The 143,444-nt window shown below is 31.7% G+C and overlaps 12 protein-coding genes and 2 long non-coding RNA genes across 24 annotated transcripts; 9 read left to right on the top strand and 5 right to left on the bottom strand.

Moving 5' to 3' along the window:
- Window positions 1–15,111: 15,111 nt before the first annotated feature.
- Window positions 15,112–15,786, top strand: LOC145952846 (uncharacterized). Its single transcript, XR_014430336.1, has 2 exons — window positions 15,112–15,581; window positions 15,658–15,786. It is a non-coding gene; the product is annotated as an uncharacterized LOC145952846 (long non-coding RNA).
- An 8,784-nt stretch (window positions 15,787–24,570) lies between these two features.
- On the bottom strand, window positions 24,571–26,163 carry LOC145952536 (uncharacterized). The gene is made up of 3 exons (XM_083064919.1): window positions 25,915–26,163; window positions 25,498–25,840; window positions 24,571–25,421 (listed from the first exon to the last, which is right to left on the bottom strand). The coding sequence occupies exons 1-3, from the start codon at window positions 25,993–25,995 to the stop codon at window positions 24,571–24,573; spliced, it is 1,275 nt and encodes a 424-aa protein (XP_082921045.1). The 5' UTR covers window positions 25,996–26,163.
- An 8,654-nt stretch (window positions 26,164–34,817) lies between these two features.
- Window positions 34,818–50,115, top strand: LOC109805389 (putative leucine-rich repeat receptor-like protein kinase At2g19210). 3 transcript variants are annotated; one of them, XM_083065108.1, is made up of 14 exons: window positions 34,818–35,043; window positions 43,559–43,843; window positions 43,993–44,530; window positions 44,607–45,088; window positions 45,198–45,336; window positions 45,438–45,509; window positions 45,683–45,754; window positions 45,847–45,927; window positions 48,085–48,245; window positions 48,385–48,596; window positions 48,677–48,803; window positions 48,935–49,003; window positions 49,099–49,288; window positions 49,380–50,115. In XM_083065108.1, exons 2-14 carry the CDS (start codon window positions 43,747–43,749, stop codon window positions 49,792–49,794), a joined length of 2,655 nt encoding a protein of 884 aa, XP_082921234.1. In that variant the 5' UTR covers window positions 34,818–35,043; window positions 43,559–43,746; the 3' UTR covers window positions 49,795–50,115. The 3 variants fall into 3 exon arrangements, with proteins under 3 accessions (XP_082921234.1, XP_082921235.1, XP_082921233.1); XM_083065109.1 differs by having other exon boundaries at window positions 34,822–35,043; window positions 44,053–44,530; window positions 48,337–48,596; XM_083065107.1 differs by having other exon boundaries at window positions 34,822–35,043; window positions 48,337–48,596.
- Window positions 50,116–54,369: 4,254 nt separating this feature from the next.
- Window positions 54,370–59,098, top strand: LOC109805639 (LRR receptor-like serine/threonine-protein kinase IOS1). Of its 3 annotated transcripts, XM_083065777.1 has the most exons (12): window positions 54,370–54,897; window positions 55,132–55,613; window positions 55,744–55,882; window positions 55,961–56,032; window positions 56,213–56,284; window positions 56,377–56,457; window positions 57,068–57,225; window positions 57,331–57,578; window positions 57,664–57,790; window positions 57,984–58,052; window positions 58,137–58,326; window positions 58,457–59,098. In XM_083065777.1, the coding sequence occupies exons 1-12, from the start codon at window positions 54,377–54,379 to the stop codon at window positions 58,863–58,865; spliced, it is 2,568 nt and encodes an 855-aa protein (XP_082921903.1). In that variant the 5' UTR covers window positions 54,370–54,376; the 3' UTR covers window positions 58,866–59,098. The 3 variants fall into 3 exon arrangements, with proteins under 3 accessions (XP_082921903.1, XP_082921902.1, XP_082921901.1); XM_083065776.1 differs by lacking the exon at window positions 54,370–54,897 and having other exon boundaries at window positions 55,077–55,613; window positions 55,961–56,020; window positions 57,969–58,052; XM_083065775.1 differs by lacking the exon at window positions 54,370–54,897 and having other exon boundaries at window positions 55,077–55,613; window positions 57,969–58,052.
- Window positions 59,099–60,611: 1,513 nt separating this feature from the next.
- LOC145952535 (putative LRR receptor-like serine/threonine-protein kinase At1g51880) lies at window positions 60,612–61,590 on the top strand. The gene is made up of 4 exons (XM_083064918.1): window positions 60,612–60,693; window positions 60,747–60,892; window positions 61,005–61,072; window positions 61,200–61,590. The coding sequence occupies exons 1-4, from the start codon at window positions 60,612–60,614 to the stop codon at window positions 61,588–61,590; spliced, it is 687 nt and encodes a 228-aa protein (XP_082921044.1).
- Window positions 61,591–62,063: 473 nt separating this feature from the next.
- Window positions 62,064–63,122, top strand: LOC145952534 (uncharacterized). Its single transcript, XM_083064917.1, has one exon. The coding sequence runs from the start codon at window positions 62,064–62,066 to the stop codon at window positions 63,120–63,122; it is 1,059 nt and encodes a 352-aa protein (XP_082921043.1).
- Window positions 63,123–71,497: 8,375 nt separating this feature from the next.
- LOC109806395 (LRR receptor-like serine/threonine-protein kinase IOS1) lies at window positions 71,498–76,758 on the top strand. The gene is made up of 13 exons (XM_029272926.2): window positions 71,498–71,994; window positions 72,088–72,628; window positions 72,712–73,190; window positions 73,292–73,430; window positions 73,516–73,587; window positions 73,773–73,844; window positions 73,920–73,988; window positions 74,626–74,786; window positions 74,891–75,138; window positions 75,229–75,355; window positions 75,544–75,612; window positions 75,684–75,873; window positions 76,001–76,758. Exons 1-13 carry the CDS (start codon window positions 71,913–71,915, stop codon window positions 76,407–76,409), a joined length of 2,658 nt encoding a protein of 885 aa, XP_029128759.2. The 5' UTR covers window positions 71,498–71,912; the 3' UTR covers window positions 76,410–76,758.
- Window positions 76,759–86,380: 9,622 nt separating this feature from the next.
- Window positions 86,381–90,681, top strand: LOC109806442 (LRR receptor-like serine/threonine-protein kinase IOS1). Its single transcript, XM_029272981.2, has 13 exons — window positions 86,381–86,498; window positions 86,595–87,126; window positions 87,209–87,687; window positions 87,790–87,928; window positions 88,015–88,086; window positions 88,282–88,353; window positions 88,435–88,503; window positions 88,951–89,111; window positions 89,217–89,464; window positions 89,550–89,676; window positions 89,816–89,884; window positions 89,956–90,145; window positions 90,273–90,681. Exons 1-13 carry the CDS (start codon window positions 86,417–86,419, stop codon window positions 90,679–90,681), a joined length of 2,649 nt encoding a protein of 882 aa, XP_029128814.2. The 5' UTR covers window positions 86,381–86,416.
- Window positions 90,682–96,594: 5,913 nt separating this feature from the next.
- LOC109806406 (LRR receptor-like serine/threonine-protein kinase IOS1) lies at window positions 96,595–102,691 on the top strand. The gene is made up of 13 exons (XM_083065042.1): window positions 96,595–96,729; window positions 97,700–98,237; window positions 98,432–98,907; window positions 99,023–99,161; window positions 99,244–99,315; window positions 99,656–99,727; window positions 99,961–100,041; window positions 100,438–100,601; window positions 100,706–100,953; window positions 101,038–101,164; window positions 101,325–101,393; window positions 101,476–101,665; window positions 102,280–102,691. Exons 1-13 carry the CDS (start codon window positions 96,648–96,650, stop codon window positions 102,689–102,691), a joined length of 2,670 nt encoding a protein of 889 aa, XP_082921168.1. The 5' UTR covers window positions 96,595–96,647.
- On the bottom strand, window positions 100,352–105,974 carry LOC109806407 (uncharacterized). Of its 2 annotated transcripts, XR_002240380.3 has the most exons (3): window positions 105,705–105,974; window positions 100,669–100,770; window positions 100,352–100,579 (listed from the first exon to the last, which is right to left on the bottom strand). It is a non-coding gene; the product is annotated as an uncharacterized LOC109806407 (long non-coding RNA). The 2 variants fall into 2 exon arrangements; XR_014429992.1 differs by lacking the exon at window positions 105,705–105,974 and having other exon boundaries at window positions 100,669–100,806.
- Window positions 105,975–106,138: 164 nt separating this feature from the next.
- LOC109805642 (putative LRR receptor-like serine/threonine-protein kinase At1g05700) lies at window positions 106,139–111,354 on the top strand. The gene is made up of 13 exons (XM_029272830.2): window positions 106,139–106,645; window positions 106,729–107,266; window positions 107,369–107,853; window positions 107,974–108,112; window positions 108,222–108,293; window positions 108,395–108,466; window positions 108,726–108,806; window positions 108,908–109,059; window positions 109,514–109,746; window positions 109,848–109,974; window positions 110,335–110,397; window positions 110,482–110,671; window positions 110,771–111,354. The coding sequence occupies exons 1-13, from the start codon at window positions 106,567–106,569 to the stop codon at window positions 111,192–111,194; spliced, it is 2,655 nt and encodes an 884-aa protein (XP_029128663.1). The 5' UTR covers window positions 106,139–106,566; the 3' UTR covers window positions 111,195–111,354.
- A 5,135-nt stretch (window positions 111,355–116,489) lies between these two features.
- On the bottom strand, window positions 116,490–119,522 carry LOC109805643 (basic helix-loop-helix (bHLH) DNA-binding superfamily protein). Of its 2 annotated transcripts, XM_083065043.1 has the most exons (3): window positions 118,915–119,522; window positions 118,582–118,710; window positions 116,490–118,314 (listed from the first exon to the last, which is right to left on the bottom strand). In XM_083065043.1, exon 3 carries the CDS (start codon window positions 118,227–118,229, stop codon window positions 116,907–116,909), a length of 1,323 nt encoding a protein of 440 aa, XP_082921169.1. In that variant the 5' UTR covers window positions 118,230–118,314; window positions 118,582–118,710; window positions 118,915–119,522; the 3' UTR covers window positions 116,490–116,906. The 2 variants fall into 2 exon arrangements, with proteins under 2 accessions (XP_082921169.1, XP_082921170.1); XM_083065044.1 differs by lacking the exon at window positions 118,915–119,522 and having other exon boundaries at window positions 118,582–118,900.
- Window positions 119,523–132,833: 13,311 nt separating this feature from the next.
- Window positions 132,834–139,639, bottom strand: LOC109805474 (RNA methyltransferase family protein). Of its 5 annotated transcripts, none has more exons than XR_014430431.1 (11): window positions 138,553–139,639; window positions 138,222–138,464; window positions 137,975–138,142; window positions 137,281–137,390; window positions 135,892–136,000; window positions 135,543–135,698; window positions 135,314–135,429; window positions 135,060–135,226; window positions 134,434–134,564; window positions 134,237–134,372; window positions 132,834–133,622 (listed from the first exon to the last, which is right to left on the bottom strand). XR_014430431.1 is itself a non-coding variant. In XM_020367558.3 (11 exons), the coding sequence occupies exons 1-10, from the start codon at window positions 138,934–138,936 to the stop codon at window positions 134,254–134,256; spliced, it is 1,692 nt and encodes a 563-aa protein (XP_020223147.1). In that variant the 5' UTR covers window positions 138,937–139,639; the 3' UTR covers window positions 132,834–133,622; window positions 134,237–134,253. The 5 variants fall into 5 exon arrangements, 3 of the variants coding, with proteins under 3 accessions (XP_020223147.1, XP_082922195.1, XP_082922194.1); XR_002240294.3 differs by having other exon boundaries at window positions 134,193–134,361; XM_020367558.3 differs by having other exon boundaries at window positions 134,237–134,361.
- A 155-nt stretch (window positions 139,640–139,794) lies between these two features.
- Window positions 139,795–143,179, bottom strand: LOC109805475 (IAA-amino acid hydrolase ILR1-like 4). The gene is made up of 5 exons (XM_020367559.3): window positions 142,712–143,179; window positions 142,313–142,438; window positions 141,590–141,904; window positions 140,930–141,058; window positions 139,795–140,348 (listed from the first exon to the last, which is right to left on the bottom strand). The coding sequence occupies exons 1-5, from the start codon at window positions 143,174–143,176 to the stop codon at window positions 139,941–139,943; spliced, it is 1,443 nt and encodes a 480-aa protein (XP_020223148.3). The 5' UTR covers window positions 143,177–143,179; the 3' UTR covers window positions 139,795–139,940.
- Between the last annotated feature and the right edge of the window lie 265 nt (window positions 143,180–143,444).

Here is a 143,444-nt window from a genome sequence, read left to right as displayed (position 1 = left end):
AGTTTTCTACGTTCAATTTTCAATTATGCATGCCACTTGGTACTAGGGATGTCAACGGGGCGGGGCATGTACGAGTTTTATGATACCCGTTCCCGTCCCTGCGAGCCAAACTCATCCCCATCCCCGTACCCGTACTCGTTGGGTATGTGATTTTCATCCTCATTTCCGTCCCCGTCGGGTATCGGGTATATCCGTACCCGTCAAATTTTTTATTTTTTATTTTTTATAAAAAAATATAATATTTTTAAATTATTTTTTTTAATTATATTATAATTATAATTAAGTTATTTTTCTATCTCATATTATAATAAATAATCACACATAAAAAATATTAAAATTATTTAATATAATTAAATTAAAGTGGGTATTAAATTAAAAATGAGAACGGGGACGGGTACGGGGCGGGTAAGTACATACCCGTATCCGTACCCGTACCCGTACCCAATTTAATATATTGGGTTTTACCCGTACCCGGTCAAACCGAGTATTCCCCGTTAAAGTTGGGACGGGTTCGGGTATTACCCGCGGGTACGGGTATATTTGCCATCCCTACTTGGTACAATGAATTTTCGTGAAAGTAACTAGTAGAATCCATCTTGACATTTTATAAACTACAAGTAAAACAATAAATTATGGTCCTTTAAATATAAATATTAAAATATAAATATATTTTATAAAAAAATAAACATGTAATTTTATTAAAAAATTATATATCTTATTATATTAAATGCACAATATATTTTTAGAGGGGATTAATAATAGTATGTTAAAATACAAATATACAACCCTATTTTTTTTAAAAGTTAAAAAAAAATATAAAATGAATGTAAAATGTTAACATCATACAAAAATAAAATAGAAATTATTTTTTATTTTTTAAAATATGAGAGGTGTAATGTAGTTAGTAGACTGGAACGGGGAGTTCCCAGATTGGAACAGGTCATTCCAAACTACTAAAATAAGGGTGATTTAGTAGCCCAGAATGGGTCATTCCCAAATTGGAACGGACCGTTCCAAACTACTAAATAGGCCTATGAATCTTGGATTGGAACAAGACGTTCCAAAATGGTCATTGTGAGTTAAATTCAACTCCAGAACGAGCCGTTCTGGTTTGAGAATGGGCTATTCTAAACGTGCCAGAACGGGCCGTTCTGGTTTCAGACCGGGCCCTTCTGCATGTGAATTTTACACATGATGAAGGAGCCCAAAATGGCCCATTCCGAATTCGAAACGGGCCGTTCTGGCCGTTTCAGATTTCTATAAATAGGACTTGTGGGTAGTTGAGGAAAAATGAAGGTTTTAGAGAGAAGTTCTAGAGAGAAGGGCTTTGGACTAGAAAACTTACTTTTGAAGGATTGAAGTTCAAGAGTCAAGCTTTGGAGGATATTTCTTCTTCTTCTTCTTCTTCTCAGATTCTTGGCTTTTCGAGCCAATCTTCAGGTAAGGGAAGCTAGATTGTAGATTTTTTTGGTGATGCTTTTGTGATGAAGATGAGATATGTAAATGAGATGCATGTTATAATTAAGTTGTGAAGTTGTTTACATGTTGTTTATTGTTGAATTATTAATAAGTCGAGAGGTATAAGTTGAAGTAGTTTATAAGTTGTAAAGTTGTATTAGGATGTATGTGGAAAAGTTGCTATGTTGTTTAAAGTTGTTAAAGTTGAGATTGATGACTATAGTTGTTTATTGTTGTAAAGTTGTATAAGTTGCCTATTGTTGTAAAGTTGTTAAGATGCCTATTGCTGTAAAGTTAAGATGCTTATTGTTGTAAAGTTGTTAAGATGCTTATTGTTGTAAAGTTGTTAAGATTCCTATTACTGTAAAGTTGTTAAGATGCCTATTGCTGTGAAGTTGTTAAGATGCCTATTGCTGTAAAGTTGTTAAGATGCCTATTACTGTAAAGTTGTTAAGATGCTTATTGTTGTAAAGTTGTTAAGATGCCTATTGCTGTAAAGTTGTTAAGATCTGTAAAGTTGTTAAGATGCCTATTTCTGTAAAGTTGTTAAGATGCCTATTGCTGTAAAGTTGTTAAGATGCCTATTACTGTGAAGTTGTTAACACTAGTGGAAAAAATACTTTTAAAATCAGTCATTTTTTACTTTTAAAATCGGTTCTCCAACCGATTTTGAAAGAGCCGATTTTAAAAAGTGGGACTTTTAAAATCGGTCGCTGACCGATGTTAAAAGTCAGACTTTTAACATCCGGAACGGGCCGTTCCTAAACTAGAACAGCCTATTTCAGAATTCGAAAAATGCCTAAAACTTTAGTCTGGAACGGCCCCAGAACGGCTGGTACTGCAAGCAAAACGGTCGGTACTACAAGTAGAACAGCCCGTGCTGCTTTCAGTACGGCCCGTATTGCAAGCAGAATGACCCGTTCTGCTTTCAGTACGACCCGTTCTGCAAGCAGAATGACCTGTTCTACTTGTAGTACCAGCCATTCTAGGGACGTTCTGGGGCCGTTCCAGACTCAAAATTTGCCCAGTAATAACGAAATAAGAGACATGAGAAGATAATGTTACCTTGAAATTGTATTCTTCCGAGAAAATGAGAAGTTGCACACTTTAGATGAGAGCCCGAGAGAGTAAAGAGAGGAGAATATATGAACTATTGAAGCTAAAGAGTAGAGAATGGAGCTAGGGGGAGAATGGGAGCGGAGATAGAAGATTAAGTCTCTGATGCTACTTTTAAAATCAGTTGTTCAATAACCGATACTTTTAAAATCGGCTATTTGATAACCGATTTTAAAAGTAGCGTCAGAAACTTTTAAAATCGATCATAACGTAGCCGATTTTAAAAGTAATGTCATTATTTACAAAATTGTCACTGAGTCACTTTTAAAATTGGCTACCTTATGACCGATTTTAAAACCCCGATTTTAAAAGTCATTTTTGTACTAGTGTAAGATGCCTATTGCTGTAAAGTTGTTAAGATGCCTATTGCTGTAAAGTTGTGATGATGAGTTGTTGATCACTAGGACTAGGGGAGATGTCTTCGTAGTTGCTCATCCCATTGTGTGGATTGAGATAGTTGTGGTGCTCTAAGAGCCCAATTTGTTGAAAAACCCTCATTGGGAAGTTGTCCCTTGGAGTGGACGTTGTGTTGTTCTCTTCTAGGACTTAGTTGATCCCGTGTGTGGGCAAGGTCAAGGCACATGTGTACAAAGCGACCACGGTATAGGGGCCAGGCTGAGCTATATTGATTACAAGTGGCCAGATGTTTATTGTTGTAAAGTTGTTATGGTGTCTATTATTGTAAAGTTGAAAAGTTGGGGACATATGGTGAAGATATATGTCCTATGTTGAGATACATAGTACTAAGGAGATAAGTTGAAAGTTGTTTCAAAGTTGAATCCCTCAGTACTGTGTGGGCGACATGGAAGTAGTCGATCCATGTCATGGTTGAATGACCAATTTGAGTAAGGTATGTAGTTAGAGATGTAGTTTTTGACTAGGTACTGGAGGGTGCGTGGTACTTGGAGGACAGTGGGTGGGCTAACTCCATATGTGGATTGGTGATGCTAGCCAAGGTCGTGGTAGGCTCATACCCAAACCCTTCTGTCCTGACAGTAGTATTGGACCTTCGAGTCTAAGTGGCACACTTGAGCAATCGCCTATAATTATTTATACCTGGTTCTCTTCGGAGTTCCTAACACTGTTCTATACCTGACCTGGTTGAGATAGATCAAACGCTGGATTCGGTAGGATTTATTCCACCTAGACTGTTCAACCTCAGTTGTTGGAGATCTCCGAGAAGAAATGGGTGACGACGCATAAGTTGTTGATGAGTTGATTTGTTGTTAATAAAAGTTGTATCTATGTTGTTATGTTGCAAGTTGCTTAATTGTATACAAGTTGATGATGATGCTAGTGTCACTAAATTACCTATGTTGTAAGTTGTTTTAAACATGTGTTGTTGAGAGGTGTTGATACAGCGTTGATATGTGGAATTAAGTTGAAATGATGTTAAGATATATAATATATGTGTTGTTTATCTTTTGTGTGTTGAGATTTCCGTTGAAACTATTTTTGTTATCTTTGTAAATCATTTTAATTCTATCAACGTACTCAAACACGACAAGTATATCGGCCTTTCAAGTAGTAAATTATATCGTATTCACAGGGACTAGTAGGTAAAATAAGCATTTATTGACTATTCGTGATTAAAGAATGATTCCATTTTCATAGATTGTCATGCAATTCAAATAAAGGTTATGACCTATGGAATGTTAAAGCTATAAAATTAATTGTGTGTGTGTGGAAGGGATAGAAATAGTGTTGTGGCTTTGTAAGATTGTGAGGTTAGAAATCACCGAACGTCACACCAATGAATCTTTAATCTCTTGTTAAATTCATTGCCTAGTCAACCCATAAGTTTACTCAAACCTAATCCCTTAGAACAAGAGCCTAGGTGCAAGTAATGAATATCAATTCCTTGAGTATCCAATACCTACACCCGCATTATGGTTTAGGGTTTAAGACTACTAATGGGCTAAGCTCCATTCCTAGATACATTTCCCACTAGGCATTTGTTTCAGAGCTAGTTTTAATGGTTATTTTCCAATGCCCAATGGAACCTATATCAAGCAAAGGAGGATCAATCCAAAGCAAGCATTAAGAATAGAAACATAACACAACAATGAATGAAACAACATATATATATATATATATATATATATATATATCATAAAAAACGTAAAGATTACATAAGAGTTTTGTTGGTTACATCTAACCCCACAAAATAATGGGTAGAACTGCTCAAAATAATGAGGGTAAAGCAAAAATAGAGATGAAAGAGAGATGGAAGAACCGAAGGAAAGACCCACACATGAACGGTCCCAAGCACCGAGAATCCCTTCCTCAGCTCCTAGAATTCGCCCAATGTGTGAATGAGGGGAAAATCCTCGAAGACTTGCTCAAATACGAGCTGGGGGAGTCAGATTAGGGTTACCACGCCCGACACATTATGCTTTGTGCCCGGTGCAGGGCCTTCCAGAGAGTTTGATTACTCTCTGTCTCATGACATGCCTGGCGCAATTTCTTTTAAGTCGGGCGCGATGTCTTCTAGAGAGTTTGAGTTGCTCTCTGTCTCGATCACGCCTGGTGCGTCTTCTTGCGCCCAGCGCATTTCTGAATTATAGAGAGTGTGGCTCTCTGTTCTTCTCAAGCCCGGCGCAGGTAATATTGCGCCCGACATAGTTACTCTTCTCCTGCTCCTTAACTCCTTTAATTTTCAATCCAATGGCTCTTCAAATTCAACTATTCACTCAATACCTGCACAAAAAATGAGGTGTATCAAGGTATTGTTAGATGAAATTGGGTTAGCTATATCTTCACAAAAATTAAATCAAAAAGAGAACAATTATCTTGCAAGAGTGCATAGGATGAGTGGAATTGTTCAATAAGTCTTATCTAAAAGGAAGTATAATTGAGACTTAACATTGTGTCAGATGTGAAGATGATTATATAGTTGTGTTTCATATTTGATATTTATAAGTTGTTTATTGTCTCTATCTTACCCTTGCATGTTTTCATGTGGTTTGGATTGCGATGATCATACGTTGGTATGGGAGCAGGGCAGGGATAGGCTAGGAGATACCTACTAGAGGCTACAGGAGGTGCCTGGAGATGGATATTTTTTTGGTAGGCTACCTTATAGTAGCATACTTTGTTGTATATAACTGGTTATTGGATTAACAACTTGTGTTGTAAATATTTTAGTATATATATTTTAGTAGTGTGTAGTGTTGTTTCGTAGTGTGACAGCCATGGCGGGTCGTTACACTTTTATGGTACCAGAGCAGTTCGAGTCTAGTGGAAACTCTGTGGGAATGGTCCCTTTAGGCTTTTATTGTGTTAAACTCTGTGTTGTGTTGAATGTTGTGCTGATTTGTGTTGATAGTTGAGATGTATTGTGTTGAATGAGTTGTTCATTTTGTAGAAGATGTGATATGAACCCAGAGGGATGGATTCGTTTTACGGATCTATCTAGGTTGAAAAGCTCATAATTAAGAAATTAAAAGAAAAAAATATGGATTGAGGTAAGAAATGGAAGAATAACGCCACAATCCCTAAAGATTGATAAGTTGAGGAAGATTCGCCACTTTGAATTAGGAAATTCAAGGATAAAAATCAAAAGTAGTTCCTAAGAACCTAGAGAGAGAAAATCCTCTCAATTGGAAAAATATCCAAATTACGAATAATTCATTTTCTTCTTCCTTAAAATTTTACAAAAGGTTCCTATTTATAAGCTTAGATGGGCAACATGACATAAATTCCCACTAACACTTAATATTGACTCCTCACTAGCCCACTAACTAAGCAATAAATTCCCATTAATTCCCACTAGCATTTATTTCCCCTTAGGAACCTAAAAGGCAAGGAAACCGATCAGATTTATTTAATAAAATAAAATAAAATGAAAATTACATTAAAAAAATAAGATAATGGACTTATTTAATTATTCAGCCCCAAACTACTTAAATTCCAGCCCATTAATTCTTCTTCTTTATCATATGACTTTGGGCTTGTTAGTCTTCAATTTTACCATGTTAGATTCACATCATACCCTCCTTCTTTGAGAAGATTCGTCCCGAATCTTAAGACTTTATTTATTTCCTAATTTATATAATTCACTAACTACTACAGAAACGCAAATGCTTCCTCCTGGGGTTGAAGACATCTCGCTTGTATCCATCTTTAGCTTCACCTGTTGGTAAGTTATTAATCATCCACGAAACAAATAAAATCTCTTTGAACTCATAACCACAAACACACTCAATGAATAAGAATTGAATTCCGTTCAAGTAGTAACTTTGGAAAACAGTAACTTCAAACAACAAATCAACTCCAATTTCCAAGTGCAAGGTCTCTTGAATTTTATTCTGAAACATGGGCTGGATGTATAAAGGTGCATTAGGAATGGTGTTGACATGCTTCTTGAAACAAAAAAACTTGTCCTCCTGTTCCTGTAAACTTGACACATCAAAAGAAGAAAATGTAACGTTAGAGTTGTCATTTTCCTCTCTATGTTTCTCACCTTTTGCTCTCATCTTCTCTTCTCTTTCTTTTTGTATCTTTATTTTCAATTTCAGTTGATCCTCATGTACAACATCGGATGATAGACATATCAACTTAATCCTTTGTCCACCATGCACAAGAGAAATAGAAGGTCGTTCAGAATTTATAATTTTATTGTACAGCCATGACCTTCCTAATAACATATGGCATGTCTCCATGGGGGCAATATCACAAAGAACTTCATCTTCATATTTTCCAATAGAGAATTTAATCATTGCTTGTCCATTTGTAGTGGGTAGACATAATTTCTCAACCGCCCTGCTGCTCACAACATTTCTGAAATTGAATTCATCTACTGCGACCAAGAACAGAGAGTCGTCAACCAAACATCTTATATAGTAAATTTCCATTTTCATTCCAAACCCAAAGCCAAAGCTCTGATACCAAATAATATGAACCCAGAGGGATGGATTCGTTTTACGGATCTATCTAGGTTGGAAAGCTCATAATTAAGAAATTAAAAGAAAAAAATATGGATTGAGGTAAGAAATGGAAGAATAACGCCACAATCCCTAAAGATTGATAAGTTGAGGAAGATTCGCCACTTTGAATTAGGAAATTCAAGGATAAGAATCAAAAGTAGTTCTTAAGAACCTAGAGAGAGAAAATCCTCTCAATTGGAAAAATATCCAAATTATGAATAATTCATTTTCTTCCTCCTTAAAATTTTACAAAAGGTTCCTATTTATAAGCTTAGATGGGCAACATGACATAAATTCCCACTAACACTTAATATTGACTCCTCACTAGCCCACTAACTAAGCAATAAATTCCCATTAATTCTCACTAGCATTTATTTCCCCTTAGCAACTGTTGAGATTTCCGTTGAAGTACTTTTATTTATAATTATAGATTAGGTTACTTCCCTCAACGGACTCAAACACGGCAAGTGTACCGGCCGTACAAGTAGTAAAAATATCGTATCCACAGGGATTAGAAGGTAAACTAAGCATTCATTGGCTACTTGTGACTTGAGAACAATCCCAATAAATATGAATATGAATTTAAGAACAAAACTACTGGAATTGTTAAAACACAAATAAATGAATTAGAAATGAAATGGGGTGAGAAATGGTAAAATGGACACTTGAAGTTGTGGGGGTTTGATTTCACCAAAGAAACACTAGTGAATCCTATGTCTCTTGTTACATTCATTGTTCAGTCAACCATAAATTTACTCAGACCTAATTCCTTAGAGAAAAAGCCTAGGTGCAAAATATTGAATATCAATCCCTTGAGTACTCAATACCTCCACCCGCATTACCGGTTAGGGTTTTAAGACTACTAATGGGTCAAGCCCTATCCCTAGGTACAATTCCCACTAGGCATATGTTCAGAACTAGTTTCAAGGATATTTCCCAATACTCAATGAAACCTTAAATCATGCAAAGGGTGATCAAGCCAAAGCAAGCATTAAGCATAGAATCATACACAACAAGGAATGAAACAACACATATATAACATTAAACACAAAGGGATTACAATAGAGTTTGTTGGTTACATCAAAACCCCAATACAATGGATAGAACCTCTCAAAACAAAGAGGGGAAAACTAAAATAGAGATGGAAGAGGAAAGGAAGAACCGAAGGAATGATCCACCGTGGGAGGCTTCCGAAGCCTGAGAATCCCTCCTGCAGCGCTCCTGGAGGCGCCCCTGGGCGAATGGGGGAAAAGAACCCCGAAAATGGCTTTAAATACGAGCCTGGGAGATCAGATTAGGGTTCCGCGCCCGGCACACAATTCTTCGCGCCCGGCGCAAGTTCTTCCAGAGAAGTCAAGCACTCTCTGTCTCAACACAAGCCCGGCGCAATTCCTTTTGCGCCCGGCTTAATGCGCCCGGCTTAATTCCTTTTGCGCCCGGCTTAATTCCTGGCAGAGATGAAATACTCTGTTTTTGTCACGCCCAGCGCAGATTATATTGAGCCCGGCGCAGAGCCTCTTCTCTGCTCCTTAGCTTCTTAGGTTTTCCACTCCTTTAACCCTTTTTTTCCTCAATTCTCTACTTGAATACCTGCATATACAAAAGAAACCAAAATGAGAACAATTAAAATGCAATGATACAAAGAATGGAAGAATTTGATCATTAAATCTTGTATAAAAACAAGTATAATTTAGGCTCATCAGCAACCTAAAAGGCAAGGAAATCGATTAGATTTATTTAATAAAATAAAATAAAATGAAAATTACATTAAAAAAAATAAGATAATGGACTTATTTAATTATTCAGCCCCAAACTACTTAAATTCCAGCCCATTAATTCTTCTTCTTTATCATATGACTTTGGGCTTGTTAGTCTTCAATTTTAACATGTTGGATTCACATCAAGATGCTTAGAGCAAATGAGCAGAGAGCCCATGCCATGGAGATGATGGTTATGGCTATGCAACAGCAGAATGCCTACTTGGCTAGGATGGATGCTGAGAGAACTACAACTAGTGTAGCAAGACCAGTTGGGTCATAGGAGAGTTGAGATTTGGCTGAGTTCCATAAGTGCCATCCTCCATAATTTAAGGATGATGTAGACCCAGAGGTAGCTGACCACTAGATCTGTGAGATGGAGAAGATATTTACAGTGTTGGGATGTTCCCAGGAGAGAAAGTTGGCTTATGCCATCTATATGCTAGTTGGGGAAGTTGAGTAATGGTGGAGGGGCACTCATCATATGTTGGTAGCTAGAGAAGTGGTTGTGGATTGGGAATGCTTCAAGAGGGTGTTTCTCGAGAAGTACTTTCCGGAGAGTGTAAGGCATGCCAAAGAGGCGGAGTTCATGAGATTGTCAGGGGAGCTTGCTAGTCTCAGAATTATGCGATGAGGTTCGAGCATTTGACTCATTTTTATTCATATGCTATCTTTGAAGCCTAGAAGTGCAGAAAGTTTGCTGAAGGTTTGAAGCATGTTTTATAAGAATGAAGTATCAAATCATCTTGGATTAATATAAAATTTTGTATATATGATCTAAAAGTAAAGAGCTTTCAATCTAACGATTGGATTTACAAAATTCACATTTAATTTAAAGTTATTAAGCGGTGTAACACTTAGTAAAAGTTATACCGGTGTTGTTTGAACCCTCCTCATATATATATATATATATATATATATATATATATATATATATATACACGGAGAATGCTAATATACTCCCACCTATTTTTTAGTAGGAGTATGTTAGCAACCTACACCAAAATTTTAGGATAAAAAAACCACTCATTTCTTTTGATTTGGTTAATTTGTATAAAGGATATTATAGTAATTTAATTTAATTTTAAATGAAAATTGTGAGACCCCTTTTTAATCCCTTTTCTTTCTTCCCCGGACACTTTCTCCTTTTCTTCTCACTCACCTTGCTGACTCCTTTTTCTTATTCACCATCACTTTCTTGCTTTGGACTCAAATTCTCTAAACTCTCTAGGTGGGTAGGTGTTGATCCAATTGAGGGGAACTAGCTGAACCGTGTGGGACTCTCCTATTCTCAAGCTTTCTTTTCTCCACTTCTCCTTCATTGTCGTCTTCCTTCCCGAAGCTCGGAGCCGTTAAACCGAGGTAAAGGAAGCTAGTATTTTTTTCTTTCTTTTCTTTGTTCTTTTTGGTTGTGGATGAGTTCTAGAAACTCATTAGATGCTTATTGATGACTGATTAGTAGCTGTGTTGAAAGAGAACTTGTTTTTGGAGTTTCGGGGTTTTTGAGAAAATTTGGGGAAATCCTTGATTTTTTGTTGCATGTTGAAAAAGGTAGCATTTTTGGACTCTTGAATGAAAATGTAGTAATTTGAATCGATTGCATGTGGAGTTTTCTGATTATTTTGCAGATTTTTGAAGAGTTTTCGAAAATATGAGATTTACTACTGAACTCGCGCTGGGCGCAGTTCTTCGCGCTGGGCGCAGTTCTTCGCGCCAGGCGCGTGGCCATCTGAGGGCAACATTTAGGCAAGCCGCCGGGCGCAAAGATGTGTGCGCCGGGCGTGCTTGGAGATGTTAGCCTCTGGATGGCCCACGCCGGGCGAGGGTTGAACCGCATTGGGCGCGATGTCGGTTGTGACTTGTTTTTGGACTTCTAGCATGGCGCTGAGCGCGATCTTGGTCGCGCTGGGCGAGGGGACTCCTTGGGAGTCTCTGCCATGGGGGCGCTGGGCGCAATTTAAATTGCGCTGGGCATGAGACCTTGGTAGGTCTTTGTCTCCCCGCGCTGGGCGCGGGTTTGGGCACGCCGGGCGCGTGAGACTCCTTGGAGTCTCTGCCTGGCATGCGCTGAGCGCAATTCGGTATTGCGCCAGACGCGTGTGAGCCTTGGGCTCTCTGGATAAGTCCTGCCGGGCGCGGGCATGTTTGCGCTGGGCGCGCTATCCCTGGTGTTCTCTAGTTGCACTGCGCTGGGCACAACCACGAGTGTGCCAGGCGCGGAGATGTGATTTTACTAATGGATGTTAGAGGTTGTTTATGCTGAGTTTAAGTAGAAGTTGTTGATTATAATGTGATGACTTGTGGTTAACGCTGCTTGTTGATGTTGAGTTGTACCAGTTGTATATTGTTGTAAGTTGATATGTTGAGTTGTTCCAGTTGTATATTATTGTAAGTTGATATGTTGAGTTGTATCAGTTGTATATTGTTGTAAGTTGATATGTTGAGCTGTAAGTTGAGTTGTGCTATATGTAGATATTTGATGTTGTAGGCCGCAAGGCTGAGTTGTTGTAGGCCTCAAGGCTGAGTTGTTGTAGGCTGCAAGGCTGAGTTGTTGTAGGCCGCAAGACTGAGTTGTTGTAGGCCGCAAGGCTGAGTTGTTGTAGGAGATCTCCGAGTTGATATGTGTGACGACGCATTGTATGCTTATTGGTGATTATGTTGTAAAACCGACGGGATGTATGTTGAAGAAGTGTTGATAGTTGTAATTGTTCTTATTACTTAAAATTTTCCTATATGTTGTTCTTTTTATGCTAACTTACCCTTTTGTTGTTTTCATGTGGTTGGACTGCGATGATCATACTATGTATGAGAGCAGAGTAGGGATAGGTGGTGGCTAGTGGTGAGTCTGCAGCTGGCAGGCGGAGTTGACTTTTGCTGATGTTTTGTTTGTTTTGGCTACTTGGCATAGTGGCTATGGATGTATTTTTGTATTGTACACCCTAACTCTAGTCGGATTGGGACATTTTTATATATTTATATTCTAGATCCTATATTTATATACTCGTTCTATTCTGTCTAGTGTTTCCGGTGTGCTGAGGTTGTGAGTGTAGTGGTCAGCCGGGTCGTTACAAAAATAAAATATTTTCTCTCTCTCTCTCTTATTAATTTCATTCTCTAAGTCATTTCTCTCTCCTATTAAATTCTTTCCCCAACTCATTTCTTTTCTATTAAATTCTTTCTCTAACTTATTTATCTCTCTCTTATTAAATTCATTGTTTAACTCATTTCTCTCTCATCTCTCATGATGTCTCCCCCCTCTCTCTCTGAATAAATAAAAATTAATTAATAGAAAAAATAAATGAATTGGAGAATGAAATTAATAAGAGAGATAAAATAATTTTTTTATTTAAAATTAAATCAAATTACTATAATATCCTTTGTACGAATTAACTAAATCAAAAGAAATGAGTGATTTTTTTGTCCTAAAATTTTGGTGTAGGTTGTTAACATACTCCCACTAAAATTTTGGGAGTATATTAGCATTCCCATATATATATATATATATATATATATATAAAATGATATCGTGGTAATTTTATATACATATATAAAACTTTCTCTCTAACCCATAAATGTTGGATTCTCAACCCCATGAAAATGTTTTTGTGGAAAAGTGGGTAAAAATAGTATCCAGAAAACTATATTCCTATAATATATTAATTTTAAAAAGATCACTTATCATTTATACACGCACTAAGTTCAATAATATTAAATGTGTAAGAGCGTATTAGAAAAAACTTACATGTTTATCTTATATCATCAAAATGTGTCCCCTACCATTTATTGATATATCAAGTCAAATAGTGCTAGATGTGAGGTGTGAGTTGTGAAAAACTCAAATATCACATTGACTACAAAGTTAATAAATAAATTTATAAGTGGAGGACAATTCTCATCTTACAAGTTAGATTTTTAAAGTTGAGTTAGGTCAAAACTCATTTTCTAAAATGATATCAAAGTTATTCTAGATCTACTTTAAAAGAGAGTCACCCACCATTTATCTGTGTATTGTCTAATATTGTTTGAAGGTGAGAAAATGTATTGAGAAAACACCAATTCATGCATCAACAAGAAATAAGGCAAATCAAAAGTATATAAGTGAAGAACAACCTTTATCCTCATCCTAATTTTGTGGATTAACATTAGTAAATTATTAAGAAATATTCTTTAATTATTAATATTAATATATTAATAATTAATAATATTCAATTAATAGATATATATATATATATATATATATATATATATATATATATATATAGTTATAATACCTAATTATTTTATGAATGTTGTATTGAGATTTTGTTTTGAATATATAACTTGTGAAGGGTTGAGCTATTCAATTGATGTCCAATGAAAGTTCTCTACTCTCATACAATAGGTTACTTAATCTTTGCACCATTGGACGAATGATTAATATGAACTGATGGACTAATGATGGACTAATCGTGATTGAGTGAGTCATTTCTCATTTTAGTTCTTTTTGTATTTCATGAAACACTTATATCAGTGTACAAATCCTTATTTTCTCCTCTTATACTCATTCACAATATGTTGATTTGTAACTACTTGATTTTAGGGTTAATAAATTTTATCAATCGGTATTAGAGCCAACATGTTACAATTGTTGTTGTTGTTGTTTTTTTTTTTTCAATAATTGATTTAAGGAATTGTAATTTTTTGAAACAGTATATTCGTCCTGTTGTATTTTTTTCACTAATCATGAAAATTGTTTGACCGTTTTTCAAAAATGACGTAGGGGTTTTGTTCTTTCATGGATTTTAACCAACATTTTTTTAATAATATTTCTTTAATCATGCATTGTGTAATTGAAGTTTTCTTCTATGTGGTGATGAACTCTTACTCTCCCAAATTTGTTAAAAAAAATTAGCATGGTTGAACGATTTACAAAATTGCTCGAGGGTTTCTTCTAGTCAGGGACGAATCTATGTTCTAAACAGTGGGGGCACTTGCCCCACTACTATTTAACATATACATAATTTTTTATCTAAAAATAATAATATATTTTAAAAAATAAAAATTATATTATAATAAAAAATATATATATTTAAATTATCAAATGTATAAAATATAGATTTGGAGAAGATGTTTATTTATTTGATGTTTGTGAAACTTTTGAAGAAGATCAATTCTCTTATGTAATAAAGAATACTCCTTAATAACAAATCAATTTTTAAAAAAGTTGAATTATTATATATATATATATATATATATATATATATTAATACTCACATATATAATATAATCTATTAAAAAATTTAATTTTTGATAAAATAAAATTTACAATATACATGTTTATCTTTTGTGTTTTCTATTTATTATATACGTTGATTAAAAAAATTAAAATAGTAAAATTATATACGTTGATTAGAAAAAATCAAAATAGAAAATCAAAAGAACGCGGTAACGGTGGCGGAAAATATTGGCGGTACCAGCGACGGCAGCAGTAACCACAACGAACGCGGTAACGGTGGCGGTGGAGGCACCGGCGTGAGAACGGTGTCCCCGACGACTAGGCATGGCAACGGGGCGAGGCGGGGGCGGGTTTTACGTTCCCCGCTCCTGCCCCCCTCAAATTTAAACCGCCCCTGCACCCGCCCCCGATACCCGCCGGGGGTAAAATCTAGGTCCCCATCCCCGCCCCCAGCGGGGTTCGGGTTTCCCCGCCCCGTCCCCGCCCCCGTTCCTATTTTTTTTTCTTTTAAATAAATATGAATAATTTTAAAAAATTAAAAGAAAAGAAAAATAATATAAATTTTTACATATAAATATTTTTAATTTTGGTTTATATATATATAAATAATTTTTTAATTATATTATTAAGCGGGGCAGGGGCAGGGGCGGGGGCGGGGTGGGTATTAACATCCCCGTCCCCACCCCCGCCCCCGATTTTATCAATCGGGGAAAACCCGAACCCGAACCCGAACCCGATAAACACGGGTTTTCCCCGTCCAAATCGGGGCGGGTTCAGGCAGGTACCCACGGAGACGGGTTAGATTGCCATGCCTACCGACGACTTCCAGCGACGAACAGGTACTGTCGTCGAACTCATCTCCGATTGGTGGGAGTGGGAATAATAATAATACAGTGCACGCACCACGAGTTGCACCACTGCGGCCGAGCTGTTAGAAGAGAATGAAAGGCTTAGGAAGAAGCGCGGCGGCGAGCAGATGAAGCCGAACGACTGTATCGACAGAATCACGCGGATATGTATGATCGAGGTCAACCAAAAGGCGTCAAGGAAATGCCATGAGGATAGCATGAGTAAAAAGAAAACATTGTCACCAAACCTCCATACCAGGTATAATTTCTAAACCTTGATCTGATAGAGGATACCCACAACAAAATTCTTAAATTATCCACACTGAATATCACAGAGTGGTTCAGAAATATACCAGCAGCAGCTAAGTGCTTTCACAGGGGCAGGAAAATTAAAAGCTAAAGAAAAAATCAAAATTGTAATTTCGAATTCTGGATGCAATTATTATCTTATCTTTCATGACCAACTTCTTGGGCCCTATTAACAATCGCCAAATTAAAGTTGCTTCCAATGTTCTGCTTCCTTTTTTGAGTTATGTTCTTGTCATTGATGTGGTTCTCATCGACTTTCGCTTAACATCATAGTGGTTCATTATTTCTGCTAAAATAACGTAACCCATATCTAGTGGTATTCTTTAAGCAAACTCGAGCAAAATGATGCCACCAAGTGCCTCGTGTTTCCTGAGCCACACGTTTGAGGAGAAAAATGCCAAAGTACTGGATCTCAAATCCAAAACAATTGGTTACGGGGAATATGAACATTTATTTTGCAACACGTGACCGCTGATCCGATTGGTTATATGCTTCAATTGTCGTAGGTTGCTTCCTAGTGGCAACTATTTTATGAAAACTTTTCATTCATGGCATTATACTTTATTCTTATTTTTAATTTAATATAATATAAATACTATGCTTGAATAATCATGTCAATTATAAAAATAAATAATTCAACTACTGAATAACTGAGGGTGTGAAACGATAACGATGATAATCGGGAATACAAGGTTCAATTGAGGCGTGAAGGTTCAATTAAGGTCGGAAATTAGACGATCAAAACCTTGGTGTGAAGAGCACTTTAAGGTCGGAATTTTTACGATCTATACCTTAGCGTGAAAAACGTTTTAAGGTCGGAATTTTCACGATCTATACCTTGGCGTGAAAATCGTTTTAAGATCGGAATTCTTTACAATCTATACCTTAGCGTGAAAAACGTTTTAAGGTCGGAATTTTCACGATCTATACCTTGGCGTGAAAATCGTTTTAAGATCGGAATTCTTTACAATCTATACCTTGGCGTGAAGAGCGCTTTAAGCTCGGAATTTTGAGGATCAAAACCTTGGCGTGAAAAGCTGTTAGGCATACTCGAAAATCATGTGACTCGAAAAGATTGATAGCGCTGCCTGAGAAGTAAAATCAACACATGATGAAATTATGGGACTCGAAAAAAACAAGTGTTGCTCGAAAATAGTTGAAAAGTTGAGACCGTCAGAACATGGAGGTTAAGCCAAAACGGTTACTAAAAAACCAATCGAGAAAACAAGGAACGTGGGAAGAGCGGTTAAAGGAAGTTGAGTCAAGACCACGTAGCAAAGATAGTGGATAGCGGTTGAGTCAAAAGCGTACATGTACAGAATCAACCGCCTTTAATTGCTCTATAAATACAAGGAGTACGGACCTTTACTGGGGTCGAAAAACTCATACTAGAATTGGACTCTGAAGCACTCTCTGCCTACACACACACATGGCTTTCGTGCACAAGATCGTTTTTGGGTATGACTGACTCTCGGCCACTTTTTTCTTTCTTTTTAGGAGTAGAAGTAGAATAGTCTTCTTGTTCTTTGTTTAATTACGTAGTGTATTCATGTACTGGAATCAATATGTTCGCATGTGTAACGTAATTTGATCATTGTACGAAATGAACTATGATTTGCATTGCTAACATATATATTGTTCACTCTGTTCATATTATTATTTGCTTACATGAGCATCGCTTGTTAGTAGTAATAGAAGAATATTTCGAAACAAGTAGTTGCTAAGACTTTTTCATCCTACTCTCCATTCTCGGTAACACGATAACGCGCAGTGAGACACCTAAATTGAAATACGTTCGTATGCTAGTCTAAATAAAAAGAACCCAGGATTTGATGGTTAATTCCACCGTAAACAAATTGGCACGCCCGGTGGGACCCGTTTAATTTAGAACATAATTGGACTAGTTTTAGGTGTGTGAATTGCATGAGATTAAGGAGTGGAAGAACTATGTCTACGTCTGATAACATGAACGTAAACCATAATAATGTAGATGTAGAACAGCCTAACTCCAATCCTGATAATGCTACCAATGTGACCAGGGGGCAAGATCTCCTCCTGTGTTGCTTGAAAACCATGCTAGGCATAATAATATCACTCAAGAGTTGGTAAATGATACTAGAGAGTATCCCTGGGGTATGCCATAGAATTGGCGAAATACCCAACCTGTGCATGTCGAAATGCCAATACCGCTAATAGGACCCAATTCACAAATGCATGTATCCCCACAGGGTTATAATCCTGGGCCGAATGGCATGGGTTTTGTTATGCAAGACCCGTATCAGCATGTAGGAACAAGTCAGGAGGGTTCATTAATTCGACAAGGTAGTTACATGCCCACGGGTATTAGTAATCAAGCAATGATGGCCCTTCGACAACAAATGGACCATAGTAATCATGACATGGTCAATTTGTTGTCTACTCAGATGCACAACATCATGACACCCCTTTACGAGCTAATAAACAAAATAGGAGATAAGTTGGGTAATGGGACTCCTTCGAGAGCAATGAGTGTGAATCTGAATGATACAGAAAACCCTGGGGGGCATGGAAATTTGCAAAACATAGTTCGACCTAACAGGAACCCTAATGATAATTTAGATCAAATGGTAGAAAGGATATTGAATAGACATGGATTTGATGTAGGTCGGAATGAACGCCCATACTTTGTGTCAGCCTTTCCAGATTATATTACACAAGTAGAATTACCCCGTGGAATGAAAGTCCCAAAATTCTCGAAATTTGCAGGAGATATAACTGAGTCAACAGTTGAACACATAGCTAGGTATGGGGTCGAATGTGGGGATTTGGCTAATAATGAATACTTGAAAATGAAATATTTCCCAAGTTCGTTGACTAAACATGCTTTTACCTGGTTTACCACCCTGCCTCCTAATTCGATACATACTTGGGTACAGCTAGAAGGTAGCTTTCATGAGCATTTCTTTCGAGAGGAAACCAAGGTTAGTATAGTCGATCTAATGAATATCAAAAGGCAAAGTAATGAAACATTAGATGACTATTTAAATAGGTTTAGGCAATTAAAATCTCGATGCTATACTAATATTCCAGAACATGAATTGGTTAGAATCGCCGCCACAGGTTTAGAGTTCTCAATACGCAAAAAATTAGTAAATGAACAATTGAGGGACATGGCTCAACTTGCTGAGAAAGTGAGGAGGATTGAACAAATTAAATTAGAAAAGGAAAAGTTGATGAAATTCGACAAGTTCGTTCGAAAAGAAAAGATAGCGTATTTAGAAAGTTCTGAGTTAAATGAGGATTCTAATTATGAAGTTGTAAGTGAAGATTTCGAGATTAATTTGGCAGAATTGCGCCCTGGACCTACGTACCAATGTCAAATGCTAAAACCAGGAGGTAATATAGAAGGGAATTCGACTAAAAAATATAGTTTTGACGTTAGTAAGGCAGAAAAGATATTCGATACTTTGTTAAAAGATAAACAGATTATACTCCCAGAGAATCATAAAATTCCACCTTTCGAGCAAAGAAAAGGAAAGAAATTCTGCAAATATCATAATATGTATGGACATTGGACTAACAGTTGTGTGCGTTTCAGGGATTTCATCGAGAAGGCGATTACTGATGGTCGCCTGGCTTTTGAAGAGAAGGAAATGAAAGTGGATGTTGACCCATTTGCTGCCCATACTGGCTATGTTGAACCAGTTTCGATGTCCATCAACATGGTGGAAGTCGCTGCTGAGGACGATGATAGCATTGAGCCCATTTCTGATGAGAAGCTCGAAGAGTTAATGGAGGATTTTGCTAAAGAGCAAGAACCCATATACCCAAAGGAAGGAGATAGTCTGGTGGAATTTTTATCGAAGAAAAAAGAAGCTGATAAAGAGGTCATGTTGTGTCCTCGATGCAGTGCTGTCTTCGACAGAGCAGCGGCTAAGGCTTTCGAGGAGTCTGAAATAATGAAGAATTACAAAGTTGAGAAGCTGCGTGAAAAAATGAAGCCCAATGCTAGGTTGAATGCTGGTCTGACTATGAGGCAAGTTCATATGCCTCAATATAATGCCCCGGTTGGGAAGATGGAGATGTATAACTCGTCTAGGTTCGGCAATACTTTTGTGCCGAACGCGAATGTGCCTGTCGGGACATGGAACGCACCACCTAGGTCTATGATGGGTCGAGGTAAACAAGTAATGACTAGCATGGGAAACCCGGAACAAAGAAATGCAGGAAAATTTTCGAACTTGACTACAGGGAATGTTGGAATTCCAGCTGGGGGATATGGACGTGGATTTCGACAGCCATTGAACAACTTAACCAAAACTCAATGGAGGAGGCAGCAAAGGATGCGTAAAGCAACCTTTGAAGGTAGGGGAGGAAATCGTTTTTCGATCCCAGTTCCTCAGAAAGGGGAATCTTCTGGCAAGTTCATCGAAGACGATGAAGACATGATAACAAACTGCTTCGAGAGCGGTTTCGAGGATTCTTTGGAAGATATTTGCGGGGTAGTTTCCATTTTACCTTCGGAGTATGCTGGTGCTATGGAATCCGTGAATGAACAAGAGGATATCATCAGGGAAGACGTTTTCGAGGACCCCAATTATGAGTCCAAAATCATATGGGTCAATCAAATCTCGAGGGTTATCCCTAGGTTCAACTCTGCTGTTTTCGACTCTCCCACAGAGGAAATGAAAGGACATCTCAAACCCCTATTGTTAACACTGATGATCGAAGGGCAAGAGGTAAACAAGGTCTTGGTCGATGGAGGCGCAGCTGTGAATATTTTGCCTAAGACAATGCTGAAAAGGTTTGGGAAATCCTTGGATGATCTGAAACCCCATAACATCATGATCTCCGACTATGCAGGCAAGTCTTCACATCCTGAAGGTATGATTCTGCTCGATGTACAGATCGGAAGTGTGAAGAGGACTACCATGTTTATAGTAACACCTTCCAAAGCAAACTTCAACGTGTTGCTAGGTCGGGAGTGGATTCATGGGGTAGGTGCTGTTCCTTCGACCGTACACCAGAAGGTTTTCTTCTGGAACGATGATGAAGGTTTAGAGGTTCTCGAAGCTGATCAGAAGACTTATGAAGTTGGCATGTATTTTGCTGATCAACAACTGACAGTATTTGCCAAGACTAAACCTTTTGACGCTTACAACTCTGGGGTGATGGATGAAGAGAAAGGTGTCAAGAAAACCTTTTGTTGGGATGTAAAGAGAGGATTCGTTATTCGAGCCGAAAAGAATTCGGCTCCTTTGGATGCATGAAGGACGAAGATCCTTATTCGAGCTTTTTAGCTCGAATATCGGCTTACGTGGCCGATCAAACGGCCAATTTGGCCGATAAAGATCAATTTGACAATGAGGTTAGCACGGCTATGTTGGCTGAAGAAAAACAAAAAAAAAAGAAGAGATGGATTTCGAATCAATAAAGGAAAAAGAAAAACAACAAAAAGAAAAGGAGTTCGAAATCGGGAAAAAGAGGGAAGAAAAGCAAAAAACAGAAAATCAAAGGGACGAAGGAGTCTCAGATAAAAATGAAAAGCAAAAAGAAAAAGCAGAGCTAGAACTCAAACTGGATTGCATTTTTGATGATTCACCTTTGGGTTTCGAGAGTGCCGCTAATGGAGAGCATAAGTTAGAATCCCAAGATCCACTCGAAGAGGTTAATCTGGGAACTATCGAAAATAAGCGGATTACTTATATTAGCAAGTTCTTGCAAGGGGAGCTGAAAGGGGAGATAATTCAAGTCTTGCATGAATACAAAGATTGCTTCGCATGGGATTATGATGAAATGCCAGGTTTGGATCGAGAATTGGTAGAACATAGGCTACCAATGATCCTAGGAAGGAAGCCCGTGAAACAAAGTCCTCGAAGATTTGCTCCTGAAGTGATCGAGAAAATCAAAGGGGAAATTGAGAGATTGCTGAAAGCAAAGTTCATCAGAACTTCGAGATATCCTGACTGGATCTCGAATATAGTGCCAGTTATAAAGAAAAATGGAAAACTCAGAGTTTGCATTGACTTTCGAGATCTCAACATGGCAACTCCCAAGGATGAGTACCCTATGCCCATTGCTGAAAATATGATAGACGTCGCTGCAGGTAACGAGATTATGAGTTTGTTAGATGGTTATTCTGGATATAATCAAATTTATATTGCAGCGAATGACGTGTCAAAAACTGCCTTTCGATGCCCAGGTGCCTTAGGCGTCTACGAATGGGTGATGATGCCATTTGGTCTTAAAAACGCTGGTGCGACTTATCAAAGAGCGATGAATTTAATCTTTCATGATTTGATTGGTAAGTTTGTGCAAGTTTATATTGATGACATAATTGTTGGCTCAAAACAAAAGAAAGACCATTTATATCATTTGAAATTAGCCTTCGAGAGAATGAGGAAATATGGTTTGAAAATGAATCCATTGAAATGTGCTTTTGGTGTCATAGCAGGCGAATTTCTGGGATTTATTATACACCAGAGGGGGATCGAGGTAGACAAGAACAAAACCAAGGCTATCATGGAGACTAAGCCTCCATCGAACAAGAAAGAGCTTCAATCTCTCTTAGGTAAAGTAAATTTTTTGAGGAGATTTATTTCGAATTTGTCGGGTAAAACTAAAGTATTCTCTCCTTTGTTGCGTTTAAAAAAGGAGCAAGAATTTCGATGGGATGAAGAGCACCAGAGAGCATTCGAAGAAATTAAAGCTTACTCGGCTCATCCTCCAGTGCTTGCACCAATCTCTGAAGGGAAGCAACTGAAGTTGTACATTTCAGCTAATGATTCGACTATTGCGGGCATGCTGGCGCAAGATGATGAAAATGGCATCGAAAGAGTCATTTACTATTTAAGTCGAATGTTAGTAGGAGCAGAACTTAGATACACCCCTTTAGAGAAATTATGTTTAAGTCTTTATGTTGCGTGTACTAAGTTGAAGTACTATATTAGGACTCGTAATGTTGTAATACTTTGTCGAAGTAATGTGATAAAATATATGTTGTGTAAACCTGTGTTAAATTCTCGAGTCGGCAAATGGGCACTTGCCTTAACCGAATACTCATTAACTTTCGAGCCGCTAAAAGCAACTAAAGGACAAATAATTGCAGATTTTCTTGCAGAACATTCGAATGGAACTGAAGAAGTTAATTACATAACCACCAAGCCTTGGCAATTATATTTCGATGGCTCGAAACACGAGTTAGGCGCCGGAATAGGTCTTTTAATCATCTCTCCCAAAGGGGTCCCGACGAAGTTATCAGTCAAAACAAATACAGGATGCTCGAATAATGAAACTGAATACCAAGCATTGATTACTGGACTTGAGATTCTTGAAGAATTAGGCGCTAAAAATGTGGTAATTCGAGGAGATTCACAACTGGTCATCAAACAATTAACTCGAGAGTATAAGTGTTTAAATGAAAAATTAATTGAATTCAAAACTCGAGCTACACGATTACTTGACACGTTTGATGAAGTAGAGTTACAACACATTCCCCGGGACTCAAATCATATTGCAAATAAATTGGCCCAAATAGCCTCTGGATATAAAATCAGCAAAGAGTATCTTGAATATCTGATTCATACAGAGAGTGAAGTGTTAGACTATCGAGCAATTCTAAATATAAGTTCAGCAGGTCAACAAGATTGGAGGAGCGAATTGATCGAATACTTGCGAGATCCTAACATAAAGGTTGAAAGGAAGATTAAACTCCAAGCTCTCAATTATCTCTTACTAAATGATGAATTGTACAAAAGAGGTTTCGACGGAGTTTTGTTCAAATGTTTGGGAGACCATGAAGGTTATATAGCAATGGCAGAGATTCATGAAGGCATTTGTGGAGCACATCAAGCTGGAAAGAAGATGAAATGGGTTTTGTCAAGGAAAGGCTTATATTGGCCTACTATGATTAAAGATTGTATCGAATTCGCAAAAAGTTGTGTGGAGTGTCAAAAGCATGGACCAATACAAAAGGTACCGGCAAGTGAGTTGCATTCGATCATCAAACCTTGGCCATTTCGGGGTTGGGCAATGGATTTAATCGGACAAATACACCCACCTTCCTCGAAGAACCACAGGTATATACTAGTTGCCATAGACTATTTTACAAAATGGGTTGAAGCTATTCCTTTAAAAGAAGTCGAGCAAAAAAAAAATATAATTGATTTTATCGAAGATCATATTATTACAAGGTTTGGAATTCCTCAAACAATCACTACTGATCAGGGTACGGTTTTTACGGGTCGAAACATTGCTCGATATGCATAATCAAGAGGAATTAAGTTGGTAACTTCAACACCATATTACGCCCAAGCTAATGGTCAAGTTGAGGCTGCTAATAAAGTGGTAATTGGTTTAATCAAAAAACACATATCAAATAAACCTCGAAATTGGCATGAAACTCTCGTCCAAATACTATGGGCATATAGGAACTCACCTCGAGATGCCACGAAAACAACCCCATATAAATTAGTATATGGCCATGAGGCTATTCTTCCTATTGATATTAACTTACAATCAATTCATATACAAAAACAAAATGAATTACCCGTGGAGGATTATTGGAACTTGATGTATGATGAGTTGATCTCTTTAGAGGAAGAAAGATTAATTGCGTTACAGAATATTGTTCAACAGAAAGAAAGAGTCGAGAAAACTTATAATAAGAGAGTGAATATGCAACGTTTTTGAGTCGGAGAATTGGTATTAAAAGTTATACTTCCCATGGATCAAAAATCTCGATGTTTGGGGAAGTGGTCATATAATTGGGAAGGCCCATTTCTAGTCGAGCAAGTATATTCAAAGAACGCATATGTAATTAAGGAGATAAATAATTCAAGTGCAAGCAAAGTCATAAATGGGAAATATTTAAAACATTTCCATAAAAGAGCAGAAGAATAATTGTTCAATACAAGGCAAATATAAACTAAAAGGTTGGAAAAGTAGATAAGAAGAATGAATTATTGCAAAAATTGCTTCTTGAAATCCTCGAAAACTTTGTAAGCCTCGTCCAGATTCTTTTTGCGAGACGCACATTGAGCTTCTAAATGCCTCTTCTGCTCCAAAGTCTTTGCTAACCGAGAAGAAATGGCTTTGCCCTCTTCCTTAAGCCCTGTTTGATGTTGCTTGATCTCTTGACTCTTAATTTTCACTCCATCCTTCTTCGAGCGAGTTTTGTCAAGCTCGTGGTTTAAGGCTTCGATAGTACGTTCGATATCAGCCTCCTCCTTCTGCAATGCTTGTAAAGCAGAAATCATCTCTTCCGTTGATTTCTTGATAGAAACCAACTCGTCTCGGAGTTTCTCGAGCTTAGCACGGTCTCCTTCAGTTTCGACCTCAATTTGAGTCACTTCTTGATATGCAGTAGACCACTGAGTTCGAAGTTCCCAGGCGCGGCTAAAGGGCTTGATAAATGCTTGAAGCTCTAAAGAAATATCAGAAGGAAGGTCCGAATAACTGAGCAACTCATCAATCATTTGTTGCACTTCCGTTTTGAATTCAGGAATGAGGAAGGCTTGATCGAGATCTTTAACGTATGCCTTCGAGCGAAAAGAGTCGAGTAGGGGTTGGTAAGAAGGTGTGTCAGAAGCTGGCTCAACAACCTTCAATTTGTCTTTCTCTGACCCAGAGGGACCACTCGTCCAGTTGTCCAACACTTCGAAGATAGTATTGATATCTTCGTCCTCGTCATTAAAGAAACTCATCAAATCCAGATCTGGAGAGGGAATCAAGGAGAGACCTTGGACAGAAGAAGTAGCACCGCCCTGGGTCGAAGGAGAAGTAGTAAAAGGTCTAGGGGACTCAGTTGAACCTGCACAAAAGTAAATACATAAGAAACTTCCATTAACAAGGTATCATATCGAAGATTAAAGTCGAAAGAAATATACCCTGGTTCGGATCCAAGGGAGGTTGTAGTTCGAAAGAAGGTTCACCTTGAGCGGAGTCTTGCCGCGTCTCCATATTAGTCAAAGGTTCGGGTTGGGGAATCTTACCCTCTTCGACAGGAGGGGGAACTTCTATCGAAGCCATGGCAGAGGCAAGCGCCGCAACATCCACTTGAGGAGTAGACAACTGAGGAAATGAAGAAGTCAGGCTAAACATCAAGAGGAAATTTGAGTCACAAGGTATAACAAGATGAACATGTTGGGTTACCTCAGTGGCAAAGGGTACGCTTTTCTGCACCTCTTGAGACACCCCTTGAGAAGAATCCAGTGGGATAATCGCAATATCCTATTAATAGGATTTTAGAACGGTTAAAGGCATAAGAGAAATATAAAGGAGGAAAGACGTAGAAATTGAGATACCTTAGGAACGGACTTCATGGCGTCTTTAAGCAACTTCTCGCCAGAGGATTGTTGAGGTTTTTTGGGAAGAGGCAAGACCATCTTACCTTTCCCCTTGTCTTGTTTTTTTGTGGTCGAGACCTGAATTGGAAAATAATTGATTAGGTATGAAAAACGAGCAAGAAAATAATCTTAATATTTGAGGTAAGATACTTAACAGTTTTGGTACTGTCTGAACCTATTCTTTGTTTCTTCGAGTTTCCAATACTCTGTAGAGTAGAATTTCGAGAAGGTAAGATAAAATATTAGTCTCGAGAAAAACCGCAATCCAAACAGGTATACCTTAGAACGTAAAGAAACCTTGTCAGCAGCGGTCTTTCTCTTTCGACCCTTTTTCGATGTCTCCTTATCCTCGTCATCGTCACTCTCCCAATCAGGAGTTGGATCAACATGTCGAGGAACACGCTGAGGGATGGCAGCTACAAGTGTCGAGCAAAGAAGTGAGACAAGTTTAAGGTATACGCGAAGAAGAAGGAGGTGAAAAATATTTACCAGGAGGAGGGTTAATGTTATTGACCCAACATAATGGCCACCATTTGTTTCGAGGAAAATCGTACACGGAACATCTCGCGTAGGTAACTTTATTCTTTACAGGAACTTCTTTGCGCTCAAGGTAAAACGGGTCGAGTGTTTTCACCCAAGGAGGATGAGATACATGTTTAACTAGACCAAAAAGGGCATTTGGAAGAGGAGGTATATGCTTTGGACAAAATTTTTCGAAATCAGTTTTACCTTGAGGATTTATTACCTTTTTTGAGCGAATGTTCCGTTGTACCATTTTCGATAATGAGACAGAAGCGTCAAAAATGGTTCGGTGCGCATTGTCAGGTCGATAACAAACCTTAAAAAATTGTTCGAATTGATAAATGATAAGTTGATTCTTGAAAGTACCTGGTTGTTTAGGCCCCTGCGAACAAGAAAGAGGAGAACTAATCAGCTTTTTCAGAAAGCCATCAAAATCGATGAGTTTATCTACAATATAGTAACACCACCATCGAAGGTAGCATTTTGAGACTAAGAAGGAAGGAGAAAAGGTAGTCGGTGTAAGCCTAAGTTCTTTATCAGGGCGAAGGATGAAGTTGAGGACTTCTTCATAATTCCCTTTTTCGACACAAATATCCGCATCAATGCCCTCTTTACGTCGAAGGGGAAGAGGTTTCATTTGGCAAAGTCCAAACTGTCGAGCAAAAAGTTGGGGCTGATAAGGATAAAGTCTGACATCTTTTTGCCTCATACCCGACATGATCACATCCCAAGACAAGAATCCAAACCACAGGTCAGTTGAAGCTGGACTGATGCTACCAACTTGGTTATTTTGGCGCAACCATGTAGGACCTATCAAGTTCGGTCGAATGAAAGGGGCTAAATCTTCAGTGAAGTCAGTAAAGCTAAGGATGGCTCTAATATATTTCTCGAAATTGTCTACCAGACGCTTTCGAGGGGTAAGGGTTGTTAAACGAGCTCCTTCGAGTTCACATATGGGAATGGGTTTTGAGGGCAAATGAAGTTTCTTCTCCAATAGCGCGTTGAGCCAAAGTTGAAGTAGCCATAACGGGCCAGAGAGATTTCGAGGCCCAGATTCTCGAGCAAGACTTTCAGAAGCTTCATCAAGACAAGTATAAAGAGAGGCCAGAAGTAATTTGCTTAAGCAGATTTTCCTTTGCAAATGAAGGGCTTGAGCTAAATTGTAATAATATTTTGGGACTTGAAGCGAAGGGGTACAAAAGACACAGGCTGACAACCAGTACATAAGAAAGGCAATATGTTCTGAAGGTGAGACAGGCGTGTCAGGTTGTCCCATATGCGCGTTAATAAAGGCCAAATAGGTCTTCTTATCCCAAGAAATTGAAGTATCCTTGATCGAAATTTCCTCTTCAAAGGCGTCAGGATAAAACCTATCTCCAATAGGCTTTAACCCTGTTATAGCAGCAACATCAAGTAACGTCGGGCAAATGAAGCCACAAGGAAACTCGAAAGCCCGAGTCTCTCTATTCCAGAAGAAGATAGCAGAAAGGAGCATTTGAGGGTCGAAAAGGTGGAGGTCGAACTTAGCTAGTTGGATAAATTCAAAAATACCTGTTTCTTTCCATTCTGAGGACATAGAAGCCTCTACACGAGCTAACCAAGAAAGGTGCCTTTCTTTAACGGGGGGAAACGCTCTAAAAATTTTGGTAGTATCCCCAAAAAGGTTTAGGTCTATTTCTGGGGAATAAATGAAAGGTAGGGTGGTGGAGTCCTCAGGCAAAAGGGTATTACCATATCTCTTGGTATTTTGACCAGCAAAAGGACCAAGGAAAGCATGAACATAACCATCTGCTAGAGAAAAAGGAAGAAGTACCTGAGATTGGTATATTTTCAAACTAGCCTCCTCCATGCCTGGAATTGGAATGAAAGTGTCATCACCTTCTTTGACCTTTTGAACCTGAGCACCAGTCAGTAGCAGAGGAGTGTCCTGGATAGTAGTTGCGGTGGCCATAGTGGTTACCGGAGTGGTGGGCATAGCAGCAGAAGTAGTAGCAATCAAAATAGGGGAAGAAGTGGTGGCAGTAGGAGACATTGAAGAAGCTATGGCAGCAGAAGTGGACGCAGCAGAAGAAGCCATAACAAACAAAAGCAAGAACAGAGAGAACGGTCTGAGAAGAAGATCAAGAACCAGAGCAAAAAAGAAACAGTGAGCAAGAAAACTTGGGCACGAAGGAAGAGAATGGTGAAAACAATTTAACCCTAGGGTGAAAAAGGGGTTTTAAACGAGGTAAATGGGCCTAGGTTGAAACGGGTTAGGTTAGGCAAGATTATTTGAAATATTAAATTGAATTTCCAAAACAACCGCCAAAACGTTTCATATCAGAAGGCAAATTTATGGAAAAATAGAAGTACGCGCCGTCAGAGCTATCGATGTCACATCCAAATGGTCAGTACCTTACAAGAATAGGTTTTCATCGAAAGAAAGATTAAGTTAACGTCAAGAAAAGTGAACATCAAGAAACAAATCGAGGAAGTATCGAAGAACAACCTTGATAGGAATTTAGTTTTCTCCTAAGATGCTCATCGAAACCAAATTCCTAGGGGGGCATTTGTTAGGCATACTCGAAAATCATGTGACTCGAAAAGATTGATAGCGCTGCCTGAGAAGTAAAATCAACACATGATGAAATTATGGGACTCGAAAAAAACAAGTGTTGCTCGAAAATAGTTGAAAAGTTGAGACCGTCAGAACATGGAGGTTAAGCCAAAACGGTTACTAAAAAACCAATCGAGAAAACAAGGAACGTGGGAAGAGCGGTTAAAGGAAGTTGAGTCAAGACCACGTAGCAAAGATAGTGGATAGCGGTTGAGTCAAAAGCGTACATGTACAGAATCAACCGCCTTTAATTGCTCTATAAATACAAGGAGTACGGACCTTTACTGGGGTCGAAAAACTCATACTAGAATTGGACTCTGAAGCACTCTCTGCCTACACACACACATGGCTTTCGTGCACAAGATCGTTTTTGGGTATGACTGACTCTCGACCACTTTTTTCTTTCTTTTTAGGAGTAGAAGTAGAATAGTCTTCTTGTTCTTTGTTTAATTACGTAGTGTATTCATGTACTGGAATCAATATGTTCGCATGTGTAACGTAATTTGATCATTGTACGAAATGAACTATGATTTGCATTGCTAACATATATATTGTTCACTCTGTTCATATTATTATTTGCTTACATGAGCATCGCTTGTTAGTAGTAATAGAAGAATATTTCGAAACAAGTAGTTGCTAAGACTTTTTCATCCTGCTCTCCATTCTCGGTAACACGATAACGCGCAGTGAGACACCTAAATTGAAATACGTTCGTATGCTAGTCTAAATAAAAAGAACCCAGGATTTGATGGTTAATTCCACCGTAAACAAAAGCGTTTTAAGGTCGGAATTTTTACAATCTATACCTTGGCGTGAAGAGCGCTTTAAGGTCACAATTTTTATGATCTATACCTTGGCGTTCAAAGCGCTTTAAAGTCAGAGTTTTTACAATCTATACCTTGGCGAGAAAAGCGTTTTAAGCTCGAAATTCTTTACAATCTATACCTTGGCGTGAAAATCGTTTTAAGATCGGAATTCTTTACAATCTATACCTTAGCGTGAAAAACGTTTTAAGGTCGGAATTTTCACGATCTATACCTTGGCGTGAAAATCGTTTTAAGATCGGAATTCTTTACAATCTATACCTTGGCGTGAAGAGCGCTTTAAGCTCGGAATTTTGAGGATCAAAACCTTGGCGTGAAAAGCGTTTTAAGGTCGGAATTTTTACAATCTATACCTTGGCGTGAAGAGCACTTTAAGGTCACAATTTTTATGATCTATACCTTGGCGTCCAAAGCGCTTTAAGGTTGGAGTTTTTACAATCTATACCTTGGCGTGAAGAGCGCTTTAAGCTCAGAATTTTGACGATCAAAACCTTGGCGTGAAAAGCGTTTTAAGGTCGGAATTTTTACAATCTATACCTTGGCGTGAAGAGCGCTTTAAGGTCACAATTTTTATGATCTATACCTTGGCGTCCAAAGCGCTTTAAAGTCAGAGTTTTTACAATCTATACCTTGGCGAGAAAAGCGTTTTAAGCTCGAAATTTTTATGATCTCAACCTTGGTGCAAAGAGCGCCTTAAGGTTAGAATTTAGAAGACCCGAACCTTGGTGTGAAGAGCACTTTAAGGTTGAAATTTAGATGATCAAGACCTTGGTGCAAAGAGCACTTTAAGGTCAGAATTTTGACGATCAAAACCTTGGTGTGAAGAGCACCTTAAGGTTAGAATTTAGAAGACTCGAACCTCGGTGTGAAGAGCACTTTAAGGTCGGAATTTAGACGATCAAGACCTTGGTGTGAAGAGCGCCTTAAGGTTAGAATTTTGACGATCAAAACCTTGGTGTGAAGAGCGCCTTAAGGTTAGAATTTAGAAGACCCGAACCTTGGTGTGAAGAGCACTTTAAGGTTGAAATTTAGACGATCAAGACCTTGGTGCAAAGAGCACTTTAAGGTCGGAATTTTGACGATCAAAACCTTGGTGTGAAGAGCGCCTTAAGGTTAGAATTTTGATGATCAAAACCTTGGTGTGAAGAGCGCCTTAAGGTTAGAATTTAGAAGACCCGAACCTTGGTGTGAAGAGCGCCTTAAGGTTATAATTTAGAAGACCCGAACCTCGGTGTGAAGAGCACTTTAAGGTCAGAATTTAGACGATCAAGACCTTGGTGTGAAGAGCGCCTTAAGGTTAGAATTTAGAAGACCCGAACCTTGGTGTGAAGAGCACTTTAAGGTTGAAATTTGGACAATCAAGACCTTGGTGCAAAAAGCACTTTAAGGTTGGAATTTTGATGATCAAAACCTTGGTGTGAAGAGCGCCTTAAGGTTAGAATTTAGAAGACCCGAACCTTGGTGTGAAGAGCACTTTAAGGTTGAAATTTAGACGATCAAAACCTTGGTGTGAAGAGCGCCTTAAGGTTAGAATTTAGAAGACCCGAACCTTGGTGTGAAGAGCACTTTCAGGTTGAAATTTAGACGATCAACCTTGGTGCAAAGAGCACTTTAAGGTCGGAATTTTGACGATCAACACCTTGGTGCAAAGAACACTTTAAGGTCGGTGCAAAGAGCACTTTAAGGTCAGAATTTAAACGATCAACATAAATCAAGTCAAACGGTGCGCCCCAAGTTGCGACCCAAAGTAGGTCAACAAAATGCCTATCTGACATGCTCTTCACACCTTAGTGCTCGAGCATGGAGGGCTATGTACCATGAAGGTCTTCCACAGACCGACCAAAGCAGGTCGGCAAAATGTTGATCTAACATGCTCTTTTCACCTTAGTGCTCGAGCATGGAGGGCTATGTACCGTGATGGTCTCCCATGAGCCGACCCGAGGTAGGTTGACAAAATATTGATCCAACATACTCTTCGCACCTTAGTGCTCGAGCATGGAGGGCTATGTACTGTGGTGGTCTCCCATAGACCGACCAAAGCAAATCGGCAAAATGTTGATCCAACATGTTCTTCGCTCCTTAGTGCTCGAGCATGGAGGGCTATGTACCGTGGTGGTCTCCCATGAGCCGACCCGAGGTAGCTTGACAAAATATTGATCCAACATGCTCTTCGCACCTTAGTGCTCGAGCATGGAGGGCTATGTACCGTGGTGGTCTCCCATGAGCCGACCCGAGGTAGGTTGACAAAATATTGATCCAACATACTCTTCGCACCTTAGTGCTCGAGCATGGAGGGCTATGTACCGTGGTGGTCTCCCCTTGGCCGACCCGAGGCACATCGGCAAAATGACGAGCCCATAATAGGGACCCAAATATGGGAAGATTCACTTGCTCACTCAGACAATCAATAAGATCCCACAATCCGTGGGAACGGTAATAAATACCGGGAGTTACGAGTCCATAATGAGGCGTGATTTATGGGATCATAAAAAGGAGTGTGCGATTCATGTCTGTAACGCTACATCATTATATATAGCAATGATTAGGTCTAAGAAGGCAATTTTACTCTCATTGAATGTTCTAGGTTAAGACTGCTGTCAAGTTCTTTTAGCTCGGTATCGCTAAGGGTTCTTCGGCGACGGTCTCCAATACCGGAACATATATATATATATATATAAGCATGTACAATACAAATGTCAAATGTTTATTATATAACTAAAATTTAAAATAAGTTATGTATATAAATAAATACTATGTTTGAATATATAAATTATATTTTAAATTTATGATAAATAATTTATATTGTAGTACAATATTAATTTTATTTATTGATAGTTTATTTTAAAATATTAAAATTTAATTATAAATATTATGTTACATAAAAGTCAAATTAGATATAAACTTGAAAGAATTTGTATAAACTTTTTTATTGAAGAAAAATTCTTAAAAACACTATCGTGCAAATATTTGTTTGTGTTATATATATATATAATTAAAAACTATTTGATACTTTTTTTTCATTAATTCAAATGGAAAAAATATTTTATATATCAATTTAAATTAATGAAATAAAACATCATAATTTTAAATTTTTTTAAAAATTTGTATGTAAAATATGAATTATTAAATGAAATAACTCTACTAAAACATATTCTTGAAATAAGCATCTCTCCCCCCCCCCCCCCCCTCTCTCTCTATATATATATATATATATATATATATATATTATTTTTACTTAATTTCTTTGCAAATTGAATTGAATTGTCTGAAGGAAGTGATTGGTCAGAAACAGCCTCAAATTGTGGATATGTGTAAAGAGTAAGTTGGAACGATGGAGTTGTATTCGTTTGTTTTGCGCCCAATTTCCCAGTCATGCCATAATAGGCCGTCGAGTATTTTTGAGCCTTGAGTTTCGTTTTCAATCGAAACTGTTTTTTACTTTTATTACAGTCAAGAGTGGAGAGAAGGGACCGCAATTGCGAGGCATGCATATTCATTCCCAAGTAGGACGAATGACTCAGTCAAATTTGTGGCACCACAAAACGTGGACAACTATAAATGTCTCTTTTGAATAGTACGTCCCTTCTAACCTTGGCATATTGTAACATTCCAAAATAAGTGCTTTAATTAAATGATAAATAATAAATAATATTCTTCTTTTTTGTTAGTAAACAAAGTAAGTTCCAAAAAAAAATGCTAAACTTAGATTCTTTTGCTTTTATCCCAATCCCTCCCCTAACGATTAGGCTAATTTTAGTAATTATAAAGTAGTTATTGTATTATATTGCTTATGATAAAAAAAATTAATCATAATATTATTTTTATAAATCTTTAACATCTTTATTATTTTTTTAGCCTATTAAAATAACTTTAGAGAATATTTATTATAAGAGAGAGTATCATTTTTTTTAATCAATTAATAGTTGAGATGAGAAATGAACACAAATATTACACATAGTAATAACTATTAAATAATTATTTTTATGATGTTAAAATATTTTTTTTTATATTTTATTAATAACATTCCTTATCTTTTTTATTTTTTTTAATGACTTTTATATTTCTTTCAATTTCTGGATATGAAAAGTTAGAAACAATTTTTTTTAAAAAAAAAATTTACAAGACGCATTTTTTTTTGTATACAAAAACATAATCTGCGAGAATATATACAAAAAATTATTTAATAAATTTTAAAAAAATAACCAATATTTTGTCAAAATTATAGTAAAATTTGGAGAAGTTTTTCGAAAAAAAAAATTTGACAAAAAAATATGTATGAAAAACTTCACATGAAAAATCTGCATGCAAGAGAAATCCATAAATTCAAGGCATACTATATAAACTTATAATGAAATAGTTAATGTATAAAATTGTTATTAAATCAATTGCAATAGTTTGTGTCATTAAAATAAAAAACTTAAAAGTGCGTTATTGACAAAAAAGTTTCTATTAAAAAATTAATAATATAGAAAAAATGACTAAATATTATTTTTTAATATTCTTTAAATGATTAAATATTTTTTAATTAAAGCTCTTCATGCTCTAACTTAAAATTATTAATAATTAATAAATAAATAACTTTTTTTTTTATAATTTTTGTCATGACTTAATATTATTAATTGAAAATAAATAACTTTAAACTATATGAACATTTATGCTAATTTTTGTTAGTATATTAAATAAAAATAATTTTTGTAATTATATATATATATATAAAGTTCCTAAAAACTTTGGGGGAGGCATGGCCCCCTAATGAATACACTACGCCAAGTGTCATTTTACTAATTTAATACTAGGTTTTGTCCCGATTAAAAGCTTGTGGCTGAGGACGTTGGAAGCTAAGTCTTGGCAAAAAGACATTTATTTGGCCCAGGTTTATGGTCATCGTCTGTTTGCCAAAATCACAATCTCTCAGCCCAGCTAGTCAATAGTCGTTGTCTGTTTCTTGTATGGTAGGAATAGTCTACATACGACATTTTCCACATCACGGGAATTACCATGTTAAATTAATGCTTCTCGTGGCCATGGATGGAGTACCAAAACATAAGTTACACTCGAGCGAGCAGACGATCTGGAGATTCTGGACCTGGACCAACCTGGAAAATAGCCACAAACATCCCAGCTCGCATCCAACAACAAAACACGGTGGGTTACTTTTACTCTAAACACATACGTGCATGACTGCAAGATTATGTTATGGCCTTCATTTTAGTTCAGGACTTTAGATACCTCTGTTGTAGCCTGTAGGTAGCATAATATTATTGACTTTTTCTTCCATGCTCCAGGCATAGTATTCCTCACTTTAAAGGGGCGTTTACATCCTGACAATAAGATTTCCTAATACTGATGTGTGTGTCTATATATATATAAAGAGAGATCTTTTTACTCTAGGAGTAAGTTTAGGTAGATCTATTCTTGCAATAAAAAAATTCCTTCTCGTATATACACATACAAGAATATATTATATATATATATATTCAAAAATAATTTTTGATATCAATTGTTAGAAAAGTTAGCCTAACCAAGAAGAGGGATGATTTGGTTTATCAAAATTTCTTACTAGCTATCTTGATTTAATTTTTTTTTCTAAATATTTTCAAGGAAATGTGTTGATCTATAGTTTATATATAGGATAGTTTCAATGCAAGTCTAAATTCATTTAATTATTAATGCAATGTATATATCACAATACATAACAACTAGCATGAAAATAGAAATACAAGAATGCAAATTAAAGTATAGAGAAAGAAGAATGCACAACCAATTTATATTGGTTTAGTCACATTCACTTGTGACCTATGTCCAGTCCCCAATCAATCCGATTGAGATTTTTCACTAATCTTTAATATCATCAAAAGTTTGACAATCACAATATCACATGCAATACACTTATACACTACTTCCTCCGTTTTTTATTCATAGTCATTTTGTCAGAATTTGTCATTTTTTTTCATTGTCATTTTACTAAAATCAATGACTTATTAATTTTTTTGTCTCATTTTTACCCTTGATAATTAATGTATGTTTATTGAACAATCACTACTAGAAAAGTGTCATTTTCTTGCGAATTTTCCTGTAAAAAAATATTTGCAGAATTTTTTTTACGAATTTTCTTGCAAAAAAATATTCGCATAAATTTTTTGCGAATTTTCCTGCAAAAAAAATATTCGCATAAATTTTTTGCGAATTTATTTGTGGAAAATAATTTACAGATATTTCTTACAAATTTTGCTACAATTTTAATAATCATAGAAATTTTTTTTCATGGTAAAAGTTTACAGAAAATATTGTAAGAATTTTATTTTGTTTCTTACAAATTTTTTTGTAAAAAGAAATTCGCAAGTAATGTTTACTAAATGGTAGAAAAATTTTGTAGGTAACTTTTCCTGCGGATTTTCCTGCAAATTTTAATTCGAAGGAAAAATAAAAAAAGTTTAAATTTATAAGTTTAATATTTAAGAAAAACTTCAAGTCCCACATCTATTGAAAATAAAACAATTAAAGAGTATATAAGTTGGGGAAACACTTACCTTACAAGTTGATTTGTATGGTTGATTGTTAGACTTATAATCTACAATCTTAGAATTTAAAAGATTATGTATCACATGTTGGAGGCATGAAAACAAATGCTTCAGATAAATTCATTTTGAGCATTTCAAAGTTGAAAATTTATTGATAGAATTTATATTAATTTCTTTAATTTTTTTCTTAGAAAATATTCTTGCAAAATTTCTTGTGAAAAAATTCACAGGAAACTTTCCTGCGAAATTTTTTTTGCAGGAAACTTTCTTGCAATTTTTTTTTACAGGAAACTTTCTTGCGAATTTTTTTCGCAATAAATTTTGCAGAAAAATTTCCTGCGAATTTTAAAATTCATAAAAATATATTATCTATGAGGATATTACTTGTAGATAAAATTTTGCAGAAAAAAATTTGTAGGAACAACGTTTCCTGCGAATTTTTTTTTATGAAAAATTCGCAGGAAAAGTCGCATGCAATAAGAGAAATTATAATAGTGAATGGTTCTATTTATTTCTAATGTCTACCTATTTTTTCTCCAACCACCTATGTGAAGTTAATGTTGCATTTCAAAGGGCAATATGTTTCCAACGAAATACTATAAAAAAAATTAAGGGGTAGAATAGGAAAGTAAGTAATAAATATTTTTGAAAACTAAAATATCAATCATTTCCTTAAGTCCCATGCAAAATCTTAAACGACTATGAATAAAAAACGGAAGGAGTATTAAAGAAATCACCTTTTAAACCCCAAGAAGCACCTACTTGTAATACTCCACCACAAGATTCTCCATTCTTAAGAAACATACTTAAGAAAACAATTAATACATAGAATTAATAAACGAATTCACTTGATGTACATAACTAATCAGAATAAGTGAATCAACCATATAACTTAACCTTTCACTCCATGAAGATGATGATCAATTTAATTCTTGAAATCTTCATTGAGGTTACCACAAGGTCAAAGATCCTTTTCTTAAAAAGAGAAAATGTATTTTAGAGAGTGTTTTCGTAAAAGATATCACAAAGATATTCAAAAGTCTCTCTATTCTAAATATGAATATATATATATATATATATATATATATATATATATATATAAGCTTTCTGATAGAAATAATCAATTATTTTGTTCTTAGTAATTCTAGAAATCAACCAAGAATAATTTAATCAATTATATTGAGTGATAATCAATTATTCCATAAACTTGTTTATGAAATAATCGATTATTTTGCTGAATAATCAATTATTACAACAACAACAATAACTCTTCAGATTACTGAAAAATAGAGCAAATAATCGATTATTGCTTAAAATAATCGATTATTTTAAGTGAAAACTTAATATCTCAAATTTTCATATCATTTCTCTTTACAAAACAATTTTAAAACTTATCTTCTTTATCAATCATCATTTAGATAGAGATAAAAGATTAAATTATTTACCAAACACAAAACACACAAGCAACAAAACTTAAAACACATAAGACAAGATACAAGTTGCACGGTTATATATCAAGAGGCTCAGAACACAAAACAAACCACAAGTCGCACTTTCATCTTGAACTTGATCAACAAGAGTTACTTCACTCAATAATTAATAATTTACATCAAATTTCAATGATTTAACTATTAAATTAAAAGTTTTTAATGAAAAGATAAAGTCTGCAAAATTTTTACAAAATTTTAAAATTATCTAATACCTCTTTACGTCAATTCAAATTGAAAAATATTTATAAAAAAAAATTATACATTAATGTGAATCTATATAATGAAGTAACATATACTTTTCAAATTTTGCAAAAATTTGTAAGTTTGATTTACTCATTAAGAAATTTTAATTTAATATATATACAATTATATTACTCTTCTCTGAGAGATAAAAATATTACAATCTATCTCTTCATATTGTTAAAATATATAATTTAATTTAATTAACTTAACGCTGAAAATTACCTTTCACTCTCGAAAGATGCAAGTATCACACTTTCATTCGAATTTAAAATATAGAATAAGTTATATTTTATCTCTTAAAATTGTGAATATTATATTTTATCACCCTCTTATTATATTAAAATATATAATTTTGAGTATTTAATATGATTAAAGAATATTCATTATAAAATTTTAAAATATAATTTTTTATTAAAATATATGTTAAAATATTTTTAGTTGATTGTCCATAATTTACTTCATTAAAATTTTTAAAATATATAATTAAATTTAAATTAATTTATTAAAATCATAAATAAATTATATATGCATTATATATATATACACACACAAATTAACTCTCTCACACACGTATTAAATCATGTAATAATTATATTTTATTTAATAATAAATTTTTAATTTAAATATATTCGTTTAAAAATTATGTTTAATATATACATATTTTATTATTGTATTTATTAAATATGATAAGTAATATTTATCACAAAACACTAGTTTATTTTTTATATTTATAAATGCATTACACTATCTATATTAATTAAATATTATCTTAATATTTTTGTTTGATTTTATTATACCTGTATGCATATCATTTTTATTTTTGATAACATTAAAAATATTTTGTGAAAAATAATAATTAAAAATATTTCTCTTAATTATATAATTAAAATTTATAAATTTATAATAATTTTTAAAATTATAATTAAATATGTAAAACATGAAATAAATTGTTAAAGTATAACATATTTGTAAGCATATTTGTATTTATTAAGGGAATAAAGAACTTATTTTAACACAAGAAAAGAGAGTAATGTAATATTTATATTCATAAGGAGATGTTAGTATAAAGAACATTTTAGTAATAAATTTTTGTAACAAAACTTAAATAGCAAAAATAAAAAAATGAGTAAATATATTTTGGAATCTATCAGTAGAGGAGGTTATAATTTTCAACATAATAGGAAAAATAGAGTAATATTTGTATTTCTCTCGAAAGGAGAATGTAATTTACTCTATATGTTATTTATTTACTTTTAAAATTTTATTAACACAATATGTACGTGTGAAATTAAATGGTAACTTTTATTAACTATTATACTACTTAATAACTTTTAATTAAATGATTATTTTTCAAAACTTACTATCAGATTGAAAGTTATTTTCTCCTAGATCATATATATAAAATTTTATATTAATTCAAAATGATTTAATACCTCATTCATATAAATTAAAATTGATGTATTATAAACATTTCAAAATAAAAATATATATAAGCAATTTGATTACCTTTCAATTATTATTCAATTTTAATAAAAATTGTTATAAACATACAAGGTGGTATGAAGTTATAATTCAACAATTGGATTGAGAAAATTCATTTTTAATATATAGTTATTAAGTAGTATAATAGTTGGTAAAAGTTTTACCGATATCATTTAATTTTCCTCTCACTTTCAATTCATGTTCTAGATCAAATTTTAATGATCTAATCATTGAATTAAACCTTCCTCTCTCTCAATCTCTCTCTCTCTCTCTCTCTCTCTATATATATATATATATATTAATTTTTATACATCGTTATATGTGAACTAATTAAAAACCATTATATATATAACTTTTAATAAATAATAATTTTTGGTTAAATTATATTTTTAGTCCTCTATTTATTTTTAGGATTCAATTTGATTCTTTAATTTTTTTTAACAAAATGGTCAATGTTGTCCTTTCGTCCAAATTAATGAAATTAGATGAAAGAGTAACATTTATACACACACACAGACATACACACACACAGACATACACACACACAAACACACACACACACACACAAATATATATATATATATATATATATATATTAATTTTTATACATCATTATATGTGAATTAATTAAAAACCATTTTAGATATAACTTTTAATAAATAATAATTTTTTGGTTAAATTATACTTTTGGTCCCTTTATTTACTTTTAGGATTCAATTAGTCCTCTAATTATTTTAAAAATGATCAATGTTGTTCTTCTATCTAAATTGACATTAACGACATTCATGAAATTGGATGAAAGGGTAAAACTAAACATTTTTTTTAAATTAAAGGACCAAATTGAATCATTTAAAAATAGTAGAACCAAATTGATACTTCAAAAAATAGAGAGACCAAATGGAATAAAAATTTATCTAATATTCTAAACACTTATTTTAATATTTCACATAGGTATAAGTTATTTTGTTAATTATTGTTTAACTTGGTCTCACTTTTTTTAAAATGTTTAATTTGGTCCCACTATTTTTAAAATATTTAATTTAGTCCTCTAAATTGTAAAAAATGTTCAATGTTACTTTTTCACCCGATTTCACTAACATCGTTAATGTCATTTGGACGGAATGACAACATTAACTACCATTTTAAAAAAAATTATAGGACTAAATTGAATCCTAAAATTAAATAGAGAGACCAAAAGTATAATTTAACAAAAAAAAATATTATTTATTAAAAGTTATATCTTTATATGATGGTTTGTAATTAGTTTACATCAGAATGAGAAGATCCATATAAATTGTAGATGTGTGAGACCATGCAAATAATGATAATTTAAAGAAATTAATTTGTATTACCAATACCAACAAGATGCATCTGCTTTTCGGTAACTCATCACATAAGAGTTCCATAATTAAGCGTGCTTGACTTGGAGTAATTTAGGGATAAATGACCTTTTAGAAAGTTTTTTAGGAAGTGTGCGAGTGAGAACAAAACACATTAAATGGTCTTATGTTGGTTTGTCGGGTCAGTTGTCGATCAATCCTAAAATTGGATGGACATACAAAAAAGGGCTATCCACGGAGGGTTTTAACTAATGAAGAGTTGTGTGAAGTATCACATGTGAAGTGTCATGAAATGGAAGGGTAAAGGTCTTTGGTGTCCCCTCCAGTCGAGAACTAAGGACTCACAATACAATGAATAGCCAATATATGGAGTGGAGCCACTAAAACTTTAAATCTAAGGGGTGTTACAAAAAAAAAATACAAAAAATAACAACATAATAAACTAGGAATTCTATAATAAAAAAATAGGGACAAACATGTGCAAGAAAGAAGTATATCATAATGTGGAACTTTTCCTTTCAAATCTTTGTACTTGAATTTCCTTGAAATCAAATTGAAAGCCAACTTTAAATTACAGTTTATTTGTCTAGGAAATTTTAAATAATGGGTAGCCTCCCTCATGGTTTTAGAAATTAGATGGCTTAGATCACCAACTCTAATTAAATCACGAGGAGATAAATAAATAAAAAATAATTAAAGCATGTGAAAAATACTTAAAGAAACCTTACGAAGGTTATTGATTAATAAATACTTTTAAGAAAAAAAGAATGTTAATGAGAAAATATTAGTAATATTCTAAAGTACATTTATCATTGAACGTCACAATTTTCATGAAAATTGCTTATTTAGGACATGCAAAGATTATTGACATTTCTTCTATAATATAATGTATTTTAAAAATGTCTAATTTACATAATTTTATCGTGTTGTATTCCGTATTCCTTCTCCTCTCTCTTTAATTAACTGGTATCTCTTAATTACAATCACAAAATATTGTCAATTTGGGGGGAAGGCCAACAGTAGTGAACATTTTTTGAAAGTTTAAACATCAAATTGAACCGTTTAAAAATAATGAGACTAAATTAAATTTTAAAATTAAATAAAGAGACAAAAATATAATTTAACCTATTTTTTTTAGGTTAACAATTTTAACGTACTTGACAATATAAAAATTTATACTATCAGTGTATTTAAATTAAATTTATCTTTCTATATATTTATTTATTCATTGATCGAACAAATAATTTAATACATCAACTATAACAAACTAAGTTTAATAACACCGTATAAGATACTTAAAAAATGAAAAAAAAATTGTTGGTAAATTTTAAAGGGAGATAAATTTTGGTTGAATTTTTTTTAAAGTTCAAATTCCAGCTGAAATTTCAATAGATAAAGAAATAAAATAAAATTTTTATAAGGTTAAATTTAAATAAAAATATTTGAGTTGTTCAATTTATCTTATTAAAGGGTGTGAGAATGTCAATTTGATCAATACTTTATAACAATAAAACTAAAATAATGAAATTAAAATTATAAAAGATAATTAAATTAAGAGTTTAATAAAAAGCATGTATATATTATCAATTAATCAACAATTATTTTTAATATGAAATTTTAGTTACTGATTATAAAAGTCAGTAATATTAGTATATATGATACACTTCAAGAAATTCATTAGAGACCGAAAATACTTAGTCACTAGAGACCCATTTAGAGACTGCTTCGAAATGGACATAAAATATGAAATGTGACTAAAAATAAAATTTTCAGTCACTAATAGTCTTAAAATAATATTTTTACTTATTTAATCAGACAAATATTTCTGTTTTAATTAACTATATTAGAGACAGATTTCAATCACTGTTATCCAATTTTAGAGTTGGTCTCAGGTTGAGTTAAGATTAGAGACTAATTTTCTGGTTTCAACTTGAAATATAGTTAGAAACTGAATTTTCAGTCACTATTATCGCATTTTAGATACCAGTTTCTTAGTCTCTAATGGTAAGAGAAATAGAACCAATTTTGTAGTCTCTAATAGAAGAATATAACTAGATAGTTAGTTTTGTTCTCTATCAGTATAATTTAATGACTTAGTGTTTAATCAAAACAAGATTGCAAACTTATTTTTCAGTCTTTCATTGAAATATAACTTTAGTGACACTTTAATTCATTTTAGAGATTAAAAAAAATAACATTTTTTTATATGTTTATATAATGCTAATATCACAAGGTATTAATATAAATTTTAAAATATCAAAACTAATATTTGAATAAATATAAGATATCTATAATAATAATTTATACTAATAATAAAAGAGATTCCCTTATTGATCAGTATCCACTTTATCTTTTTTATTTTACTTTTAATAACTATATATAATTTCTAATAATTGTACAAACTATCAAAATATATTTGTTATTTTCTCTCAATTAACGGAAACATGTGGTGTCTTTTTTCCACTTGTATATATAATGACAATGGAGATTGATTTTGTTCCATTTTAAAAGTAGTCAGTATAGTGATTCTGTTCTATATAATAAATTTCTTGTAGTGCCCTTTAAGTTCAATTTACCTTGACAGGGATTTTTCTAAGCAAATGGATGCTCTGACAATGTTGCAAGGAAGAATGAATAAGCAAACTTAAATATGGAAAGTGAAGGGACCAACAATAATTAGAGCTAAAAAACGATTATAATCACCTCCATCACCATGTTGACACATTGATTACGCTGCCTAAGCACGATTCCCTTTCAAGTCAAAGTAACAACATGGCGCTCATATATCTGTCATCCTATAGAATGTCCATCACTTTCTTATTCGTTGCTTTTCTAGGTGCTCTACTTATTCAAGCTCAGGGTCAACCAGGTTTGAGGATAAACCAAAACTTCAACTTGTATCTTTCTTTCTTTCTTTTTTTTTTGGACTAAGAACTTCATTATATCATTAGTTAATAACACTTCAGCTGAAGCCATCGAGTCCCATGCATATATATGCATTTTCATTTAATGTTTTAGGATTCATCAGCATAGATTGCGGAGCTTCTACAGATGTGAACTATATTGAGCCCTTAACAGGCATAAATTATACTTCAGATGCAAATTTCACAAGTACTGGTGAAATTAAGTCAATAGGATCTGAACTCAAAAGTCACAGTTACAAACACCTGTGGAATGTGAGAAGCTTCCCGGAAGGAAAAAGGAACTGCTACAAAATAAACATTGCAAAAGGATCTAGATATCTGATTCGGGCCTGTTTCTTGTATGGAAATTATGATGGCCTGAATAGGTTACCTCAGTTTGATCTTCTTCTCGGGGCTAACTGGTGGGACACAATGATTATACGCAATGCATCCATTGAGGATGACAAGGAGATCATACATGTACCTCCTCTCGATTACATACAAATCTGTCTGGTTGACACGGGTACTGGGACACCATTTATATCAGCCATAGAACTGAGAACTTTGGACAGTCAAACTTACGTCACTGAATTTGGATCACTCGAAACTTTCCGTTACAGCCGATGCGATTTAGGTTCAAACACAGCCTACAGGTAAAGTTATAATTTTTGATTAAATCTTTCGCATTCAAAGAGTGATTAATTATATTGGACTTATTTCTTGTCACAGGTACAAGTACGATGTTTATGATCGTTTCTGGTATGCCTATGACTGTAACTCTGACCAAAATTGGACTCGACTAAGTGCTTCGATTCCTGATGATTCTTTACGCCAGAATAATTACCAGCCAGCAGCTATTGTCATGAGCACAGCAGTTACACCAGCAAATGTTAATGCTCCATTGGTGATAAGCTGGGAGCCAGATTCAACTGATCAATTCTATGTTTACTTGCACTTCACGGAGATTCAAGAATTGGCCACAAATCAGACAAGAGAATTCAACATCACCCTGAATGGAAAGCCGTGGTATCAAAATTTTTCTCCTCTGTACCTGGGTGTCAACACTATATTTACAACGTCAGCCATCAGCGGGGAAGAAATTAAATTTTCACTTGAGAAAACAAAAAATTCAACCCTGCCTCCCATCATCAGTGCCATTGAAATTTACAGACTATTAGACTTCAAGCAACCAGATACATTCCAAGGAGATGGTAAGCACCAAAATATGGTTTCTCAGTTTTAAATCCATTTCTTTGGTTTACACTATTATACACGATCTTAACTACCTTTAACCTTATTTTTTTACTTGGAAAAACAAAGTCCATGCGATTAGCACCATCATGTCAGTTTATGGGGTAGAAAAAGATTGGCAAGGTGATCCATGCCTCCCGGAAGACTTCTTGTGGGATGGTCTGAACTGTACCTATCGCGGAAATGAATCCCCAAGAATCACAACTTTGTAAGCCATGCTTCTCAAATTAATATTATAGCTTTATAAAACTGAATGATAACACACATATATATATATATATATATATAATCATTGGTTGTGCAAAACAGGAATTTATCTTCAAGTGGATTGTCAGGAAAGATAGACCCTTCAATTTCAAACCTCACCATGTTGGAGAAGTTGTGAGATTTTTTTTTTTTTATATATATTTTACCTGGTCCAATAAATGATGACACCAGAAAAAACATCTAAATGATTCTTTCTGCTATGTTCCATACTTATGTGTCAAGATGTGTTTTTGTATGCGTCTTAGATTTAAAAAATACTTAAAAGGGCCAAGTTATTTGTTTTCCAGGGATTTATCCAACAATAACTTAAACGAGGAAGTTCCTGATTTCCTGTCTCAATTACAACACTTGAAGATCTTGTAAGTTACTTCGTCAATTACTGGAACAACTATGTGATCCTCTGTATCAGAAAATAGAAAAGGATATATTATTAGTCTTCGTGTTGTGGCAGAAACTTGGAGAAGAATAACTTCTCTGGTTCAATTCCCTCTGCACTTGTTGAAAAATCTAAGGAAGGTTCCCTCATATTAAGGTACGAATCCAACTAAAAATTCTCAAATACAATATTATGGTTATTTACCGTGGTAGTTATTAATTAGTTATAGCAGCACAAATCTGGTGCATAAACTTTTTACATATATATATATATATATATATATATATATATATATATATATATATATATATATATATATATATATATATATATATATATATATATATACTTTTTACATACACACATATATGAGGAGCCACTTACTTAAAATAAGTATACGTAGACTTACTTCACTTAATAATTCATATTCTATATTAAATTTTAACGATTCTTAAAAATTCTTAATACATAAATTAAATTTATAAATTTTAAAAAAATTAAAAATTATTTGATATTTCATTTCATTATTTCAAATTAATTTATAAAATATTTTTATAATTATCTGACAATTTGAATTAATAAACGAAGTATCAATTTTTTTTAAAATTTTTTTTGTAGACTATCTGTGTATTAAATTTTTTTTTTTGTGTAGACTATCTGTGTATTAAATCATTGAAATTTAATGTATAACATAAGTTATTAAGTAGAGTAAATTCAGATAAACTTACGCATGAAGTGGATCCCTCCTCTCTCTCTATATATACTTGTATTTGTAAATATTTGTTACAATGTAAAATTTTAAATAAAAAATAAGAAATAAAATAAAACAAAAATAAATGATAATAAAAATATATTTATATTAAAAAATAATTTTGTAACATATTTTTATTAAAAATAAATAATTATAATATATAGGGGTTATAATTATACCGGTGTAACTTTTACTAAGTATTACACCGCTCAATAACTTTATATTAATTGTGAATTTTGTAAATCCAACCGTTAGATTGAAGTTCATATCTCTGAGATCATGTATATCAAAAATTTTTATTAAAATTGAACAACAACTTGAAAGTAATCAAAGTGTTCATATTTTAGTGTATTTTAAAATGAATATATTATGTAATTTTTTTTTATAAAAATGAAGTATCAAATCATCTTGGATTAATATAAAATTTTGTATATATGATCTCAGAGATATATATGAACTTTCAATTAACGGTTGGATTTACAAAATTCACATTTAATATAAAATTATTGAGCAGTATAATACATAGTAAAAGTTACACCAATATAATTATAACCCCATTATATATATATATATATATATATATATATATATATATATATATTTATAATACTCGTGCGAAATCTTCACTTCATTATTAAACGTATTCATTTAATTACTTATTTATAATTCATGACAGATTTATTCTTAGATATCTACATGATGGAATTCTTTTCCCATCCCTAATTTCACATCCTAGAAGTGAAATTACAATAAATTCGATTAATAGGATTGGGTCATGAAACCATGCATAGTAGCAGCAAGTATAACCACTAAGATTTGCTGAACATTTGTTATATAAGTTACAGATTATATTTTTTTTTTCTTCTGCTTAGTAACAAATTTAATATATACTATATACACAATTATTTATATTACAACAATATCCATTCATGTGGTTTAATTCATCCAATGACCCATTAATTTAATATCCTACCTCAATCAATCGCCGGTAAGAGTTTTAAAAAATGAATGTGAAATCAGTATCATTCAGTGATAACTTATGAAAATAACTCAATACCTATGTTAAAATAGTTGGTTCCCATTTTCTCACGAAGAAAACTTATATACATGATAAAACACTTATTTAAGAAACACTTAATTAAACTGTTGATTAATTTTTCTTATCTATGAAAATCGAATACAAATATTTGGGAAATTTATACACTCACACATAGCTAATTGAGTTAAATCCCTTCAACTAATTGAGTTAAATTCTTTATACCGTTGATTCAAATGTGACCTTGGTCCAACTTTTTCTAAGACGCTTTACCTTTAAAGGAAAAATTGAATCAAACTGAAAATCTTTTAAAAAAATAAGATTTTACAAAAGAAATGAAAAACAAAACACTTTTCATTAAAAACAACTGTGTGACCTATATGTTTTCCAATTGGCAAAATTTGAACCACCGAATATCTAGGGATTCTAGGCACAAACAAAATGAATTGAAGTATCTATTAAAATTATTGATGAAATGAAGGTTTACTTAAACTTAAACATATATCTTCTGTGATTTCCATGCTAGTGTGGACCAAAATCCATATCTATGTGAATCTGGTCAATGCAATGAGAAGAAAAAGAAGAACATCGTTACGCCCTTAGTAGCATCAATAACAGGGGTATTGATTCTTCTCGTGGCCGTGGCCGTGGCAATATTATGGACACTTAAAAGGAGAAAATCAAAAGGTAAAGCTGCAATCATAAAAGATTCGTAATTTTTATTGATGATTGTCAAAAATATTTATTCCTAACATGTTAATTTTCAAAACTATTGTAGAAAAATTAACATCTTTGATGGTAGAAAGGGATGAAAATGAAATTTCAGGACAATACACACAGCAAGATGGATCAATAGGAAAACCCAAAAAACAAATATATTCATACTCTGATGTCCGTAAAATCACCAACAATTTCAATACAACTGTTGGTAAAGGAGGATTTGGAACAGTTTATCTGGGCTATATCGATGACACTCCGGTAGCGGTGAAAATGCTTTCCCCTTCGTCTATTCGTGGTTATCAACAATTTCAATCAGAGGTAATTGTTTAATCACTTTACATTAGGTTTTTGAACTCACCCAAGAAGTATATTAATATGGTTGTGATTTTGATTTCAAGGTTAAAATTCTAATGAGAGTTCACCACAAAAATTTGACCTCCCTAGTTGGTTATTGTAATGAAGAAACCAATAAGGGTCTCATATATGAGTACATGGCTAACGGAAACTTACAAGAACATCTCTCTGGTTAGTTCCCAAATAAAATTAATTAATTTATTGTTAAAAATTTGCTAATCAATTTCCAAGTAGTTCGTATGAGTGACTTCTAGTCAACACAAACCAACACGTATAGAAAGTTAGAGAAGTTGTTCGTGCAGGTAAACACAGCAAATCAAAATTCTTGAGCTGGGAAGACAGACTTCGTATAGCTTTGGATGCAGCCTCAGGTTAGAGAGTAAACTTCAAATTATGTGTTTTGACACTTTTGTTAACTTCTCTTTCCCATTTTCAATGTTTTTGTTTGTCATAAATCTAATATCAGGATTGGAGTATCTGCAAAATGGTTGCAAGCCATCTATAATCCACAGAGACGTAAAATCTACAAACATATTGTTGAATGAAAACTTTCAAGCAAAATTATCTGATTTTGGTCTATCCAAAATTATCCCAAGGGATGGGGGATCTCATGTGTCAACTGTTGTTGCTGGTACTCTAGGTTACCTGGACCCTCAGTAAGTACTTCAATTATTGTCCTATCCATCATTTTCTGTCAAAATATATGACAGAAAATGGATTAAATTGGCTACATGATTTGTCTTGCAGCTACTCCATATCCAGTAGATTAACAGAGAAAAGTGATGTTTATAGCTTTGGAGTAGTTCTTTTGGAAATAATCACAAATCTACCAGTAATGGCAAGGAATCAAGAAAAGGGTCACATAAGTGAAAGGGTTAACTCTTGGATTGCGAAAGGGGATATCAAGGGCATTGTTGACTCAAGGTTAGGAGGAGATTTTGATATCAACTCAGCTTGGAAAGCAGTGGAAATAGCAATGGCTTGTGTATCTCTAAATCCCAACGAAAGGCCAATGACGAGTGTGATAGTGGTTGAACTAAAGGAGGCTTTAGCAACCGAATTATCTCGAACAAAAAATAAAAGTGGTGCTGATGCCAGGTATTCGGTTGAATCGGTCAGCGTGAATATTCTGGACACCGAATCCATGCCCCTAGCTAGGTAAATGGTTGCCCAAAATAAGAAGAATAAGTTAATGAAATCAAGGGGAAGTGATGTTGCACGCAGAAGAAGTTGGTAAGTGGGTGCTTTACTTAATTTGCTTGTTTTTTTTCCTATTGATGATACTTATTTCTATAAACGCTACACTTGTTGTCCTCCCTGTGAATGTGTTTGGGACTTGGGATTGGTAATCATAGTGTAGGGTGCAAATTTAAACACCTGGCTAGGTAAAAAGCTTACCCAAGTCCCAAGATTAGAAGAATAATACCTATAATTTTGTAATAAAAAGTAATTAAAGCAATGTTGCATAAGAAGTTGGACAGTAGGTGCTTTACTATGTTCTTTCTTTTTCTCGCCCATATTTGTTTCTATAAATGCTACGCTTGCTCAGTTGTCCTCCATGTGAATCTCAGTTTGGGGACAAATTTAATTGGTGGTTTTGTAACTCATGCTAAATAATTAATCAATACTGTCTCAGATTTTTATTATAAATAATATATATATATATATATATATATATATATTAAATATAAGTAAAATTCAACTACTTTTGTCTCATTAATTTAATAATATTTTTTATTTAATGTATAAATTTTCAATTCTACTATTTCTTTTAATATTTATAACAAAGAATGTAAGAATAATATTATAGGATTAATAAAATTTAACATAAATAACTAATTCTTTTAGTATAGGAAGTACATGACATGTAACTAAATATTATTAAAAAAAATTTGTAAATTGAAAATTTTAAATACATATTATATAATCAGGGATGAATCTCCATAATAGATAATGGGAGCATTTGTCCCTACTACTATTTTACATATACATAATTCTTTTTATATAAAAAATATATTTTAAAAATAAAAGTTATATTCTAATATAATAAATATATATGTTAAAATTATTGTATTTATAAAATTTAAGTTCAAAGGAAATGTCTATTTATTTAATGTTTGTTAAACTTTCAAAAAAAATTAGTTATCAAATGTGATGAAAAATACTCATTGATAACAAACTAATTTTTTTTAATGTGTAATTATAATATATATATATATATATATATATATATATATATATATATATATTAATGCTCACATACATAATATAATATATTAAAAAAATCAATTTTAGATAAAATAAAATTTGTAGCATAGATGTTTATCTTTTGTACTTTCTATTTATTGTATACATTGATTAAAAAAATAAAAATAGTAATTTTTTTAATATTTATGTTTTATTTAGAATTTTTATTATAAATGATGTTCTTAAATAAATTATTATCTAAAAGTTTATATTAGATATTAAAAACATGTTTATATCATAAATAAATTAAATTTGATTTTTATAAAATTTAACATATTTATTTTTATGTTTTTATTAGTTTTAAATTATTATAAAGTATGTCTCTAGGATTGTAGTTCTAACTAAATATTTAAAAAATGTCTATGATAGAAAAAAATTATATTTAGAACATGTATTTTAATAAAATTTAGTTTATTTCCACTCCTTGTTGTAATTGTAGATATTCAAGTTTGTAGAAAATGATTATAATATATATTTATACTTTTAAAAATTATATATATAATTTTTAATATTATAAATATATAAATAAATATTTTCTCTAATATCTAATAAATATATAAATAAATATTAGTTACAACTATAATAACTTGATAGTCTTAGATTATTTAATAATTTTTCTTGTTTGAGAGTGTTGATTTAATTGTCCTGTGCAAAATAGTATAAATATATAATATGGAATGAAAATCAGTGTTATTTATTTATCTTTATTAATTTAACTTTTATCTTGTCTATAAAATTTGTTTTAGTTATTTTTCTTTCCAAAGATTTATTTTAAAATTTGGATCTCAATTCAAACTTTTCAAAGTATTAATCATTTTTTATGTTGAAACATGATTTTAAATCCTTATATGATTGATATTTGATTCAATATATAAAATTTGTCTTATTAAATTTAATTAATTATTTACGTAAAATTATGAACCCAACTAATGTTGAACTAAAAAAAAATTATAAATATAACGAAAATTATATGAAAATATATCTAACGAGTAGTGAGTCTTACAACAGGTTTTGAGAGATTTTTTTTTCAGATGAGAGATGATATGAGATTTTTATTTGTTGCGAATAACTGTTGTTTTTTTATATTATTATTTTATAAAAAATTAACAACAAATAATTTTTTGTCGACAGACCTCTAAAGCTTAACCTTCTAGCAGTCTTACTCTTAGGCCGATCTACTAATAAACAACCAAAAACAAAAAATCAAATATATTAATATGATAGTAATAAATTAATAAATATATAAATATGTATACTAATTTATATTAAATTTTATAGTTAAAATTTTACTACATATTATATTTAATTAATATAAATTTTAATGTTTTTGGTAAGTAAATTTTACTTATATACTAATATTTTAATTATGATATTTTTTTTTGTCAGTATATACAAAATATTTATCACTTCTATCAATATTAATATTTGTCACAAATAATTGTGATAGGATATTAGGATGGACATAGGAAAGTCTAAAAGAAAGAAAATCAAATGACTTAAAGATTTTATAAGAGGAAGTTAAATATTTTATTTTATTTATCTTGAGATAATTAGATGTTGACACATGGTTAAATGTTTTCATAGATTGACATTTGCTAGGTTATATAAGTGTATCCTTTTTAATGGTTATTATCAATAAAAATATGAATGCTAGTTTTATCTTTTCCCAATTCTTTTATCTGTTCGTATCTCTTTTACATAATGTATTTGAAAATATAAAATTTCAAGTTGTTATTATAATATTAATAAGTTGATAAAAATATATAATAACTTATCTCTTTATTTATATACTTAATAATTGACCGGATGTTATATTAAACGTAATATTTAATCTCAATAGGTAGTCAAAAATTGAAAACTATATGAAGATAATTCTTAATTTCTTCATTAAAGGGTTATTAGATTTATTGTATAGAATGCAAAATATAGAAATTAATTACCTTAAAAATGTGTTCAATAATTAATAAAATGTTGAACAAATAACTTGAATTGACTATAGTATTTGATATATTTCTTTTTTAATCATAATTAAAAAAAATTGACAATTCATATTATTAATAAATATATAAAAAATAGTAATTGCAACTAATCATTTATAATAAAAAATAAATTAATAGAGTTTAATATTTTCACACATATTTTTTTACATACTTAAATCACAGTTTCATATTTAATTAAACCAGTGCAACATATATACTAGTATAACGTTTATTTATTTATTAAATATTTCCATTTTTAGTTAATTAAAGTTAACCAATTCGTGCTGTAAAAAAAAAGGATAACAAATTCATAATTATTTTTATAAAAGTAACATAAATTAAAGTTTTCATAATGATATGCATATATGTAAAATCGTGGGAACTATTCTGTTGGGATAAAATAAATATTTTAGTATTTTAAATTTACGGAATAAATTTGTGGAAGTTGTAATAGGATGAACATATGTAAGGCTGTTGTGAATTAGTTTTCAACTTATTTGTGCATAAATTGGTTTTTGAATATAACATGATTTTCTTAAATTATTACTTTTTAAAATACATTGTAAATCAAATAATGAATTTAATTATGATATATTATTCTTGTATTTATACTACCAACTAATTAGAAATTACACTTAAAACAATCATTGCAAAGTAAAAAAAAAAAGATAATTTTTAATTATGTAATAATATATGATTAAACATGGAATTAAATTCATCAAATAAGATTGACATGAATTTTTTTTTCCTTTTAATTATTTTTGTTGTTCCATCAACATCGTGGTGGATACATTCTTGGTATTTTTTTTTATTTAGGTTAAATATATTTTTATTTCTTACATGTCGATAATGTTCACATTTAGTCTATAAAGAAATGGTCTTTCGTTGATTCCTCATTTTTAAAAATATGTTAGGCATAAATATTTACCATAAATATATAAAAACACATTTAGTTCCTATGCCCTTTTACTTCAACTTTCGTTGATTGATCGTTGAATTTAGTATTATTTTAATGATGCAAATGCATGCATCAATTACAAATCATGAACGTGTTGACGGAATTTCAAAGTAAGCAAATCAGGTGTTCAGACAAAATTATGATGTGCGAGGAAGAATGAAAGAACAGACTCAAACATTGAAAAGGAAAAAAAAAAAAAAAAAAAATTAGGGTTAAAAAGTGCTTATAATACATACCTCCATCATGTACGTTCACAAATTGACTACGTCGCCTAAGCACGATTCCTTTTCAAGTCACAGTCACAATTCACAACATGAAGGTCGTATATCTGTCATCATACACAGTGTCCATCACTTTCTTCGTTTCATTTCTCAGTGCTCTACTTATTCAAGCTCAGGATCAATCAGGTTTCAAGATAAACCAAAACTTCATTATCATATTATTATATATCATTTTTGTTTTTGGTCTAAGAACTTCATTATATCATTATTTAGTTAAAGTTTATCGAAGCCTAAGTCTCATGCATATATATGCATTTTCATGTTTTAGGATTCATCAGCATGGATTGCGGAGCTCCTGCATATGTGAACTATACTGAGTCCAAGACAGGCATAAAATATATTTCAGATGCAAATTTCATAAATACTGGTGTGAGCGGGAATATATTATCTGAACTCAAAAGTAACTATCAACGACAGATGTGGACCGTGAGAAGCTTCCCGGAAGGAAAAAGGAACTGCTACAAAATAAATATCACAAGAGGCTCCAAGTATCTGATTAGGGCTAGTTTCTTGTACGGAAATTATGATGGCCTAAATATGTTACCACAGTTTGATCTTCTTCTTGGGCCTAACCTGTGGGATACAGTGACTATATATATTGCTTCAGAGGACCAAGCCAATGAGATCATATATGTTCCTTCACTGGATTATGTGCAAATCTGTCTGGTTGACACTGGCCATGGGACACCGTTCATATCAGCCATAGAATTCAGGACTTTGATTAATGATGTTTATGTCACTCAATTTGGATCATTGGAAGCTTACTACCGCTTGGATTTAGGTTCAAATAATAGCTACAGGTGAACCAACTCATACTTTTGTTTTGGATTAAATCTTTTACATTCTATTTGTTGAGATACAAACAAGTCCCACGTCGATAAAATAACTCAAAAAATAATATAACACAAAAATAATTCAATGATTGAGAAATATTTTGGGTGGTGACCAAAAGCAAAACTGAAACCGTGAGGGTTAAGGCTCAAATAAAATAACCCCAACACTATTTGACTTATTATGATTTTATTTTCTCACAGGTACAACTATGATGTTTATGATCGTTACTGGAGTACCTATAGTGACGATCATTGGACACCATTAAATGCTTCTATTCCTGTTGATTATTTAAACCAGAACCGGAGCAGTTACAAACTGCCAGCAATTGTCATGAGCACCGCAGTTACACCAGTAAATGCTAGTGATCCATTGGTAATAAGGTGGGAGCCAGATGATGAAACTGAGCAATTCTATGTTTACATGCACTTCACGGAGATTCAAGTGTTGGCAAAGAATGAGATAAGAGAATTCAACATCACTCAGAATGGTGACCCATGGTATCAAAAATTTTCTCCACGGTACAGGGGTGTCAACACTTTATGTAGCGTGTCAGCCATCAGTGGGAAAGAAATTGCATATTCACTTGAGAAGACCAAAAATTCAACCTTGCCTCCTATCATCAACGCTATTGAAATTTACAGAGTAATAGACTTCTCGCAATCAGATACTCACCAAGGAGATGGTATGCTGAGAAATAAAATAATTTATCATATCTTTAATCCGTTTCTCTAGTTTATACTGATATAACTTATAAGTGTTCTAAACCATTTTTCATTTTATTTTTTAATTTGCATTTCGAATAAAAACAAAAGTTGATGCAATTTCAACCATCAAGTCAGTTTATGGTGTGACAAGAGATTGGCAAGGTGATCCATGTGCCCCTGTAGCCTACTCGTGGCATGGTCTGAATTGTTCTTATCCCGGAAATGAGTCCTCAAGAATCACCACTTTGTAAGTCATGCTTCATGCTTCTCAAATTTATATATTTGGAATATGTTAATGTGTATAACTAAAAGTTGTGTAAAACAGGAATTTATCTTCAAGTGAATTGTCCGGAAAGATAGATCCTTCAATCTCGAAGCTCACCATGTTAGAGATTTTGTGAGCTTTTTATTTTTTTAATTTTTTGGTTCACCTGGATTTAATGATGAGACCAGAAAAAAACCACTTACTTTAAATCTTTTTATTTTTTCTGCTACGTACTTGTGTCAAGAATCAAGATGACTTTTGTACATGTGTCTAATATTTAGACATACTTAAAAGGGTGTTATTTGTTTTCAGGGATTTATCAAACAATAAATTAAACGATGAAGTTCCTGATTTTCTATCTCAACTACAACACTTGAAAATCTTGTAAGTTACTTTGTTAATTATTGGAACAACTCTGTGATCCTCTGTATCAGAAAATAGAAAATGATATATTTATATTTTCCGTGTTTTGGCAGAAACTTGGAGAACAATAACCTCTTCGGTTCAATTCCGTCAGCACTTGTTGAAAAATCTATGGAAGGTTCTCTCTCACTAAGGTATGAATCTTACTAACAATACTCAATTCATAATATGGTTATTTAAGGTGATGATGATTATTAATTGGTTATAGTTTAGACAGTATTTGGGATGTGTTTGAAAGAGATTATTTACAGTATTTGTTTAGGAGTTTGAGAGAATTTACGACAATAACTTTTGTCTATAATTAGTTGTTTTCAACTTATTTTTAGAAAGCTCGCAAGTCTCAATGATAACTTATAAATAACTCACTACTTGTATGCAAGTAGTTAACTCTATTTCTTCATTGATTATGGAAAAACTTATCTATAAATATTAAACTGTTGATCCAGACACATGATTGGTCTAGCGTTTATCTGAGTTTCTGTTCTCTTTAAAACGAGAAACTGGGTTAAACATATTTTCGGAAAATCCCTTAAAAATTGAGTTGCTCAATTTTTATAAAAGAAGGAAAAACAGCTTTAGCACTCATGTTAAAAAAATGATGTCTCCTATGTTTTTCCTTAGGCAGTTGTTAATCGACTGATCAAAATATCAAGTGAAATGAATTGAAATATCTATTGGACTCATCGATGGTATTAAAAGTTTACTGAGACTTGAAACATAAATCTTCTGTGATTTCCATGCTAGAGTGGGCCAAAATCCATATCTATGTAAACCTGATCAATGCAACGAGAAGAAGAAAAAGAACATTGTTATGCCCTTAGTAGCATCAGTTTGCGGGGTTTGGATCTTTCTGATGGCCGTGGCAGCTATATCGATAACCCTTAAAAGTAGAAAATCGAAAGGTGATGCTACAATGATAAAAGATAAGTAATTTTGTGTTGATAGTTTTCCAAACAAATTCAATAATAACCTGTTAGCTTTCAAAACTATTGTATTATACTTAACAGCATGGATGGTAGAAAAGGATCAAAGTGAGATCCCACAGCAATACACAAAACAAGATGATTCAGTACTGCAATTTGAAAAACAAAAATATTCATACTCCGTGGTCCTTAAAATTACCAACAATTTCAATACAATTGTCGGCAAAGGAGGATTTGGAACAGTTTATTTGGGCTATATTGATGACACTCCAGTTGCAGTGAAAATGCTTTCCTCTTTGTGTGTTTGTGGTTATCAACAATTTCAAGCAGAGGTAAGTTATTAATTACTTCGTACTAGATTTTTTATCTGAGTAATAAGTAAATATGGTTAAACGTGTTTGTGATTCTGATTTCCAGGTTAAACTTCTAATGAGAGTTCATCACAAAAATTTGACTTCCCTCATTGGTTATTGTAATGAAGGAACCAATAAGAGTCTCATATATGAGTACATGGCTAATGGAAACTTACAAGAACATCTCTTTGGTTAGTTCTCAAATAAAATTAATTTCTTGTTAAAAATTTGTGCAAATCATTTTCCAAGTTAGTTTTGTATTCTGAAACCCTGAATATGGAAATTTTCATATGGAAAAACTGTAGTATGATTCGTATGACTGAGTTCTATTTCTAGTCAACAAAAATCAGCATATATAGAATGTTACAGAACTTGTTCGTGCAGGTAAACACAGCAAATCAAAATTATTGAGCTGGGAGGAAAGACTTCGTATAGCAGTGGATGCAGCCTTAGGTCAGAAAGTAAACTTCAAATTATGTGTTTCTGACACTTTTGTTAAATCCCTTCTAAATGTGTTTGCCATAAATCTAATCTCAGGATTGGAATATCTGCAAAATGGTTGCAAGCCTCCTATAATCCATAGAGACATAAAATCTACAAACATATTGTTGAATGAACATTTCCAGGCGAAATTATCTGATTTTGGTCTATCCAAAATTATCCCAACTGATGGGGAATCTCATGAGACAACTGCTGTTGCGGGTACTCTTGGTTATCTGGACCCTCAGTAAGTACTTCAACCATTGTCCCATTCATCTTTTTTCAGCAAAATATACCGAGTGTTTCTAAGTGGATATTTCAATTATCACCACAAACTCTGACAGAAAATAAATTGGGTTGCATGATTTGTCTTGCAGCTACTGCATATCCAATAGACTATCAGAGAAAAGTGATATTTATAGCTTTGGAGTAGTCCTTTTGGAAATAATCACAAGTCAACCAGTAATGGCAATAAATGAAGAGAAGACTCACATAATTAAATGGGTTAGATCCCTGATTGCAACAGGGGATATCAAGGCCATAGTTGACTCAAGGTTAAAAGGAGATTTTGACATTAACTCTGCTTGGAAAGCCTTAGAAATAGCAATGGCTTGTGTTTCTCTAAATCCTGACGAAAGGCCAATGATGAGTGTGATAGCGTTTGAACTAAAGGAAACTTTAGCAGCTGAATTAGCTCGAACACAGGATAGTGGTGCCGATCCAAGAGATTCAGTTGAACCGGTCAGCATGAATCTGGACACAAAACTCATGCCCCTAGCTAGGTAAAAGATAAGAAGAATGAAATAATGTTATAATAAATAAGTAATTAAAGTGTGTTGGAAGATGGAGATGAGTTAATGAAATCAAGCCACACAAGGGGAAGTGATGTTGCGTAACAAGTTAGTCAGTGGGTGCTCTACTTTTCGTATTTTTCTCATTGATATTTGTATGAATGTTACACTTGTTTTCCACTACACTGATTCCTGAAATAACTATCATGTGGAACGAGTATATGATCCTGTTCATGCAATATTAAAAGATCATAACCATTCATAAGCATGCAACACAATATTCATGCAAGTCAAACTATCTAGAAAACACACTTATTAATTAGTATTTTAACATGTACATTTTACGGATCAAATATTAATTATATATAACTAAATTTTATAATAAATTATATATGAATAAATATTTTTAAAAATATAAATTATATTTTATATTTAAGATAAATAATTTATATTACAATACAAAATTATTTTAAATTATTGAGAATATATTTTAAAATATTAAAATTTAATTTATAAATAAATATGATAAATAAAAAATTAAATAAAATAAAAATTTTAGAAGAATCTTTAAAAGCATCATTGAGAAATAATCTCCAAAAATGTTCTTGTTCAAAATAATAATTCACATTTAATATATAGGGATTATATTATTTATTGATTAAAAAATGTATTTTTCATCCAAGTATTATAACCACATAGTAAAAAAAGCTTGTATTGAATAATTATAATATAATTATATATTATATCATATAAATAACAGTGTCCTATTAAATTCGAGGAAGAATATAACATAGCAATACAAATACAATACAATAATTTTATAATTATTATTATGAAATGTTTATAATATTATTTTTATAAATAGTTTCTAATTATATTTAGATTAGAGACAGAAAAATGACACTCAAAAATAGTTTATAGACTAAAATAGTATCTAATTAAATTTAATATAGCACCAAAAAAATCCGTCTCTAATTTAGTAAGTAAGTTTTATTCAATTAACGACTGAAGATTCGGTCTCTAACGGTCTCTAAAGGGGATGCTAAGATTCACATTTTTTTATATTTCTAATTGGCCACACAAACTAATTCGTAACAGCTAGTTTTCGAAACTATTGTATGATATTTAACAGCTTTGATGGTAGGAAAGGCTCAAACTCAGATCTAATCGCAATCCAAAGAACAAGCTGATTCATTACTCTAATCCAGAAACAAAAATACTCATGCTCAGATGTCCTTAAAACCACCAATTCCATGCAATTGTCGGTAAAGGAGGATTTGAAACAGTTTATCTGGGCTATATAGATGACATCCTGTTGGGATACAAACAAGTCCCACATCGATAAAATAAGACAAGAAATAATAACTTATATAACACAAAATATACTTTAATGATTGAGAGACTTTTTGGATAATGACCAGCAAAACCATAAAGTTTTATAAAAACCTTATAAAAACAATCCTTAGACAAATTCCATAAAATACCCCTCAACACATCCCTATTGCCATGAAAATGTTTTCCCCATTGGCTGTTCATGGATATCAATAATTTCAAGCAGGATAAGTTTTAAAAATAACTTTAGACTATACTTTTGAGCTCAGCAACAAATATATATGGTTAAACATGGTTGTGATTTTGATTAGCAGGTTAAACTTCTAATGAGAGTTCATCACAAAAATTTGAGCTCCCTTATTGATTATTGTAATGAAGGAAACAATAAGTGTCTCTCATATATGAATACATGGCTAATGGAAACTTAAAAGAACATCTCTCTGGTTTGTATTCTGAAATCATGGATGATGATATTTCCTTGTCCGACAATTGTAAGAGTCATATAATTTTAGTCAACAGAAGGTTATAGAACTTGATTATGCAGGTAAACCAAGCAGAACAAAATTCTTGAGCTGGGAAGACAGACTTCGTATAACAGTGGATGCAGCCTCAGGTCAGAAAGTCCACTTATTACTGTCTTTTCTTAACTCCTTTCCTCTCTCTCAATATGTTTTTGGCCTCAGGATTGGAGTATCTGCAAAATGGTTGCAAGCCTCCAATATTCCAGAGACATAAAATCTACAAACATCTTGTTGAATGAACACCTTCAAGCTAAGTTATCTAATTTTGGTCTATCCAAAAGTATCCCAACAGAAGGGGGAACTCATTGTCAACTGTAATTGCTGCTACTCCGGGATATCTCGACCTTGAGTGAGTATTTCAATTATATTGTCCTATTCCTATCCATCATTTTGTTAAAAAAATATATTGATTCTATGTGATGTTTATGTCCAAAAATTGTGACAAAATAAATTGAGTTATATTCATTGTCTTGCAGGTACTACATAACCAATAAGTTAACAGAGAAGAGCGATGTTTATAGCTTTGGTGTTGTTCTTTTGGAGATAATCACAAGTCAACCAGTGATAGCGAAGAATCAACAAAAGACTCATATAAGTCAATGGGTTAGGTCCTTGATTGCTAAAGGTGATATCAAGGCCATCGTTGACTCAAGGTTAGAAGGAGCTTTTGATAGTAACTCAGTTTGGAAAGCAGTAGAAATAGCAACTGCTTGTGTGTCTGCAAATCCGAACAGAAGGCCAATCATAAGTGTGATAGTGAGTGAAGTGAAGGAATCTTTGGCAATGGAATTAGCTCGAACTAAATATAGAGATGAAGACTCAAGAGATTCAGTTAGACTGGTCACAATGAATCTTGTTAAAATGTGATACAAACTTCTAGAATAAGCTAGATCATTATAGAAAATACAAAGATGTATGCTAGTAACTATTAGATGATACAAACTCTAGAATTATGTAGATAATTACATATAGATAGAAAACTTTATAATAGATATTTCTAGAGTTTTCTACATAAAACATGAATGATGTGTTGAGGCCTATAAATAGACCATGTACTCAACATTTGTACCAAGTAACTAGTAAGTCATTTCCACTACTCAAATCTATTCCATATTCCTCTAAACTAGTTTTTTCCTCTCAACTAAGCCTATCATTATAAATTTGCCTCCCTACTCCTTCTACTAATAAAATAAGTTTTTACTATTTGATAATTCATAAACTAACAGTGGTACCAGAGCTACGTTCGGTCATCTACTGGGCGTAGAAATATTACCCCACTACTTCCAAAAAAAATTTCCCAATATTCTACCCACTTTCAAAAAAAAAACAAATTCTAATCCATGGCTAACACCATTCAACCATCATCTATCCCTATTCCCATTTTTAATGGTGAAAATTATGATTTTTGGAGTACAAAAATGAAGACATATTTCACCTTCCAAGATTTATGGGACACGATAGAAGAAGGATTTTCTACTCTAGAAGACACATCATCTCTTACTGTGGCTCAAAAAAAGGAGTTAAAAGAGAACAAACAAAAGAATTCAAAGGCGTTATTCATTTTGCAACAAGCTGTGACCGACACAATTTTTTCAAGAATAATGGGTGCAACAACCGCCAAAGAAGCATGGACTACGCTGCAGGAGGAGTTCGAAGGAAGTGAAAAGGTACGTGCCATAAAATTACAAACTCTACTACGTAACTTTGAATTGTTAAATATGAAGGAATCTAAGACTGTAAAGGACTACTATTCTAGGATAAAAGAAATAGTTAACCAAATGAGAGCGTCCGGGGAAAATATTATTGACAAGAAAATTGTGGAGAAAATTTTAATTAGTGTTCCCCGTAAATATGATCCAATCGTGACAACAATTGAGCAAACAAAAGATCTATCTACCTTATCAGTAACAGAGTTGATGGGGTCACTTGAAGCTTACGAGCAAAGGTTGAATAGGCATGATGAAGACTCAACTGAAAATGCCTTTCAATCAAAGCTCAAATTACGGTCTCAAAATAAAGATAAAAGGAATAATGGAGAAACTTCTAGAAATAAAGAGAATTCTAGAAATTTCTCTAGAAATTATCAGAATGAATATACTCCATGCGACATTTGCAAGAGGACAAATCATGCCGAGAAAGACTGTCGATATCGTGGAAAGCCACAATGCCGCCACCGTAACAAAGTTGGACATGTGGAGAAGTATTGCCGCAATAAAAATAAGCATCAAGCAAACTTTGCTGAAGAGAAAAATGGTGAGCAACATCTTTTCTATGCTACCCAATATTCCAATAGTGAAATAAGTGGAAATTGGTACTTGGATAGCGGTTGCAGCAATAACATGGCCAAAGATGCAAGCATCTTCAAGGATATTGATGAATCCGTCAAGGTGAAAGTTTGAATGGGGAACGACACTGTCGTTGAATCAAAAGGCAAAGGCACAATTATGGTGGAGACAAAGAAAGGTACGAGACTTATTACTGATGTTCTACTAGTTCCCAATCTTAAAGAAAATCTCTTGAGCATTGGCCAAATGATGGAGAAAGGTTATACTTTCCATTTCGAAGGAGACACATGTAAAATATATGACAATAAAAAACTAAAGATTGGCCAAGTAAAAATGGAGAAGAGGAATAAAAGTTTCCCTATAAGCCTGAGACAAGGCCCTAACATTGCCATGAAAGCAGAAGTAGATGACTCATGGCTTTGGCATCGAAGATTTGGTCACTTTAATACGCATGCCTTAAAGTTATTATATCAAAAAAATATGATGAGAGATCTCCCATGCCTAAAGGAGAATAGTGAAGCTTGTGAAGGATGTCTCCTTGGCAAGCAACACCAACTGTCGTTTTCAACAGGCAAAGCATGGAGAGCAAAGGACTTATTGAAGTTGATCCATATAGATATATGTGGACCAATGTGGACGTCATCACTCCATAACAACAAATATTTCATTCTCTTCATAGATGATTTTTCTAGAATGACTTGGGTCTACTTCATAAAAGCAAAATCAGAAGTCTTTGGTATTTTCAAGAAGTTTAAGACCCTTGTCGAAAAGCAAAGTGGCAAACAATTAAAAGTACTTAGAAGTGATCGTGGCAAAGAATACACTTCCCATGAGTCTGATAAATTTTGCAAAGATGAAGGCATTGAGCGACAACTTACAGTTGTATATTCTCCACAACAAAATGGAGTATCTGAAAGGAAAAATCGCACAGTAATGGAGATGGCCAGATCAATGCTCAAGGAGAAAGGATTACCAAACACGTTTTGGGCTGAAGCAGTTTATATTGTTGTCTACATACTTAATAGATGCCTAACTAAGGTAGTCCAAGATAAGACTCCGATTGAAGCTTGGAGCAGAATAAAACCATCAGCAAAGAACCTAAGGGTATTTGGATCTATTTGCTACATACACGTTCCAAAAGAGAAAAGGCACAAGCTAGAAGACAAGACAGTACGAGGTATCTTCCTTGGATATAGCACACAGTCAAAAGGCTACCGAGTCTACAACTTGCAAACCAAGAAGCTAATTATTAGCCGAGATGTTGAAGTTGATGAAAATGCGGCTTGGAATTAGAATGATGAGAAAGTAGAGAAAAACATTCTTATCTCAATTCAACAACCAGAAGAAGAATTAAACTACAGAATTCCCAGGTGAGCCTTATTCTCCTCCACACAACAAACTCCATCACCAGAGTCTACTCCAAGACGAGTTAGATCCTTGGAGGATATATATGAAACCTGCAACTTGGCCATACTTGAACCTGAAAGCTTTGAAGCAGCATCAAAGCAACAAGTATGGGTCAAGGCTATGGAAGAAGAGATAAAAATGATTGAGAAAAATAACACATGGGATCTAGTAGACTATCCAAAAGACAAAGATATCATCGGGGTAAAATGGGTTTACAAGACAAAGCTCAATCTGGACGGCACCATACAAAAGCACAAGGCAAGGTTGGTAGCTAAGGGCTATTCACAACAATCTGGAGTCGACTACAACGAGACATTTGCCCCAGTAGCACGCCTAGATACAATTAGAGCTCTAATAGCTCTTGCGTTAGAAAAAGGATGGAATATCTTCCAGTTAGATGTCAAGTCCGCTTTTCTCAATGGAGTACTACAAGAAGAGATCTATATAGAGCAACCACAAGGTTTCATAAGCAAGGGCAATGAAGACAAAGTACTAAGGCTCAGAAAAGCTTTATATGGTTTGAAGCAAGCTCCTCGAGCATGGTATAGCAGAATAGATCAATACTTCACCGATCATGGATTCAGGAGGAGTAAGAGTGAGCCAACACTATACATCAAGACCCAAGGTCAGTATGACACTCTCATTGTCTCCTTATATGTAGATGATCTTATCTACATAGGGAACAATATGAAGATGATGACAGAATTCAAAGAAGACATGATGAAGACATTTGAAATGACAGACCTTGGCTTGATGAACTACTTCCTTGGTATTGAGGTAAGTCAAAAGAAGAAAGGGATATTCGTTTGTCAAAAGAAATACAGTGAAGCTCTCTTGAAGAAGTTTAAGGTGAGTGGTTGCAAGACTGTCACTATATTTAACAGCCACACGACCAGACATAATGTATGCTATAAGCCTTTTATCAAGGTTTATGCAAAAACCAAGCCAAATTCACTTTGGAGCAGCTAAAAGAATTCTAAGATACCTACAAGGCACGAAGGAGTTTGGTATTTGGTACAAAACAATGACCAACTCAAGTTTGCACCGAAAGTGATTGGGCAAGATCGGTAGATGACATGAAGAGCACCTCTGGTTATGCCTTCTCACTTGGATCAGGAATATTTTCTTGGGCATCAAAAAAGGAAGCAACAGTTGCACAATCAACTGCAGAGGTAGAATATGTTGCAGCGGCTGAAGCTACAAGTCAAGCAATTTGGCTACAAAGAATACTTGTAGAAATGGGAGAATAACAAGATGGGCCTACTACAATCTACTGCGACAATAAATCAACAATCGCAATGACAAAAAATCTCGTACATCACAGCAGGATAAAACACATTGCAATTAAATATCACTTCATTAGAGAAGCAGAAACAACTAAAGAAATCAAGATGGAGTATTGTAAGACTGAAGAGCAAGTTGCTGACATATTTACAAAGGCACTACCAAGAACAAGATTTGAACAGTTTCGCACTATGATAAGAGTTAAAGAAATTTGTATCAAGGAGGAGTGTTAAAATGTGATGCAAACTTCTAGAATAAGCTAGATCATTATAGAAAATACATAGATGTATGCTAGTAACTACTAGATGATACAAACTCTAGAATTATGTAGATAATTACATATAGATAGAAAACTCTAGAATAGATATTTCTAGAGTTTTCTACATAAAACATGAATGATGTGTTGAGGCCTATAAATAGGCCATGTACTCAAAATTTGTACCAAGCAATTTTCACTACTCAAATTTATTTCAACTATTCCTCTAAACTAGTTTTTCCTCTCAACTAAGCCTATCATTATAAATTTGCCCCCCATTCCTTCTACTAATAAAATAAGTTTTTACTATTTGATAATTCATAAACTAACAAATCTGAATACTGAGCTTATTCGCCGGGCAAGGTAAAAAGTTTGCCCGATATAAGACTGTAATCATATAGTTATATAACATGAGTGAATAGTGTTTGAAGAGGGAAATGAGTAAGGTGGGTGGTTTTCTTCTTGCGATGCTTGTTTGCCCCACAAGTGAAAGTGATGTCTTACACCTACAAGTGGACAATAGGAGCTTTAATTTGCATGCTTGTATAAATGTTATACATGTCCCCCATTTAATTGTTTAGGATTGGTGATTGAAATGGAGTGTGTAAAAATACAAGAAATATATATTATAATTATTTTTTACAAGTTTTTATATCTACGATTACAATTAAAGATGAAAATAAATTAGATCAAACTATGTTATATTATAATTTAATAAATTTGAACGTAACTTTCTTTAAAAATACATGTTTTAAATATGACATATTTATCTGTCACTGATATTTTTTTAAATATCTAATTAGAACTACAATTTTAAATACCTATTTTATAATAATTTAATACTAATAAAAATATAAAAATAAATATGTTAAATTTTATAAAAATTAAGTTTAATTTATTTATGATATAAACATGTTTTTAATATGTGATATAAATTTTTAGATGATAATTTATTTTAAAACATATTTTATAATAAAAATTCTAAATAAAACATAAAACTTCTAATCTTTCCTATTTTGATTTTTTTTATCAACATATACAATAAATAGAAAGCACAAAAGGTAAATATGTATGCTACAAATTTTATTTTATCAAAAATTATTTTTTTTAATAAATTTGATTTGTTATTAAAAAGTATTCTTTATCACAAATGAGAATTAATCTCATTTGAAAGTTTGACAAATATCAAATAAATGAACAGCTTCTCTGAATTTATATTTTATACATATGATAATTTATATATATATATATATATATATATATATATATATATATATATATTTTATTAGAATATAATTTTTATTTTTTAAAATATATTATTTTTTATGTAAAAAAAAATATGTATGTGTAAAATAGCACACTCTATTATATGTAGATCCGTCACTACAACCTAAAAGTTTTTTTTTTTAAGATTGTACATAATATTTTTTAACATTTAAAAAAAATTATTAAGAGTGTTAACTACTTATTGATTTTGTAAAGTGTTGCGCGAAATTTTAACAATTATTTATTATTTTAATACTTTAATAAGTATTTTATTATATTTTTAAAATAATTCATAGGGCGTGCAACTATACGTACACTCAGACGTATAATACAAGTGAAGACAATGTTAATTGTGCATTGATGTTGCGGAACGTTGCAGAAGGTTTTTTAAAGAAAAATTATTTATTTTTTTAGATATTTTAATGAATATTTTATTATGTCTAATATAATTCACACATAAACTCCAAACATGTAGTTTAGCGGTAGGGGTTGATCCACGCTTAAGCAAGTTCAGGGGTTTGAATCCTGTCTTGTATATGCAGCTGCGTTAAATCTTGGGACCAACTATCACACCCTTTTTGAGGTACTTCCAACATAGCGAGGAGATTAGTCACTGCTATCGGCCTTGGATACTCCAAGGACGAACAAAAAAAAATAATTCACACAACTCAAGATATAAGATCGTGCGAGCGGCTATATCTACATCCCTACGAGTCATACAACAAACGAAGATAATAATAATAATTACATATTGATGTTGTAGAACGTTGGATGAATTTCATTTAAAAAGCTTTTAATATTAAATTATTTTGAGATGATTTCATTTTTAACGGTATAAGACATAGACAGTATGTGGGGATTAGGCATGACAATCTAACTCACTCTCGTGGGTACTTGTCTGAACCTGTCCCAATTTAGACGAGAAAACTTGTGTTTATCGGGTTCAAGTTTTTCCCGATTGATAAAATCGGGGGCGAGGGCGGGGACGTGGATGTTAATACCCACCTTGCCCCCACCCTCATACCTGCCCCCGGCGCATGCCCCGCTTAATAATATAATTAAAAATTATTTTTATATATATAAACTAAAATTAAAAATATTTATATGTAAAAATTTATATTATTTTATTTTTATTTTATTTTATTTTAAATTTTTCATATTTATTTAAAAGAAGAAAAAAAAGAAAAAAAAATAGGAGCGGGGGAGGGGGCGAGGGGGGCAGGGCGAGGAAACCCAAACCTTGCCAGGAGCGGAAATGGGAACCCAGATTTTACCCCAATAAGACTGGAGTTGGTTTAAATTTGCAAGACAGGAGCGAAAAACGTAAAACCCGTCCCGTTGCCATGCCTAGTGGGGATTACATGTGCATCCAGTAGGAGGCATACAATAAATAATACGACAAGAGAAGTGTAAACTATACATCAATATTGTAGACCGTTGCGTGAATAAAAAAGATAATTTTTTTACTAAAAATAACAATTATAAAATTGATTTTAATTTTTATGTTAGAAACAATCTTTTATCAAGCTTCCTGACAATACAAAGAACATCTCAAATGCATAACTATAACTTAAGATGAAATATTGTAAACCATGATATTCAATATAAAAACTTGAAAAACTTTTTTCGTATTCTTTTATTTTCTCTTAAGTTGTCTACTTGGATCAAAGTGCTCACACATTTCAAATTGTTTATTTATGTCAACTTATTATTCTTTTGTTTATGATTTTTTTTTCATTATTTTATTTTATTTTTTAATTAGAGAACATGACATAAAGAGAACTAAAATTTACTTTACAATAATTGGGTAACATGTGAATTAAATTATTCGCAAATAAACTCTTTGAAGAACTAATCTAGTGATGAAAAGAATTAGACTTTTAATAAAATAATTTGTTGACAAAACTCTTGAAAGATTAATATGATGTTGAGGCATATACCTTAAGATCTACTAGGGTGTTTACTTTCTATCTTTGACATATATTTGAGATTAACATCCTTGAGACTTAGTAAGCAGGGAATATGATGATGAAGACGACAATTATATCTCCTAATTTCAAATGAATGTGATAGCTCGAATTTGGATTGTTTTATATAGTTCATCCTAACACGAAGAACATGATTTGAAGTTTTTTTTTCCTCCAATATATATGATATGAGAACATATAAAAGCTAGCTAGTCGTTATAATAATCCCATGACATATTCCACTGCAATGTCTCTTACACTGTATTTAGTAAAGAAGAAATAAATGAAGGGAAAAGAAGATAAGTGTGAGGAAGTATAATAAAATAGAGTAAAAATAAAAATTGTTTAGTGTGAGAAAAATAGAAGAGAAACATAGTGGAAATTGATTTTTTTATACATAATTTTTTTTAAAATAAATATTTTAAATAAACAAATAAATATATTTTATAAATAATTTATTTAAACAATAAATTTTTTCATGTATTTATTTATTATAGTTATATTTTTAAAATAAATATAATATTCATAAATAAATTTATTTAAAATATAAATCAATTTTTTTTATTTCTTATATATATATATATAACATAATCACCCTTTTATTTTAAATATAATAAATAAAAATTATATTCATTATTTATAATTATTAGTAGTATTTTTTATTAACTATTTTATTTTATTTTATTTTTATCAAATAACACTCATTTTCTAATTTCCACCAATTCTCTTCTCTTCCTTACTTTTCTTCTCTACTTCTCATTTTCCAAACATATGCTTAATAACTAGGAAATTTGAAAGTTCCTGATTTATTATAGTAAATGCAATTCTTAACATAGTTATACCTTTAAAAAATTTAACATATTGTTGCATGTAGTTTATTAGTGTATTATATTATAACCATAAATACACTAATAAAGGTGTAACTAATACTCATGGGTCATGAGTACTATACCAGTTAGATCAATATTCATTTATTCATCAATGCATCCATCTATATATATATATGAGTTAATTATCTATACACTGTCATTGTAAAGTTTTTTTACACTGGTAACCAATCATATTTTTTAACAGTGTCATGTTATTTGCTTATTTAATAAAATAAAAATAAAATAATTTAAAAAATATAATTGATTATCAGTGTAAAAAACTTTACACTAACAGTGTATAGATGATTAACTATATATATATATCCTATCCTTAGTCAAAAACTAACGCCTTTTATATACATCAATAAAAAATTAATTTTTGGATCACATATTTAAGTGATAAGAATCATATCACACTTTATTGGTATCCTATTATAATTTTACATTGAATTAGATTTTAAATTAATCATTCTAAATTATTATACACATTAGATTAATTTTCCAAAATTTGTGTCTTCTAAATTAGTCTACTAATAATTTGTATAAAGTTTTAATAACCTCTTGTTTAATAAATTTTACATTTGAACTCTTATAATAAAAAATATTTCATTTTATTTTCTATATATACTATTTTTAATTTTTTTTAGTTTTTATCATCTATTTATGTAGAGACTAAGATAAAATTTACAAAATTATATAGAATAAAAAAACAAGAATAATATATATATTGAGAGACTAAATTAAAATATTTCTGATTACATTACATTAGTTTAAAGATCAGATGTCGTGTAACAAAAAAAAAATCAGATTTCAAAATGTCGCACCTGCCGAATATTAGAATCCTTCCAACTTTCCAACATATATAAAGTTTCATATCACATTCATGGACACAGTTGTTAATTTAATATTTGCTAAGATGCAACAATTTATATGTTTTTAAATCATTTTTATTTCCATTTACATTGATTAACAATGTAGTATTATTTTTAAGCTAAATTATTCTTTTGACTCTTAATCTTATTTATAAAACTCATTCTGATTTTTTATCTTTTTGAAAATTCATTTTAATCTTTTATTTTTAAAACTTAATAATTTGGTCCTTCTAAAATAATAATTATTTTCAATTTTAAATCAATTTTTTACTAATTCAATACGTAAAACTTATTTCAGATTTACCTACGTAAAGATTATTAAACTTAAATGATATTTAAAGCAAAAAATGCTATATAGGTATAACAAAAATAATGTGAAAAATAAATCTCACAAACAATCATTAAAAAATATGATAATTTTTCAAGTTGCACGTTAGATCCATATTCGCATAATTCTTATCATGTTTATTATGTTTTAGATTCAATAATTTTCACATTAAAAAAAAAAACTATTAGGACAAGTTTTATATATCAAATTAGTAAAAAAAAAAAAAATTAAAATCATGTCAAAATATAAAAAATAATTACTGTTTTAAAATGACCAAATTTACTTAAACTTAAAAGCTAAAAGATTAAAATGAACTTTTTTAGAAATAAAAAATAATAATAAAAGATCGTAAATATAATTTAATCTTATTTTAATAATGGAAGTTTATAGTGACAAGTGATGAACATGACAGGAGTTTCTAAATAAGCAAGTGGATGTTCCTACAGCGCTAGCTGCAAGCAAGAATGAACAATTAGACTAAAATTGAAAGGGACAAAGTGTTAAAGAAATACAAAAACTGGTTAGACTTAACTCCATGTTGAGATTGACCATGTCGCCAAAACACAACTCCTTTTGTAGTATAAGTTGCAACACCAACAAGGCAATCTCGTATTTATCATATATATTCTACTTCAAAGCAAGAAGGTGATAAGAAATGGGAATGTCTAGGAGTTTCCTTGTTAGCTTTCAAGGAGTTCTAGTTCTTGCTGTTCTGGTTAAAGCTCAGGACCAATCAGGTTTGATAACAAAACATGAACTTTATTATATCATTATTTCATAAAACTTTAGCTGAAGCCTAAGTCCCATGCACATGCATTTTGATGTTTTAGGATTCATCAGCATAGATTGTGGGGCTCCTGCAGATGTGAACTATACTGAGTCCAACACAGGCATAAAATATATTTCAGATGCAAATTTCATAAATACTGGTGTGAGCAGGAATATAGTATCTGAACTCAAAAATGGCTATCAACGACAGATGTGGACTGTGAGAAGCTTCCCGGAAGGGAAAAGGAACTGCTTCAAAATAAAAATCACAAGAGGCTCTACTTATCTGATTCGGACTAATTTCTTGTACGGAAATTATGATGGCCAAAACATGTTACCAGAGTTTGATCTTCTTCTTGGGCCTAATAGGTGGGATACAGTGACTATATACAATGGATCCATTGACGTAGACTATGAGATCATACATGTACCTTCACTGGATTATATACATATCTGTCTGGCTGACACAGACAATGGGACACCATTTATATCATCCATAGAAATCAGAACTTTGAAAAAGGACACATATGTCACTGAAGTTGGATCACTACAACGTTACTGGCGGTGCGATTTAGGTACAAACACAACCGACACAGGCTACAGGTGAAATCATACTTCTGGATTAAATCTTTTGCATTAAAAAATTGATTGACTTGATTCTATTGGATATGTTGATTTTCTCACAGGTACAAGTACGATGTTTATGATCGTGGCTGGGATACCTGTGACTTCAAGCAAGATTGGAAACAACTAAATACTTCGATTCCAGCTGATTCTCTAGGGCAAAACAATTACCAACCGCCAGCTATTGTCCTGAGCACCGCGGTTACACCAGCAAATGCTAGTGATCCATTGGTAATAAGCTGGGAGCCACTAGATGAAACTGAGCAATTCTATGTTTACATGCACTTCACTGAGTTTGAAGTGTTAGCAAAGAATCAGACAAGAAAATTCACAATCACTGAGAATGGAAAGCCATGGTATCTTAACTTTTCTCCACCGTACCTGAGTGCATTCACTGTATACAGCCAGTCAGCTATCAGCGGGAAAGAAATTAAATATACTTTTGTGATGACCCAAAGTTCAACCCTGCCTCCCATCATCAATGCCATTGAAATTTACAAAGTAATAGAATTCCAGCAATCAGATACCTTCCAAGGAGATGGTAAGCCACCAAAATATGATTTCTCATATCATTTCATGGATTTACACTATTATATATGATTTTAGCTACCTTTATCTTTTTGTTTTTTATTGAGTAAATAGTTGATGAAATTACCACCATCAAGTCGGTTTATGGGGTGACAAGAAATTGGCAAGGTGATCCATGCGCCCCTGTAGCCTACCTGTGGGAGGGTCTGAATTGTACTTATTCCGAAAATGACTCCCCAAGAATCACAACTTTGTAAGTTATGCATCTCAAATTAATATTATAGCTTTATGAAGCTGAAATCATAACATATATAATAACTCTTGTTTGTGCAAAACAGGAATTTATCTTCAAGTGGATTGTCAGGAAAGATAGACCCTTCAATCGCAAAGCTCACCATGTTGGAGATATTGTCAGTTTTTTTATTTATTACTATTACTATCTTATTTTACCTGGTCCAACTAATGATGAGACCAGAAAAAAAATCATTATTAAATTTTTTATTCTTTCTGCTATGTACTTGTGTGTCAATATGTCTTTTGGTACATGTGTCAAGATTTAAACACTCTTAAAAGAGGCAACTTATATGTTTTCCAGGGATTTATCAAACAACAGCTTAAACGGTGAAATTCCCGCTTTTCTGTCTCAATTACAACACTTGAAGATCATGTAAGTTACATAGTCGGTTACTATAGCAACAAATTTATACTCGATCAGAAATAATAGTTTCCGTGTTTTCTGCAGAAACTTGGAGAAGAATAACCTCTCCGGTTCAATTCCTCCTGCCCTTAAGGATGGTCCCCTCTCATTAAGGTAGTATGGATCTTATTGAAAATTCTCAAATTCAAAATATCATTATTTATGGAGATGAATATCAAATGCTTATATTTTAGTCTTTTACATAAATCTTCTTTATCTCTGTCTAATATTTTGCAGTTATCTTCTTAATCACACTTGCTATTTTTATTATGTTTTTAATTTATCGGATCATGGATTACACCAAATTATACACCACTTTCATCATCGGTGTAGCCCTTCATTCTATCACAAGAAGAATTGAATCCGGAACGCTTCTAAGTTAGTGATGGGGTTATTTTATGATATTTTTATAAGGTTATTATACAATCATATTTCATAATGATGAGATATTGTCCGTAGCTTAATCCCTCACAATTTTATTTTTGGTCATTACTCAAAAGGTCTCTCCTTCATTGGAGTATGTATGTACTTTATAAGTTGTTATTTTTTCTCTTATTTTATCGATGTGGGATTTGTTTGTATCCCAAGAATTAGTTCACATGTTAAATAATGATGATGTCGCCTATGCTTTGCCCATAGATCCATTGAATATCTCAGCACAAGAAAAATGAATTGAAGTATCTTTAGAAATTATCAATGACTTGTAAGGATTACTGAGATTACAAACATAAATCTGTGATTTGCATGTTAGTGTGGGCCAAAATCCATATCTATGTGAATCTGGTCAATGCAATGCCAAGGACGATAAAAAGAACATTGTTACGCCCTTAGTAGCGTCAATTAGTGGGGTCTTGATTCTTCTAGTAACCGTGGCAATTTTGTGGACTCTAAATAAAAGGAGAAAATCAAAAGGTAATGCTACAATCATAAAAGATTCGTAATTTTAATTGATAATTTACTATACACACTCAATTGTAACCTGTTAGTTTTCAAAACTATTGTACGATATTTAACAGCTTTGACGGTAGAAAAGAATCAATATCAGATCTCACCACAAAACACAGAACAAGATGATTCATTACTGCAATTCAAAAAGCAAATATATTCATACTCTGATGTCCTGAAAATCACCAGCAATTTCAATACAATTGTTGGTAAAGGAGGGTTTGGAACAGTTTATCTGGGTTATATCGATGAAACTCCTGTTGCAGTGAAAATGCTTTCCCCTTCAGCTGTTCATGGTTATCAACAATTTCAAACAGAGGTATTTGTTTAATCACCTTGCACTAGGATTTTATGATCAGAAAAAAGAATATATTAATATGGTTAAACATGGTTGTGATTTTATTTACAGGTTAAACTTCTGATGAGAGTTCATCACAAAAATTTGACCTCCCTTATTGGTTATTGTAATGAAGGAACCAATAAAGGTCTCATATATGAGTACATGGCTAATGGAAACTTACAAGAACATCTTTCTGGTTAGTTTCTCATATAAAATTAATTTATTGTTAAAAGAAAATTTCCAATAAATTTCCAAACAAGTTTTGTATTCCGAAACCGTGGATATTGGATATTTCCTTACTTGGCAACTGTATGACTCGTATGATTATCTTTTAGTCAACAAAAAAAAATGTATAGAAGTAAGTCATAGAACTTGATTCTGCAGGTAAATGCAACGAAACAAAATTCTTGAGCTGGGAGGACAGACTTCGTATAGCAGTGGATGCGGCCTCAGGTCAGAAAGTACACTTATTACCGTCTTTTATTAACTCCTCCTTTCCTCTCTCAATATATTTTTGGCCTCAGGATTGGAGTATCTGCAAAATGGTTGCAAGCCTCCTATATTCCACAGGGACATAAAATCTACAAACATCTTGTTGAATGAACACTTTCAAGCAAAGTTATCTGATTTTGGTCTATCCAAAATTATCCCAACAGAAGGGGGAACTCATGTGTCGACTGTTATTGCTGGTACTCCCGGTTATCTCGACCCTGAGTGAGTACTTCAATTATATTTTCCTATTCCTATCCATCATTTTTGTTGAAAATATAGTGATTCTATGTTTATGTTTATGTCCACAAATTCTGACAAAATACATTGAGTTACATTCTTTGTCTTGCAGGTACTACATAACCAATAGATTAACAGAGAAGAGCGATGTTTATAGCTTCGGTGTTGTTCTTTTGGAGATAATCACAAGTAAACCAGTGATAACAAAGAATCAAGAAAAGACTCATATAAGTCAATGGGTTAGCTCGTTGATTGCGAAAGGTGATATCAAGGCCATTGTTGACTCAAGGTTAGACGGAGACTTCGATAGTAACTCAGTTTGGAAAGTAGTAGAAATAGCAACGTCCTGTGTGTCTCCAAATCCCAACAGAAGGCCAATCATAAGTGTGATAGTGACTGAACTGAAGGAGTCTTTAGCAATGGAATTAGCTCGGACTACGTATAGCATTGCTGATACTAGAGATTCAATTAAAGCGGTCACCAGGACTCTGAATACCGAATTTATTCCTCAGGCCAGGTAAACTATTGCCCAATATAAGATGACTATACTCATAGAGAGTGTTTTGAAGACGTAGATGACAAGGGTGGGTGGTTTTCCTTTTGCAATGCCAGAATGAGATCAAGCCACACAAGTGAAAGTGGCACCATACTAGTTGTGAATAATTTGCATGTATGTTTTCTGAGTGATACTTGTTTGAGTGTTATAATTGTCCTCCATGTGACTCTGATAAGGATTGGTGATTGAAATGGAGTGTGCAAATAGAAGAAAAATAAATAATTAGGAATGAATATCAATGTATAATTATTTATTATTGGAGGTTTTACTTTGCATTCATATTTGAATGAATAAATATATAGTTTGTAACTTCATTTACACTGAATGTCATTATAAAAAGACTTGCTTCTTGAAAAGATTTAAGCAAGAGACGAGTGCAATTTCATATGCTCATTGCTTAAGAGGCAATATCTACATTTAATATTTAGACTAGCCTCTCCTGAATCAAATATGGAGTCACAGGTCTAAATACACCAACTTCAAACGGGTGGTCTACAATGCCTTCCATATCAGACCTCATGTGATGCCATCTAAATACTACATTGATAATCAAACTCCATCCGGAGCAAGTACTGGCCCCAACTTCCTCCAAGGTCTAGTAGACTAGTACACAAGCGTGACATATATGTTCCAAAATATGTGTAGTGCTTTTGTGCATTATGAGTGTGAATTCGTAGCTTGCCTAACTAGCTTCAGGTTTGAGATTCACTATACAAAATGTTGAACCCACACACCACACACGGTCTGTTTTGGGAAATGATTACCAATTTCAATTCACTCCTGAATTTGGTTCAGAATTTACTCAATTATTTACCCAATGAAAGAAAAATAAAAAAAATCTGAATACTCCCTCTCAGTCCATGACCGACGAGCAAAAGGGAGGAGATAATTTTTCCAAATTTTACAATGCATCCATGCTCGCTTCATGACTTTTCCACAGATCAAACAAGTAATCTCACATAAACCGATTAATGCAACATAACAGAGGTGGAAAATAAAAGGAGAGCAAAAAAAAAAAAAAAATCACAATCAATCACATATTAATCGTTACCACATTAATTCTTAACTTCCTCTCCATATTGATATTTCCAAAATCACCTACTTGCTCGCACTCCCACCCAAAATCACCTGTTCTTAAATTTTTTTAATTTTTTTAATTTAGCATTTTCTCCTTCTTTTTCATACATCTCCCTCTTTCCTCCTTTTAGTTTTTATATGCATTTCTCACTTACTCTTCACCTATTTTAGTAAATAATTTTAATTCTTTTAATTTTTATATTATTCCCTTCTTCCTCTTTTTTAGTTTTTAACAATATTATCTGTTTTTTCACACATACCTAAAATGTAAAACTAGTGCATGACGATATTGTAAGTAGGTACAACTTTTTCGAAAGTGTCAAAGGTGTCAACTCAAACTTGTATTTTTTCTTCAAACACTTCCTCTCCTTTTAAACTTCTAGAAAACACAATATTAAATTTAGAATTACAAAAAACACTTTCTCAAAGCATTAATTTTTTAGTGTTCCAAAAAGTATTTTTAAGAATAGTGAAATTAGTGTTTCGGAAAGTTTATTTTAGAATTGTGTTTTTTTTACATACTTTTAGAAAATATTTCTCGTAATACTAAATTTACTATTTTATAAAAAAAAACTTTTTAGAATTATATAAAACAATACACTCCCAAAAAATATTTTCTGACTAAAAAGTACTTTCTAGATTCATAAAGTACTTTTCGGAATAAGAAATTTAGTCTTCTAAAAAATACTTTCCGATATATTGAAATTAATGTTCTGGAGAGTGTTTTTCAGAATACTAAATTTAATGTTGAGACTTCTAAAAGTGTGAAAAAAAAATGTTAAAAAAAACACATGTTTCATATTTTTAATATGCCTAAATTTAAAACATGTGCCTACAAGACCATCACACACCAATTCTACGACTTAGATGCACTTGGAAATTGAAAATAGGAGAAACTACTTACTATAATAGATGCAAAATAAGAGGAAGATAAATGAATACATGTGAAAATCGAAAGGAAGAAGAAAGGATGTGTGTGAAAAAGAAAAAAGTACTATATTGAAAATTAGAAATGTAAAATTAAAAAATTAGAGAATAAAAAAATTTAAGAATATTTTTAAGATTTTTTTTAAAAAAATGTATACTTATAAAATAAAGGAGGTGCATATATCATTAACAATACATCACTATAATACTTTTTTCTCCAAAAATACTTTTAATGTTTTTATTCATTAATTTCTTTACCTTTAAGGTTTAACTTTTTTTTTCTTTCCAAACACTCACCCGTTCACATGCATCTCTTCCTATCATTTTACCTTCAACGTTCAATTTTTTTTTTAAAGTACCATCCCTTTCACATATACTTCCTCTATTTTTTCAAGATTTTAAAACGAACTAAAATTTTATAATTGTAATTTTTCTTCCAAAAATATAGAATTTAAGGATTATTTTGCTCCTTGCATTTCTCATGTATTCAATTTTCATAACATTAATTTTAATATTTTAAAAAAATTAATATTTTCATTATTAAAAAATATTATTAATTATTTTTTGCAAACGGAAAAACAAAATTCAACACGTTCACATACCGACAATTTTGAATCCTCTTATTATTTTACATCGATCAAGCTTTTAAATTAATAATTCAAAATTATACGAATCATAACATTAATTTTCCAAAACTTGTGTCTACTAATACTAGTGAAACAAACTATATAGAACTGATGTAATACATCACACGGTAACAATTTTTGTAATTAATTTAAAATAATTATTTTATATCAACTTTGAAATAATCAATGTAAAACATTTTTTTACGTCCGTTCAAAGTAGAATCAATGTAAAAGGGAGTTTTTACATTGATTAAGATTAGAATTGATGTAATATGATTTTAAATTTTAAAAGTGAGACTTTTGTGTATATATATATATATATATATATATATATATATATATATATATATATATATATATATATATATATATATATATATATATATATATATATATATATGTTTTTTTTTTCTTCAGTTGTGGGTCGTGTGGAGGAGAGTGCACGAAGTTAGCCCAAATTTGAGGTAAAGGCCATATTTATATTTAATTATATACAGGATTAATGTATATGACACAAAAGGATTAAAATTTTGTTACAATACTTGGGTAATTTTAAACGTTTAGTTTGACAAGAAACTCTTTAAAGAACTAATGTAGTGTTGAATGATGAATTATAATTTTAATAAACTAGTTGACTAAAATCTTGATAGATTAATCTGATGATTTAGATAGCAGGTTTACTTTTATGGTGAAGTCTCTGATGGGAAAGTTTAGGAAGTGGTCCATCCGTACTGCATGTTTAGGATTTAGGATGACCTTAGATATAATATAAAAAATAATGAATGGTTTAGATTAGTGATAATATATTATACACCTTCACACACAGGATCAAAAATTTTGAATTTTTTATTGAAATAAATTTTTTTTTCAACTACGCAAAAACAAACACGTGTTACGACGTATGGATATAGCTGCTTTTCAGTTTCGGAACGGGCCGTTCTGAAATCAGAACGGGCCGTTCCAAATGAAAAATATACACATGAATATTGGATCAGAACGGGCCGTTCCAGATGAAAAACAAACACATGACCAAAAGGATCAGAACGGCCTGTTCCGAAATCAGAACGGGCCGTTCTGAAATCAGAACGGTCAGTTCCGAAATCAAAAATAACACATAAGTAATTAAACCAGAACGGGCCGTTCTGATTTCGGAACGGGCCGTTCTAACTACAAATTTGTCATACGAATTTTTTTAAGCAAAATAATATTTTTTTTTCATTCTACTAAATTACAGCTAAACCCTAAACCCTAAACCCAAAAATTCTTATACTAAGGCCCATAATATAAGACCAAACACTATAAACTCCTATACTATCAAAAATATGAGAAAGGTGGTCATCCATGAAGTTCAAAACTAGGCCCAATAAACTTAAAACTCAAAAAGTCTTATATTAAGGCTCATAATACAAGACCAAACAATATAAATTCATATACTACCAAATATATGAGAAAGATGGTCATCCATGTAAAGCCAAGTAAAGAGAATCCTAGGCCCACCAAAACCATTAGGCTCACTAAGCTCAAAAGCGATCAAAAGTCCAAAGGCCCATGAAGCCCAAAACTAGGCCCAATAAGCTTAAAACCCAAAAAGTCTTATACTAAGGCCCATAATACAAGACCAAACAATATAAACTCCTATAATACCAAATATATGAGAAAGGTGATCATCCATGTAAAGCCAAGTAAAAAGAATCCTAGGCGCACCAAACCCATTAGGCTCACTAAGCTCAAAAGCAATCAAAAGTCCAAAGGCCCATGAAGCCCAAAACTAGGCCCAATAAGCTTAAAACCCAAAAAGTCTTATACTAAGGCCCATAATACAAGACCAAACAATATAAACTTCTATAATACCAAATATATGAGAAAGGTGATCATCCATGTAAAGCCAAAGTAAAGAGAACCGTAGGCCCACCAAATCCATTGGGCTCACTAAGCTCAGAAGCAAAAAAAAAAGCCCAAAGGCCCATGAAGTCCAAAACTAGGCCCAATAAGCTTAAAACCTAAAAAGTCATATATTAAGGCCCATAATACAAGACCAAACAATATAAATTCCTATACTACCAAATATATGAGAAAGGTGGTCATCCATGTAAAGTCCAAGTAAAGAGAATCCTAGGCCCACCAAACCCATTGGGTTCACTAAGCTCAAAAGCAAATAAAAGCCCAAAGGCCCATGAAGTCCAAAACTAGACCCAATAAGCTTAAAATCCAAAAAGTCTTATACTAATGCCCATAATACAAGACTAGACAATATAAACTTCTATACTACCAAATATATGAGAAAGGTGGTCATCCTAGTAAAGCCCAAGTAAAGAGAACCTTAGGCCCATCAAATCCATTGGGCTCACTAACCTAGTTTTGGACTTCATGGGCCTTTGGGCTTTTTGTTTTGGTCTTGTATTATGGGCCTTAGTATAAGACTTTTTGAGTTTTAAGCTTATTGGGCCTAGTTTTGGGCTTCATGGGCCTTTAGACTTTTGATTGCTTTTGAGCTTAGTGAGCCCAATGGATTTAGTGGGCCTAAGGTTCTCTTTACTTGGGCTTTACTATGATGACCACCTTTCTTATATATTTGGTAGTATAGAAGTTTATATTGTTTGGTCTTATATTATGGGCATTAGTATAAGACTTTTTGGATTTTAAGCTTATTGGGCCTAGTTTTGGACTTCATGGGCCTTTGGGCTTTTGTTTGCTTTTGAGTTTAGTGAGCCCAATGGGTTTGGTGGGCCTATGATTCTCTTTACTTGGGCTTTACATGGATGACCACCTTTCTCATATATTTGGTAGTATAAGAATTTATATTGTTTGGTCTTGTATTATGGGCCTTAATATAAGACTTTTTGGGTTTTAAGCTTATTGGGCCTAGTTTTGGACTTCATGGGCCTAGTTTTGGAATTCATGGGCCTTTGGGCTTTTTTTGCTTCTAAGCTTAGTGAGCCCAATGGATTTGGTGGGCCTAAGGTTCTCTTTACTTGGGCTTTACATGGATGACCACCTTTCTCATATATTTGGTAGTATAGGAGTTTATATTGTTTGGTCTTGTATTATGGGCCTTAGTATAAGATTTTTTGGGTTTTAAGCTTATTGGGCCTAGTTTTGGGCTTTATGGGCCTTTGGGCTTTTGTTTACTTATGAGCTTAGTGAGCCCAATGGGTTTGGTAGGCCTAAGATTCTCTTCACTTGGGCTTTACATGGATGACCACCTTTCTCATATATTTGGTAGTATAGGAGTTTACAATGTTTGGTCTTGTATTATGAGCCTTAGTATAAGACTTTTTGGGTTTTAAGCTTATTGGGCCTAGTTTTGGACTTCATGGGCCTTTGGACTTTTGTTTACTTATGATCTTAGTGAGCCCAATGGGTTTGGTAGGCCTAAGGTTCTCTTTACTTGGGCTTTACATGGATGACCACCTTTCTCATATATTTGGTAGTATAGGAGTTTACAATGTTTGGTCTTGTATTATGAGCCTTAGTATAAGACTTTTTGGGTTTTAAGTTTATTGGGCCTAGTTTTGGGCTTTATGGGCCTTTGGGCTTTTGTTTACTTCTAAGCTTAGTGAGCCCAATGGGTTTGGTGGGCCTAAGGTTCTCTTTACTTTGACTTTACATGGATGACCACCTTTCTCATATATTTGGTAGTATAGGAGTTTATAATGTTTGGTCTTGTATTATGGGCCTTAGTATAAGGCTTTTTGGGTTTTAAGCTTATTGGGCCTAGTTTTGGACTTTGTGGGCTTTTGGGCTTTTGTTTACTTCTGAGCTTAGTGGGCCCAATGGGTTTGGTGGGCCTAAGGTTCTCTTTACTTGGGCTTTACATGGATGACCACCTTTCTCATATATTTGGTAGTATAGGAGTTTATAATATTTTGTCTTGTATTATGGGCCTTAGTATAAGACTTTTTGGGTTTTAAGCTTATTGGGCCTAGTTTTGGGCTTTATGGGCCTTTGGGCTTTTGTTTACTTATGATCTTAGTGAGCCCAATGGGTTTGGTAGGCCTAAGGTTCTCTTTACTTGGGCTTTACATGGATGACCACCTTTCTCATATATTTAGTAGTATAGGAGTTTACAATGTTTGGTCTTGTATTATGAGCCTTAGTATAAGACTTTTTGGGTTTTAAGTTTATTGGGCCTAGTTTTGGGCTTTATGGGCCTTTGGGCTTTTGTTTACTTCTAAGCTTAGTGAGCCCAATGGGTTTGGTGGACCTAAGGTTCTCTTTACTTTGGTTTTACATGGATGACCACCTTTCTCATATATTTGGTAGTATATGAGTTTATAATGTTTGGTCTTATTACATGGATGACCACCTTTCTTATATATTTGGTAGTATAAGAGTTTATATTGTTTGGTCTTGTATTATGGACCTTAGTATAAGATTTTTTAGGTTTAGGGTTTAGGGTATAGATGTAATTTAGTAGAATGGAAAAAATATATTATTTTGCTTAATAAAATTCATGGACAAATTTGTAGTTAGAACGGGCCGTTCCGATTGCAGAACGGCCCGTTCTGCTTTAATTATTGATGTGTCATGTTTGAATTCAGAACAGGTCGTTCTGATTTTGGAACGGGCCGTTCCGTTCCTTTCGTCATGTGTTTTTTTTTTCATGTGGAACGGCCCGTTCTGGTCCAATATTTATGTGTTATTTGTTCATTTGGAACGGCCCTTTCTGATTTCAGAACGGCCCGTTCCGAGAGTCAGTAGCAGCTGCGTCAGTTAACACGTGTTCTTTTTTTTGTGGATAATTTAAAAAAAATTCAGTAAAAAATTTGGAAATTTAGATCCAGTGTGGTAAGGTGTATTATGGTCTACTAGTTTAGATGCATCTAAGGGTAAAAAATGATGATGCACCCATGGACCACTTGTGAAAGTGGTCTTTCAGAGAATTTACCTACTTTTATATCTTTGGTGTGTATTTGGAATTGACATCTTTTAAGACTTTTTTTGGTTAGACAATCGACATCCTTTGGACTTAGTAAGCAGAGAATATGACGAAGACAAATATATATTCCTAATTTGTAATGAATGTGATAGCTCTAATTAATTGGATTCTTCTATATTTCATCCATTTTACAATATGTGACAGCTCTAATTTACACAGAATGTGATGTAATCCTTTTTCCTTTGTATATGACAAAATATATTCATATAATAATAAATAAAAGCTAGTTGTTATGATTCCATGGCATTTTTCACTGCACCGTGTCTTAAAAGCCACGGAATTAGAAAGGGCCTGATTTATTATACTAAAAACGATAATAAATAAATGACTATTTAAATTAATAATATTTAAAGGATATATAAATAATTATTTAAATTAGAGATATTTAAAGAATATGTTAAAGTATACCATTTTATTAATTGATTTATTAATTTTAGATGTGATTTCTTTAAATTATGTAATGTAATCTTAATAAATTTTATAATTTTTACATTTAATCTCTTTATCATGATAATTGTTTTTTAAAGAGATTATTTTTTTTGACAAAATATTACTTCAACATTTTTTTTTATAAGCAAAATAAATTAAGAGAAGTACAAGGGGTACCCCAACCCATTACAAAATACAAAGTCACCTAAACAAAATTCAACGTAATCCATACAAAAGGTAATCACCAGATTATAATGTCTACCACCATTACAAAACTAGGACCATAAAATGTCATCTAACAATCAAACAAGTTCAGTAATCAGAAAACCAGATACAAAACTAATATTACTTCAACATAAGTAGAATTATTGTCATTTCTATTTTATTTTTCTTCTAAAGTATTTTTTTTGATAAAATATTTTTTTTTATTTAATAAAGTATAAGAAAAGCTTAAATCACTTCTATATTATTTTTAAAGTAAATTTTTTTCTCCATCACTTTGTATATTATATGACTTCGACTTCAAATTTATCTTTTAAGTTTTTATGTATATGTATATATACATGCGTATAGTTATATATATATGACTAATTTCAAGGAGAATAAGATTAAATTTAGAGATTATCATCTCTCAGCAAAAACATACACAAATTAATTGTGATGCAATTCTATTAATTTTTTTAAAATATTTTATTTTACATATTATGTTTAAAAATTATATTATTATGTGCTTCATTTTTTTACCACTTATTAGAATATGTTATTAGAGTGTGTATCCTATAACAAAATTATAAGATATTTTGTGTTATTATTTTTAATTTTTATATATGTGAATTTAATGAAATAAGTTGCACATCTCCATTTATTTAGAAAATATTTTAATACCACGCTTTAAAATAAATAAGAAAAAAAAATCTATGTTTTGGAAGGGCAACACTTTCAAATTTAAAAGTTAAAGCACCAAAATAATTTTTTTGAATTATAAATGACTAAAATAGGTTTTAGTAATATAAGATTAAGGACTAAAGATATTCTTTAGTCTTTATTATATTTTCTTTTGTATAATAAGAAGGTGTAACTCTATTTAGGATTAAGTATTATTTTAGTTAAAATTAATTTTGAAGCAATGAAATTTATATTTAAAATTTTTTGTTCTTAAAGTAAGTTGGTAGTATAATTTAGTATAATTTTTTTTACCCAACACAAGCTATTATTTAAACCAAAATCAATTTTAGATCCAAAAAACCAAGCAAATATTTACCTAAAATCAAAATAGCCGTATTTCGACCTGAAATCAAATGCCCACTAAGATGCCATTTGTCTGACTCTTCAAGATGGATTTGTGCATTGAGTGTTAGATTCTTTTATAGGTTGTACGTTTATATCCTTAAATTTGCGGGGCGAGACAACATGCAATGTGAGACATGTATAATAATGGCACGAGTGCATGACGATCTTGAAATCCTGTATTGGCACTATTAGTAGTCTTCTCTCAGCAAATGGGATTATAATAAGGCATTCAACGTTGGATCATGTCATTAAACACCGACCGGAGTTCATAAGCCTTCTATATTTCCAACAGATACATAGACATTTTCTTGTCAATTTAATATTTGTTAAGATGCATCCATTTTATTTCCACTTACATTAATCGACCAGTGAATTATGTAGTATTATTTTTATGATGCAAGTGCATGAGTGACAAGTGATGAACATGACATGAATTTCTAAATTACGCAAAGCGGATGTACCTACGTACTGCCGTACTGCGCTAGCTGCAAGCAACAATGAATAATTTGACTAAAATGGAAAGGGACTAAAAATTATAGAAATGCAATAATTAGACTTACCTCCATGTTGAAAATTGACCACGTCGCCAAATCACAAACCCTTTTCTAGTATATAAGTCAGAACAAGGCAATCTCATATTAGTCACATTCTACTTCAAAGCAAGAAGGCAGAAGGTGATAAGAAATGGGAATGTGGAGTTGTTTCCTTGTTGGTTTTCTAGGAGTTCTAGTTCTTGCTGTTCTGATTCATGCTCAGGACCAATCAGGTTTGATAACAAAACATTAACTTCATTATATCATTATTTAATAAAACTGTCTGAAGCCTCAAGTCACATGCATATATATGTATTTTCATGTTTTAGGATTCATCAGCATAGATTGCGGAGGTCCTGCATATGTGAACTATACTGAGTCCTATACAGACATAAATTATATTTCAGATGCAAATTTCATAAATACTGGTGTGAGTAAGTCAATAGCATCTGAACTCAAAAGTCACTATTATCGACAACTGTGGACTGTGAGAAGCTTCCCGGAAGGAAAAAGGAACTGCTACAAAATAAACATCACAAGAGGCTCTACTTATCTGATTCGGGCTAGTTTCTTGTATGGAAATTATGATGGCCTAAAGATGTTACCAGAGTTTGATCTTCTTCTTGGGCCTAACCGATGGGATACAATAACTATATACAATGCATCCGTTTACCTAGCCAGGGAGATCATATATGTACCTTCACTTGATTATGTACAAATATGTCTGGTTGACACAGGCGATGGGACACCATTTATATCAGCCATAGAATTGAGGACTTTGCAAAATGATACATACGTCACTGAATTTGGATCACTGCAACGTTACTGGCGGTGCGATTTAGGTTCAAACAGCTCCTACAGGTGAACGAACTCATACTTTAGGATTAAACCTTTTAATTAAATAAATTGATTGATTCTATTGGATACGTTCATTTTCTCACAGGTACAAGTATGATGTGTATGATCGTTTCTGGGGTACCTGTGACTTCAAGCAAGATTGGACACAACTAAATACTTTGATTCCAGCTATGTCTATAATCCAGAACGATTACCAACCGCCAGCTGTGGTCTTGAGCACCGCAGTTACACCAGCAAATGGTAGTGCTCCATTGGTAATAAGCTGGGAGCCACTAGCTGAAACTGAGCAATTCTATGTTTACATGCACTTCACCGAGTTTGAAGAGTTAGCAAAGAATCAGACAAGAAAATTCACAATCACAGAGAACGGAAAGCCATGGTATCGAAATTTTTCTCCACCGTACCTTAGTGCATTCACTATATACAGCCAGTCAGCTATCAGTGGAAAAGAAATTAAATATTCCTTCGAGAGGACCAAAAGCTCAACCCTGCCTCCTATCATCAGTGCCATTGAAATTTATAGAGTAAAAGACTTCCAGCAAGCAGATACTCTCCAAGGAGATGGTAATCCACCAAAATATGATTTGTCATACCATTTCATTGGTTTACACAATTGTATATGATCTTAGCCACCTTTTTACCTTTTTGTTTGCTTTGAATAAATAGTTGATGCAATTACCACCATCAAGTCAGTTTATGGGGTGACAAGAGATTGGCAAGGTGATCCATGTGCCCCTGTAGCCTACTTGTGGCATGGTTTGAATTGCACTTATCCCGGAAATGAGTCCCCAAGAATCACAACTTTGTGAGTAATGCTTCTGAAATTAAAATTATTGCTTTTATAAAACTGGAATTATAACATATATAACTATTGGTTGTTGAGCAAAACAGGGATTTATCTTCAAGTGGATTGTCAGGAAAGATAGACCCTTCTATCTCAAAGCTCACCATGTTGGAGAAGTTGTGAGTTTTTTTTTTTTTTTTGTTTTTTTGTATTTTTTTTTTTGATTCACCTGGTCCAATTAATAATGAAATCAGAAAAAACTTCTAATCTTAAATCTTTTTATTCTTTCTGGTATGTACTTAACTGTCAAAATGTCTTTTGGTACGTGTGTCAACGTTTAAACACTTAAAAGGGGCAAGTTATATGTTTTACAGGGATTTATCAAACAATAGCTTAAACGGCGAAATTCCCGATTTTCTGTCTCAATTACAACACTTGAAGATCTTGTAAGTTATGTCGTCAGTTACTAGAGCAAGTATGTTATATCAAAGATAGAAAAGGAATTTATAGTTTCAGTGTTTCGGCAGAAACCTGGAGAAGAATAACCTCTCTGGTTCAATTCCACCTGCACTTAAGGAAGGTCCAATCTCACTAAGGTATGGATCTTATTGGAAATTCTCAAATTCATAATATCGTTATTTATGGTGACGATTATCAATTGGTTTTATTTTAGTTTTCTACATAAACCTTCTTTATCTCTGTTCAATATTTTGCAGTTATCTTCTTAATCACACTTGCTATTTTGATTTTTTTTTAATTCATCGGATCATGCATTACACCAAATTATACACCATTTTCATCTGTGTGGAGTCTGTGGACCTTGATTCCCGTGACATATCACAAGAAGATTTGAATCCATAACTCTTTAAGTTAGTTCACATGTTAAATAATAATGATATCGCCTATGCTTTGCCATAGACAGTTGTTGATCCACTGAATATCTAGGCACAAACAAAATGATTCTTAGCATCTTTTGAAAATATCAATGACTTGTAAGGTTTACTGAGACTTAAAACATAAATCTTCTGTGAATTCCATGTTAGTGTGGGCCAAAATCCATATCTATGTGAATCTGATCAATGCAATGCCAAGGACGACAAAAAGAACATTGTTATGCCATTAGTAGCATCAATTAGTGGGGTTCTGATTCTTCTAGTGGTCTTGGCAATTTTGTGGACCCTTAATAAAAGGAGAAAATCAAAAGGTAATGATACAATAAAAAAAAGATTCGTAATTTTAATCTATAATTTGCTATAAATATTCAATCGTAACCTGAGAGTTTTCAAAACAATTGTATGATATCAAACAGCTTTGATGGAAGAAAAGCATCAAAGTCAGATCTCACCACAATACACAGAACAAGACGATTCATTACTGCAATTAAAAAAACAAATATATTCATACTCTGATGTCCTTAAAATCACCAACAATTTCAACACAATTGTTGGTAAAGGAGGATTTGGAACAGTTTATCTAGGCTATATCGATGACACTCCTGTTGCAGTGAAAATGCTTTCCCCTTCAGCTGTTCATGGTTATCAACAATTTCAAGCAGAGGTACTTGTTTAATCACCTTACACTAGGTTTTTTAGATCAGCAAAAAATATATTATGGTTAAACATGGTTGTGAATTTATTTACAGGTTAAACTTCTAATGAGAGTTCATCACAAAAATTTGACCTCCCTTATTGGTTATTGTAATGAAGGAACCAATAAGGGTCTCATATATGAGTACATGGCTAATGGAAACTTACAAGAACATCTTTCTGGTTAGTTTCCCATATAAAATTAATTTATTGTTAAATAAATTTCCAAACGAGTTTTGTATTTCCCAACCGCCTTATTTGACAATTGTATTAGTCAACAAAAAACAACACTTACAAAAAGTTATATAACATGATTCTGCAGGTAAACGCAGCAAAACAAAATTTTTCAGCTGGGAAGACAGACTTCGTATTGCAGTGGATGCAGCCTCAGGTCAGAAAGTACATTTATTACCGTCTTTTATTAACTCCTCCTTTCCTCTCTCAATATATTTTTGGCCTCAGGATTGGAGTACCTGCAAAATGGTTGCAAGCCTCCTATATTCCACAGGGACATAAAATCTACAAACATCTTGTTGAATGAACACTTTCAAGCAAAGTTATCTGATTTTGGTCTATCCAAAATTATCCCATCTGAATGGGGAACTCATGTGTCAACTGTTATTGCCGGTACTCCGGGTTATCTCGACCCTGAGTGAGTACTTCAATTATATTGTCCTATTCCTATCCATCATTTTGATGTAAAATATAGTAAATCTATGTGGATGTTTATATCCACAAATTCTGACAAAATAAATTGAGTTATATTCTTTGTCTTGCAGGTACTACACAACCAATAGATTAACAGAGAAGAGTGATGTTTATAGCTTCGGTGTTGTTCTTTTGGAGATAATCACAAGTAAACCAGTGATAACAAAAAATCAAGAAAAAACTCATATAAGTGAATGGGTTAAATCCTTGGTTGCGAAAGGTGATATCAAGGCCATTGTTGACTCAAGGTTAGATGGAGAGTTTGATAGTAACTCAGTCTGGAAAGTAGTAGAAATAGCAATGGCCTCTGTGTCTCCAAATCCCAACAACAGGCCAATCATAAGTGAGATAGTCACCGAACTGAAGGAGTCTTTAGCAATGGAATTAGCTCGGACTAAATACAGCAGTGCCGATACTAGAGATTCAATTAAACCTGTCACCGTGAATCTGAATACTGAATTTATTCCCCAGGCTAGGTAAACATTGCCCAAGATAAGATGACTATACTCAAGAGTGGTTTTCCTCTTGCAATGCCAGAATGAGATCAAGCCACACAAGTGAAAGTGACACCACACTAGTTGTGAATAGACCCTTTAATTTGCATGTTGTTTTGAGTGATACTTGTTTAAGTGTTATAAATGTCCTCCATGTGACTGTTTTTAGGATTGGTGATTAAAATGGAGTGTGCAAATAGAAGAAAATAATTAGGAATGAATTTCGATGTAGAATTATTTATTATTGGTGTTTTTACTTTGCGTTCATATTTGAATGAATGTAACTTCATATTTTAAAAATATATATTGTTTGTAAAAGGACTTGCTTCTTAAAAGATTTTAATCAAGAGACAAGTGAAATATCATATACTCATGAGGCAATATCTACATTTTATATATAGATTAGCCCCTCCTGAATCAAATATGGACTCACAGCATAGGTCTAAATTCTCCAACTTCAAACCTACTAATTGGTGGTCTACAACGCTTTCCATATATAATCTCAAATGATGCCTCCAAAATAAATACTACATTGATAATTCTTTTTATAAGCAAAATTCGTATTGTCCTTTCAGACCTCCGAGGGTAAAAGCAGTGATCATATCCAACCTAGTCAGTAAACTCATTTAAAAGGATCTCCAAAACTAAGTTGTAAACTGAGGTATTATATTTAATGACACACCATGTGCATTCATAGCTTGCCTAGCTAGCTTCTAGTAGGTTTGGGATTCATATTTAACATTTACTAGACTAACAGTTGCATTCCTGAATTTGGTGCCCATGTCATTTCCAGAATTGACTCAATTATTTACCCAATGAAAGAAGAAAAAAAAAATAATAATAATAATACAATCTGAAATTCTGAATACTCTCTCTCAGCCCATGACCGACCAGCAATAGGGAGGAGAATATTTATCCAAATTTCACAATGCATTGATTCTCGCTTCATGACTTTTCCAGGATCCAAACAATTTATCATTTTAGATCACATAAACCAAAATATCACATGAACGGATTAATGCGTCATAACAGTTGAAAAAATAGAGAAAGGAAAAGAAAGGGAAAAAAAAAACAGAGAATCATAAATTAATCGTTACCATATTACTTCCTCCCCCACTTGCTCTCCCACACACCACGACTTGCTTCCCGAGTCACCACGCGACAGCATAGAAGGAAAGGGGTTTAAGAATTTATTCCTTTTTCGTCTGTGAAGACGAAGCCATGTAGTGGAGAGATGTTCTGCATCCAACTGTTAGTGATACGTAAGAAATCCCCGCCATAGCCCATAGGATGTTACCTTCCCACACTAACATTCATATTTACATCAGTAATCAATTCAATTTTTAAAGCTTTAATTTCTCAATAAATTCTTTAAAGAACCAATATAGTGTTGAATGATGAATTAGATTTTTAAGGTTAAAATATAATTTTTCTTAATTTACTTTTTAGTCTCAATAAATTAAATTATATATTTTTAATTTTTATATTTTTTAATTAATAAAGTATAAGATAGACATTTTAAATTTATGTATGTACTTTTAAAAAAAAAAAAATTTGAGTCTCTGTCTTTAATTTCTTTGGAAACTCATGCCTTTTTTTGTAAAAATTTAAACAATGAGTGTTTCAACCATATGTGTTGCAAGGGAAGATAAAAGAAGGGGAAAAAAAAAAAGATAATGACTATGAAGAGATGAAATTTATGATAACTTTACCAAAATAACTTTTATATAAAAAAAAATACAAAGTTAAAAACTTCGATCACTTCAAAATAAAATAGATAGTTTTACAAAGAAATTAAAGACAAAGACCTAAAAGATTTAAAATGGTAAGCATATGGATTGAAAAAAATTATCTTATACTATAGGAACTAAATGTATATTTTAAACTATAAAAGTTAAAGTAAAACTATGAATGTATTAGATAAGAATTTCAATGGATTTTTAAAAGATTATTTTATTTGTAATATTAAATCAAGACTTTTTTTAATATAAAAAAAGTTATGTGATATTGAATTAAATTTTTTTTAAGAGTCTATCAAAATATGGTAGTATTCAATTAAGATAATAAGATTTTTTTAAGAGTTCATCAAAATTTTATTATATTTAATTAAGACTTTTTTACTTAAAAAAATATGTTGGTATTCAAAAATATGAAGAATTCAATGAATTATTTTGAATAATAGATTTTGAAAGACTTTTTAATATAATTTATATGTAACTCACTCGTCAAATAATTTCACCAAAATCTTTAAAATTTTATATGATTTTTTTCATTTTTATTTCTACTATTTTTATTTTCTCTTTGTCTTAAATCTCTTGCTTTTATTGTTTCTTTCTCATATTCTTTTTTTTTTCTCTTCTCTCTCGCTATTCTTCTTTATCTCTTTTTTTCCTTCTCTATCTTATTTTTTTTTTTTTATTTATCTCACATTTATCTCTTATTCTTGGTCTCATATTTTTTTCACTCTCTGCCTTTTTTGCTTATCTTTCTCTTTCTCTCTCTTTTTTCTCTATCTTTTTTTATTCATCTATTTCATTTATCTCTTTTTCTTCTATCTGTTTTATCTATCAATTGATGTATAATTTACTAATATTTATTTTTTATAATTAAATATTTAAAATAATTTTTGTTATTAAATATTATTTATTGTTAACATTTTTAAATTATTAAAATTTAACTATTTATTTTTAATAAAATTTAATATTGAAATATAAAATTTTGAAACATATATTAAAAAAACTTTACGAGTCATGGTAATAACCCTTAAAATGAAAATAAAGTTTTTAATTTACGTCATGCATCCTTAAGTGATGAAATTGAAAGAATATTTAGTATTTTCAAATCATATTTCACAATTTTTAAATCAAAGTCTCTATTTCTATCTAAGATACAAGCTGAACATGTATTAGCATGTAGTGCTACATAATTTTCTTTGCAAAGAATATTGTTTTGATAAATTTTCAATTAAATTAATGGATAAATCTTCATCTTCAATGCTACTAGTTAACGAAGACTATAATTTTAATCATTTTATTCAAACTCAAGTGCATAAAAGAAAATATGTCAATGCATTGAGAACTAATATAACTTTAGATACGTAAAAAATATTAATTAGAAAGACATAAAAGCCAATTATTTCTCAAAAGATACAGGTAATTATTTGTGAAAAGATAGAAAAATTGTGTTGGTTTTACTTTTCTCTATTATTTATGTTATATATTTTTTTATTAAATCTTGTAGTATTACAAATCCATGTTTTCCTATGAAATCCATAAAATCCTTTAAAACCTTATAATTTAAATCTATCAAAATTTATTAAAATCTATTAAAATTTGAATTACAAAGTCTTGATTAAAATGCAAGTTTTAAATTTTTTAAAATAATCCTACAAAATATTTTAAAATCTATTAAAATCCACAAGACTTTTTCACATTAAAATTATCTTTCAAAATCTTAATTCAATACACCTCCCTATAAGAAGTAAAATTGTATTTTAACTGATTTTTAATTAACTTGTTGACTAAAATCTTGAAAGATCAATATACCATGGGACATATGATCCACAAGGGTAGCATAGTTGATTAAATCCCTTCGTTTTTGTTGTAGTTTGGAAAATGCATCAGAGATAACCTAGTCATTTGTTTAAAGTCAAAGCATTCAAAAATGTATTCTATTTTATCTTTATTTTAGAATGAGGATTTTATACCTAACTATTGTGCCTTTATAGGTCCTGAAAATCTCAAAAATTTGTAGAAACTTACCCATTATTATATATTTTATTTTGGTGTGCGATCCGATCATGATCATTTATAACTAGATTTTGTATCAAACATGATTTTGAGTTGGATAAGTGTCTAGTTATTTTACAAGTAGAGGTATTAGTGATGGGTTACTCGACTAGACACTTTGTCATATCCTCTCAGCAAAAGATTAGGAGGATACACTTGAACATCAACCTCGAGTATAAAAGATGTAGAGGCTTAGTAGGAGCACTCTCATGCCTCTTGACGAGGAACTGAATTCGATTTTTCTTATGATTTATATCCTTTGATGTGAACTTACACTTGAGGTGAACTTACACTTGAGATGTGGTAGATCATTTGTAATCTTACTAAAAAATTTTAAAGAAGTTGGTGATTATCTCATTGTGCATGAGATTGTATCTTGTCTTAATTAAACTATACGTAACTAAAAAAAATGAAATACCATGGCTCATATAACTTTAAATAACATCAAGGGTTGTCCAAAGTTTAATTTCTGTTGTTATCATTGTAATTGTAATTTTGATGAATAAAAGAAAATACTAAAGATCTTTGGGAAAACTAGTTCTACACTCGTAATCCTTAACCAATGATTAGGCTTCAATCTTTGACTTGGATATAAAGTAGTGATTGAAAATATGCTTTATCCCTATAAAAATGGACCCGAAGAGAATGAGTTATTGAGTTATACCTCATTTTCCGCTGCACCGTGTCTTAAAAGCCACGGAAGTAGAAAATGTTTTGATTCTTTTTATTCATAAAAAATTATAACAAGATAACATGTAAATTACTTCAACTTCTATATTATAATTTAAATAAATAACTAGATGCAATTATTTCTTCAAAAAGAAATTTGCTTTATTTCATTCTTGATAATATTATAAATAAAATAAGGTTGAAGTACGTTCGAACAAATAATTAATAACACATAAAATCTAAATGTCTTAATTAAAGAATTGACCACTTGATATGTTCGTCTTATAACATAACTCACTATCAAATTTGGAATAGATATTAAAGGATATTTGCATTTTGTCAAAATAAAATAAAATTAAGAACTTCCTAGTGTGTTGAAAGAAAAAATATCTACAGTGACTTGCAATCAACCTCAAAGATAATAGAATGAATGATTGCTTGGAGATGCAAATCTTAACACAACTCTATACTGTTAAAATGGTTGACCTTGTGGACACATTTAATTTATTACAGGATAATTTTTTTCTTTCATCTTAGAATCAAAATTTATTTTAGTTGTTTATATTTTAAATAATGGCTTAAATATTTATCTAAAATTACATTAGCCGTATTTCAATGTGATTCTGGAAAATTTAACTTGAAAACCACCAATAGCCTAACTCTTCAAGGTGGATTTGTACAAATAATTTACTAAATCAAAAGGTTAAGTTCCATGGTTTTCTCTCCTTCAGCTTTGTAAGCTCGAATATTTTTTGTCCAAAACTTGAGTGGTTGGAGGGATGAGTACTTACAAAAACACTCAATACACAAAATCATTGTGTTAGGTTGGGAGTGTATATGGCAGTTAGTGTGCCTACTTAGAAATGTTAGCCACTACTCTTTTTATAAGTAGTACCTTGTACATTTATATCCCTCAATTACAGGACGAGATAGCATAAAACGTGAGACATGTATAATTGCATTATTTGTAGGTTCTATCAGCAAATGGGATTATTATAAGATTGTTGGATCAGGTCAGTAAACACCGACCGGATTTCAAAAGCCTTTCATATTTCCAAATATATATAAAGTTCACAGCACATGCATATACGTAGACATTTTCTTCTTAATTTGATACTAGTTAAGATGCGTCCATTGATATGTTTTTAAGTAGATTTTATTTCCGTTTACATTGGTTGGCCAGTGAATGTAGTATTAGTCTTATGATGCAAGTGCATGAGTGACAAGTGATGAGCATGACATGAATTTTTAAGTTAAGCAAGTGGATGTACCTACTACCACATGCGCTAGCTGCAATGAAGAATGAGCAATTAGACTAAAATGGAAAGGGACAAAATATATTAAAGAAGTACAAAAACTTGTTAGACTTACCTCCATGTTGAAAATTGACCACGTCGCCAAATCACAAACCCTTTTCTAGTATATAAGTCAGAACAAGGCAATCTCATATTAGTCACATTCTACTTCAAAGCAAGAAGGCAGAAGCTGATAAGAAATGGGAATGTGGAGTTGTTTCCTTGTTGGTTTTCTAGGAGTTCTAGTTCTTGCTGTTCTGATTCATGCTCAGGACCAATCAGGTTTGATAACAAAACATTAACTTGATTATATCATTATTTAATAAAACTTTAGCTGCAGCCTCCAATGTTAAAAAAGTGTTATTTTCTTGCGAATTTTTCTACAAAATAATATTTACAAATTTTTTTTGTGAATTTTCTTATAATAATAATTTCATAAATTTTTTTTACGAATTTATTTGCGAAAAATAATTTACAGATATTTCTTACAAATTTTTTTGTGAAAAATAATTTGCAAGAAATGTTTGCAAATTTTGTTACAATTTTAATGATCATAGAAATTTTTTTTCATGATAAAAATTTACAAAAAATATTGTAAGAATTTTATTTTGTTTTTTTGCAGATTTTCTTGCAAAAATAAATTCGCAAGTAATGTTTACTACATAGTAGAAAAATTTTGCAGGTAACTTTCCTACGGATTTTTCTGCAAATTTTAATCTGCAGAAAAAATAAAAAATATATTTAAATTTATAAGTTTAATATTTTAAAAAAACTTCAAGTCTCACATCGATTGAAAATAAAACAATTAAAGAGTATATAAGTTGGAGGAACACTTACCTTATAAGATGATTTGTATAATTGAGTGTTAGGCTTATATTCTACAATTTTAGAATTTAAAAGGTTATGTATCGCATGTTGTAGGCATGGAAACAAATGTTTCGAATGAATTCATTGTGAGCATAAGAATTATCGATAGAATTTATAGTAATTTCTTTAATTTTTTTCGTAAAAAATATTTCTGCAGAATTTCTTGCGAAAAAACTCACAGGAAACTTTCCTGCAAATTTTTTTCTTAAAAAAATATATTATTCACGAAAGTATTACTTGCAAATAAAATTTTGCAGAAAAACTTGTTGGAATAACATTTCCTAAGAATTTTTCATAAAAATTTGTAAAAAAAATCGCATGTAATAAGAGAAATTCTAGTAATGCTCAAATCTGATGCATATATGCATTTATTATGATGTTTTAGGATTTATCAGCATAGATTGCGGAGCTCCAGCAGATGAGAACTATACTGACTCATCAACAGGCATAAATTACACTTCAGATGCAAATTTCATAAGTACGGGTGTGAGTGGGACAATAGCACCTGAACTGGGAAATGACTATATACGGCCACTGAAGAGTGTCAGAAGCTTTCCTGAAGGAATAAGGAACTGCTACAAAATAAACATCACAAGAGGCTCTAATTATATGATCAAGACTTTTTTCTTGTACGGAAACTATGATGACCTAAAAAAGTTACCACAGTTTGATCTTCTTCTTGGGGCTAACCGGTGGGATACAGTGATTATATACAATGAATCCCTTTCGCGAAGGAAGGAAATCATACATGTACCATCACATGATTACGTACAAATCTGTCTGGTTGACATAGGCAAGGGCACACCATTTATATCAGCCATAGAATTGAGAACTTTGACAAATGATATTTATGTCACTGAATTTAGATCATATTCATTGGAAACTTACTACAGGGGGGATTTAGGTTCAAACAAAGGCTACAGGTGAACCCATACTTTTGAATTTAGAGTCTATTTAAATACAAAATTAAAAAAAAAATTGAAAATTTTTCTACTAAAAAAATATTAAAAAAATAGAAAAATTCTTAAAAACTCTTGTATTTATAACTTGTATTCAAACATGTTCTCGATATTTTGTATTCAAAGTTATGTTTTGTTTCGTTTTGATTTCCTGACAGGTACAAGGATGATGTATATGATCGCTTCTGGTCCTATGGTGACAACAAAGATTGGACACAAATAAGTGCTTCGATTCCTGCTGATGCTTTAGATCAGAACATATACAAACCGCCAGCTATTGTCATGAGCACTGCAGTTACACCAGTAAATGCTAGTGCTCCATTGGTGATAAGCTGGGAGCCAGAAGCTCAAACTGATCAATTCTATGTTTACTTACACTTCATGGAAATTCAATTGTTGGCCACAAATCAGACAAGAGAATTCAACATCATGCAAAATGGTAACTCAAGGTATCCAAATTTTTCTCCACGGTATCAGCTTGTCACCACTTTATATAGCTCGTCAGGCACCAGTGGGAAAGAAATTATATATTCACTTGAAAAGACCAAAAATTCAACCCTTCCTCCCATCATCAATGCCATTGAGATTTACAGAGTAATAGACCTCCCGCAATTAGATACATTCCAAGAAGATGGTATGCCATGAAAATATGATTTGTCATATATATTTTATATCCATTTGTTTGGATTACACTATTATATGTGATCTTAACTACCCTTTACCCTTTTTTGCATTAAAAAAAAAATAAGATGATGCGATTACCACCATCAAGTCAGTTTATAGGTTGACAAGGGATTGGCAAGGTGATCCATGCGCCCCTGTAGCCTACTTGTGGCATGGTCTGAATTGTTCTTATCCTAGAAAAGAGTCCCCTAGAATCACAACTTTGTAAGTCATGCTTCTCAAATTAATATTACAGCTTTATATAACTGGAACGATAACGTGTATAACTAAAAGTTATGCAAAACAGGAATTTATCTTCAAGTGGATTGTCTGGAAAGATAGACCCTTCAATTTCAAAGCTCACCATGTTGGAGAAGTTGTGAGTTTATTTGTTTCACCTGCTCCAATAAATGATGAAACCAGAAAAAACCTTTTCTATTTTAAGAGTAAATAGCTTATGCATTATTAGTATAAAAGATCGTACCTTTCTCGGCCTTTTGGCTAAGATCAAGTGTAAAAGATCTTTGTATGGTGATCCAGTTACAAATTATATGAGATAAATTTGTTAATTTTTATAATAATTATTTTGTAAATTGTACAAATATTGATTGGTTATCACTGTAAAAAGTGTGACACTTATTTTAGATCTTTTCATTCTTTCTACTATATTCTTATATGTTTAAACATGTTTATAAAGAGGCAAGTTATTTGTTTTGTAGGGATTTATCAAACAATAGCTTAAACGGTGAAATTCCTAATTTTCTGTCTCAATTACAACACTTAAAGATCTTGTAAGTTACTTCATTTACTATTTCACCATAAAAATATAAATAAATAAGTTACTTTAACAACTATGTGATTCCTCTATAGCAGAAAATGAAAAAGGATAATGAGACATATTAGTATCGCACCATCTAAAATTCATTCTTGAAATTTATTACGAATTCACAACAGGGTCTCATTATTTTATAGTTTTTAATAAATTCTAGCATTCTCAAATATTATAGTTTCCGTGTTTTGGCAGAATTTTGAACAGTAATAACCTCTCTGGTTTAATTCCCTCGGCACTTGTTGAAAAATCTAAGGAAGGTTCCCTGTCACTAAGGTACGGAGCATACTGAAAATTCTCAAATTCGTAATATCGTTATTTATGGTGACGATTATCAATTAGTTTTATTTTAGTTTTCTACATAAATCTTCTTTATCTCTATTCAATATTTTGCAGTTATCTTTTAATCACACTTGCTATTTCTATATTGTTTTTTATTCAACGGATCATGGATTACACCAAATTATACCCCACAAGAATATTTGAATCCGAAAATTCTCTGTTAGTTCTCATGTTAACCAACGGTGTCACCTATGTTTTTCCATAGACAGTTGTTGATACACAGAATATTTCGGCACAAGTAAAATGAATTGAAGTATCTTTTTAAATTATCAATGACTTGTAAGGTTTACAGAGTGTTAAAACATAAATCTGCCGTGATTTCTATCCTAGTGTGGACCAAAATCCGTATCTATGTGAATCTGATCAATGCAACGAGAAGAAAAAGAAGAAGAAGAACACTGTCACACCCATAGTAGCATCAGTTGGCGGGGTTGTAATCCTTTTGGTGGTCGTGGCAGCAATATTGTGGACCCTTAAAAGGAGAAAATCCAAAGGTGATGCCACAATGATAAAATATTCGTAAATTTTATTGATAATTTGCCAAGCAAATTCAATTGTAACCTGTTTGTTTTCGAAACTATTGTATGATATTTAACAGCTTTGATGGTAGAAAAGGATCAAAGTCAGATCTCACCACAATACACCGAACAAGATGATTCATTCCTGCAATTCAAAAAACAAATATTTTCATACTCTGATATCCTTAAAATCACCAACAATTTCAATACAACACTTGGTAAAGGAGGATTTGGAACAGTTTATCTGGGCCATATTGATGAGATTCCAGTCGCAGTGAAAATGCTTTCCCCGTCATCTGGTCATGGTTATCAACAATTTCAAGCAGAGGTAATATTTTATCACTTTACATTAGGTTTTTGAGCTCAGCATTAAATATATATGGTTAAAAATGATTGTGATTTTGATTTGCAGGTTAACCTTCTAATGAGGGTTCATCACAAAAATTTGACCTCCCTTGTTGGTTATTGTAATGAAGAAACCCATAAGGGTCTCATATATGAGTACATGGCTAATGGAAACTTACAAGAACATCTCTCTGGTTGGTTCCCAAATAAAATTAATTTCCTGCGAAAAGCTTGTGCAAATTAAATTCTATACAAGTTTTGTATTCTGAATTTTTCCTGAAGGGACAACTATATATATCATATATGATAAGACTGACTTTTAGTCGACAAAACACATGTACAAATTTTCTACAGGTAAACACAGCAAAACAAAATTCTTCACCTGGGAAGAAAGACTTCGTATAGCAGTGGATGCAGCCTTGGGTCAGAAAGTAAACTTAAAATTATGTGTTTTGTTAACTCCAATTTTCCCTTCTTAATATGCTTGCATTAAATCCAATATCAGGATTGGAATATATGCAAACTGGTTGTAAGCCACCTATAATCCACAGAGACGTAAAATCTACAAACATCTTGTTGGATGAGAAGTTCCAAGCAAAATTATCTGATTTTGGTCTATCCAAAATGATCCCAACAGAAGGGGGAACTCACGTGTCAACTGTTGTTGCTGGTACTCCTGGTTACTTGGACCCTGAGTAAGTACTTCTGTTACTGTCCTATCCCTCATTTTAGTGAGTGTTTCTATGTGGATATACAAGTTATTGGCACATTTGGACATTTTTAGCCTTATAAATTAGTTTTGTAAGGTTGAATTAAACTTTTAATCTACTTTTTTAACATGATATTGGACTACTTATAGATGTTCAGTCTTGCAAACTTCATGCTCAATATGTTTTGTTCTTGGCATGAGAGGGATGTGTTAAAGATTCCATATCAACTAGTGATAAGGGCATAAGATTGTATATAAGTGGAGAATAATCTCATTTTACAAACCAATTTTGTAAAAATGAGTTAGGCTCATTCTCACTTATTAAAATGATATATGAGCATTTCAGAGTCTATATCCTGACGATTATTAATTATTGTTAGATCTACCGTGTCACCTCCAATCAGACTATCTGTGAATACTTATTCTTACAAATTTCATACTCAAGATGTTTAGTCGGTGTAAGGAGATATGTTAAAGATCTCACTTCAAATAAAACTAAAAGGTCATAATGATGTATATAATAATGGAGCAATCCTCATTTTATAAGTTAGATTTGTAAGGTTGAGTTACAAACATAAACTTTTTTTTTTTGTCTTGCAGATATTTCATAACCAATAGATTAACGGAGAAGAGCGATGTTTATAGTTTTGGTGTTGTTCTTTTGGAGATAATCACAAGTCAACCAGTGATAGCGACCAGGGATGGAGAAAATATTCACATAAGTGAATGGGTTAGCTCGTTGGTTGCGCAAGGGGATATCAAAGCCATTGTTGACTCAAGGTTAGAAGGAGATTTTGATACCAATTCAGTTTGGAAAGCAGTGGAAATAGCAACAGCTTGTGTGTCTCCAAATCTCAACAAAAGGCCAATTACAAGTGTGATAGTGATTGAATTGAAGGAGTCTTTAGCAATGGAATTAGCTCGAACTAAACATAGCAGTGCCGATACTACAGATTCAATTAAACCAGTCACCATGAATCTGAATATCGAATTTATTCCCCAGGCCAGGTAAACTATTGCTTAAGATGACTATAATCATATATAACATGATTTTCCTCTTGCAATGCCAGAACGAGATCAAGCCTCATACAAGGGAAAAGTGACGTTGCACAAGTTGTGAATATGCGCTTTAATTTGAATGTATGTTTTCCGAGAGATACTTGTCTAGGTGTTATATATACTTGTCCTTCATGTGGCTCTGTGCTTGGATTGATGATTGAAATGGAGTGTGTAAATATAGAAGAAAAATAAATAAATGATGAGGAACGAATATCTGTGTATAATCTTTTTTATCATTTGATGCGATTTATAAATAAGCCTTCTTTTTTACTGATCATTCTTATTTGAATGAATGCAATTTCATATTTTAATAATATATATTGTTATAACTTCACTTACATTGAATTTCTTTTCTAAATCACGGTATTCATGACAGACAGTGACTAGATCCTCGAGATAGTGAGATCAAAATTTAATAGTTGTTCTTTTTTAATATAATATTTATTCATACGAGCAGAATAAGGATCAAAGCTCTAACTACGTATTTAAAAGACAAATTTATCTACTAAATATATTTTATATTATTGATATTTAGATTGAATGCCAATACAAAAGGAGTTGCACCATAAAATATTTTATATTGTTGGTATTTAGGTTGAATGCCAATATAAATGGAGTTGCACCATTAAAAAAATATATGTATATAACATGTACACGATTTTAAATTAGAATATGTTATCATTATTATAATTTTTATGTATAATATATATATATATATATATATATATATATATATATATATATATATATACTTAACTTATGACTCTGTGCTTTAAAATTTTGGTTTATATTTTTTCAAATGGAAAATATTATTAAAATTTAAATTTTAAAAGAAATATAGGAGAAAATTTTGAATAATTTTCTGTTGAAGGGACAATACATGTGTAATCATGTACATTGATGTATACTCATGCAAAGGTCATAAACTTATAATTCCTATAATAATAAAAATTGTATAAAAAATATTTTAAATATTGATAATTTATTTTTATTTTATAAATTTATTTATTTATTTTTATTTTAATAATATATTAATTTTTATCATATTATATAATATAAATAGGTTGACCTATCATAATTGATAGACTTTTCTATAGTTAAGTCTGATCGTTTTATATAAATAGATTTTTTTAAAAGGTTAAATTTGGTCTTTTTATTAAATAGGTTAAGCCATAAGTCCTTGTTTAAGGTCTAATCTATTATCATCCCTAATCACGAGTTAAAACAAAAAAGCCTATTACTCGACACATAAAATGTTGGATTTTTATCGGGTCAAGTTTGATCCTAACACTAAAAAAATTCAGTCCAGACTCATTAATTGATTTGACTAGTAAGTTCGAGTTCACAGATTACTCATAACCGCTTACATCCATATTTAAGATTACATTTTGAATATTCTATATTATAAAAATATTTAATAATAAAATTATTTAAACTTTGAAAAACTAAATATCATGATATATATATATATATATATATATATATATATATATAAGTATTTAAGAAATTAATGTCATTTTAATATGTTGAATTCTTTTGGAAAAAATGATAAGGTAGAATAGAATTTGCATTGACATTTTGAACTTTAGGGGGGTATATTGGTTTAGGATTTCATAGGATTTTAAAAGATTTTTTTTGAGTAAAAAAATTCATTGGTATTCAATCAGGATTTTATGTCACTTAAAAATAATCAAGTGGTATTCAATCTAGATTTTTAAGATTTTTTAAAGAGTCTATTAAAATTCATTGGTATTCACTTGAGATTTTTTACAACTTAAAAACAATCTATTGATATTCAAAAATATAAGGATTTAAAGGATTGTTGTGTTAGAGTGATTTTGAAGGGCTTTATAGTGTTATCTATAAATACCAAATTCATAAAACAATCTCATCCAAATCCATCAGATTTCGAAGGATTGTTTGAAGTGATTTTTCAAGTGCTTTAAGAATTTTCAAGTGGGTTTTTCATTTTTTTTTATGCTCTTGTGTTCTCCATTTTTTCTCTACTAATAATATTGCACTATTGTTTATTGCTCATATATAATATTATAGTATTGTTCCTATTTCATTCTCTTATTTTGCAAAACTCCGATATGTAAATGACAGTGTCATTGACTTGCTCTATTTTTCTATTCGTTCTCTTCAATTGACTTTCTCTATTTTATTCTATTTAATTGAATTTGTTCCTTTATATAACACAAATAAAACACTTGAAATTTCAACTTTTAAGTGATAATTTTTTTTATAACACGTAAAGAAAAGGAAAATGTGAAAGATGAAATTGATATCATGATCTTTTATATAAATATATATATATATATATGAAAAATTTATGTGAGTAGAATGAGATGAAAATAGACCTTAATGGGAGGAAAAACCCTTTCAGCATAAAAACTATTATCTCTCTCCTTCCTTTGAGTTTGTTACTCTTATCTCTCCTCGTTTTATAATTCAATTTTTTTTATAACTCTTATACTACTTGATTGTTTTTAAGTGACATAAAATTCTGATTGAATATCAATAGATATTTTTATTCAAAATAAGTCTTTTAAAATCTTATAAAATCTTAAACTAATAAAAAAAATTCTTTGAAATCCTAATCCAATTCATCCCTTAATTAAATACTACACTTGTCCTGCATATGTGATTCTGTTTAGGATCGGTGATTGAACCGGAGTGTGCAAAAAGAAAAATAATGAGGAATGAATATCAATGTATAATTATTACTCCTTGAATACGATTTGTAAAATAAGCTATTTCTACTTTGCGTTCGTATTTGAACAAATGTAATTTAAAATAACCTTTAAATGTCAGCGGATGTAAACGTTTCTACACTTACATCCAAAATCAGCTGAATCATTCAAGACGCGCATCAACGCAGAAAGAACAACTACCGAAATCACAAATCCGCCGCAAAAGAGTGAAGGAACTGGAATTCGGACTAGAAGAAGGAGAATTATACGTACCAGAGAATCGAAGATGAGATAGGGCCTAAACGAAAACCCTAGGATTGAATTTCACGGTTAACACTTAACGACTTCGCTCCATTCGATTTTCTCTCATGGCTCTGCAACTCAAGCCTCGCGTGATCATGCTGGAGTTTCATTCTCTCTTGTTTTTCCGTTGCTTTTCTTCTTTTGATATTCATAAAATTGTTCTTTATTTTTAGCAGGGGGAAAAAGATGCGCTTCATTAATTTTCTTCTTTTGATATTTATTTTAAAAAACAAAAGATAATAAAGTGAGTAATTATAAAAATAAATAAAAAATTACTAATAGAATTCTTCATTTTAATTTTTTAATAATTGAAAAATATAATAATCTAATAAATGTGTACACAAAAAGTAACTTAATGATTGAAAAGTATAATATTCTAATAAATGTGGACACAAAAAAGTCTCGTTTGTTGACTTATATATATTAGTCGATAGTATTGATTTTGATATATATAAGACAAGCCTCCTATGCTATAGATAAGTAAAATTAATAATAGGATGTTTGAAAATTTGGGTCAAATAGTACGGTGCAGAAGATCAATGAAAGTCTATTCATCCAATACAATAATAATAAAGCAAAGAAATGTGTTGATGCGACTAGGACAATTCAACTGGGAAGCTTCGGATAGCAAAGAAAGCGTGACAGAATTCAATAAGAAGCAAAACTTGACTTTAGCATAACCCTTATGGAGATTAAAATAAGTACCACCATTGAATGATTAAGCTCAATCATTCTTGTAAATGCATTGTTATCTTCCATTCTTCTAAACATAACCAGGAGACTTCAATTTCAATCATTAACAACTTTACAATTTACTATACAGAGTTTAGGAATGAAAGGACGCTTTCTACTTCTCATGTTTCAACTCTCTTTAACTCTTCCTATCATTGTTCATGCTCAGAATCAATCAGGTTTGGTAGCCTCATCTCATCTTATTGTCATGAATCCTACAACTGCTTATCGTTCTCATAACTTAATATTTCACCTTTTGCAGCCTTCATTAGTATTGATTGTGGACTTGTGGATGAACCAAGCTACACAGATGAAACTACTTCCATCTATTACTCTTCGGATGTCAATTTCACAGACAGTGGTGTAAGCCACAGCATATCACCTAAATATAAGGCTTCCCTTGACAGGCAATTCTGGAAAGTTAGAAGCTTCCCAGATAGAACCAGGAACTGCTATACCCTTGTTGTTCCTCAAGGAAGTGACAAAAAATATTTATTGAGGGCCAGGTTTGCATATGGAAATTATGATGGAAAAGACTTTCTTCCTGAATTTGATATCTATCTTGGAGACAGGTGGTGGGGATCTGTGGTGTTTGAGGATGTATCTAGTGTAGTCACCAAGGAAATCATTTATGCTGCTTCATCAGATTATGCTCATGTTTGTTTATTCAACACGCACAAGGGTACACCTTTTATTTCAGTTTTGGAGCTTAGAGTTCTTAACGGTGATGCCTATCTAGCTAACTATTTGGAGCTATTGGCACGGTATGATGTAGGCTTACATGATGGTGAAATAATCAGGTGAGCCATGTTACAATATAACCAAGTTATATCATGGAACTACCACTTTTAATATAATAATAATGTTCTCTTATGTTTTTCCCTATTTTTCCTTTCCCAAAGATATCCAGATGATGTCTATGATAGAATGTGGACACCTTATAACTCAATTGACTGGAGAAAGATAGATACCACCCTCACCATAGATCAAGATGCTATTTCATATAATTTTTTACCATTGCCACCCTCTGTTGTCATGGAAACTGCAGCAATTCCAGCAAATGTCAATGGTGATATAAATTTCCGCTTCCTCCCCAAGAATAATGCCTCCTCCTCATGTTATGTGTACATGTACTCTGCTGAAATTCAGAAGCTCCAGGCAACTGAAATTAGAGAGTTCAACATTTTTGTAGATGGGGAGATTTTAAATAATGCTCCGATCAATCCTTTGTACCTGCAGAGCGTGTATTATGCAGCTATTTCAAGTGAACGTCCGTTGGAACTTTGGATCAACAAAACTAGTAGATCAACTCTTCCACCTCTCCTCAATGGCATTGAGATATACATGGCAAAAAACTTCTCACAATCAGAAACATATCAAACAGATGGTATGTTCTTGGATAAGTTGATTTTGCAGACCATACACGTCATCATCCACATGCACTACCTCTTATTATTATTCGTAGTACTATATTTTCTACCTGACCTGCTTTTATTTTCGATACTAGTTGATGGTATCATAAATGTCAAGTCAATCTATGGGATCAAGAGAAACTGGCAAGGAGATCCTTGTACTCCACGGACTTACTTGTGGGATGGTATTAACTGCAGCTATGCTGAATCTGGTTCACCAAGGATCATATACTTGTGAGTTTGGCACAATTTACACATATTTTGATCCTTTAGTTTTAACTTTTAACTGCAATTTATAGTTTATCTTCAATAATATTAATGAACCTTACAACCATGCTTTTAGGAACTTATCTTCCAGTGGTTTAATTGGAAATATAGCTCATGGCATATCCAATCTGCAGTCCATAGAATATTTGTAAGTCGCTGAATCTGTCAATACAAATAGCAAGCTATATAGTTGATGATAACAAAATGATGCTTGCTCATACTGCTGAGTAAAAATTGTTCCCATTTTAGGGATTTGTCACACAACAATTTGACTGGGGTCGTGCCTGAATTCCTACATCAACTACGCTTCTTACGAGTTCTGTAAGTCAACTACTTTGATTAGGATATATTCTATAAAGAGATAGAGCTTTCGAAAGGCCAAAACATCCAAGGTGAAATTGATTTTTAATTAACTTTGTTGCTTGAATTGTTTAAAAAACATAGTAAGAATGCCAACGTGCATCTTACTGTAAAAAACCTCAACTGGTCTACCTCTCCATAGAATTTTTTTTTTAATTTGTGTATTTTTTTTTAAATTATGAAAGCATGTATAAATGATTTATTTTTTCCTTGATTGAAGAAACCTAGGAGGCAATCAACTATCAGGAACAATTCCAACGCAACTCATTGTACGTTCAAAGAATGGTTTGCTTGAATCCGAGTATGTTTTAGATTATGCCCTGCTTCTGTTAGGACTTCATTTCCCATGAGCTATTCATTTATTTCGTAACATGTTCATTTTTTTTCAATTGTAAATTCAAGTTTTGGTGGAAATCCAAATCTTTGCGCCCCCGGTTCATGCAACAAGAAGAATGGGAATAAGGTTGTAGTTTCACTGGTGGCATCTCTCGGTGGAGCTTTCATTATACTAGTGATAACTGTGATTTCTTTATGCATATACAAAACGAGACAAGGTACCATGTTGTCTTTATATTCTATTCACAATGAGGGAAGGAAAATAAAAAGAGAGAAAAAAAAAAGAAGATAATTTATCCTAATTTGAGTATGGGTGGCAAAGATTTCATTAGTTTGATTCAAATTTCAAAATAATAGTGATGGGAAGGATTTTGTACATTGTCATCCAATCATGAATATTGCCATATATGGTAATATCATTGAGTTTTATAATAACTATATTAAAAGTCATGTCTACCATGATTTCTAATTGTTTAACAGTGTAAAAACGACCATGTATCAAAATCAAATTATTTTTTTTGTTAATTTGTGATTGCCTTTTTATTTTGAAGATATATATAAAGGAAAGATTATCTAAGAATTGTATTGTGAATCAAATATAAATACAAATGTACAAAAATTAGCAGATATGTTCTCTCTATACATGAACATCAACAATGTTTCTTCCCACAGTTTCAACTCGTCGGAGCAAGCAGATTGCTTATTCCACAATAAAGGAGGAACTAGAGTCAAATAAACAAGAATTCACCTATGCCGAAGTCTTGAGCATTACCAGAAATTTTGAAAGGGTTGTGGGAAAAGGAGGATTTGCTACAGTATACCTTGGCTGGATAGATCAAGATACTGAGGTAGCTGTCAAAATGCTCTCTCCCTCAGCTCAAGGATGTCTGCAATTTCAGGCAGAGGTAGCATGATTAACTTCAAATAACATCATACTTATATATATAATATTATAATGATATTTTATTTATGTTAACTGAATTAATTGTTGCTTTCTGATTTACAGGCCAAACTTCTTGCTGTAGTTCATCATAAATTCTTGACTTCTCTAATAGGATATTGTGACGATGGCGAAAATATGGCTCTCATCTATGAGTACATGGCTAATGGAGACTTAGCAAAACATTTATCAGGTAGTGCTTGAGATCACTTCAATCCATTTAATTTTATTTCTCACAGAGTGTTACAATTTCCACTTTTCCTAGATAAAAAAGCACAGATAATAAGTAAATGCTTCTAATTGTAGATACTGTGTAAAACCTCTAAACAGTCGATGAATGCCGATAAAACATAACAAGCAATTCAAGTTAAATCAGATACATTTAGATGAAGCCTAAAAATTGAGTCAAAGATCAGTTGTATGTATCGGAAATCAAATTTTCTCTATATATTCTACAACATAATCCAAGAATGATGTCTTTTCTTTCTCTTTTTTTTTTTTCTTGCCCTGATTTAAAATTCATGCATTCCGTGGTTTATCCCAAAAAATGTAGGCAAAGCCAAAAATATATTGAGTTGGAACCAACGACTTCAAATTGCAGTGGATACTGCAGAAGGTAAGTATGGAAAGAATCCTTTGCTCCTTTGTGTAAGTCAGAGTTTCATGCAACAAAATATAAGTTGAACGTTTTTTACCGTAGGATTGGAGTATCTGCATCATGGCTGCAATCCACCAATTGTTCACAGAGATGTGAAGTCTAAAAACATTTTACTGAATGAAAAATTCCGGGGCAAACTAGCTGATTTTGGGTTGTCAAAGATCTACCCCGATGAAGGTGACACCCATATGACCACAGTGGTAGCTGGTACCCCTGGATATCTTGACCCTGAGTAAGTTTTTATTTTGACTCAAGTCAAACCCTGTTGGCAAAACTCAAAAGTCAAGTGTTTTAATGAATACAACGTTTCATATAAATTTTTATCCTGCAGGTACAATAGATCACATAGGTTGAAGGAAAAAAGTGATGTTTTCAGTTTTGGGATAGTTTTGCTTGAGATAATTACCGGTCAACCTGCCATAACCAAAACTGAAGAGAAAACTCACATAATTCAATGGGTTAGTTCTATATTACTTGAAAGGGAGATGAGTGATATTGTAGATTCAAGATTACGGGGAGAATTTGATATTGATGCCGTAAAGAAGGTCTTAGACACTGCAATGGCATGTGTAGCAACCACTTCCATTAATAGGCCAACCATGAGCCATGTAGTTAATGAACTGAAACAATGTTTGGGTTTGGCAAAGAGGATGAGTCCTCCTCCGTCTGAATCTGACGATCATGAGAGTTCAACGAACAGCTTAATCACTGTCTCCTTTGATGGAATTAGTGGAGAAAGCTCTCTAGAAAGATAGTAAATTGTTGGGGTTATTTTATGGTATTTGTGTGTGGAGATATTTTATAAGAGTTATTTTTATAAGGTTTTTCACACACAACTCTATATTGTCCGTTTTGGGCCAAAGTCCTTACGGTTTTGTTTTTGGTCATCATCCAAAAAGTATTTCTTTTATTGAAGTATGCGTGTGTTTTATAAGTTTTTATTTTTTCTCTTATTTTATTGATATGAAACTTGTTAATATCTCATCATAAGAGTTATTTTTTATAAGAATTATTTTTATTTATCTTATTTTATCGATGTGAAACTTGTTAATATCTCATCATAAGCCTTACGATTTCTCTTATTTCTCTTACAGTTAATATTTTATAAGAGTTATTTTTATAAGGTTTTTCACACACAACTCCACATGATGAGATATTGTCCGCTTTGGGCCTAAGCCTTTACGGTTTTGTTTTTTGTCATCATCCAAAAGGCTTTTCTTTTATTGAAGTATGTGTGTGTTTTATAAGTTGTTATTTTTTCTCTTATTTTATCGATGTGAAACTTGTTAATATCTCAACAATAGTTATTATTTTTTCTTTCCCTCAAACAAGGGACCTAACCTTAAGTTATGAGGGTTATCCCAACAATCTTTCCCTTAAACAAGGGACCTAATCTTGAATTATGAGAGTTTTATTTTTAGTCGTCACCCAAAAAATCTCTCTTACATTGAAGTATGTGTATATTTTATAAGTTGTTATTTTTTCTCTAAATTTATCGATGTGAGACTTTATATCCCAACACAAATTTAGGCAACTGTATTTTATATTTGTTTCTTCCTTACATGACAACAGTTTTGTGGACATAATAATTACACGTGACTTCGAAATATAGGGAAATCAAATCTATAAAGAAAACTAAAATAAAATCTTAAAACTTCTTTCCTTAAAATCAGTAACATTTGTGCACAAAATCCTGTCCTGGATGCCCCTAAGTTAGAAAAATGAAATATTAATGTTATTTTAGTTTCATAATTTTTAATTCACTACTACATTTTAATTCTTTAGTAACATTTTCTTTCTTACATTTGTTAAAATGTTACTATATATTAAATAAATAGGTTATTTTGCAATATATTTTTTTAGAAATGTCATTATAGATAGAGTAACATTTTTTATTTTAATATTATTCTTTTAAATTATTTTCAAAATCAAAGTCACATATCGAGTAAAAAAATGTCACATAGGTTATTTTGTAACATTTTCTTGAAAAATGTTACTGTAATTGCTTCTAGAATCAAAGTCTCACATCAAGTAAAAAAAAGTATATTTCTCTCATCTCTAATTGTTACCCATATTTAAAGTCTCACATCGAATAAATGAAAAAACTTATAAAGAGTATATATAATCATATAGTTATACTTAAGATAAATGAACTTTGATATTTGACATATAACCAGTGACTAATTAAGAATATCTTTAATCTTCTCTTGAAGAACTCCTAGAAATTTAGGAGACATAAAAATATAATAATTGATAATAATATCTAAATATAATAATTATTAAAAATAATAATTGATAACTACTTTGATAACATTTGAAAAATGTTGCCTAATTATATAAAAATGTTATTAAAAGTCTTTAGCAACATGGACTATATACAATATTTGATAATATGTTACTAAAGCAATTCAGTAATATTTATACACAATTTGGTAACATTTTTTAAATGTTACTAAATGTTTTTTTTGTTATAGTGATTTTACAATTTTGATCATTTATTATTATAAAAAAAAACAGTAAATTTTGTCCACTTATTACATGTTCATTAGTAAAATTGTGATGGAAAATAACGTGATAATAATATTTAAATTAGATTTAATAAAATATAATATACAATATAAAATAAATGAGAGAAATTAAGAAGAAGCTGTAGAAACATGGAGAATGTGAAAAACAAAATGGTGAAGAAGGATAGATGGGGTGTCACGTAACCTCCTTTATACAATATGTTTTATATGTTTTTCTTAAAGGAAAATGTTTTATATGTTATACTTAAGTTTTATCTTTTAAAAACAAAGATCGTGTAATTTATGAAGGTAAAAGTTTAGTTTTAATTAAAGAATAATATTTAAAATACTTGAAAAATTGTAATTTTGTACTTAATTAAATATATTAACCAACATAGGATAAGAGATATTTCTTTTTGAGTTATCAATATATTGTTAATTTGAATATAATTAAGTTTGAATTTCTTAAATAGCATCTCAGTTTTGAACTTTGATGGAAAAAATTTAGTTGGAAAGGAAAATGTAAATTCTTTAAAGGAAAATAAAGTGAAAGAAAATAAGGAAGAATGAGATAGAATAAAATGTTGAAAATATTGTATTCTTACCATTAATTTGTTTGAGATAAATAAAGATGAAAAAAATTATTTTCACGGACCCATAAAAAATATTTTCCTCCCAAATTAAATGGGAGGAAAATGATTTTTTTTCATAAAAAGTTATAATATATTTTTTAAAAAACAATAAACAATTTTATCTTAAAAATATATTATATTAAAATTACATTTTTTAACTATAATAAATATATGCTGTAAAAACACAATTATAAATATATTATATATATATTTTATATTTTTTTTCACTGGTGAAAATTCATTTTACTTTTTTTTTATTTCTATGCATCCAAATAACATAATTTTTTTCATTCTATTTCTCATTTTTATTTTTATTCCTTATCTTGTTTCAAATAAAGTATAAAAGTGGCAAATGGAGTTCAAGTTCAACAATAGAAGGAGTTCACAGAAATATTTCTCAAGAGACATGCAATTTAGTGATTGGGAGATAAAGTTGAACGGAGATAATCAAAACCAGGTCGAAGATGTGATCCTTTTCACAACAGAAGTTCTAAAATTTAGAAATTAAAGGAGCCCAACTATAGCCTCTTCAACTTTCAAGCAAGTCAAGACTCTTTCTCACTCCACGTCCTTAACCTTCAATCATGCACAAGGTTATCAATTCTTTTAAAATATTATAAATAAAGTCTTTTAGAATGTCTAATGCACATATATCTTTATTATATATAATTAAAATTTAGAATCAATTATATATAAAAATAAATATTATATTTGAATATATAAATTATATTTCAAATTTGTATAAATAGAGTTATTTTTAAATATATAAATTATATTTTGGATTTATGATAAATAATTTATATTTTAGTATAAAAAAATATGTTTATCTATTGATAATTTATTCTAAAATATTAATATTTAATTTATAAATAATTATGATAAATAAAAAATTAAATTAGATAAGAAATTAAAAAATTATTATAAATACTCTATTAAAGAAAAATCTTTAAAAAAACACTTTCATGCAAAATAAAATTTATGTTTAATATATAGAAGTTGATGTAAGAAATTACTTTTCAAGATAAAAAAAATAAAATAGATTTTTTAACAGCTTTTCTTGATGTATGTATATATTTTAGCTAGGGAGAGAGAGGAAAAAAAATATGTATTTAATATATGAATTGTTAATGTAAACCTTTTTTTTTTTTACAATATCACCCCATTAAAAAATATTTTAATATTATTTTTAAGGTAGTTATTATAGTTCAGATAGAGAGTACCTTGATCACCTTTTGAGCATCAAATTTGGAAAAGCAGTGCCCAAGCGATATAGGAAGACATACAGTGAAAGTTTCTTGTAACACTTCAATATTCAAGTCATTAAAAGCTTGAGTCCAGTAAGAGAGTATGAAAAAAAAAAAAAAAACAAATATGTGAAGTGATTTAATATAATTACCAATCAATGAGAGAAAATTGTTATCCTAGCCTCCTAGGTGGATAGTTTGTTATGACATCACCTGTGGGTTGTTTAGTTTAACTTTGACTAAATCAATCTAAATCTGTTTAAGTTGAAATAAATGTGACTAAATCAGTTTAGGCTTGATGGCTCATTTGTGATTGTGCGGGAACACTTCTCCCTAACAGTTATGAAAATCAACAAACTCTTATGTCAACAATGCTTATCCACCTTCACTCATCAATTTTAGTGATTTTTTTCTCAATTATATTTTTTACCTATAATATTTGAATTTGAGATCTTATATAAAAAAAAAAAAAATTTTAATCGAGTTCAATTCTATTCGAATCAATAATTTATTGATAATAAAATAAAAGCATATTTTTAATAACTAATAATTTATTTTAAAATATTAAAATTTTGTTTAAAAATAAATGATAAATAAATTATATATATATATATATATATATATATATATATAATTAAAAGAACATATAAAAATGCTCTAGTCTAGCTAAAGATAAATCCCCTATAAACGATATAACCTTGTTTTCAATTTATTTTTTTATCTTCAAATATTTATACAAAAAATTCTAAAAAATTCTGTAGAATCCTTTGAAAATAAAAGTTAATTATAATAAGGTAATAATTTTGTAATTAAATGTGAAAAAAATGAAAGTAAGTAAATAGAGCTCTGCAAATGTGTATTTTAATTTATAACATAAAAATAGATTGTTCTGTAATTTTAAAATATAACATAAATTCAAAGATAGTTATTTATTAGTTATTTATTACAAATTTTAATTACAATATAACTTATATATTAAACAACAATTATTCATTTTAAATTTAACTATATAGAAATAGGCATTTATCTCATATAATAGATTTAACTTAAACTTGAGATGGAAAGAAGAATTAGTGGAGTTTTATATTTGGTGTTGATAAATGGTGAACAAAAAGTGGGAATAATTCTAAAGCATGACAGACGAAAGGCCGAAAGGGTTTCATTTTGTACTGGAAAATGCCACATGCAGATACAGTAGCAAAGAGGCATGTGCTTAGCGAAGATATTCGTGCCAAATTAAAATAATCTATGTTCTATCACCAAACCCACATCATGTTTCGTTGTAGCCGTCGTTATCATAGTCATCATCATTAACAATATCATTAGTTTCACTAATATTTAAGAACTTCTTCGGAACTTTTGAACAAGACACACAGGTTTTATATACATATTGCTTATGACAAACACCCCTGCCAAAAAAGAAGAATATACACGTGCTGAGCAATGAAATTAGAGTGATTTTCAAGAGCACGCTTTGGGTTGAATCAAGGAGACAGGACCACTGACTGAGTTCACTACTCTTAAGAGAATGTCTCTCGCATTGGTTATAGCTAACAAAAACATTATTAAAAAAACCCTTGAAGATCTCCAAGAAAAAAAAAAGAAAAAAAAACACTTTAAGTACATTTATTGCATTAAACTATTTTAAACGAACTTAAAGTGGCAATCACTTTCTAGCCCTTGATCTTAATCATGGGTGTTATTATTGCTAGACCTTTCTGCAAGCTAAAAGGTTGTGTAGTTCACTTCCATTACTTTCACTACTTTTACTATAACCATCTTTGTTCGTAAAAGTAAAATGTAAAAAAAACATCACTGTAACCAAAAGTTATTCACTCACTCATGCACGCCCATGTTTATCATAGCAACTAGAAATTGTCATCATTAATAAGAATTTTAAACAAGTCTCACTGTCGATATTCTCAAGAAAATTACAAGATTGACTACTAATGAACAAATTTGCAGTTTGGCCTAGGACATGAGCATATGTTAATCATAGTCACTGGATAAATAATTAGAGTTATGGATTCTCAGACCCCTTTTTACACCTTTTCTTCTTCCATGCTAATAATCATTTCAAGTTTTCAACCCTTGGAATGTTGGATGTGGCTGCTAGGGTTTTGGATGGGGAAATGTGTTTGTACGGGAAAAGAAGGGTTGAAAGAGAAGGCTATGTTAGTTGGAGGACAATTCATTGTGTCAAGCTTGTTACCTAGATTTTCTAGTGCTTTGACTTGTGATCTGAGAAACTTGAGGTAGTTTGCAGCTTCATCAAGCATTGATGCAGTGTCCATCTTGCTTCCACCAGGCACAATCTTCTGCAAAACCCTAATCCTCTCACTTATTCTCTCCCTTCTTTGCCTGGCAGCCACAGTTTGTGGATCAGTTGATATCTTGACATTCTTCCTTTTAGGCTTCTCTACCACTTCCATGCCCAAGTTCACTGGCCTAAAAGCTGCAGCTCTATATATCATTTCCTTCATTTGTGCTATGGCCTCAGGATCAGGCTCTTCTAAGGAAGAAGGTGTCATAGATGAATTTGGCTGCTGGAAGTTGATGTTTGATGAACCAGGACGCTTATGATCCCACTTGGGTTTCTTGGACTTCGGTAAAGTCTCCGAGATAAGCCTGAAACCACCTTCAGTGGTAGAAGAATTCTGAGCAATGCTGAAGCAGGAATTGCTCCTTTTTGTGCAAATAACTTCAGAATCTATAACTCCTCCTGGAGTGAGATATTTATCAGAGAAACTTTGAGATACTGTTTCATCCAGCTCATTGACTTGATACCCCATGTCACTGTTTTTACTTCTAGCATTGGACGCATTGCTCTCAGACTCACCAGATGAAACTGCACTGCCATAACTGAAGTTCCATAAGTTTCTGCAGTCAGATAAAATCATGGAAATCCCGTCATCGTCTTCGACAGACGTGTCTGTGTTGCTGTTATTAGTGGCTGAAAGCAAGCAATCAAGTGACTCAAGAGAGCATGTAGCCTTGCCGTTTTGTGTGCCATTGATAAGGTGTTGTTGCTGGTGGACCATGTTGAAATCTGCCACATAGTTACTAGTTTGGTTCACATTGACCGAAAGGGACGGGCGTGATGTTAAAGCCTCTTCCCAAGTGGCTCCAGCTGCTCGTGATTTCACAGGCATGGTTGATGCTCTTTGTACCAGTAGATTTGTGTTTCTGTTTGCCATCACACTCATCATCTCAGAAGTGGATGACTCAACCATGTCCCTCACTTTTTCAGAACTGGGATACAGAAAACCCGTTTGATTGAGAACACTTGAACTTAGGTGGGGCATGGGGTGGTAGTGATATCCTTCAAGGTCTTGGGGCTCAGTGCTCCACAAGATTGGACTGTTAGCAACAAGTTGTGATGATCCATCCCAACTTAGACCATCCATAGATGACTAATTGACAACAATCACTTATGAAGTGAAACTAAAAGAGATCCACTCGAAAGTTAAATGACAAAGTGATCCTTCTTACCTATATATCATTTTGAAGACAATAATTAATACATGATATAACATACACATACATCTAAAGTGGTCGCTTCATTGATAGAGATTAATGTCTGTAAATATTTTGTATCAATAACATAATTATAAAAAAAAATATATATATATATATATATATATAGTTACATTCAGGGTTTCGAACATAATTGTCTTCAAATACGATATTGTGGAAAGCCAAAAAATATATGTTTAGGTACAGATATATAAATATTGTGTAATGTGTTGAAGGGCTTACCAATTCTAGATCCAGCTGCTTCCAAACTCATGAGCCAACAAGATGAAAAGAATTGTTGCTTGAGCCAGTAACTGAACAGAAGAGGATGTACCAATTTGCGTACAATTTGGTAGTAGCATTAACTGCCTTCTTCAATTGAGTAGGATGAAGATTGTGACAAAGGAAAGAAAACAATTAAAGCTTATGTCAGATGGGGCAACTGAATTTTATGTACTGTTTCATTATGAACAGTGACATAATGACTTTAAATTATAGTTCTGTGCTTGAAAACATTGACCAGATACGTTTAACAAACTGATAAGAGAATGAAAAGTGAGAGAATAAAGGTTGTACCTTCTTTAGATACCATGGAATACCAGTACTGATGATGCAGTGTGGTTATTGAACAGAAGCTTATATAGATCGAAAGAACAAAAGGTACTAGTATAAGCTTTTACAATAAAAGTAAAAAAAATATTGGAACTTGAACAATTATGTCATGGAATTGTGTAATAAATAGGCATTGATCATGCATTATGCTAGGAAAAAAATATGAGGAGAGGGTATATAATATGCTTTAACAGTTTTGAGCAGTACAATGGTTTTATGGAAAAGATAAGGCTAATGGGTGTGTAAGACTAAATTTTTGCAGAGGGGAAGCATGAAAATTTTGAATCTGGTTTGATTGAATATTTTATTATCTTTTTGTATTCTTTTTAAGTGGGGAAAGCTCTGACCTCTTTTTGGTTGCTTATGGATACTCCATGCGCACTGTAAAGTTGCAGTGAAAGTGAGAGCATCTGTTACTGCATCACCCTCTTTTCAAAGATTTTTGTTAATCATAGTTTTAATCATAGCCTTGTGATATTTTTCACTTTCTTCTAACTTAATTGTTTAAGTCGGGGTGGTAAATTCTTTGAGGAATCTACTGATTAAATCAGAAGCACAGTACTGATTTAAGATTCAACCTTTTTGCAAATTTGAAATGCTCCGAACTGAAAACTTAGTCAAATTTGTGAGTTTTACTTATATATTTTATAGGACTCCTCTGCATCTCTTCTCTGCTTTTTATGTAAATGCTTTATCAGTTGTATTAAGGATAGGGAACCCCAATTTCGTCATCTCTTATCCCTTCACTAAATATGTTTAACAACATCAAAAGCTTCATGTAAAAAGTGGATTTTTTTGGTAGACCTGTAATAAGTGAATTGTATAATAAAAAAGTGTGATATACGAGCAACACTTGAAAATTTATTAGGAAAAAATATGTAATGCGCAATTGGACATCGAAAGGATTTGGTTTACAAATATTTTTTTTAGTTTAATTCTTATACGCCGTTAATGCAAGTTTTTTAACTGTTCATCAATTAGAAATAATAGAAGATATTTTTAAGATTTTTATTATAAAAGTTAACTACTAATTCTACAAGATAACTTTTTACTTGTGATTGAATGTTAATAAAATAGTGTATAGAATATTTTCTTTATTCTTTTGTCATTAACAATAGTGTAAACACTTTCCACGTAAATATCTTACAATAAGACAAGAGATAGGAAGAGAACAGGAAAAAAAAAATGAATAATATGATAGAAGATAAAATAAAAAGTTGAAAAAAGTGGAAGTGAGAAAATTGCTTCCGGAATAGTATTATAGTGAGATGTGTGGAACATGAAACGTGGTGGCAGGCTAGCAACGACGGTCAAATTAGGAGATAGAGATAGCAAGTTGGCATGGCTATACCATTTTGTCTGCTCACGTTTTTGTTTATCTTTCAACTTTATTACGCCTTCTTTTCTTCCTTACACGAACACCAATTGTTTACTACTTTCTGATTATTTTCATATTCTTTTCTTTTATTTTATTTTTTGTCTGTACCACATTTCAACCGGATATAATATTATCATGACAGTTAATTTTTCTACTCAAATATTTAACATAACTATACATTTATCATTCAAATATTTAATACAACTATATATTTATGATTCAAATTTATGTGCTGATGTTATTCTTTAATTTCTACATAATATATAATTAAATATTATTAATTGTTTATTATAAATTAAATATTTGAAAGCCTAGCATGTAAAACATTAGTAACTATAAATACATGATGATCCGAAGCGATATTTTTATTAATAAAAATTATAATAATAACAATAAAATTTAAACTCAAGACCATGTATACCTTATATCTCAACTTCTACTAATATTTTCATTAGTCTTTGCCTGCTACATCATGGAATATTATTAAAAAAGAATTAATTTTAAATAACATTTAAGCATGTCATATAAACAATAATCAAAAATTTAAGATTAGGTAATAATTTGAAGGAATCTGAGTTGTGATGAGGCATATAGCAGCGGCTCACATGCGCCCCATCATGATTACAGCTCAGTGAATGGGTTCCCATGGCATTTCCTATGTCAACTCTCATGTTTCTCTTCATCTTCACCACATACAGTAAAAATGGTAGCACACATTTCGTAAGCAAAGTAAATGAATATCAGTTTCAACTTTAAAATCATATTATGATAGTGATAACGAAAATGTTACATATTTTACTTTAAAAGTACCATAAGGTTAGAGTCAAATTGATATTCAACTTGACATTTTTCTCTAAATTGAATTTTACCATATGTTTATTTTTATCTAGATTAAAATAATGTTTGATGATATTAATTTTTAGTTATAAGTTTTGCGGTGAATTATTTTGATAGGAAAAAAAAAATTCCAGAATCCTGCACTCAAATGTCACTACTTATTGTCAGCTTCTTATCTACTTCATGTAGTCTTGTTTTTTTCTGACGTAATAATAACGTTTCAGTCCAATATGTTGGTTTTATCTTCCATTTATTACGAGCTCTATCTTTATAGCATTTTCTTAACATCGACATTATATTGTTACATTTTATTATATTTATTTTTATATTTTCTCTTTTTATATATAACATCACAAATCTAAAAAAATAACTTTAAAAAAACACATTATATTTCCTTAGGCGTCTATTAAAAATTTATTTCTATCAACTACTTGTTTTGAAAATAATCAAGTGATGACGATATATTGTTTCACATAATCCAAATGAAGTCTAGTTCTTTTCTTCAAAAATATATTCATATTATGCATATATAAATACAAAGTTTGGAATTTGTAAAAAAAAAAATATAAACTTCGGAATCAATTTAATTTTAAAAAATTAATGGCAATTTCTTATATAATTAAAAATGGAGTTTGAACTTTGAAGTGTGAAAATGGAGAAACCTCCATAACCGCATCCATTCATATTTGGTGTGCCCCATCCCAACCCAAGATTATCGGAGGAAGCATGTACATTAACAGGTGGAATATTGATTTAACTCCATCAGTGATCTTGCATTTTAGTCTTCGAGTATGTCTTTCGATATATTTAAAATAAATTTATATATCATTGTAGAATATAAGCTTAGATTTAACTTAATGTTATTAGACGTTTTGTAAGGTAGGAATTATCTTTCACATATATTTATATGTTTTACTTTGTTCATATTTTTAGTAGGTACGAAGCTTTATGTTTTTATCAATACGTTTTAACATATTTGATTTAACTCAATTTGATAAATTTAGCTAAATTTGTAATTTAACTTGAGTTTAATATTATTATTTTTTAGTTTAAACTCGACTTAATTCAAATTTATTAGTTTGAATTATATGAACTAAGAGTCAATTTGTTTTATGAATTTTATACATTTTAAATTTTTAATTTAATAATAAATTTTAAATAAAATTATTATTTAATTTTTGTTTTAAAATATAAAATATAATTTATTCTATTAATTTTACAAGACATATGACTAAAAATATAATTATAACAAAGCTTGTATAAATAAAAATTATGTATATTGCACCTTGTATAAAATAATAAAAAAAATTAATTTATAACTAAAATTCTAAAGTGTTTATTTTTTTTTTTTAACTAATAACTAAGTTTTGAATGTCATTTCAAATTTAAAACAAACTAAAATTAAGTAGAAAAAAATTATATAAATTACATATTTATATTTTGAATTAAATGAATTTGTTTAGTTTATTGATGAAATTTAATCTTTAATTTAATTTCAATTTATTTGATTCATAAATTAAATTGAATCGATTAATTATCAAATAAAGTGTTAAATTATTTACAAGTTAATTTGGTTGATTGTGACTCCTATACCTAAATGCAGCAGGTTGTTGGAATAAAAATGTTTGTAATTAAAAATACATATGATCTAAACTGAACTTCCGGTGCTTATGGTCCCCAAGTTAGAATGTAGGACCAGGAGCCACAACCTTCAATTATAACAGCTCACACGTGAACAAAATGCTCTGCTTCTGACATGGCCACTTTTCATTGGTTGAAACGTGTGATTATGACTAGGGTGGGGACCACATCATCTCATCATTATACGAGAGTTAATCACCTATATACTGTCAGTAAAAAAAATTTACATGAAGAATCAATTATATTTTTTAGTTGTATTATGTCACTGTAAATATATTTATTTTTAACAGTAACATGATATAATTAAAAAATATAATTAATTATTAATGTAAAAAAACTTTACACTAAAATTATATGGATGATTAACTCTGCCATACGATGCACTATATAATTTCAATCTTCTCATATTTCATGTTTTTTTTTCTTGCATATTTCTTTCTCTTCTCATGCATATTTCCAAGTTTTTCATCAAAAAAAAAATTCAAAATAGGAGTTATATCGTGAATGGAAAGAAACTTCTTATTTAGATAAAGTTCATAATTAACCACTTCCTCCACTTGTTCTTTACTCACAACGTTCTTACACGGCTTATTTCGATCGAAAACCAAATATACTAATTTTAACAAAATTTAAACTGACCAAATTAATCAACAGGATGAGTACTAATTCATGTTAACTGTAAGAAAGGAAAAATTTATCCATTTGTCGCCATTGATCATAAGATTTTCTTGAAATAGTAAGTTTAATTTTCTCTCACTGTGAAAGCCTAAATAATTAAGAGTATAAAATATGAGAACTGTTAGTGCAACATAAAGGATTTTTATATTCAACATTATTTTTAGTGATAATAAAAATAGTTATAAAATATTTTATTAGCATTTTTATATTAGTTATTGTATATAATATCAGTAAAATATTTATCAATGTCGATAAAAATCTTTATAATGATCAGAAAAAATATATAAATTTTTGTGATATTTTTTAATGACATCTATAATAGCCACTAATATTAATTTTTAATTGTTTAACTTATTTATTGAGTTTGTTTATTACCACTTAAAGTTTTAAAAAAAATGATTTATAACACAATATTTAACCTATTTGTTGACTTTTTACTATTATCATAAAATGTTCAATAGTGGATAACTTTTTTTTAGAGAGAATTCAGGATAATTATGATAACCTCTGAAAATAATGAATTATGAACCTAATTCAATCCTACAAAATTAATTTATTTGTAAGATAAAAATTATTCTCGACTTATATAATCTTTGATTGTTTTATTAATAATCAACGTGGGACTTGAATTTCTTTTAATAAGATGAATTAAAAATTATCCTTATTTTTTTATCAACTATTTTCAATAATTACTTTTGTAAATACATTTTTAGTAATTATTATTTATTAGTTACTAATATTTTTATTGGATAATAAAATATAGATAATTAATTTATTATTATTAAATAAGTATCGCTAATAATAAATTTTGATATAGTAATTATTTTAATTAAACAATGCTATTTGACAAAATTTATATACAATTATTTGGATATTTTTAATATTTTTCAATCAAAATTAAAATTTTACTTTAATAAGATAATTAGTGAACTATATGAGAATTGCATAAGGATTACATATGAGTTTTGTTATATACTAACAAAATTGTTAACGAACACACTTATTATCATTATTTTTTGTTATGATGAAACGAGGCTAAAAGCCTAAAACCTAATCAAACTAGAATTGACGGAAAAAGCTCGTGGAAGCAGTGTCGGCCTGAAAAGGCAAATACAGAAAAGAAGGGATCAAATCATACATCCTATTATCAACAAATTATAAAAATAAAAATAAATAAATAAATAAATAACTATGTTTGGCTTCACAGAAAATATAGGAAAAAGATACTTATTGAAATATAGAGTAAGAAGGTTGATCTGAGGAATGAGATGTAGATGAGTGTGTAGGAGGACAGTCACGAAAGAGTAGCTGAAACTGAAAGGTAATTAAGTTGATAATCAGATCCCAAACATATTTTAGAGAATCCTCAAGATAAGCACATTTTAATTCAAAACTAAGGGCAGATTAAGGGACCTTTTATTATAACATGAAGTCTATTTGAATAATTTTTTTCATATCACTTATAGGAATAAAAAATAGGGGAAATAGAATAAATTTCACCAAAAAGTAAAACTAATTAATACATGACTCAAAAATAAATTTTTGGATAAATTAATTCAAAACAATTTTACAAACTAATTAATTTTAATTTATAGAGAATTTTATTTTTTAAAAAAATTATTGAAAAAACTATCCAAATAATATGATGCTAATTAATTATCGATTCGAGAGAAAACAATCATGCAATCTAAAGTTCTGGCAATTATAATTATGAAAGTTGTCCTGGTTCAATCCAATATTTAAAGTTTTAAACACAGTCCTCTGCACATTGTGTTATCTTAGGGACGGACATATGACTGCCATGGCCCCCCTTGAGTTTTTTTCTTTCAAAAATTGTAAAGTTCATTTGTTTATTTATGATTTTGAAAAAGTAAATATTAGTTTATTTAATTTTTTTTTCTTAACAAAGGTTTTCAATAATTACAGACTCTAAGATATTTAAGCATATTTAATGTGTCACAATACTTCTTGAATGTCAACACTTTTGGAATTTACTCAATTCCTTCATGAATTTTTACTTTTTAAATATTTATTAATTATTATAATAAATGAAATCTAAATAATACTTATTATTATTTCTTAATTGTTACATTAAAAAATTTAAGATAAACACTCCCTTTTCATTCAGTCTTTTATTTTATTATATCTCTCCTAATTATAAACTAAAAATAAATAATAAAAACTGAAAAATATAAAAATTAAATAAATTCTATTATACTATTTTTCTACATATATATAAATGTTGTTATATTATTTAATCAAGTTTATATTTGTTGATAGATATATATTTTTTTATGTATTTTTAAAAAAAAAAATATTAAAAGTCAAATATTTAATGTTATCAATTCCATTAGTTGAGGGTGATCAGTCAAAATTTTAAATATCATCATCCTAAGTGAAAATTTATTCTTATATATTGAAAATTAAAATCAAAGAGAAATTTCACATAAATTTATTAAAGCATGATTTATAATTACAACCACAAATATAAAAATTACTAAAAATTTAGTATTCATTCAATTAAATGACTTTCGTGATATGAAGGATAAATATTCTGTATTATGATAAACTATTAATATACTTAACATTTTGAAACAAATAAATATAAATATTTTTATTTAAAATTTAATATGTATATATTTAATAATAAAAAAATTAAAGTCATCCCCTTATCCTTCAAGTCTGGTTTTGTCCATGTCTACGTACCTAATTAGTAGTATGTTTAGATACAAATTTATATAAATAAATAAATAATTAAGAGTTTTTTATTAAAAAATATATATTTTTTCATTAGAAAACTGTCAAAAAAATCTGTCTAAATTTTATTAAAACAGACTCTAGGTCAAGATATAGTTAAACGAAACCGAAATTAATTAAAGCAATGAATAAAGATGATGAAACCCCACAACCCTATTAGAATTGTTTGAAGCCTGGACTCAAACTCAAATCATACGTAATGAAGACTTTAGTTAGCGTTATGTCAATAATCAACACTCCTAAAAACTTGAGTTGTAGAAAAGCACACAAATGGTTTTAATTTTATATATTGTGCAATATTGACTTATGTATCTTCAACACTTCTAATAATTTGTTGTACAATATTGACTTGGCTCACGGATGACATTATGGACTAAAACTATCTTTAGTTGTTTTCCTGATCAAGTTACTGAAACTAAAATAAAATATACGATCGTTTTCGGTGAGTTATGACTTATAATAATTAGCAACAAAAAAAAAAAAGCACTCCATATTTTCGTATAAAAAATAAAAAAAAAATTAGTATTTAAAAAAATGGATAATTATATTATTTTTAAAGAGAATAATTATTATTTTATATTTTTTTCTATTTTATCCTTAAATATAAATTAGTAGAAAAATAATAAAATATAACATAAATGTATAATTATTTTTTTAAAAAAGTGAGTATCAAAATAAAGTATTCTCCTTATATATTCTTATAGATTAACCTTTACTAAGAAACACGTGAGAAAATTGGAAAAAGAAAGGATAAAGACATAAGAAACTGAACACGTTAGATTACACACATGCACTAGTCATTATGGATCATTTGAAAAACAAACAAATGTTTGACTTCTTGGTGAGGATTAACAATAAAGATGTGAATTTCAGTCTTTTTGACAATGTAATATTAAGCTTATTAATAAATACTTGTATTATATATATATATATATATATATATATATATATATATATATAAGTACATGTATTATAAAAATATGTTTAGATAATTCTTTAAAAAAAATATTTATTAAAAAGTTGGAAAAAAAATACTTATAAGCTAAAATTGACTAATGTATATTTTTTTTTTTTGACAATTTATATATAAGTTTTGGAGAAATTAACGTAAAAATGTTTCTATATCTAATTCCATTTTTCTTTTTGTTCTTTTTAATAAATAATTTTAAAAAAGTTTATCCAAAATTTTTTTTAATATTTATTGAATCAAGTTCATGATTAGCTATGGACTCAGGGCAGAAGGGACGATGTCCGAATTTAGAGGAGTCCAAGAATTTTAAATATATATTATTGTTGTCTTATTTTATGCTAATTTCATATAAATATATTCAAATCACTATCTCTTATTATGCCTCTTCTTATATATCTAAATTAAAATGCGTCATGTGAAAAAAAAAATGCCTCATGTGATTATAAAATATTCTCTTGGTTATTAATTATTATTTTTTACTATTTGTGTTATATTCATAGATTTTTTAAATGAATTTTTAATTCACTATGACATAACAGTGTGTAATGGACAACGATAATGTGTAAACTTAAAGTTTTTTTTTTCCAACAAGATAAATCAAATTATAAAGGAATCTATATTCATGTACTGTAAATTAAAATATTTAGCTTAGATAATGAAACTCTCAATTTACTCGCCCTCTCAATTAAAAAAATTTCAACGCTTTCTCCGTGAGAGGTCAACACCCTCTCCACAATTAGGGGAACAAAAATATCTCTCACAATTACCCTAGTTAATAAATATATATATATATATGTATATTCTTAATTGTCTATCTATTTTTTAAAATAATCTTGTTATAATTAAATTATTTATTATAAATCTAAAACATATATAAATCATATATTTATTTATTTTATAATTATAATTGTATAAAAAATAAATATTTATCTTATACAATACACGTACTAAAACTCTAATAATTAAAATTAAAATTCAATGTGTCATAAAAAATATGCATACTTAATTTGAATCGGTGATAATTTGTGAATGGAACACAATAATGTAAAAGTAAATTAAATAAAAACAAATGTCATACATTATTCTAAAATATATTACGTCATTCGTTTAATGTAATAAAATAATATTTTAATAAAATTATGCGTCTATTTATAAAAGAAATATGTTCATATTTTTGAATGCTTAGAACCTGATTTGTCATTTCGTTCTAGATTAATAAAATGGGAAAACCAAATAGAGTTTTATCTATGTCCCAAGTTATGAGTATTAATCACTCTCAAATTAAAGCCTTGAATTAATGAGTTATGGAATAACTGAGGGTGGCCCATTGCCAGCTTATCTTTGATTCCCTCCAATGCAAGATGTTGTATATATTAATGGAACAGAAATGAAACAAACATGTCGGGCAAAGATGAGATAAGAAAAGGTTTGATTTACATCAACCATGACTTGTCGTGGTCGCAAAAAGCTTTCCCCCTCTCTTTTATGGCACTGAGTGAGTTTTTTCAATCCCATGCATGCATGTACAACATCTTTGTCACATTCAATGGCCTTTCCTTTGCTCAACAACCAAATAAAAGACCCTACAATGAGATGTTGACCCCCACGTGCACTCGACACCAGCCCCACACAATCATCTATGTCCTTTTCTCTTGTTTCCTCTTTCTAGTTGATAATGGATATCATTGTTCATAACCCGTTACAATTATTTTACTCATCCTCACTCTTCTATACCCAAGTTTTACTCTTTTACTACTCCCTTTAACAAACTACTACGTTCCAAGACTCTATATAAATACAAAACCTGATCGATATTGCTGACTTCAATTAAGTACTCCTCACATTTCGAGGAACCATTTCCAATATCATGAGGAATTTTTATCTGCTGCTTAAAAAATTAATGTACCAACCATATATCAGCATTATTTACTTTCAGAGCCCCACTCCTCTAAAGCTCTTAAGCTAAAAGTAAATAAATTTAGCTTTTAATTAATTAATAACTTTTTGTTACTTTGATTAAAAATAAATAAATCGTCTGCAGGGATTCTAGCTCTCGATCTTTTGATCATGCATAGCATGAAGAACGTATAGTATGACACCAGTAATGCCAATATCTTTTTATTGCAGATTTGCGGTCAAATGATTTTCTTTCAAACAAAGCCTGATGATTTTACATGCTTCTTTTTTAAATTATATATTGCCATGCTTGTGTCATGGGAGAAAACAATATACGTACCATTTTTTTAATGGGAGAAAATCCTAAACCCTAAACCTTTCACTTAATTACCATTCCCTTCCCATACTAATTAAGTAATTATAATTAATCATATGATAATTATAATAAAACCCTAGCTTTACTTATGAATAGTGAGTCGAGTTTGAATACATTAGTATATATAGTTCCTGTATTTTATGCTCATGTTTTCAAAAATTTTAAATAAAAAAATTATCCATATCCGCATGTATACCTACGTGAGAATAATAACTCAAATTCACATATTCATATTCTTAATTGGTATCTAGATCCTCGTATCCATCTTTATTATTTTTGCTTTAGTTAATAATAAATCTACTTCTTTTTTTTCGAACTAATAAAAAAATATTTTTTGACACAAAAAAACTATAAAATAGAATTTAAATATATTACATTACCAATATATATATATATATATATATATAAAATTGCGTTATCATCTAATCATTGATTAATATGGTAATATTATTGACTTGTTTTAATAATTGCTTTAAATATCGTACGTGTCTAGGGTGATTTATAAGTGATCCATAGAGTAAAAATATTTATTGTAATAATATATCAAAATTAAACTCTATAAAATGGAGCATTAATTCACTAAAAAAAATCATCAGGTACAAAATTACTAATACAGTCATTCGTCTAAATTCAAATACAATATTAATAGGTGCCAAATTAAAATATAATATTAAGACATAATTTTTCATATATATTCATTATTGTAGTGTGTGAGCAAATCGATAGGGATACCATAGAACTTCGTGGACATTTACCTGTACTCAAATCCAAACTCATCAAGCAAAAATAGTTACCTTAGTCCTTCGTCATAGATATTCGTTTGCAACTACCCAACTAGTATAAGAATGGTTGTCATCTCTAATTTTATCAATTTTATGGTATAAAAATCAAATTAGCTGATCATAAGAAAATCAGTAAATTGTGTGGGCATTCTTTTTATTCAACCCAGAAACCAAATAATTTCAAAATTGATGACGATTAATAAAGAACTGGTTAGGTCGGGTCCAATATCAATGAAAACCAGTGTCAAAAAAGTAATAAAAAATAGTTTGAATCTTTTTTTTTTTTCTTTCGTAAATTCTTTGAAAAATATTCCAACAAAAAAACATTTTATAAATCATATGCAGATTAAACACCATGTACAAATGTTTGTGCATGAAGTTCACTTATAAATGTCGACAACTTATGATTATCATTTATTTTACAAAGCATATAATATTTTCATTTTATGTTTTAAAATTTTCTTAACTTGATTTTTTATTAATTGTTATTAGTTTATTACTTATAATATATACGATATTAAATATATATAATTATCATTAGTTTATTTACTTCAATTATGATCAAACTAATAAACACTGAAATACCTCTTTTTCAACTAATATAATTTTAAAATATTAGTATTAAGGAAAAAATACATTTTTCGTTCCTTATATTATTTATTAGATTCAATTTAGTCTCACTTTAATTAATTGAATCAATTTAACCCTACACCTTTAAAATGTATCTTAATGTTTGACTTTCCGTTTCTTCCGTTTAAATACTTAACCAATCTGACCCGTGTCATGTCACGTGTCATATTATTTTAAAGATGTAGGACTAAATTGATTCAATTAATTAAAGTGAGACTAAATTGAATATAATAAATAATATAAGAGACGAAAAGTATATTTTTACTTGGTATTAATGATGAGAAATTCTTTTCATTTAAATTTTAAAGGTTGAACCAGTGACCAGTGTCTTGGTTGAGGAGAATTTGTTTTCTGCAAAACAAATGGTGCAAGTGCCAAACCTCCCTCCAAAACTTAAACTCCTATGATTAGGATCATAGAGGGGACGTGCACCGTATACGAGATTATACTTGTCATTGAGACTTTTGTTTAGACTTCGTGCTATCCCTTTCATTACCAAAATTCGAGGACCATTTTTAACTGAATTTTTTGTCAAACATTGGCAGAATTTGTGATTGTGAGCAAATGCAACTGTGTGGCTCCCGATCTATGTCAAAGACAAACACTGTTGCATTTGTACGTGAATAGTGAACAGAGAATGTTGGACCGCTCAATGAGGTACTGGAGCTGTATGATTAATTCTGAAGGAGGTTAGTTCCTACACATTACTCTGCGACTAAGGATTCCACTTTCTTTAGTTTACTATTAATATTTGGGTTCCATTTTCTTTAGTTATTTATTAAGTTCTTTTGTTCAACCGTGTCATTTTGTGGTTCCTTGAAGATCCTTATTCCTGTTGTATCTACCTTCTTCAAACTACATATTCATTCATCTTGCTTTTTACCTGCAAAGATTTTAGCTCGTTATATGATGATGGCCTTTAATTTAACAGTTATAATTTGAATCATTTTTTTTTTTAAATAAAAAAAAGTTACTTTATCAGTTGGAAATCCTATTCTGACTAGTTATATAATCAAAATATTGTATGTAAGCAAAGATAACCTTAGAGATGAGTTAAACCTAAATCCAAATTTTAAGATGTTTCTCTTAAATTTTAACCCAACTTGAGCCCCCTCCCATGTTTTGCCTACCCTCCACCAGGAAATCAGTGGTTTGTTCTGATTATGTCCCCGTCAGAAGGCCTTGTATCGTAAGTCCAAATGCAGGCTTCACTGTACAAGTATGCGGTCTTTAGTAAATGAACCTCATTTCATGAAGCAAGGAAAATTCGAATACAACTTGTTCCAAATTCTCAAGGGATTGGAATCCTGTGTTATATCTTTCGCCCATATCTTCCTACCAGTCAGTCATACATATATTAATAAGCCCTTCCACTAAAATCCACTCTGATGGTCCTGAAAATCACCTGTCAGCACAGCTTTCAGATTCACCATGCTATACCAAACCTCATCTGATTTGTCCAAACAGACAAATCAAGTAATGCCAAGATATATTGCAATTCATCACATATCAAAAGATAATGAATTACAGACAAGTGCAGCTAGTAGTCTATCCAAGAGGAAGAAAGGAGTACATCCTTAGTCTCCTGTGGCAACATTTTGGCCATCAACAGTCCAGAAGACAAATGACGACCATAAGCCACAGGAAATCAAAGCTCTGCCTCAGTTCTAAATCAGCAAGCCAAACTCTCAGGTCAATACAAGATAGGAAATGTTTGAAAAACATGCCTCGCAACCTGAAACCTGAACACTATCTATAGCCAATGTCTCTCATTAATTTATATATCAGGTATTTTCAGAATATAGATATCCCAGTATTGCCCCCAAGTCTTTCTTGATTTGAGCCATGTCTTTATTAAGATACATTCTATGATAGGGTGAGTATTGCGAAACATACAGGTCTTGTTTAGCATATAAATTTCTGTTTATACCAACAAGATTTTGTTCCTGCTTTCAGTTTGAATAGTACCCTTTGATATCATGGAAAAACGAACCTAGAATAACAGTACAAAACTACAAATACAATAACAAAAGCCTTATCCATATGGATTACACAATGCCAATAGGCTTGGTTAAAGACCAAATCTGCAGATATTCATCATGAGAACCCTCTGGATAACTTTTTCCAGTGTTATTCATGGTCTCTCTCCCCCCTTTCACAGGACTAATAACAGTACAAATACACCATTCAAAATTACTTGAAAGCAATCAAAGCATACCCCAACCAACACCATTTTTTTCCTTAAACCACAAAGATAACACTTACTCTTCTTTCTAAAGATAAAGAAATAAAGAAAAGAATATAATATATTCATATGAACACTGAATACTGTTTGCTCATCCAGCTAAACATCTTATGTTTCAAGATGGGCTTGCATCTCCAACTCAAGTAAGCAAGGATCTGACAAGTGTAGTATATGATATATTTCATGATGGAATTCAGGACTTGTCATATCATGCGAAGTGGATCAACACAACAGTAATTCATATTTGGGGGTTGCTAAGCATGAATCCAACATTTTGGTGGCTCTGCATAAATAGAAATGTAGTCAACTAGTCATCCAGGCATGCTTGCCAATACCACCGCCATTCAAAATGATTTTGTACACTGACACCATAGTTTTGGGTAGGCAAAACATCAGTCACACCTTGCAGCATAAGAGAGTTTTCCTATCTATCACCTTGAAGACCCAATCTTGACTTTTATCTTGATTAAACTTGTAATCCCCTGAAAGACATGTGACAAACGAGAAATAAAGAATAGGAAGGAAGGAGCAAACAAGTAAACAAACAACAGTACAACAGTAGAGAAACAGAATTTGAATGTGTGGATTGCCTGTCACTATCAGTGGCCTATATGCATTATGCAAATTCAGCATCAGGTAATGTTACACAGATGGCCTACAACTTATGACTGCATTAATATATTAGCCATTTGATAAAATATTGAGAACAGGATAACCATACTGAATGCTGTTCCTGAATAGAAAAGGAGAATATGAGAAAATGATACTTTCTATAGCAGTTTCTTATAGCCATGAGCCAATTGATGCAACTCAGTTAATCTAGCTGAACAACATAAATCCAAGTCCAGTTATCCATTGAATTCAGCATTCTGCGATCATTTTCATTAAGAAATAGTAACTACAAATGGCAACTATATTTGACAACAAACATGTACAGGCTAACGATAATTGTTTGGTCTTTCCACCAAATATAGTCCAAATGAATTGATGATTTAGATATTTCATACAAAACAGTCACTAAGAGTTCATCAGACATCCAAGATGCAACCTACCAGGTAGTCCCAAATACAGCAGAGAAAATGAAATAGTGCCCAACCTGGAAATGGGCACAGATTACTGAAGTTCCAGAAGGCAAACACACTCAATATGTGGTGTGTGTGGGAACATGTCAACTGGCTGTAGGCTTATTAACTTGTAACATCCTTTTATATTCTGTTCTGCCTGCAAAAAACCTTCATTGGCTCAAAGAATTGAATCTCAAAGCACAAGACAATCTTATAAAATGACACATACCACACCATGACAAAGAAAATCAAGGTCGCGTGCACATGTTGCAGGATTACATGACACATACACTATGCGAGGTGCCCTGAGATTTAGCAGGAATTTAATCAACTTCATGTGCATTCCTGGGCGATTGGGATCTGCATTAAGTTTACAGTGATGAGAACTGTAATACATTGTGGACACAAAAATACCAATATTGTGATTTGTAATCTTCAGTCTGTGAACAAAATATATGATCAGCATGTTAATAATACCTACAATGGAGCTAAGTTAGTTTTCTTGGCATGGAAACTGTATATTTAAGTCTTGAAGCACACATTTAAAAATACCGGTATAAATTAGCGCATCTCCATCCATACAAGTCAAATGAAGCAAGTTCCCCTCAATTGAATACAAATCAGTACAGCAAGCATGACAAGCTCACATTTGCATAACACTTATCCACTTGATTTAATGAAAACATTCAAGTGATTGGAAAATAAGGTGAATAACTGTGGCAAAGCCAATAAGTAGAAGGATTTCTCCATGTGTACTCCTGATTAAGACTATTTTTCAGCACAGGCCAAACTAATTGAGAGAAATAAATATAGCGAAAAAATAAGTAGAAATAAGGAAACTTAGAGCAACGAAACCTGAAATGACAATGTCAGGTTTAGGAAAATTCTTCCCAAAGTTCTCATCAATTTTATTGAGATCTCCCTGGACAAATGTTGCATTTTGTATGCCATTTATCTTGGCATTAAGACGAGCATCTGTGATGGCTTGAGGAACTACTTCATAGCCATAAACATGTCTTACACTGTTAAAAATTGGAATACAAGAAATTAATCTCATTGTTTCATAGTTTATCCTAAAATACTTAAACCAGATGAAGATAAAAGATTACCTTCTTGCAAGCGTCAGACCTATGGTGCCTGTTCCACAAAACAGGTCAAGGACAATTTCTGAGCCATCACCCCTGACTCTGGCACAATCTTCTATAAGCTTATATAAAACCTCTGCCTAAAAGAGAATAAAAATGATTTTTTTCTTGACAGATGGCCATGACTAAATTTAAGAAATAAAATATGGGACAGAATAGAGAGGATGCCAAAAATTTTGGGTTTATTGCAAACCTGAAAAGTATTCGTTTGAAAGAAAGAGTTTGCTGATATTTGGAATGTAAGCCCTCTTAAGGTCTCTGTAATGCTAGATTTCCCATACAAAGTGTATTCTTCCTCCCCAACAGATGTGTTACCAACAGAAGTATTTACGTTATTAACAACACTTACCTATCATTCATGTAAAAAAGAAACTTTAATGGTATTAAAAATATATACATACAGTTTGTAAACAAGTTATCAAGTTCATGTAACAATTTCCCAAAAAAATTCTATATGACTGTTGACTTAAAATATTGAGTAAAAATTGCATTGCAAACTGCAAGAGATTTAATACAGAAACCATTCATATGCCTTCACCAACCACTTCAGGAAATGTGGAAACTTTATCAACTAGGAACTTCAACATTTCTGGCTTGTACGAAGAGGTCACAAAGTTGACCATAACTTCAGGCAGACCAGTTGTTACATCCCTGGAACAAAACATATTAATATTGATAAAAAAAAAATTATAAAAAAAGGGTACCATTCAAAGATATAATAATATAAAAAGTATTACTACAAGTGCAATTTATGTATCTTTCAATAAATTATTTAATTGTAGTCCGTCTATATTATGATTGAGGTGCTGCTGAATCTCATTTCCTGCTTATCTGATTTTTTACCATCTAATACATTTTTGTTTTTCAAACTCTTGTTAAACTCTAGTGTGCCAAAAGAGGGAACAAACCAAAATAGTTCAATAAAAGAACCAATTTAAACCCATGAATAGATTTGAATTTGAATGACCATTAGATATATGTTATAATGTTATAATTGAGGGTTCATATTACAACTTATTTTCCAGCCCATTTATTCACTCATTTGTATGCCATTTTCCCTGCTATTTCCCCCTATAAAATAGAATATTTTTTCCTCACAATTTTCTCACCCATTTGCACAACTTTTTCTGTCCATTTGCTTGAATTTTCCCCCATATTTTTCCCACCAATTTACATGGTTTTCTCCTACCTCACTCTCACCCCTATATGCATTTTTTTCCATCCATTTTGTGTTTGTGATCATTCACATGAAACTTAGATTTAGATGACGATTCTATAAGCAAATCAAATATAAGACGTTCAATTCAGGTTATATGTGATATTAGTTAACATTAGTTGAAGAATTTTTTTTTGTAAATACTATCTATATTCCATATGGAGGATTGTTGATGAGGTAAAATGATTGACAAACCTTACATAGCATGAGACAGTAAACTAGCATTAGTGGCCCTAAATTTTATGGCTGAACACTTTCCAAAATACTCTTTAGCATTTTTTGTCTTGAGAACATGGTTCAAATTATGTATGGATACTCCAAATGATTGTAGCACCAGTATGCATCCATTACAGGTACTCATTGACATGAGTATGCACCCTTTTCTTTTATCAAATATGTTTCAGTCTATCTTTGCTAAGCATTGCAATGTGCAGATAACAATAAACTATAGACCTACCCGTGCAAAACACCAAATTGTTTGGTTTGCTAATAAATTGCTATTTCATTAGTTCAAATTGCTATTTCTAACAATCCTCCCATACATACCCATGCTATGCACTAGTTTTTAGAACATTTGTTGTAGAACGTACCCAGATCTAATGCTATGTTTGATCAGTCACCCTATAGAATCATTACAAGACCTACAGTATCCATATCTGTATATACTTAAAAGTAAAACAATTAAGTGAGAGATCGCAAAATATAACTTATATACCTTCCAGTTCTCAGCATCAAATGCTTAAGAAATCCCTTGTGTGAATGAACATTATAGGGAGAAAAACCAAGTTGTGGATCTCTCCAACATTCTTGGATAGCCGCAAGTACCTATTCAGATTTTCAAGTCAAAACAGAAGGAAAGTGTACTTTCCCTAATCAAATAAGCTTCCAAGTTCCAAGATATGATACCCAATCAAAAAAGTCATAAAATAGGCAACAATTATATCTTGCAAAATCACTGCACTGGATAAAGCTGTGAAATTAAAGACACAAAAAAGAAAACACGGGTCAATGAGACAAGACAATGGAAGTTAGGAAGTTATCAAATGGTCATTGCCTCTTGACATTTCAGGCAAGGCCCCTTCAGTTAGGTGCACGTCTATGTAATCTTATAAGAATAAGACGTTTCTGTTTCAGGCAAAGCATTCATGATAAGTGATAACCAAATTTCAATGGCTGATGATATTTAATCTAACTTTCTGATGGGGTATAATTGTCAAAACAATCAATAATAGTTTTAAAGCTTATTAGCTCAGGGTTGTCACAAACCGAATTTCTCTTTCTGCCGTAAATGGTGTTGCCTAACCTAGGTTTTGTTTACCTGTGGTTCAGTTCAGAATACATTAAAAACACAGAACTGCATACACACCATACAAGCTTGTAATTGTCAAAGAACAAATAACATCGGATACCTTATTAGCAGGATCAGATTGCAGTAAGCACTTATCAACATTCAAAATTTTATCAAAAAAACCAGGAGCATGCAACCCCAGCGCATAGTTTTCACTACCAGCATCATCATTTCTGTCTTTCAGTGATTCTTTAGGCAACCATCTTTGAGGACCAAACGAGAATTCCATCTGCACAAGCACGAAATGACGCAACACAAGTCATTCACCTCAGGCTGGTTAAAAAAGGAGAAGCACCACTAACACTAACCTTATTCCTATAATGAAACTGAACATCACAAGGAACAATGGGCTTCATAACATCGTGGAGTTGAACTAGTTCGCGAGAAAACTTCCCCACGTGAATCAACAAGTCACGTGCCTGCTCCTCCTTAGCTCTAATCTGAGCCTCGTAGGACAAGTTCTGCGTCTTGCAGCCGCCGCAGTAAGGGGAATAGACACAAGGAGCATCCACAATGTCACGAGGAGGAGTTAAAGTCTTCACCTTAGTTACCTGTGCTTTGTTAACGGAATCAGAAAACGAAGATAACGTGTTTGCGAATTGGAAATAGAAATGGAAGAGAATAGGCGAGTGAGGTTACCTCAGCGTAATTTCCCTTCTTGCGAGTGACGCGGCCTATGAAGTGTTCGCCGGGAAGAGCGCGGTCGCAGAGGACGACGAAGCCGGTTTGGGTGACCTTGCAGAGGCCCTTGCCTTTGAAAGCGAGGGACTCGCAGACGAGTTCGAGGGTTTGGCCACGCTTCGGGAAGTAGGAACTGGGGTTGGGAATGGAGGGTTTGGGGTCGACGTCTTCGGCGAGGGAGCAAGAGAGAGTGCACAGAGAAGGTCGGAACCTTCGGATGTGCAGTGGCAGAATGTTCGTTAGATTTGAAATGCTCGCCATTTCGCGGCCAAACTCTTGTGCACTCGAACACCTTGCGTAACGGAATGCTGTTATGGACCACCAATCATATATCCTATTCATTTGAGGTATATTCACACCTTCATATTTTGACTATATTCTCTACAGAGAGATGATCAACTCTCATCTAATCTCGCATGTTACGCCTCTTACCCTTCAATCACCAACAAATCTCTCAATTAAGGTATGTTTTTTCTTTGAACTTGTACACTCTCTCATTGGTAGTATTTTGGTTGGGTTTGGATAAATAAAATCAACAATGAGTCATTTTTGCATCAATTGTAACGTGATTCCCGATTAAAAGGAATCATTCACTTCATCCAGTTATTGAATTTGATGGACTCTAATTGAAATGTTGACTTAGGAAAGCTTAGAATGAAGGTGAAAAACAGTACCATTAAGGATGGAAGATTTCAGCTATATACCACTATGTTGGTGTTAGATTGTTGTCACATTTCAATGGAAACTTTATGTATTCATATAAATTCATTTTTATCCTCTTGTTTTAACAAGATAAGACTTTGTTTTTACCCAACAGTTGGACATTGTTGGAGAAGGTTGCATATTATATTTTTTCATGAAATTACTAACATGGAATCTGAGTCCCGCATTTCTCTCCGGAACTTCATCTGTTCATCATCATCTTCCGTTACATATCATGGTCAAGGAATATCTTTATGCATTCATTCGGCAGCGCTAGAACAAGAACATGGCACCTGAGGTCAACCATAGAATAGTTGAAGACAAACCATCATCACATTTCCATCTTATTTATTCTTGCAAAGGAAATAGTTCATTGTGTCATTCTATTTCAACTTAGGTAGAATTCGATAGTAGTTGAATGACTTTGAAATTGTAGAAAATATCAAAATAAAAAGTTGTCTGTTCTCTCCCATTTGATTTGCACCTAGATCAGCAGGGTGAAAGATTAAAATGTGAAGCACAGTGGAATTATTATGATTTGAATGCAATACATTTACAACTAAGGACGTGTCAAACCAATGCTCCACTACCTCGTCGTGATTGCACAAATAAATAACCCCAACAAGGGCTTTCAATGTTCTGTTTCATAATTCATCATGATGTTTCCCCTCCACTACTGGTACGTCCTGATTTAATTTGAGAAGATACCTAGTAGCTAAAGAAGCATGAAGTGCAGCTCCATAGGGAAGTGCATCTTCATTGATTCTGAAATATGGACTATGTGGTGACTCAAGACGTTCAATAGAGGCATTCTCCATTCCAAGGAGGAAGATGTATCCCGGAAAAACCTCTTGATAGAATGCAAAGTCCTCAGATCCCATCAACGGTTGCATGTCCTTAACTTTATCGATGCCAAGCAAACTCCCAGCAACACTTTTAAAGTACTCATGCAAGTCACCATCGTTTACTGTTGGGGGGAAGAAAGATTTCTCTTCATCAAGAAAGTTGACAGTTGCATTGCATCTCTGCACAGCAGCTTGCCCAGTGATAACCTACATAAATCAATCAGCCTTAGCCCCTAATAGGATTGCAGTGAAAACCACAGCAAGAGTACAATCATTTCTTGCTTATACAACACAAACCAAATAAGGTTGACAACAAAAGAAAAAAGGTCTACAAGATTTTGACCCCATTTACCTGGCTGACAGGAATTTATGAATGTGCTTGCACACTCTGAGTGTGTGTGTGTGTATACACACACATATATAAAACAAGAATTTAGTTCCCTAAATTTCAGTAATCCATGAATTTGAATCCTCTCATGCAAGTTTTTCACCAAACAGATTCACAGAGAGAGATAAACATGAAGAGCTTGCAAAAGGCCCAACAAATTTTGCAATGCACAAGGTCTGTGTTTACCTCTCTCGACCATGACCCTATAATATGAAAAACTCATAGGGAACCAAATCTGTACTCCATGAACCTATTTGGAGGTTGTCGATTAACAATTTGTACTTAAACAAGTAAAGAATAAAACACATTATTACAACAAAATAATGATTGCGAGTTAATTGTGTAAAAGAAACAAAAAAGGTCATTAGTTCCACTTTCAGTGTATAACTTCACAACAGACCTGCTCAATCCGCTGCCTCAGTTGCATGAAGCTTTCTTTTGAAAAGGCTCGGAAGGTGCCACCAATTGTGACTGAGTCTGGAATAACATTGAAAGCACCACCTCCTTGAAATTTTCCTACAGTCACAACCTGAGGGGATATACTTTATGTCAGGAAAACACAGAAGATTGTCTCCATAAGCAATGAATTATTTCTGGAAACGAGGCTTTTATCATATTCAATAATCATTGTAAACAGATAATGATGTGGTATATATATTGTGAGAATTTTTATTCTTCAATAACATATCTATGTCAAAGCCCCACAAGAATACAAAGCTTTTCATGTTTCATAAAATGATATTGATAACAAGCATAAGGTCTCAACTCTCAAATTAAGTAAAGTGACAAAAAGGTGGAACCAATACTTCCAAATTACGTGCAGAAAACAAAAGATTGAAAGCAAGAGAAGCTAAGAATTGCGAGATATTGGTTCTTTGTTCCCTTTGTTCTTTCTTATGCCCACACATAAAGGCACATACAAAACAGGCCCGCCACTTTGGTATTCATGGATTCAAAATACAGTACAAACTTGATGTTCTTAGACAATAAGGTAAGGATAAACTAAGAATACATGAGTATGGGTGACAGGAAGCGAAAGAATGACATGAAATAAGTTTACCTGGGAGTCTAGAGGATCAGCCTCGCGTGAAACAATATGTTGTAAGCTAACGATCACATTGGAAGCTGCCAATATTGGATCTATAGAGTGCTGAGGGATGGCTGCATGACCTCCCCTTCCATTTATTGTTGCTTCAAAGAAGCCACTTCCTGCAAATATAGGACCCGACCTAGAGGCCACTTCACCTATTGCTAAGTTAGGTGCGACATGCAATCCGAATATGGCAGAGATATTTTCCAAGACCCCAGCATCTAAAATTTTCTTAGCCCCTCCACCTCCTTCTTCTGCTGGTTGAAAAACAAGAACAACAGTTCCCTATAGAGACAAATTAAGGAATGATATCAGGGATCCATAAGAGGACAAAAACAATAGAACGGTGCAATTCAGAAAAAGCAGTAAGCAAAAGTATCTGTCCAGGGATAGTAGATGATAATATGATATAAGTGGCCAACTTTTTTCCTTTTCCTGTCTTCTTCTGGATTACGTTTTTGTTACCATTACAACAATCACAGAAGCATTATGTTTAAGAGCATACTGGAAGCAGTGTGATTCTCCATATTCTAAAATCTAAATTATTTGAAGAGCAACACTAAAAAAGAAAGTAAAAAATTAGAACAACACGTTGTCTAAGTAATAAGTACTATAAACTATGAAGTAAAGGGACCTCTTCCCCCACCCAACAACCCAAAAAAAAAAAAAGAAACTGAATGTCAAAAACCATACTTGTATCTCATTTTCATGCTCTTTGAGGATCTTTGCAGCGCCAAGAAGCATGGCAACATGAGCATCATGACCGCATGCATGCATCTTTCCAGGTACTTTACTCTTGTGCGCCCACTCCACCATTTCCTAAGGTTGAATGAAAGAAAAATAAATCAACGAAATATACACAAAACAGAATAGCTCTTAGAAATATAACCATAAATTGGAAAAGGATAAGAGGACTAATAATAAAAAATTGATTAAAGACAATGAACTAGTTTTAACTTTTAAATCAAAAACTCAAATGGAGGGATTTCATAATAATACTAATAATTGAAAAGCTAGAACACTGATACAAGCATATGTTAAAGCACATATGATAAGAAAAAAATTATAATAATACAATGAAATCATATAAACCTGCATAGGAAGAGCATCCATGTCAGCTCTTATTGCAACAAAAGGAGGGTGTCCAGTCCCTATGAAGGCAATAACACCAGTGACTGAAACAGGGTATTTATATGAAATGCCCAGTTTATCCAATTCCACCCTTATAAGCTGACTGGTCTCAAATTCCTGATAACCCAGTTCTGGATTCTCGTGAATCTTCCTCCGGATACCCACCATCCAATCAAAAACCCGAGGATCCTTGGCTAAATCAAGAAACTTGGTGATGGCGATTGCATTTGAGCTGAAGGTGAAGATGGTTGTTGCAGCAAGGAAATGAAAAAAGACCAACAAGTTGATCCATTTGAAGAAAGACCCCATGGATGCTTTAAACTTTGAGGTGGGTTTGGGAAAGAACAGTGGAAAAGATAAACCAACAAAAAAAACACAACTCACCAAACTATTCAGTTGCAGTAGAGATGCTGTTGTTGTTCTCATTGCACAGCATATATTATATATATTAGTATTAACTAATAGATTGATAACATTTCGTTTGGAAAAGAAAAGGAAAATAATACTATCTTGAAGTATTTATTTATTTATTTATTTATTTTTAGTAAAATTAAGATATTATATAATATAAGAAATTTGACATTTATGTTCTTTAACATAGAGACGGATTTGATTATGACTTTTATTCCTAAAATAGGCCCATAAAGATAGTGAAATATTTATGATCTCTCAAAAGAATTTGGTTTTTAAAGAA

Source organism: Cajanus cajan, chromosome 10, assembly GCF_000230855.2.
Source record: "Cajanus cajan strain Asha chromosome 10, NIPB_CcT2T_4, whole genome shotgun sequence".
In the NCBI taxonomy this organism is placed as follows: Eukaryota; Viridiplantae; Streptophyta; class Magnoliopsida; order Fabales; family Fabaceae; genus Cajanus; species Cajanus cajan.
The sequence above is the reverse complement of the archived record's forward strand: the minus strand, read 5'-3'. Positions and strand labels throughout refer to the sequence as shown.

What these genes read in the sequence shown, in the direction of transcription:
- LOC145952536 (XM_083064919.1), bottom strand. Translation starts at nt 25,995, where the DNA reads ATGGTCTTGCCTCTTCCCAAAAAACCTCAACAATCCTCTGGCGAGAAG. An exon ending in CCATGAAGTCCGTTCCTAAG is followed by an intron (nt 25,841 to 25,914) that starts GTATCTCAATTT and finishes TCCTATTAATAG; the next exon opens with GATATTGCGATTATCCCACT. An exon ending in TCCCTTGGATCCGAACCAGG is followed by an intron (nt 25,422 to 25,497) that starts GTATATTTCTTT and finishes ACTTTTGTGCAG; the next exon opens with GTTCAACTGAGTCCCCTAGA.
- LOC109805389 (XM_083065107.1), top strand. Translation starts at nt 43,747, where the DNA reads ATGGCGCTCATATATCTGTCATCCTATAGAATGTCCATCACTTTCTTA. An exon ending in AGCTTTGGATGCAGCCTCAG is followed by an intron (nt 49,004 to 49,098) that starts GTTAGAGAGTAA and finishes ATCTAATATCAG; the next exon opens with GATTGGAGTATCTGCAAAAT. An exon ending in CTAGGTTACCTGGACCCTCA is followed by an intron (nt 49,289 to 49,379) that starts GTAAGTACTTCA and finishes TTTGTCTTGCAG; the next exon opens with CTACTCCATATCCAGTAGAT.
- LOC109805639 (XM_083065777.1), top strand. Translation starts at nt 54,377, where the DNA reads ATGGATTGCGGAGCTCCTGCATATGTGAACTATACTGAGTCCAAGACA. An exon ending in TCCTCAAGAATCACCACTTT is followed by an intron (nt 55,883 to 55,960) that starts GTAAGTCATGCT and finishes TGTGTAAAACAG; the next exon opens with GAATTTATCTTCAAGTGAAT. An exon ending in CTCACCATGTTAGAGATTTT is followed by an intron (nt 56,033 to 56,212) that starts GTGAGCTTTTTA and finishes ATTTGTTTTCAG; the next exon opens with GGATTTATCAAACAATAAAT.
- LOC145952535 (XM_083064918.1), top strand. Translation starts at nt 60,612, where the DNA reads ATGGCTAATGGAAACTTAAAAGAACATCTCTCTGGTTTGTATTCTGAA. An exon ending in TTTTTGGCCTCAGGATTGGA is followed by an intron (nt 60,893 to 61,004) that starts GTATCTGCAAAA and finishes TCTATCCAAAAG; the next exon opens with TATCCCAACAGAAGGGGGAA. An exon ending in CCGGGATATCTCGACCTTGA is followed by an intron (nt 61,073 to 61,199) that starts GTGAGTATTTCA and finishes ATTGTCTTGCAG; the next exon opens with GTACTACATAACCAATAAGT.
- LOC145952534 (XM_083064917.1), top strand. Translation starts at nt 62,064, where the DNA reads ATGGCTAACACCATTCAACCATCATCTATCCCTATTCCCATTTTTAAT.
- LOC109806395 (XM_029272926.2), top strand. Translation starts at nt 71,913, where the DNA reads ATGGGAATGTCTAGGAGTTTCCTTGTTAGCTTTCAAGGAGTTCTAGTT. An exon ending in TAAAAGGAGAAAATCAAAAG is followed by an intron (nt 74,787 to 74,890) that starts GTAATGCTACAA and finishes GATATTTAACAG; the next exon opens with CTTTGACGGTAGAAAAGAAT. An exon ending in ATCAACAATTTCAAACAGAG is followed by an intron (nt 75,139 to 75,228) that starts GTATTTGTTTAA and finishes TTTTATTTACAG; the next exon opens with GTTAAACTTCTGATGAGAGT.
- LOC109806442 (XM_029272981.2), top strand. Translation starts at nt 86,417, where the DNA reads ATGGGAATGTGGAGTTGTTTCCTTGTTGGTTTTCTAGGAGTTCTAGTT. An exon ending in AGATACTCTCCAAGGAGATG is followed by an intron (nt 87,688 to 87,789) that starts GTAATCCACCAA and finishes TTGAATAAATAG; the next exon opens with TTGATGCAATTACCACCATC. An exon ending in GAAGGTCCAATCTCACTAAG is followed by an intron (nt 88,504 to 88,950) that starts GTATGGATCTTA and finishes ATTCCATGTTAG; the next exon opens with TGTGGGCCAAAATCCATATC.
- LOC109806406 (XM_083065042.1), top strand. Translation starts at nt 96,648, where the DNA reads ATGGGAATGTGGAGTTGTTTCCTTGTTGGTTTTCTAGGAGTTCTAGTT. An exon ending in GAAGGTTCCCTGTCACTAAG is followed by an intron (nt 100,042 to 100,437) that starts GTACGGAGCATA and finishes TTTCTATCCTAG; the next exon opens with TGTGGACCAAAATCCGTATC. An exon ending in TAAAAGGAGAAAATCCAAAG is followed by an intron (nt 100,602 to 100,705) that starts GTGATGCCACAA and finishes GATATTTAACAG; the next exon opens with CTTTGATGGTAGAAAAGGAT.
- LOC109805642 (XM_029272830.2), top strand. Translation starts at nt 106,567, where the DNA reads ATGAAAGGACGCTTTCTACTTCTCATGTTTCAACTCTCTTTAACTCTT. An exon ending in AATGGTTTGCTTGAATCCGA is followed by an intron (nt 108,807 to 108,907) that starts GTATGTTTTAGA and finishes TGTAAATTCAAG; the next exon opens with TTTTGGTGGAAATCCAAATC. An exon ending in CTTAGCAAAACATTTATCAG is followed by an intron (nt 109,975 to 110,334) that starts GTAGTGCTTGAG and finishes CAAAAAATGTAG; the next exon opens with GCAAAGCCAAAAATATATTG.
- LOC109805643 (XM_083065043.1), bottom strand. Translation starts at nt 118,229, where the DNA reads ATGGATGGTCTAAGTTGGGATGGATCATCACAACTTGTTGCTAACAGT.
- LOC109805474 (XM_083066068.1), bottom strand. Translation starts at nt 138,936, where the DNA reads ATGAATAGGATATATGATTGGTGGTCCATAACAGCATTCCGTTACGCA. An exon ending in TTGATGCTGAGAACTGGAAG is followed by an intron (nt 136,001 to 137,280) that starts GTATATAAGTTA and finishes GTTTTGTTCCAG; the next exon opens with GGATGTAACAACTGGTCTGC. An exon ending in GGTCTGACGCTTGCAAGAAG is followed by an intron (nt 135,227 to 135,313) that starts GTAATCTTTTAT and finishes AATTTTTAACAG; the next exon opens with TGTAAGACATGTTTATGGCT.
- LOC109805475 (XM_020367559.3), bottom strand. Translation starts at nt 143,176, where the DNA reads ATGAGAACAACAACAGCATCTCTACTGCAACTGAATAGTTTGGTGAGT. An exon ending in AGCATGAAAATGAGATACAA is followed by an intron (nt 141,905 to 142,312) that starts GTATGGTTTTTG and finishes TTGTCTCTATAG; the next exon opens with GGAACTGTTGTTCTTGTTTT. An exon ending in CTGATCCTCTAGACTCCCAG is followed by an intron (nt 141,059 to 141,589) that starts GTAAACTTATTT and finishes ATATCCCCTCAG; the next exon opens with GTTGTGACTGTAGGAAAATT.